The sequence below is a fragment of the Lissotriton helveticus genome, chromosome 4_1 (assembly GCF_964261635.1).
Source record: "Lissotriton helveticus chromosome 4_1, aLisHel1.1, whole genome shotgun sequence".
NCBI classification, from domain to species: Eukaryota; Metazoa; Chordata; class Amphibia; order Caudata; family Salamandridae; genus Lissotriton; species Lissotriton helveticus.
In genome coordinates this window covers 44,378,013-44,522,191 of record NC_136063.1, presented here as the reverse complement: position 1 = coordinate 44,522,191, position 144,179 = coordinate 44,378,013, and positions in this window count along the sequence as shown.

The following is a 144,179-nucleotide window of genomic DNA, read 5'->3' as shown; positions in this document are numbered from 1 at the left end:
ACGTCGTGCCTGCTTCTCTCTCCATTTGATTGATTGTTATCCAAGCATTTACTGTTTTAGAATTGGTTCTCTTTGGTTCATTCTCTATTTACAAACAGACACAGAGTCGCAATACTCTCTTTAGTCTTTGCAGATAACGAAAAATCGTGTAAAAAAAAAGAAAAGGAATCGAGCAAAATCAGTAGGCCACTAATGGGATCTCTTTTTGACCTCGCTAAAATAGAAACATTAGGAACAACCCCTCATGACAAATACAAAACTAGTGAGATGAACTGAACTCCACACAATGATGGCTGCAAAACAGCTCGGCTCCGCCACCCACCCCGCCCAAAATAACGATAAAGAGCGGCTGCCATGATTGGTTGCGGAATGGCCACGACAGAGCTACGAAATGGTGGTGCTCTCATGCTAACCCCAGCTTCAGTCTGAAACATCCAGAAACACTGTAGACTACCAATTCGATCAGTTCCGGTAGCGCCCCAATGTAACCCGGTAGAGAAGAACTAGCCCTCCCCTCTTTGACTGATGGTTCTTGTTGCCTGTCCCTTCTGTTGTCATTTAACAGAACTATTTAGCCTGCTGAAAGGGGTTGTGTTCCGACCGCTGGTTGGTGGAGACATTTTGACTATATTCTGGACCTGCGTTGTCGCGTAATATGACGCGCCGCGTTAGCGCATCCGGAAGTCATCCGGGGCGCGACGCGCAGCGCGTAACGTAAGCATAACAAGTCATGTGACTTGTTAATAAAACTTTTCATTGGTTCATTTTACTTTTCTTATTCTAATGATGAAAGGCTTGGTCATATGACCTAAAAATTACGCTTTTTATTACTTCCGAACATTATTTTTTCTTAAATATATGTTATAATGTTCCAGGCTAATGTACTTTCCCGGAAAATTTACAACTGTCCTACAAGTAAAATCTATTCTTTTTTCGAGAAAAAGAGCGTTTCTTCGTCCCATGACGGAGCCGTTGAGCAAAAGAGGGTCGACCTGCTGTCTTAGTCACCGATACGCCTGAATATGAGATTCTTATTGATCACTTTATGTTGCAGGAGTAGAAAACACAACAGCCCTTGACCATTTATCTTTACTGCGTTCCTGCGTATTATACCTTTTACCCTTCATGTAATTGGTCTGCTTTATTTCACTTGCCTTTTAATGATTCTAAAACAGTGACTATTATTAAAAACGTTACCAATGTATATACTACTACCATGTTTTCTTTTAAAAACCTTTATTGTGGAATTTCATTATACAAATACGAGCCTATAACCACGTGGACCGGCCACGGAGCAAACTGTAATCGTATATGATGAGTAGACATTTACACTGTAGAGGAACGTAACGGGCGGGCCATTAGGTTGCAAGAACTAAGGTGTCTAACAGTTGCGGAATCGGTGGACGTACATTTTATAATTAAAATACGACAGGGCCAGTTACAATAAAATTATCTAGATATACATTTGCGGGCAAGTACCATGGGTGACGTTAATTCGAACTTTCAATAGTACAGTAATCAATAACACATCAGAACTTAATATCAATAGGGATGTCGAAATATTCAATCAATTCTCGGCCCCGCCCGCCATATCCTTCAAAACTGCATACGTATCTCGTGATTTCAAGGTTCTGCAACCAGTACACAACAAGGAGTTACGAGTCCCATTTATTCCGGCGCCATTTTGGGCGAGGACGGGCAGGTCCAGGATATAGTCAAAATGTCTCTACCAACCATCGACTATGATGATGTTCATATGCTGTATTTATTAGAGTAACACTCATCTGTCCACATGAAATTAATTTGCCACAATCTAAACATGTCATTTTAATCTTTCCAAAGTTCTAAATATTTGGGACCATTTCCCTTGCCTCTGATGCTGTCAGTGCCACTTCTTTGATGAATGTACTGGCAGGTCGGGGGTTCTCCTCCAAATCTCTCTTTTATGCAGCACTATAATTAATTGGTGCCACCTCTCCATATGACGATACATGGTATAGTTACCATAACTATATTTTTTTTCGGTTTCTCTGGAGAGTACATCGTGGCAGATGAAGCGTGTAACGTACCGGGCATTTACATTTTTTTGCATGTACAGGAAAGGAAAAAAAAAATCGAGCGTCCGAGTTCTAAAGTGTCCCAGGGCCATTTTAGTAGACCAGGCCCAAATCCAAAGAACAAGCCGCCATTTTGAGAGTCCTGTTGCAGCCGCCTGTCGCTGTAGCATCAAGAGCAGCCGAAACTCAGCTGAATGGCAACTGAAACGGTAAAGGGGCACCCCACTACAGCAGACGAGCCTCCACCTAGGAAGGCCCGTTCACGCCGCCTCCCCCCCCCCCTTCGGGCACCCCACGCCGTTATTCGGAGCAGTATTGTAGGATGGCCACACCAGTGCGGCAACTTGCTAGACATCACCTCGGTGGTAACCGAATCTCAGCGCCTTTTGGTGTCTTCTCTTCAGAAAATATTGTTGCGCTGCCTTTGGCCCCATTCGCACATCGGTCCGCTACTGACGCCATCTCACAGGCTAATGGGGCGCCCCACGCCGAGTTTCAGCATTGTAGGATGACCACACCAGTACAGCAACTTGCTAGACATCACCTCGGTGCCATCCGGATCTTCGCATCTCAACGCCTAGTGGTATCTTCCATACAGAAAATATTGTTGCGCTGCCTTTGGCCCCATTCGCACATCGGTCCGCTACTGACACCATCTCAGAGGCCAACAGGGCGCCCCACGCCGACTTTTACCATTGTAGGATGGCCACACCAGTGCCACAACTTGCTAGACACCACCTCGGTGCCATCCGGATCTTGGCATCTCAGCGCCTTGTGGTGTCTTCTATTCAGAAAATATTGTTGCGCTGCCTTTGGCCCCATTCGCACATCGGTCCGCTACTGACGCCATCTCACAGGCCAACGGGGCGCCCCACGCCGACTTTCAACATTGTAGGATGGCCACACCAGTGCGGCAACTTGCTAGACACCACCTCGGTGCCATCCGGATCTTGGCATCTCAGCGCCTTGTGGTGTCTTCTAGTCAGAAAATATTGTTGCGCTGCCTTTGGCCCCATTCGCACATCGGTCCGCTACTGACACCATCTCACAGGCCAACAGGGCACCCCACGCCGACTTTTACCATTGTAGGATGGCCACACCAGTGCCACAACTTGCTAGACACCACCTCGGTGCCATCCGGATCTTGGCATCTCAGCGCCTTGTGGTGTCTTCTATTCAGAAAACATTGTTGCGCTGCCTTTGGCCCCATTCGCACATCGGTCCGCTACTGACGCCATCTCACAGGCCAACGGGGCGCCCCACGCCGACTTTCAACATTGTAGGATGGCCACACCAGTGCACCTTACTAGACACCACCTCGGTGCCATCCGGATCTTGGCGCGTTGTGCTGCCTTCGGCCTATTCGCACATCGGTCCGCTACTGACGCGAACTCACAGGCCAACAGGGCGCCCCACGCCGACTTTCAGCATTGTAGGATGGCCACACCAGTGCTGCAACTTGCTGGACACCACCTCGGTGCCATCCGGATCTTGGCGCGTTGTGTTGCCTTCGGCCTATTCGCACATCGGTCCGCTACTGACGCCGCCTCACGTGCCAACGTATTTTCTTCGCATTTTATACCCTATGCCGCATAACAGGTCATGTGACTTGTTTATAAAACTTTTCATTGGTTCATTTTACTTTTGGTTTCCTAATGATGGAAGGCTTGATCATATGACCTAAAAACAACACTTTTCTTTGGATGAAAACTTTTTTTTTCCCCAAACGATGAAAGCCCCACCTTGTTTCTGGATGTTTCAGACTGAAGCTGGCGTCACCATGAAAGCACCACCATCTCGTGGCTCCGTCGTAGTCATTCCGCGAGCAATCATGGCAGCCGCTCCCCACCAGAAGCCTGCAGGAGTCGGGGGCCCCCAAAACTTTTGATGAATCCTCAAGGCGGTGGGGACGCTTTCGAGAATGGGGTCCAAGACCTAGCAGACAAGCGTCCGATTTCCAAGGTGTCCCAGGGCCATTTCAGTGGACCAGGCCCAAAAAGGAAACAGCCTGCCGCCATTTTGAGAATCCTGTGACAGCCGCCTATCGCTGCACCGCAAGAGTGGGCGCAACTCAGCTGAATTGCGGCTTTTGACACAGTGGACCAAAAGCGGACGGAATGGCAACTGAAACGGTAAAGGGGCGCCCCACTACAACAGACGAGACTCCACCTGGAGAGGCCCGTTCACGCCGCCTCCCCCGGGGCGCCCCACGCCGTTATTCGGAGCAGCATTGTAGGATACCAAAACCAGTGCGGCAACTTACTGGACATCACCTTGGTGCCATCGTTCTGCTGCCTTGGAACTATTCGCACAACAGTTTGCTACTGATGACCCACCCCCCGCGACGCCCCACGCCGGATTCCGAAATCAGTGAAATCTGGACGTTGTGCTGCGTTGGGACTATTCGCACAGCCGACCGCTACTTCGTTGTTTTTCCCTAAAAATGTTTATATGTTATTACTGTTTTTGTTTTCTTGTATATATTTATAAGTTATTAAAGTTTTATAATCTTACTACTTTGTTGGAGTGCTATATATTTTTAATGTGACACATAATTGTAAAAACTTTGATGTACAAAGAGTCATCCCTGGAATCTTCCGCTTCTGGCTCGGTCCCCTCCCCAATCACAATACAGGATGGTTTTCAGATAATAGGAACGCGTCTGCTGTGACGGATCTCATCGAGTGTGGGCCTTGATTTACTATAACTCCTTTGAAGAGGGGTGATTCTTTACAGCTGGGGCCATAAACTACATCTGCAGGGCTAGCTGATACCCTAGGACCGGCCTGGACAATCGGACACAGAGGAAAAGGAGTGTCAGAGGGTGCGGTAGTGAATAGGGCGAAAGGGAGGTGTCGGGCGGGCACAGGGTGTGATTCTCAGGGAAGAGCAGCGCAGATGGGGGGTGGTTTATTACCCATGCATACGACAGAGAGCGGGGGTGACCACTGCCTGGGGGAGATGCTTGCGAGGGTGGGGAGCCATGCTAAGGATCGACAGCGTGCAGAGAGTGGGTCTGGTCAAGGCATCTAAAATGACTGCCGTGCACGACAAAAGTGTGGCATTTGAAAAAAGGCAAGATGGCGCAGACAATGTTTTTCAACACTTCCTAATTTCCTTCGAATCGAACGTTAACAGACGTTGGGGCATATTACCAAAGTTAAGCGATATTTATCCCTAACGATGCTTAGCAACGAATTTTTTACCGCTAAGCATCTTCAGAAATTATCGCAGATAAACCTTGCTATTATCAAGGTTTATCGCAAATACGATAAAAAACGACCGCAATGCATTAATATCGCTGAAAACTCAGCGACATTCATGCATTACCGAGCTAATGCTCTTAGCCATGTTATCCACCTCCCATTGGATAACATGGCTAAGAACTGCTCAGGGCAGGTGGTAGCTTTTGGAGATATTCGCGCTTATCGCAAATATTTCCAAAAGTTGGTAATAGGAGATAGCGATGTTAGCGACTGTTTCCAGTCGCTAACATCTTGGCATGCCCACTTTGCATGTCATTAGTGATAAATATCACTCACATGCAAAGTGGGGCCCAAGATGGTCGCTATCTCCTACTAGCCATCGCTAACTGCTGTTAGCAACAGCTAGGTAATACAGAGATAATTTTATCTCCGCGAAGCGGAGCGCTGTTACAGATATATATCTTGTTTTTGAACGTTAATTTCTCAAAATCCACTGAAGCACATATATTGAGACCTAGCAAAGGCACATCGAGCTACCAGTCCCTACAATTTTGCCAAGTTTCGTGCAAATCCATTAAGCCGTTCGATTATTATTATTATTATTTTTTTTGCCCCGCGGGGCCCTTTTAAAACCTCCACATCAAACCTAAGAGGTCAAGGAGGATCTACTATGCCCCCTTATGGTCATTTGCCCCTTCGCTTTGGCCTCCTCTTGTCTCTCGATCCTACCGAGAGACAAGATGGCGGCCGCTACGGACTGTTTGCAATGTTTACAGACGCCGGATAACCAATCAGCTTCGCAAACCTCCGTTACGCGAAGCGGAGCGCTGTTACAGATATATATCTTTTTTTGAACGTTAATTTCTCAAAATCCACTGGAGCACATATATTGAAACCTAGCAAAGGCACATCGGGCTACCAGTCCCTAATATTTTACCAAGTTTCGTGCAAATCCATTCAGCCGTTCGATTATTATTATTATTATTATTTTTTGCCCCTCAGGGCCCTTTTAAAACCTCCACATCAAACCTACCGGGTCAGCGAGGATCTACTATGCCCCCTTATGGTCATTTGCCCCTTCGCTTTGGCCTCCTCTTGTCTCTCGATCCTACCGAGAGACAAGATGGCGGCCGCTACGGACTGTTTGGAATGTTCACAGACGCCGGAGAACCAATCAGCTTCGCTTCACAAAGCTCCGTACCGCGGAAAGTCCGCGAACCGGAGCGCTGCCCGGTCCGCTGTTACAGATATATATCTTTTTTTGAACGTTAATTTCTCAAAATCCACTGAAGCACATATATTGAGACCTAGCAAAGGCACATCGGGCTACCAGTCCCTACAATTTTGCCAAGTTTCGTGCAAATCCATTCAGCCGTTCGGGCCAAAAGTGAGGCCAACCGCCCTATGGAAAACTCAATGTTAAAAACACGTTTTGGGACCCCCCTTTTTTCTCGGCCCCCCCTTGACGAACCCCCCCCAAATTTTCAAGGGCTGCTCGGAAACAAAATGTGCCATTTTCCTGAAAATTTCAGCCAATTCCGTCCACAAACGCCAAAGTTATTAGACATAGAATTTTCAAAAATCCCATAGAGAAAAAATCCTAACTATATATACCTACTGGAGACCGCCAGTAGGTAATATATATATATATATATATATATATATATATATATATATATATATATATTCACTTAAAAAAACATAGGTTTCAGGCATTATATAGTTAGGAATTAGCATTTAAAACACCTTTGAAATTCACTGAAAAAACCATAGGTTTCAGGCCTTAAATAGTTAGGAATTAGCATTTAAAAAACCTTTGAAATTCACTCAAAAAACTATAATTTTTAGGGGTGTTATGGTTAGCTGGACATTTCACTCATACAAAACCATTGAAATTGCTCCTATATAGTTAGTTGTACTAACTATATTTCGCACACCCGCAATCCTCTGCTGATGATGTCACATATAACATCATTCATGACATGGTCAGTGACATCACTGATGACATCTCAAATGACATCAATGATGACATCACTGATGACATCATCCAGTGAATGTGGTTTGCTTTGTTATTTAAATATGCATTTTATATATAGCAATTTGAAGTATGAGTAGATATATAAAAATAAATATTTGGATGGAGGACTTTAACAATGTATAGTGTCTCACTAAATATAGTGGATAGTGACTAAACTGTGTGAATATCTGTATCACTTTGTCAGTTGTTGTTTAAACTGGTTCTCCAGTTGGTTACTAGCTATGTGAAAGTCTATATTAGTTATTGATTAGTTAACTGAGTATTTGCATGGGAGAGTGAATGTGTGTGTGGTTCGGTGGTGGGTGGGTGACTACCCAAAGATGTGTGAATCGTTGATTCAGTAGATATATTAAGTTAAAACTACATGTTCTAACAGCTGTTTGGGTGAGTGAATATCTTTATGAGTGTGGTGATGAGCAAATATATTTCTCAATGGTACATGTCCAACAAACTAGAAAAATAAAAGGCAGTGTATGTGTCAATGATTGTGTGAGTGACTGTATGGATAACTGTATACTTGTAATAATGATGTTATAATATACTAAATATGACTTACTATCTAAATGAATAGATGAAGTGGTGTTTGTATAAGTGTGTAGCTAAGTAAGTATGTAAGTATGATCCATTGTTTGCATAAGTGAGTAGGATAATTTCATATGTGAATAGGTTGTGTGCTGGTGTGTAATGTCGATATAGGTGTATAAGTATTTTTGAAAGTGTTCTATTGTTCATTGACAGCATGTATGAGTGAATATACAGGTAAGTGATTAGATGTGTGTATCCATCCAGGAATCAATGAGTGGGTTTTTAAATACTTGTATTGCTGTGTCAATGGACTCAAATATGATACTCTGTATTTTACAAAGAGTGATGAAAGATTTTACTAGTGTATGAAAAGGTGTATGTGATTGTCACGTGGATGATGTCATCAGTGATCAGTGATGTCATCACTGATGTCATTTGAGATGTCATCAGTGATGTCACTGACCATGTCATGAATGATGTAATATGTGACATCATCAGCAGTGGATTGCGGGTGCGCGAAATATAGTTAGTACAACACACTATATAGGAGCAATTTCAACGGTTTTGTATGAGTGAAATGTCCAGCTAACTATAACACCCCTAAAACTTATAGTTTTTTGAGTGAATTTTAAAGGTTTTTTTAAATGCTAATTCCTAACTATATAAGGCCTGAAACATATGGTTTTTTCAGTGAATTTCAAAGGTTTTTTAAATGCTAATTCCTAACTATATAGGCCTGAAACCTATGTTTTTTTCAGTGAATTTGCAAGGTTTTTTAAATGCTAATTCCTAACTATATAAGGCCTGAAACCTATGGTTTTTTTCAGTGAATTTGCAAGGTTTTTAAATGCTAATTCCTAACTGTATATTGACTGAAACCTATGGTTTTTTCAGTGAATTTCAAAGTTTTTTTAAATGCTAATTCCTAACTATAACGAGTGTGAAACCTTTGGGGCCTTATTTATGAGCCTCTTGCACCTCCGGAATGTCACTTTTTGTGACGTTCCGGTGGCGCAGAAGACTGAGTGATATTTATCAGGCAGGACTAAGCCACTTTTTGTGGCGTAATCCTGCCTGATAAATATCAGTCCCTTTAACGCACTTTCCTGCGTTAAAGGGTGTTGCTGGGGGCGTTCCCAGCAGCATCCATGGACTTGAGTAACTTATAGCATCCTCAAAGTCAGTCTTTCAAAAAATTCCAAAGTATAGGACATGATAATCCAAATCCAAATGTTTCTCAAGAAAAGTCATAAACCGTGTCCGTGGATCATATCTGCCCAAACGCCGATATTCCGAACGATTGAAAATGACTTTTCTTGAGAAACATTTGGATTTGGATTATCATGTCCTATACTTTGGAATTTTTGAAAGACTGACTTTGAGGATGCTTGAAATTATTCAAGTCTGCCCGAATTGTGTGGGTAAAATTGATACCTAGTCACTTTGAATAAGAATGTACTTACGACTCGGCTAACATTTGGAAGAAATATCTAGTTATATGACAACATAATACCGACTTAACTTGAAGGAAATAAGAACGCTCTTAATAAGTTCTGTTGTACAGAACGAAACGCGTCGGCTGGCTGTGGTACATAAACTTAAGGAAAATAAAAGCATTTGAATATACACCAAGATTCAGCGCTTCAATAAGGACTCTAAGTGATATGATTTGATTGGACTTGTTGTGCAAGTGGTGCTGTGCCAAACTTTGGAATATTCTCCACTACTCTCTACTACTCACTCTCTACTACTCCTCTACTCTCTAATACTCACTCTCTACTACTCATTCTCTACTTCTCTACTACTCTCTACTACTCTCTCTCTCTACTACTCACTCCCTACTACTCACTATCTACTACTCTCTACTACTCACTCTCTACTATTCTCTACTCTCTACTACTCACTCTCTACTACTTTGTCTCTACTACTCACTCTTTCCTACTCACTCTCTACTACTCTCTACTACTCACTCTACTTCTCACTCTCTACTACTCTCTACTACTCACCCTCTACTACTCTCTCTCTACTACTCTCTACTACTCACTCTCTACTCACTCTACTACTCACTCTCTACTACTCACTCTCTACTACTCTCTCTCTACTACTCTCTCTCTACCACTCTCTACTACTCACTCTACTACTCACTCTCTACTACTCTCTATCATTCTCTCTCTCTGCTATTCACTCTCTACTACTCACTCTCTACTACTCTCTACTACTCACTCTCTACTACTCTCTACTACTCTCTCTTTACTACTCTCTACTACTCACTCTCTACTGCTCTCTACTACTCACTCTACTACTTACTCTCTACTGCTCTCTACTACTCACTCTCTACTACTCTCTACTACTCACTCTACTACTCACTCTACTACTCTCTACTACTCTCCACTACTCACTCTCTGCTACTCTCTCTACTGCTCTCTACTACTCTCTACTACTCACTCTCTACTCTCTATTACTCACTATCTACTCTCTACCTCTCTCTACTTCTCTCTCTACTAGTCTCTACCTCTACCTCTCTACCTCTACACCTCTACCTCTACACCTCTACCTCCACACCTCTACCTCTCTACCTCTCTCTACACGCATACATATACACATATATATGCATATATATGATTATGCATTTATATATATGTATGTGTATATATATATTTACATACATATATAAACATATATAATCTGCATATCTATATAAATACAAATATAAATGCATGCATACATATACATATATGCATACATCCCAGCAAATCTCCTCTCTCTTCAAAAGAAGTGCACCAGCACAGGTCGTGTCATGTAAAAATTTGTTTATTCCATGGAACCCCACTGCATGAGGGACTCACACTTTCCCAACGTTTCTGCTCTCACAGGAGCCTTGATCACGGGACTAATCTCTGCATTTTGAATCACCCCACGTGCTCAATTTAAACACGCAGGCACATTTTCAAGCAGATTGCACACTGGGAATAATAAAAATCTGGCATGGAGAAAATAGCGCTCTTTTAAAAGTCCATGCGCCAAATAGCTGAATAATGGACACAGCGCTGCATAACTTTCCTTCCACTGACAGTTTTTCCCGTGTGTACATAGTTAAGGTGTGTCCCAACACTTTGTAATGTTTAAAAGTTCCAGGTACTCCTTCAAACACGACACAGCCAGCAGTGAAAACCTTCATCAACTTCCCTTACTTTCCACACACGAAAGATTTCACCTTTCAGGGGCAAGCAGGTCCGGCTCCCACATTAATACTCCAACTCCAATTTGCCTCGGAAGAGCCCGACCTTCACAGGGCAGCCAGTGCATCAGGACGAGGCAGCCTGAATATGTCCCAGCAAATCTCCTCTCTCTTCAAAAGAAGTGCACCAGCACAGGTCGTGTCATGTAAAAATTCGTTTATTCCATGGAACCCCACTGCATGAGGGACTCACACTTTGCCAACGTTTCTGCTCTCACAGGAGCCTTGATCACGGGACTAATCTCTGCATTTTGAATCACCCCACGTGCTCAATTTAAACACGCAGGCACATTTTCAAGCAGATTGCACACTGGGTCCCGTGATCAAGGCTCCTGTGAGAGCAGAAACGTTGGGAAAGTGTGAGTCCCTCATGCAGTGGGGTTCCATGGAATAAACGAATTTTTACATGACACGACCTGTGCTGGTGCACTTCTTTTGAAGAGAGAGGAGATTTGCTGGGACATATTCAGGCTGCCTCGTCCTGATGCACTGGCTGCCCTGTGAAGGTCGGGCTCTTCCGAGGCAAATTGGAGTTGGAGTATTAATGTGGGAGCCGGACCTGCTTGCCCCTGAAAGGTGAAATCTTTCGTGTGTGGAAAGTAAGGGAAGTTGATGAAGGTTTTCACTGCTGGCTGTGTCGTGTTTGAAGGAGTACCTGGAACTTTTAAACATTACAAAGTGTTGGGACACACCTTAACTATGTACACACGGGAAAAACTGTCAGTGGAAGGAAAGTTATGCAGCGCTGTGTCCATTATTCAGCTATTTGGCGCATGGACTTTTAAAAGAGCGCTATTTTCTCCATGCCAGATTTTTATTATTCCCAGTGTGCAATCTGCTTGAAAATGTGCCTGCGTGTTTAAATTGAGCACGTGGGGAGATTCAAAATGCAGAGATTAGTCCCGTGATCAAGGCTCCTGTGAGAGCAGAAACGTTGGGAAAGTGTGAGTCCCTCATGCAGTGGGGTTCCATGGAATAAACAAATTTTTACATGACACGACCTGTGCTGGTGCACTTCTTTTGAAGAGAGAGGAGATTTGCTGGGACATATTCAGGCTGCCTCGTCCTGATGCACTGGCTGCCCTGTGAAGGTCGGGCTCTTCCGAGGCAAATTGGAGTTGGAATATATGCATACATATGCATGTTATTTACATGAAAGATTGAAAAACACTAATAAAAGCAAAGCTAAAAAGCCACCTCATTACAAACAGAATTGCTTTAACTTTAACGAGGGCGAGATCTATTGCATTTTCAATGCTTGTTTACTTTGGTTCCATCAAGAAGGCATTCAGATGTATCACACATTTGCCATAAATTCTGAATGTTAGCACTCTAGTTGCTCATTAGATCACTGTAGTAAAGCTACTGCTCACCAGGGAAGTCTGCTGCTGTTATTCAAAGTGCATGTTTCAGTCTGCATGTCAGAATTTTTTAATGAAATAAAAGAGGATTCGAAAAGTCACTCAAAATGTGCCCTATTTTTTCTTTCTGAAGCACTAATCATACTTTCTATGGCAAAACGAACCCTCTCATTTTGTTCCTTTTTAAATTAAATGTTTTCAGACTTACCACTTCATTCCAATCAAGATGACTTCTGGTGTGCCATACTTTTGTCATAAGTAAGACTGTTAGCGCTCTAGTTGTTCTTTAGAACACTCTGGGACATTGTAAATGTAAATGTATTTGAGCTTGTAAAGCGCACTGCTACCCGTCCGTAGGTTTCCTGGCGCTGTATAACTCTGGGGTACCCGTCCTGGCTTTCCCTGTGGGATGGTCCCTGCTGGGAGTCCCCAAGGTGGAGCCAGGCATCCCCGGAATTGATGGGGCCGTTGTGGAGATTAGGCAAGCTAATGCCCAGAGTTGCCGAGTGGAACCCCTGATTAGAGTAAGCACCGAAGCGAGAATTATCAAGTCCGCTGACCCAAGTCCACGACCTTGCCGAGTCGGGAATTGAACCCTGGTCCCGGGCCGACTTTTGCTCCTGGGTCTGCCGACTCTAACCAGTGAGCCACACTACTCCATGACATTCTGTCATTGGGCTATACTTGGGCTACATTTGGGCTCTTTTGTCTCTGGTGGCCATCTTGGGAGACTGCATGTCAGAATTTTTTTAGGAAATAGAAGAGGATTTGAGAAGTCACTCAAAATGTGCCCTAATTTTTCTTTCTGCAGCACTAATCATACTTTGTATGGCAAAATATACCGCCTCATTTTGTTACTTTTGAAATTAAATGTTTTAAGAGTTACCACTTTATTCCAATCAAGATGGCTTCAGGTGTGCCATACCTCTGTAACAAGTAGGACTGTTAGCGCTCTAGTTTTTCTTTAGAACACTCTGGGAAGCTGCAGTAGAACACAAAGGAATCAACTGACAGTCTCTGTCCTTGTTGGATGTACATGTTTTACTGAGAATGTCAGACTTCATTCTCACATGACTGAGAAAGATAATGTGAATTTACAGAAAATATGCTTTCAGTTTAGCTTATAGATCCCCTTCCAAACCACTGTAGGAAAAGCATGAGATAATCGTTTTCTTTCAAACATGATTCATGGTATCCCAGCAGAAGGCGTTTTCACATGGTAAAATCACCTTAGAACACACCACAATTCCTAAAATGAGTATGGTACCATCAACAAATGATTTATAATGTAACTAAAGTCCTAAAACCTTCTATTAACTGCAATGCTTTTTAATGAGGTGCTATCATGTACATTGGTCCCAAGATGGCTGCCAACACTTCTTGGATGAAGTGCTGACAGCCAATCAGATCTCACGATGAGATGTGTGGTTAGGCTCTGCCCAGATACATATATTTTTTTCAAATTCGATTTTCTCAAAAACTACTAGAGGGATTTACACCATTTAAACAAAAGGGTGATCTGCGAGTCACACTCTACAATTTTGCCAAGTTTGGTGTAATTCCGTTCAGCGATTCGGGCTGTAGCTGTGTCTAATCGTCTTATGGAAATTAACATGGGGAAAATACGTTTTGGGGACCCCCTTTTATCTCGGCCCCCGCTTGACGAATCCCCCCGAGACTTTCAGGGAAGGAGCGAAGCGTAACAGGCCATCTTCTTTGAGAAATGTGCGTAGATTCATTAACCGGCGCCAAAGTTATTCCCAATAGAATGTTGCGGATTTCCTACGGAAACTAGGTCCTAACTATATATATATTCACTGAAAAAACCATAGGTTTTACATACGTTATAGTTAGGAAATAGCATTTACAAAACCTTTGAAATTCACTGAAAAAACCATAGGTTTGACACATGTTATAGTTAGCTGGACATTTCACTCATATAAAATCATTGAAATTCCCCCGTTATAGTTACTTCAGCTAACTATAACTGGCGCGCCCGCAATGCACTGCTGATGACGACACATATTACATATAACATTTTTTCAGTGAATTTCAAAGGTTTTTTAAATGCTACTTCCTATCTATAACGTGTATAAAACCTATGTTTTTTTCAGTGAATTTCAAAGGTTTTTTAAATGCTAATTCTTAACTATATCGTGACTGCAACCTATAGTTTTTTCAATGAATTTCGGCAAATGTTTTCATCAGAAAAAAAAGTTTTCTTGACTGGCGGAGTTGCTTAGGGACTTCCTGAAAAGCTCTAGGGGATCAGGGAGTGTCTACCTTGCTTCCTTTTTATGTTTTAAAACATTTATGTTATTAAAGCAAAATGCCATTTTAAACCGGAGTGCGCGACCCGGTGCGTGCACCCCGCTATATTTTTTTAAAAAAAATTGGGTTTTTGGACCCATCGAGATTCTTCTTACACCCCCTGAGAAGCTGTAATAGGTCAAGGAGTGTGTACCTTGCCTTCTTTTAAGTAAATGGAGCAGAACGCCTTTTTATACTGCCGTGTGCGACCGGGTGCGCGCACCCCGCTATATTTTTAAGAATTGAAAAAAGTTTTATGATTTATTGAGATTCTTCTTGGACCCCCCTGAGAAGGTATACGAGGTCAGGGAGTGTCTACCTTGCCTCTTTTTCACATTTTGAAACTTCTGTTAATTAGAGCGATTCGCCATTTCCAAACGACGTACGTCACCGGTTAATCTCACCGCGTAGACGTCCTGATGTGTGCATGTCAAGTCATGTGACTCGAAAACAACACTTTCTATTGGTTCATAGTAGTTTCTGTTCTGGAATTTTCAACAACCCCACCCACTTCCCTCTCTATCTTTTTTACTCTACAACTTTCCGGAGACTTTTGTGAAATGGCTGCTGCACAGAATTCATCTTCTGAATCTGAGGAAAATTATCGGCTGCCTCTAACAAAAAGGAAGGAATCTTTCATCTGGAAATGTTTTACTTATCCTGAGGATCAAAAAAAAGTGAATGCCCCGAAAGTCACTTGTACATTATGTAACGCTGTTCTTTCAAGTGGAAATCCCTCAAAAAAGTATTCCTTTTCGATACATACGATGATGAGGCATGTCAGACAAGTGCACACTGTGGAATTTGCACACGCATCTACAAGAGCTCTGGCAACACAACTACCACCAGCTCTGGCCAGCAGATCATCTGGAGGACGACCTGCATCTCCATCCACTGCAGAGTTGGACTTAAGACCATTCTTGTCAAGAGTACATATTAAATGCAACTTGTGTTCTGAAATTATTGTGTACGGGGAGCAGAGCCTCACTCTGATTGAGAAAAGAGTTAATGAACATCAATGCTCCGAGAGAAGATGAATTTTTTCAAAGTTTCAATTTATTTTGTTCCTGTTTAACAGTTTTGCAGTTGAAGATTTCGGTTCCTGTTGAAAAAAATCAAAAACAAAATAAAAACAACAAAAGGAAAAAAAAAGTTCTTTTCAGAACTATCTCATTGTACCAAAAAGAGCTCTATTAACAAGCTGAAGTATCGCCACTTTCTCAGCACAATTATTCAAAAAAGCGGCGATACTTGGGGCATATTATCAAAGAGACGTGATACGTTATCGTCGCTTTTATCGGCAGGACACTGCGATAAAGCCATGAAAATGGCCTTCATAATATGTTCTATGAATTCCAATAGAAACCTATGTTAGATGTGTTTACATCTAACATTAGGTTCGATTGCAATTCATAGAGCATATTATCAAGGGCGATAATGTATTGCTATAAGACCACTTTGCATGTCTGCCGCACATATCGTTAATGACATGCAAAGTGGGCGTACGTCCAACCATATGCAAAATGTGGTTGGAGGTGAAAAGACCCTATCACGAAGACAGGCGTTGACAGAAAAAGAGCTGGATTAAACTTATTTATCGTAGGTCTTCCAAGGCCTGCTCTGATCAAGCGTTCGGCATCGTTAACATGGGGGTGTGGATCATAAAACTGAATCCACCCCCCCTTATTAACAAGGCACACATTAGCGCGTGAAAGCAACGCTTGTTTTCGCGCGGTAATGTTAACTGCCGCCGGCTGTTACAGGATTTACTATCGCCTATGTGTTTGCATTGATAATAACGCGCTAACACCGCCGAAAAATCCGGCGATAGCCGTCGATAGTCAAATATGCGATGTGCGTTCTTTAACACACATCTTGCTAATATGCCCCTGTGTCATCTTTCTTATCAATGAATGTGCAGTTTTCAAATAAGTAAGTGAAATTAATGAGAAAAAGTACAGTAAGGGACTTACAAAATGAGTAAGGTAAAAGAAGTGTATTGATTGAAGAAAGTGAAGTACAAGAGTGACTAAAGCAAGGGGGCTAATGTATGTTACATGGCGCATCTCTACAAATCATGAAGGATGCACCATTGTCCTATGACAAAAAAAAGCACCCGTGCACCACCATTGATGTATCTTATTTACAATGTGGCACACCATGGGAAAAAACAGAACACATGTGTGACGCATCTGTGCCGTAAAGGTGTTGCATTGTTGGAGTTGCATCGCATGAGCAATGTAGCTTCACAATGCTCCTGGCGGGCCCATTCAACTAATGCTGCTTCAAGCCTTACGCCTGCTTCAAGCATGTGCAGAGTTTTTACATAGCATTCGCCTAAAAGTGATTGATTAAAATCTTGTAGATTTCACTCACCCACTCTTAGCAAATGTTTCTATGCAGGAACGTCCCCCCCTGTACCAGAAGGCCTCCTTAATGCACAGGTCTTTACAACATAACACATCTCACAGATATATCAAGTTGTATATATTCCACACCATGATGCATCTTTTGCACCGCTGCTGCATCTCAAAAGTGAAGAAATAGCGGCACAAAAGAGACATAAAGGACTTTTAAATTTGCCCCAAGATGTCTAAAGATAGAGTAGTGAATTAAGGGAAATTAAGAATTAGGAGAAAAGCAGTATGGAAAAGTGAAGAAGTCAGAAAAGTGGACTGAGGATGCACATATGGAAGAAAACTTAGGTAGAAAGAGAGATATATCGAGTAGGATTAGGGGAGTGAAAGTAAAACACATAGAAAGATGTTGAAGGAAGGAGATTTGAGGATAATAAAAAAGAGGCAAGTGAAAGCGAAGAGTGGGAAATAACTGATTTAAACATTGAATAATGGAATGAAGGGACTTAGGAAACCATAGAGACGGAATACAACAGAGACACAGATTTATACTACCCAACACATCAATAAAAAATAGCAAAGATACGCCAGGAAAAACGCGACATACAAATTAATCTTTGCACCAGTCATGATGGACCGCATTTCCAAATCAGCTTTATCATGTCGGAGGAATAAACAGATGCATATGAGATCTAGGGCTGAAAGTTCACACAATGTTTAAATTGTGTTCCATGCACGACGCAACTCCAGCACTTTTCAAACTTGTTCTATCTGTAACATGGTACATCAACCTTTACAGTTACATCAATAGCTCCAATGTTTTCACACATCAGCGTTGGTGAACTGACTAAGTAAGTTGGGGATTTCATAAAATCACTTTTTAAGGGGCTTCTTGTGACAGAACAGCCAGTCCTGCGTGGAAGTGCTCACATAAAACATGACACTGGTTTGACCAGGATAGAAAAAGAAGTAAGACAATGATGGAAAAGTATTTTTATTTTTTATACTTACCTAAGAAATAGAAACAAAGTAATAGTAAACTTCTTTTAAAAACATAGTATCTGTGGAAGAAAAGTAAAAATAAGGTTATAATATACATTTCATAAAACAAAACAAACTAAGAGTGAATGAAACACAAAGTGAAAGAAAGGAAGAGTGAGGGAGAGAGAGAGACAGAGACAGAATGTGTAGTATATAAATCAATAACTAAGATAATTAATTGAAAGAGATAATGTCACTGAAGGAATGACTGTGTAAAGGAAAGTATAGTGAGAGAGAAAATGAGAGTATGATGAGTGATAGTACATGAAACAAACAGTCTCTAAAAGAAACAGACTAAGAGTACGGGAATGTGTTAAGGAGATAGATAAAATAAAGGAAGAAACAGAGTGAAAAAGGGTGAGTAAGACAAGAAATGTAAGAGACAGATAAACAGAAATGAAGTAGGGTAAGGGAACTGAAGTATAGATTTAAGTTTGGGAAATGAGCATAAGTGATGGAACCAGAGTAAAAGAAGAAATATTAAGCTACGGTAAGACAAAGGAATTAAGATTCAGGAAACAAAGGTGATAGAGGGTCGATAAAGGTGAGTCACCATGAGAGAACGGGAGTAACAAACTGAAGAGATAGACAGAGTGAAGGAAATAGTGACAGAAAAGATGTGAGAGAAGCAGGAAAGAAAATTAAACAACCAAAAATGTGGATGAGTTAAAGGGAGTGAGCGTGAGAGAACAGCACTGACAAAGGAAGGGGATGAAAGAAGTAAGGATAAGAGAGAGGGAGAAAGGGAACTATAGGGAGAAATATAAATAAGAAACTAATGACATTTTTTTTTGTTATTAGTCGTACTTACCTTATAAATGTAATATCTGTGGAAGACAATAAACAAATCTGTTATAATAAATATTTCTAAATTCAATCTAACAAAATAACTTGGACAACATATTACATGGTTTACATGTTATGTTATGTTATGTTAAAAGAGATTTGGTACCGCGCACATACACCAATTGGTTTCTTGGCGCTCAAGACCGGTGGGTAGAAGAGCAAAGAGGTTGGACAGCTAGCCATGAGCAAGACGGAACAGGTGGGTTTTCAGGAGGTTACGAAAAGAAAAGTAGTCAGTAGACTAGCGAATGGAAAGAGGAAGGGAATTCCAAGTGGATGGAGCAAGAAAGGAAAAACAAGCACCCCCGTGTTTCTTGCGTTTAAACCTGGGAGTGATCAAAAGATTGTGGGCAGAAGATCTGAGGTGTCGGGGGGGGACATAGGCGTGCAAACACAAGGAAATGAAAACAGGAGCGCAAACAAACAGAGATTTAAAAATGGTGCAGCCCATTTTAAAAACACACCGTTGCGCAACTGGAAGCCAGTGTAAGGTCTTCAGCAGTGGAGTGACATGATGGTGTTTAGGCTGCTGGAAGATTAGTCTGGCTGCCTGGTTTTGTACCAGTTGAAGTCGGGAAAGGTGACAGGCAGGGACCCCCACGTATAGACAGTTGGCATAGTCTAGACGTGAGGTAATTAGGGCCAGAATAACAAGGGTAAGGGCCTCTTGGGATAGAAACCTGCGAATCTTCCCGATTCGGCGAAGATGATAGAAGCAGGCCGAAGTAACGGTATTGATGTGCGGCCGCATCGAGAGATCGCTGGAGATGGTAACACCTAAGCTCTTCACAGTATTAACTGGACAGGGAGGGGGGCCAAGGGCGGTGGGCCAAAAGTTGGAGGACCAGGGAGTTTGAGGGCCGCCAGTCAAAACCAGCTCTGTTTTGCTGGGATTGAGTTTTAACTGGCTGAAATTCATCCACTCATAGATAAAAAGCATAGTATTTTGGAAATTAGAACAGGAAGGGGGAAAGGAGTCGATAGGAAAAATACGCTGCAGATCATCTGTATAGTTGAAGGCAGTAACAGAAAATTGGCGAAGAGAGGCAAGGAGGGGCTGCATGTAAAGATTAAACAAAAGCGGGGACAAAGCGGAACCCTGGGGAACACCACAGGAAAGTGAGATTGAAGGAGCAGAGAAGGAGGATAGACGAACAGATTGAGAGCGGGATTGGAGAAAGGATACCACCCACGACAGGGCCAGACCAGAGATGCCAGCATTTCTGACACGGTCGACCAGGATTCCATGGTCGACCGTGTCAAATGCGGCCGAAAGATCTAAAAGTACAAGGGCCTGGGCTAAGTTCTTATCAGCCCCCTGTCTCAACGTATGCATAACTGCCACCACCACTGCCTCAGTGGAGTGAGCAGGTCTAAAACCTGCCTGTCGGTCATCAAGGAAATGCGTTTCCTCGATAAAAGCACTAAGGCAGCGGGTGACGTAAGTCTCCAAGACCTTCCCCAAATAAGGGAGAAGGGAAATGGGTCGGTAATTGCCCAACGTGGCAGGATCAGACCCAGACTTTTTTAAGATGGGTACCACCACGGCGCTTTTGAAAGCATTGGGGACAGAGCCTGAAGAGAGTGAGCGATTTAAAAGGTCGAGAGGAGGGCCGGGGCAGGCCATAAAGGCATCTCTTTGAATAGATGGAGGGCAGCAATCGTTAGGAGAGCCAGAGCCCACAGCCTGAAGTAATGAGAGAAAAGTATCCAGAGAAATGGGAGGAAATTCAAGCAGGGAGTGAGGGTTCGAGGGAGGAAGAACAGAATCGTGGGACAAAGTGGTGGGGGGAATGTTGTTTTTAATCGTGGAAATTTTATCAGAAAAAAAAGAGTTAAGGGAATCACACAGGACTTGTGAAGGTAAAGGCTGGGGTGTAACTCGATCAGGGAGGTTTATTTTTGCTGTCCTCAGAATATATTGATTTTCACTATAAGCAGTGTTTTCAATAGTACTCATCATATGACAGCGGGCAAAAAAAACCACAATCAAAATGATTGTGTTTAAAAAACCCGTAAAACATCTCTATACATAATGTAATTACTTGAAAAAAACATGTCTTAAATGTTTTTCTGTAATTCGCAATTTCTTGAGTAAGGACACTACATCTTCAACATTTACAAACTAATGAAACCATACCACTTACTTTTAAATATCTCTCAATAAACTTCCGTTGAAGTATATTCTAACAACATTTATCTCAATTACTCATTATGTTGTCTCATGCTTTTCCGCGTGGCCAAATAGCATGACTAAACTCCTTATTTTCCCAAATTAATTAATTGTACTCTTATCCATTCTTTTCTCGACCTTTGGAGTGACAATTTCAACGTGTTCTGTACCATCAAACATTAAATAAACCTATAGTGATACTATCACTATGCCAAATACAAGTTTCATTTCTAAATATGCACACCCTCAGTCACACAATATTTCTAAACAACAGAGTTTCTTTTCTTTACAGTATTAATCTTCCTACACCAAGTAATTTCACTGAAATTTGGGTTGCAAAAATAACAGATAAGAATTTGGTAAGTCAAAAGGCAAACGTTTCTTAAAAGTCAATTGACTATCATTGCAGTGCGTCCAGCCTGTTGGAGACTTCAAATAAGCTGTGTAATGTCCTGATGATGTTGAAAAACCTTCATGAAAGATAATTGCTACAGTTACAAATGTTCTTCTAGAAATAGATATTTGAGAAGCCACAAATTTATTAATTAAAGTTGACAATTTACTTCCATCAGCTCTGCATCGTTGAAACATTAAAATTACATACTGTCCATATCTGTGGATAAATAATGTTGATAACATTTCTGAGTTGCATTGCGAGCAGACCATGTTTTGATGCGCATCTTTAACTAGTTTATTAAAGGACACTGCTTTACAGCCTGGTAATGTTAAATATATAAATCTTTCTATGTGTATGTCAGTACTACTTGAAAATGAACAATTATCGCAATTATTTTGCCATTTATAAGAAAGGCCAAAAAGACTATCAATATCTACACCTTCATCTTCCAAAACTGTAAGCATATACATAATAAATTCCTGACAATCTTGCTGAATATTCTGAAAAAATTGATTTAGTCCAGCACATATGTCTAAAACATTCCGTAGTTCTGAAACACTTGCTACTTCACTATTATCACTACTACATTTTACAAAGACAGAATTTATTGAACAACAAAAGGTTTGCTCCCGATTTTTTGCAATCTGTTGCTGTAAAGTTTTAAGAAAAAAAACAACATTAACCACTACATTTGCATAGCAGTTGACACCAGAACTGTTTTCAAATTTAAATCCAACAATCTCTTCAATAATAACCTTTTTCTTTCTGCTACCAATAACAGCTTCATCTTTTTTCTTCGTTTCTCTACTACTTCACTACATTTTTCCTCATATCTCCTTTTTTGACCTACCATACACTTTTGAATTAAAGGATATTTAGGTAAACTTGGAGCATATTCTCTTCTTAACCTATTATACTCCTTCACACAATTTAAATCTGCACTAATCTTTGTCTCATCAAAATCAATTAGATAAAGTCCAGATAAAGTTCTAACTCAAGATAAAGCAACATAGGCCATACCCTCTTTGAAGACACTGCTTCCAATATTTACCAGAGCACTATCTACACTTAAACCTTGAGATTTGTGAATAGTCACTGCATATGCCAAACAAATAGGAAATTGCTTCCGACGGACATATAAGTCTTTCACAAGCAAAAAACGAGTTGAACAACGACTGAATTGTTGAACTTCCTCAATTCCATCAAATTTAATTCTTAAAAATTCAATCTCATCTCTATTTCGGTAATTCACAAAACCAACAACATTACCCATAGCTCCATTCACCAAACCTCTTTCTACATGTAAATTTCTCTGTAAAATAATCCGACAATTTAAACATACATACAGATTCTTTTCTAAGCCAGCAGTTTTAGATATAGATTTCTTTAGAGAATCCAATTTTAACTTCAACCTTTCTGACAAAATAATAGTACTTCCTTCATGCTCTATTCTATACTTAGCTTCCAGTTTCTTAATTTGTTGATTTTCTAACTTCAACATTTTTTCATTGAACAACGAACATTCTTGTAGAGTTGGCATCAACATATGACTGACTTATCTTCTGCCTCTTTAGCATATATTTTCTCAGCTACATTATCTTCATTGGGAAGCAAATTGGAAAGTAATCGGGTTTGTAAAAGTTCTTTTGCATCTTCACTTAGTTTAACAATTCTTATATCTTGAAGAATATTTCCATATTTAGTATCCTTTGCCTGTCGCATATTTTGAATGAGTTCAGTATATTTGAAATGTGACCATATATTAACATTTCCAATACTGCCCAGGCACTTTCTGGTGTCTTCATGTGTAACAGTTTCAAATACAGGTTGTCCTTTTACAGGAGTTAGCTGCAGTAGATTCCCAAAAACTATGATATGTTTGCCTCCAAATAACACATCATACTCTGTTTTAAGAATCTGTTGCATTCTTAAATTCACAAAGGCAAGCATTACATTTGATACCATGCTTACCTCATCAATAATGAGAAGTTTCATTTTTTTAAGGACTCTAGAAACTTCACAACAAGCTTCTCCAGATAGCTTGTGATATTGTAATTTATTTTCATGTTCAACTGGCAGCATCAATAAACGATGTAAAGTAATACCTTTAATATTATATGCTGCCAATCCAGTTGGAGCAGTAACAACACAAGAGAGTGTTGACTGAGTTCTTTGCTGTAGATATGTGGTAATTCCTTTAATTAGAAAACTTTTACCAGTTCCAGCTTCTCCACTTACATATAGTCGTACAGGTTCAAATGACATACATGAGCATTCTTTTTTCTCATGACGAAAACCATGCTCAATCTGCTCTGTCACTTTATCATATATCTGTTTTTGCTCAAGATTAAGTTGCTTCTCCAATTCTTCTAAGTTTATTACATCCACTTGAGCTTGCTCCATTGCTCTTTCCACCTCATCCATGGCATTGGCTGCTTCATTTTGGATAATTGGGTGTCCCAGTGGATCTTGACTCAACGAAGCAGAAGTTTGACTATCTTGAGAACTGTCTCTAGCAATCTCCGCTGCAATTGTTGCTTCTTTCTCTATTTCGTCGTCCAACATTTGGAGATAATTACTAAAAACAGGACATTCTATACTATTTTTAGATGCGTTGAATGAATCGTCATAACTATCAAACTCACCAAGTAGCTCCTCTTCTGTACGCCATGGTTTAAGGAGTTGCAAAAGAGCTAAATAGTAAAATTCTCTTTTGTCAGGAGTTTCGGAACTCAGTTTTCGGTGATTAATCAAGTGTCCTTTTCTTTGTTTGACCAGACATCCTTCATGTCCAATCACAGCGTATACACCTTTATCAATATTCTCTGTAATATTCCTTTTAAAAGTGTCGTTTTCAAGTATTTCATACAGACAAATGTTTTCAAGCAGAGTACTTCTATTTGGATAGTATGTATCCAACATATTTGTCTTCAGAATGTCTGTACTGTTTGGTTCTTTCTGTGCTAAATATTCAATTTCTTGAACAGGTTTCAAAACACGATTTCGTGTTCCTGCAAGACCTAAACTCACCCACAGGATAGTTCTAGATTTCGCATAAAGACTTGCTGATGATAATCGATCACAACATTCATATGCTCCAATTTCTCGATGAGATAACATCTTCAAACTGTACGTATACAATTTCTTGCTTAGGCTCTTTTCATGAGAAATGTCTTCCCACATCTCCTTCAGTTCCGTCTTTTCAGATTTGGTGATGTAAGACATTACATATCGAGCCACAGCAATAGAGTTGTCTGCAACATATTGAATATCCATGTTAGCATTCCACATGGACAAAATGACTGGGTTATAGTCATTTATATATTTGGACTCTTCACCTCTTCTTAAATTGTAGGTATTTTTGGGTGATCTTCTTGTGATGTTATGTCGCAGAGATGACATAAAATTGTTGACTCTTCCTTTTGAAAGTACCGGTCGTGGAAATGCAAAACGACATTTGGTATAAAATGTATCCTTTGATTTGAATTTTCGCCGACAATATTTTCCACAACGATGGCTTTGAAATCGTAAAACTTTTCCTCTTAAGTCCTTATCAGTTGTACTTTTAGGTATCTCACAAGTTGCATATTCTTCAATGAAAGACAGTACAGTGTCATCTGAGTCTGTTCCAAATTTGGGAGCATCCTTGATCCATAATAGCATATGAATATGAGGAGCACCTCTCGCTTGATACTCTTTTCTCCTCAAAGAAATCCAGAACTTTGCCAAGAGGTGGATTTTTCTTGTTTGTAATAAAAGACATCATAGCTTCAAATCTATGATTAAAATATCTGCAAAAATTAACCGGATCCAACGAACACAGTTCTCCAGGTGTCTTGTACTCTATATTTTCTATATTTGCATTCGCCTCCCGAAGACATTCAAGTAAATCTTCCCAAGCATACTCAGCACAGCTTAGAGTTAAAAACTATGTAGGTGCTCCTAAGTTTCTTAGCAGGCATTTCAAATCTCCATGACGACGGTACCAATACTCATTAGTACCACGCTGACATGCCATTAACTTAATTAGGTGAGAATCCAAAACACTGTCTTTCTGTTGCACTTTATCCATAAATTCCTTTGCTGAAACATTTTGCAGATGTACTCCACTTTTTAAGATATGGTTTACTGCATAAGAAAGTCCAGATAAGTCACTCTCAAACAGAAGATGAAACAAATATGGAATACATTGACGAAATCTCGGATCTTCTGCATATAATCTTGTTGTCCAGTACTCAGATGCAGGAATCTGGATAGGTCAATCATCATATCGTGCACCTTGACCTGTTGGAAATAACTGTGGGAAACAACGACCTTCCAAACTTTCTTCCCATACACCAATAGGACTTCCTTTTGCTTTTTTCATCTGAAATAATTTAATAGCATTCCCCATTGCTTCTTTGGAATGCAGTGGATGAACACTGTAATGTTCATAAATTTCTTCACTTCTGGATAGGTCCACTTTCTCAATTTGTCCAATAGACAAATCATTATCCTCTTCTTCACTTACTTCCTCTTCTTCTACGTATACATTTTTATAGTATTTATTGTTTTTGACTAAGTACAATGTTGCCTTTTTGACTTTTCTAACATCCACTAAATCTTGACAGATTTTCTTACTCTTTGTAGGTACACCATTAACTAGAATAACCAGAGGTTCCTCTTCTACATTTTCAACACCAATTGTCTCAATATTTTTCTTTAAATCAAGTGGCAAATATACAACTCTACCCTTTAATCCTCTTTGTAAATCTGAAGGAATTAATTTCCCAGTCTTAGGCTCCATACGAACAATAGCCTGAAAAGGATGTACACATTGAATCAGAATAGGCTCATAAGTATTTAAATCCTTCAGTTCAGATGGAATATTTATCAACTCAAGATTATTATGTACAGCTCTTGCAGGCATTCTATTTTCATTAAATTTATTATAACAATATGTACAAATACGTTGATCAAAACCCAAATCAAAACAGTTTTCTACCAACATATAAGTTGCAAAATCTTTCCACTGACTATCATTTTCCTCTTCACTTTTTAAATATAAATCAACTAACCTAGTTTGATTTTTGTAATGAATGCGTCGACAACACACACAAGGATAATTTGGTTTTTCACCTGCAATAACCTTAAACTTTGTTATTTCCTGTTCAAAATCTTCAGTATTAAAATTTCCGAAATTTTCTACCACATTTCCTTCTATAACTGTATCAGTTTCTGCATTGTCTTCCTCTGGTCCAAAGTAACTAACCTCAATTTCTGCACAAATCTTCTTAACATCTAATTCACTTCCATGCAAAAGAGCACTATTTAACTGTTTAAGTTTAAGTGCTGGACTTTTTGTATAACACAACTTTCTCACCAATTTCCTCATTTTGGTATGATGCACTGCTAACATCCTGAAGTGATGAAAAACACTCTGGCATATTTTTTTAGAAAGACAAGCCAAAGAATGGCCTTGCAGACCTGTTTTTTTCTCTCACTCTGCAACGGTCTAATTCTTGCAACATTAAAAAAAAATGTTTAGACTTTCCTCAGTATATTTACGCAAGAAATTGCGAAAGAAATCAATTGAATCCTGTCATACACTGCAAATACTACTACAATTCCAACTGTAAACAGGAACGTTAGGACGTGCCTCTAAAACTTCTTCAGCTATCACCTCTTCTGCATTTCTAAGCACAATTTTCTCTTTTTCAATAGGACAACCATCCTTCACCTCATATGCTCGACCACTGGTGTCAACTGCATGCAACAAATCGTTACTTTGAAAGTAACTCTCTTCATTAAAAAATGGCTCAGATTTTGAAGTATGCATCCATTTCCCAGAAAAAACTTTACAAAAATTACTTCTATTTATGTGTCTCTTCCATTTACTCTTAGCTTTCAAAACTCTGATTGCCTTATTCAGTGTATTAATTCTATTAATTACTAAAATACATTTAATTTTTTTATCTCAAACGCGCGCTCAACAACATCCTCAATATATATTTTTTTCTTATAAAGAGCTGATTTCCTTTTAGAAACATTTTCCTTTTTTAATAAATTCAAAACTACTCTATTATAAAACATGCGCTTCCTGATTTCCGCAAACTGATTAGTACGTCTTTTACTGTACATATTTTCATCACCGCAGAGTTGAGAAACATTTTTCTTTTTTCTCTGTTTTCTCCTTGTAGATACTGACAACTGTTTTTCCTTTTCAACATTATCCAAAGTATTTTTCCTTTGAGACAACTTTTTTATGAAATCCTTGCTTCTCTTACCAGGAGCACTCTTGTTTTTATCCGTCCTTTGTTGATTACGTAATTCTTCTAATTCTTTTCTCTTCGAATGGTATGTCCGTTTATACAGCTTTCTTTTTTCATTTCTGGTCGGCATACTAATTTATGTTTCTGATAAAAATGACAATCTGTTAAGAAAAAAGTAAAAAACTGTTATAGACCTCTACTAGCATATAACATAGAAATTATAACCACTGGTTTACTTTATAACTAGAATAAAGACAAAGCAACAGTCTCTGCACAGAGTAGAAAATCATGTACTGAATGCTGTTTCTAACTTTATGACAATCCATAGCTGTGTCAACATTATAGACGTATTTTCTGATAATAATTTTTTTAGGCTTAAGAAGAGTACAATGATTTTAGGCACTGTAGGTGATCATAGTGCAATTAATATTTTTGACTATAATCTCTAACACACTTCATCAAAACATTTATTCTCATTCTCATAAAGCAGATCAACGATGAATAGTACAAGAAAACTGACTTGAAGAATGTTTTTATATCAAAAATAATTTTATTCATTTAAAAATTCTTATTGTAGTAATACTTCTAACATAATTTCATCAGGTACTTCTCCTTCATAATCAAAATTCTGATCTTCCAAAATCTCTTCTTCCCCTTCTAAATCTTCCACCATTTCTAAATATGCACTGTCCAAGGTGTTGTCCATAAAATCCCCATTTTCAATGTCAATATCTTCTTCAAAAACTCCATCTATTAATTCCTCTATTAAGTCATTGGCAATTTCAAAATGCAAATCAATGCTCTCTGAATAACTTTCCATTTTACAAATTTGATTTTCTTCTTCGTCCTTTCAAAAAAATATAAAGACTAAATTATATCTTTTTCATGAATAGATAACTAAAAACTACCTTTACTAATTTTTAAAATACATACATTATCATACTTTGTAACACATTAACTACATAGATTAAGGTAGCACCTTCTTCTTCTTTGAAAACAAAACTGACACTGTGATCCTAGACATTAACACTATCCCTTTTAATTTTCGAAATTATTACTGCAATAAAAAGACATCTTACTGTGAAATTTGTTTTTAGGTTTTCAGGACTGTGGAACCATTGAAGGACTTTATAATTTATTTGTAGGGATCGATTTTCAGAGTTTACCACTATAAACTGCTATTCAAACTGTATACAGTCTGAAGGTGGGACTCACAATGTACAAATTAAAAAATTCACTAAACAGATTACTACTTGCCACAGAGACAGTTGCGTTTACCTTTCAACAGCATACTCAGCATCTGAATTTTACAGCATGTACAAAATTTCATGCTAACCATCAGCAACCATATCATAATAGACCTCTGCAAATGCATATAAAAGGGTGCAGACAGATGGTACAGCCACAGATATGCAGAGAAGATGCCCAACACACCAACAGCCATATCATAATACACCTCTGTAAATGCAGAAGAATGAGTGCACACAGATGATACAGCATGAGTTAGAGAGATAATGAAGAATTAGCAAGAATTCATGCATCCAGACAGTAAACTGTTACATTCAAAGGATAGATGAAGCAGAACTGCAAAGAAAAGAACACATGGACCAGGCCCATAAAAAGATAGAGCCAACAGACAGTAAAATAGTATGTCAAAATACATATGTAGTGCAAGCAGATACAGATATGGTACAAATAGAAGATAACATGCTACAGCAGAACAGAAATAGTGCAAACATTCTGAAAAATGTTGCTAATTATTTTAATCTGCACAAAAATAAATTCCCTTTAAAAAATACCAACTCACCTTTAAAAATGGTTTTGAACGTTGAAAACTCTATTCAGTACAATGCAGATTCTTGCTTTTCAGCAGCAAACACTATAAAAAAGAGAAATACTCAATTTTTATTTACATATTACACACATATTTATTACACAACATACACCCTTTGTGGCAAATAACAAGCCTAACAGATATATCCCCTAAGATTCTCTACCATTAGATATCCTAAAACCTAACTAAGTTCAAGAAATGATTTTTAAACACATCAAATAACCACATTTTTCACCCAGATTTATTTACAATCAAACTTCATTTACAGTGTGATCTTCCACACATTTCCAGGATACTACATGCAATCTTTATGATAGGTACTGCTAGATAATCTTACATAACATATCTGTTACCCATCTCACTTGCCAAAAGAAATCACCATGAAACACCAAGATCACACTGTGATTTAAGTTTCTTTTTACATGATTTTGGGTGAATAATTTGCTTACTACATTTATATTTAGATTCTGCTAATTATAGTGATTTGTTTTCTTTCCTACATTTTGACAATCACTAGTTGCACAAAACTAATGACAGAGATGGAGGGAGAGTGAGAGTAGGAAAGAGACACAGGAAAGGAGGGACACAGACCGCAGGAGACAGAGAGAGGGTAGGAGGGAGAGGAAGATGCAGACAGAGAGCAGCAGTGAAAGACACAAATGGAGAGAGAGAAAAAGGACAGGAGACAGAGAGAGGTCAAGAGAGAGAGGGAAAGCACAAGAAAGAGAAAGATAAAGATGGAAAGGGAGTCACAGAATAGGGGGAACAGACAGGACAGGAGAGAGACAAACGGCAAGAGGCACAGGGAGAGACAGGGCAGCAGGCAAACAGGACAAGAGGGAGAGAGAGAGCAGAAGGGACGCAGAGATGGGGAAGCAGAGCAGAAGGGAGAGAGAGATGGAGAGAAGGACGGAGAATAGGAGGGAGAGAGAGATACAGCAGCATGGAGACAGTGCAGGAGAAAGACTGATAGCAGGAGGCAGAGAGAGATACAAAGGGAACACGGGAAGGAGAGAGAGATGACAAGGGAGAGTGAGGGCAAGAGGGTGAGACAGACCAGAAAGGAGAAGAAGGACAGAACGGAAAAAAAGAGTAGAAAAAAGGACAACAGGAAGAGGGAGAGCAGGAGAAATAGAAAGAGTAGGACAAAGAGTGAGAGAGAACAAGAACAGGATAGAGAGAAAAAACATGAGGGAGAGGAAGGGTAGAAAGCAGAGGGTAGGCAACATGGAGAGGAACTGCACAATACACAGAGATACAGAGGGCGAGCCGGAGAGAGAGAGATATATGAAGGGAGCAGCACAAAGACAAACATGTTGACAAAGGGAAGGAGGAACACAGATGTATGTATGCTGACTCTATTAACTCAGTGCATGAAGGCATCTTCTGCAGGAACTTCTGTATAACCTCATAGTCACAATTCTTTGTTTCCCTTTAGCCCTGCCCCTTTCCTCTCTGCCCCCTCACCCACCAGTGCAGCCCTCGGCCACAAACCACACTGTAAATTTTGCCCCCATATCATTGCATGTTAATATGATAGAACAAGTAACATCATACCTACAGCAAATGAGGACTATTTCCTTTGACACAGATTCATAGCTGCACAAGATAAATAAACAGAAATTTTGGCCTATCAATAATTTTCAGAAAACTTCCACTTACAGTCCTCGTGACACCAGAACAATTTTGCTGTACCTGAGTTTCAGAAAAAGAAGGGAAATAAACACAGAAAATGATTCTCTCTAAAGGATTTCCCTTCCTTTACTACGCTCACCTAGCATGACCTCATGCCGTCACTTCTCCACTAGTCACAAGTAGGCAGTGTCAGCAGCATCAATAGCGCACATAATCTACCTGCAGATTCTGAACGTGTCTGTATCGGACTCTGTTTTTTCCCCTGGCACTTTTTCTTGAACTGCTGCAACAGCAGGCTGTCACTACAGGCCAGCAAAAAAAAACAGTCTGCCTATGCCAGGGCTCAAAAGTAGAGCCCGATAGACACCAATTTCGAGCCTGCCTTTAAAAAACTGCCGGTGCTCAGACCCGAAGAGACCCGGCCAACTTAAAGCCCTGAAACTATGTTAATGTCTCCTCTCTCTTTGCACCCTTAATTTTGACTTATAAACAACGTTTGCTTTCCATGAGACACGCTTCTTTTTCGATGTTCCACATTCAACGCCTAGAGACTTTACCATTTTTAGTACCAAAATACACAGCTGCAACGTGGCTAATCCACGGATTAATTACTCTACCTTTTGCGCTTTTACAGTTTTCAAATTCCATAAATTATTTTCACATTAGTAGATACGAGCGGCTCAGTACCTCCTACTTGCATGAACCCCATTTGCTCCCTTTGACTTATAAATGACTTAGAGACGGCAAATAATTATATTCGTATAGAGATGAGTGTACAGAAACACAGGATCAGTCGTTGATGTCTAGGCACTTCCAATTGCATGAGTTATGTAACCAGAACCGCTGTAATGTAGCATGTCTTTTTAAAGGTACACCGCTGCTTGCTATAATGACGACTTTTACCTTATTGGTCAACGGGGGTATTTATTTTCAAGCAATGAAAATTCCTATGAGTTATTAAACGACACAGCTTACGTTGTAATAGTCACCCTGCATATCCTTTCCTGTAAAAATTTACTTTATCCACCCCCGCATGGGAACCTTGATGTTTCCATCTGGCCGCGAATTCCGGCCTTGAATTCAAAGTTCAATCACATGAGATGAACAAGAGCCTTATTGTCACAAAAACAAGTTACCGTAGCATCTGTTCGCAAACATTTCTCCTTCACTTAGCTAACACTGGCAGAGAAGTGCATGCCTTAATAAATAGTGACCTTCCTATACTGAGCAATGGTTTAGTGACTTCTTTGCCAAAAATATTTGAAGTCATTTCTGCTACTCTTCACTCCATATTCCCCGCTCTATTTTCTGGACTTCCTCTTTTACTACCACTGGCTTCTGGTTTTGTGTTCCTATTTTGTTTATTACAAAATGGATGTCCATCCTGTCTTCGCAAACGAGCCGGAGCACTTAGCACTGTTTCGCCACAGGATGCTTGAGTACTATGGGATCCTGCCACTCGCGACTTTAAGTGCATCATATGGATTATCATTTCGATTTTCCTATTTCACCTGTGTGCAGCCTGTATTTCATTGCCTGAGCTGTGATTTCATGTGGGCCCTGGACTTATGTCTCTGCAACTTGGTATCTCCTGAAGTGAATTACAATCATCTCTTGAATCCTTTAATTAAACATGAATTGCTATGTTCTGGCGGAGGGATTATGGCCTTTGCAGCGATACATGGAGTACTGGGTCATTGGAATATATTCGCAGCGGCGCAAGATTTCTTGGCACACAGCTACATTGAAAACTTACCGAATTACCCTCTGATGGTACTAGAGGCGCCGGTTATTGAAGAACATGTATGTTCTTTCCCTCTATTGAATTGGATGGCTGAGTTGTTTTCGGATGATAACAGTGACTCCCTTTTAGAAGCGGTTGCTGCTTATTTCACCTACTCACTTTTAAGCTGACTCTTATGGAAGCCATTGACGTCTTATTTTTTTTTCTCTCCCTATCTTTCTGACCTTTTTATGGACTTCTTTTTTGATATAAACAGACCTATTGGCTTTACTAACAGTGGACATTACAATTTCGTACTGGTGAGATTTTAGTTTTTTATGTGGACTAATTTTTTTTTCCTCACCTACTCGATTTCGAACTAAACATTTCATTGAACTCTGATTTCAACAATTGAGTTGCTTATCTTATCTTATCTTATTTGATACGTACTCGCAGCAAGGCAGGGTAATATATGGATAAATGTGCCCTGATTAATGTGTTAAGTTAGCATTAGTTTTTTATGTGTTTAAACGCCATTTTTCCTTACTGCTGCTTTTTTGCGCCTGACACACATCTGCTGCTTTACTTTTCTGCCTAGTTAAATGTTTTCGATTCATACGAGAATAATATCTTGTTACACTGATATCAGCCTCGCTTCTCGAGCTGTATCTGTACAGTGACTTCTGAAACCTTCAAAGATATCTCAATACAGTAGTTGTTTTCAACACTGATTTTCGAACATCCCTACAGATAACATACATGCAGCTGCAGCCAAGTTCTCGCTTTTGGCGCGTTTTTTATTTCCTTTCACAAAAGCATAACACAAACGTGATGGTGCTTCGCATGCAGAGAGTTGATTGCTAATGATGTGATCTCTAACCACTAACATTTTCATATATAGTTGCTCTACTTAAAGTCAAAACACACCTTCTTAGATATAATATAATATAATATACTTGCTCAGGAGGGTGTGGAATAAGTTTTGTTAAACCCTATTCATTTGGCATCATACTATGCTTGAACCGTTTGTGTTCTATGGACTTGTAACTATGCCGATTACTTTGTTTCTTATAATATGTTTACTCGTATTAGATAAGATACTTCGCTTGAAAGCACTGTATTACTGAATAAACATTTCAAATATGCACGTTCCCTCTTTTAATCCATATTCTGGACTGAAATTATTGTATACTGAAAGAGTATTCATATGTTCCACGTAACCTCAGCTGTACTAAGTTCATGTTGTGCTTTGTCGACCTGAGTTACTTATAGTACAACCCGCGGCCCTGTGACGGCCCGTCAAGCCTTTCTTGGCGGCTCGCGGACCATGCAGACAATCGTACCTCTTCTAAAAATATAATTTATTAGTGATACCAAACACCGCCGCAGTTGCGCTTCACTCAGACTGACAATCACTTCTCCCCCGCCACCACAGAACAGAGTGGAAATGCAGAGGCACTAACAAGTGAAAAACGACAAACCCTCTACTCTGTGGAGCCGAGCGAGTGGTAATTGTTAAAATGGAAATTCACTGGCGCTTCAACAAAGCATCTCAATTATATAATGTGATCCTCGGGGGAGCAGAGCGGAGCGAACTCCCCCCGCGGATTTTCGCCCCCGTGGACAGACCCGGTGCGATGACGTGTTTAGAGCAGGGCAGCGCGCGCGTAGATTGCTGCGTAGGTGTTAGTTAGATGAGAGGCACCATTTTAGGTTCCGATTTTCTAGGAGGCAGGAGCTTTTTAGGCGAGGCCCGCCCACCCACCCTCTGAGTAGAAGTTGATAAATTACTTTCTGTATGTTGTTAACAAGCTTTGTATGACACGACAGAGATGTTAATCCTGCAATATGCCACAGTAGGTCAGGCAATTGATGTATCCTTTAGCTGGAAGTGGCGGAATAGGGGGAGGTCAAGATCTAGCGCGGACTTGACCGTTCTTCATGAGAGAGGGCTGTGGGAGGTACAGTATGGGGGAAAAGGAAAGGAAAGATGGAAAGTGAAAGATTTTGAAACATGATGGAAAATTCAAGAAAAGGAAGTTATATTGGTTTTGGAACAATACAGTTATAAACAAACAAATGCAGAAATAAAGGTTATGGTTTTGGTACAATATGCAAATGTAACGGTTCTGAAGATAAATGTAAAATTACAACTGTTTTGAAGGTTTGCGGATATTTATGAAACTGCCTGATCTAACAAATAAAAGTGGCCTTTTATGCTTCCAGTGATGTCTGTCTCATTGCATTGGGTCTGGATTATTTCGGGCGAATGGTCTTTTGAACACCTGCCAAGTACTTTGATGCGACTATCTGTGTGTGCCTGCAGAGCAAACCGTCTCAGCCCGGACTGAAGGCAGACAGAGACAGACACACACACACTAAGTTAACACAGAGGAACGGAGACGGAAAGCAGGAGGGAGATAAAGATGGAGACAGACAGCAGGAGGGAGAGAGATCTATGTATACTCGGTCTGCTACCTCAATGTATGAAGGCATCTACTCCACGGACCTGTGTACAACCTCATGGTCACAAGTTTTCATTTTACTTTACTCGGCCCCCTCCCGCTCTCACCCCCCTCCCACCAGTGCAGCCCTCGGCCACAAACCACAGTGTAAATGTATCCTCCGACAGAAAGTTTATGAGTACCTTAAGCATTGGCAGTTTATGATCACCAATAATTGACTGAATGCTCATCTGGTAGATGATTTTTGGGTACTAAGGTGAGTTTTGCGACAATGTAATTCACTGAGGTTCCATACCTCTATGCACAGTTCTGTCTAAGCACGGATTCCTTGCGACAGTCTGTTAGACCTCTTACTTGCTTAAAAGAATTACCATGTATCTTTTCACAACGACGAGGCCTAAGGAACATGCTGCCTAAGATTCTCAAGCAGTGCATACCATCTTGCCTAACTAACTTCAACAATTGTAACACATCAACTAAGCAAACTATTCACCCAGATTCATTTAAAATGAAACGTCACTCACAGTTTCATCATACACACATGACCATCATGTTACATGCAATCTACCATGTCTCTGTCTATCTACACTATATGTATCTCTACTCATACCATCTCACTACCTTTAGTAGCAACAAATGCACCATATATATGTACGCAAGATAAAACATTCCTTTCTCATTTCAACACCACACCCTTCCTCTTTTTCGCAAGTAGCAGACCTAACAGACATGCTACCTAACATTATGTACCAGTACATTTCACGAAGAGTAACTTAATTCAAAAAATGACTTTGTAACACATCAAGTGACATAATTTTTCATCCACATTCATTGAAAAATAAACTTGATTCACTATATAATTTTAGAGAAATGACGACAGTATCACATGTAATCTACCATTTCTCTCTCTACCTGCACTATCTGTGTCTCTGCTAATACCATTTCTCGATCTCCAAACCAACTTTACAGATTACATAAAAACGCTTCCAAATCACTCAAATAATTACTGTCTGTTTTAAACACATTTTATATACCATATATTCAGTATACCAAAAATAGTTGCAAAACTATAATTGACAGTTGAAAGTAAGAAACTGAAGAAAGAGAATAAGGAAAATGAACTGACAGCAGGCGCGCAACCCCCATTACATTCACAGGACCTTAACCCCCCCCACCCCATGTCGGGTGTGGCAGCCCAAGATAAGATAGATCCCAGGTATACACAGAGCCGCACCGGAACGTTTTACATGTCTATAAAGAACCATTTGAATGTTAATTAGGCCTTGCAGTTGTTTCACCCCTTCTAAAAGCCCCTGCAGCTTCACTCTACCTACTGATTAAACGTTCAGGCCCCCCTAACAAAAATTGTTGTTACCCCCCCCGAAATTTCGCTCCAGTTCCGCCTCTGACTGACAGTGAATAAAAAGAACCAACAGTAAGGGATTACATAAGAAGATGACTGAAGAGCACTAAGCTTAATCACATTTATTAATTAGAAATTTTAAACTAGTAACTGTGAACAAATAATGTATATAAAAAGTGAGGAAACGAAATGGAAGAGTAGTAGAAAAAATTGAAAACAGTGCCAAAGTCAAAAATGAGGTTAGTCAGAGACTGTGAGGAAAATAAACAATTATAGTGACTAAACCACAATTTACGGTGAATCACAATAAAAACAATTAGAGATTCACCTTTACCAATGCTTTATAAGATGTAGAACTGTGACAGTCACAAAACAGATATTCGTTTGAAGGAACTCTCAATAATGCTTCTATCACTGCAACCAAAGATTAATGGCACAGATTTCCTCTCAATACAAACTCATATATGTCTGTTCAACCAATCGTATTTGTTCCCGCACAATTTTAAAATCAAATTAACATTTCAGTTGGTTGTCCCATTCAATATTTTCAAAGTCACATAAAGGTCACCCTTCACCCTCTGCCTTCTCTGGCTGTTACCATGGTAACACCTCATTCTGCACCTGGCTGAAGGCACAGGTCAAAAGTTCATATCTCAATGTTCCAAATCAAACCAACAAGGCTAATTTCCCTCCAAACACACCTGCTTATCCACTGCTTTCTTACATTTCATTTTTTTTCACAACCAATAGCATTTTTCGTTTTAAAAAAACATTAACATGCAACCTAGTCTTCAATCTTCAGCTATAAGAATCAACCAATCATTTTTAGTTTTTCAAGTACACCAAACCTCATCCACTATTTTATCCTAAGTTTCAGCTTCTAACTACCATTCCACTTCCAGAACCCATCGGAGTACTACTGCATCTGCCTTGAAAATGAAGGTTTGGCTTTTAGGACACAGCTACATTCACTGGAGTGAAAAATATGCAGCAAATAGACGAATTTCCAACCTTGATTTACCAAATGTGAACATAACATGGATTGGCCAGAGAGGATTCAGATGTCACCAACTGATACCATTGGTGAAAACTTTTATGCATCTTCCAGAACCTGACCTTATAATTGTACACTGTGGTGGAAATGATCTAGGCACATTGACTGGGGTAGGTCTGGAAATGCTTCTAAAAGACACCTTTCGGCAATTGATGACACTTTTTCCTCAAACTGTCTTGGTGTATTCCAATATATGCCAAAGACAGAAATGGAAATGGTCCAATCAACATTGTCCAAAGATTGAGAAAGCAAGGAAACATGTAAATAAATATGTTTCTGCTTTCCTCAGAGAATATAGCATGGGTTCTATATATCACAACAACTTGCGTTACAACATGCAAGGCATCTATAGGAGAGATGGTGTTCATTTCACGGATGAGGGGAATAGAATCAACCTCTGTAACATGAGACTCTGCATCGGTACTTACTTATAAGTACAAAAAAAACTCAATTAACACAACGGCTCTTTTTAGAGCCACCTTACATCTAAACACTCAAGCTTCTAATTTATCTTCATCTTTTTTTATTTTTTTGTTCGCCGTGCGCGACCGGGTGCGCGCACCTCGCAACTTTTTTTTGCAAAAAAAAGCTACTTTTAGACTTTTCGGGTCCTTAATAAACCCCCTGAGGAAACCTACGACTTCAAACAGTCTCCACCCTGCTCCCTTTCCATGCTCTCCACTATAGTTTTTCACACTCTTGTAAATAGAAGTGCGCGACCGGTGCGCGCACCCCTCAACTTTTTCGCTTTCAGGGTCCCTACTGCACCCCCTGAGAAAACCTACGGGGCCAGACAATCTCTACCTTGTCCCCTTTCATTGTTCTAACCCTTTGTTCTGTACAATATATTCACTCGCACTAACAAAATGGCGGTCAACACTTCCTGATTTCCTCCGAATCGAATGTTGACAGACGTCAAACAGCAAATCACAATTCCGCTCGCGCACAGCCGCACTAGTGCGCGCACCCGTGCGCCCTTATAGATATATAATTGATTTCAACTTTAATTTTCTCAGAAACTATTAAACGGATTTACACCATTCAAAGAAAAGCGTAATCTGCTAGCCGGACTCTACCTTTTTACCAAATTTCTAATAAATCCATTCAGCCATTCGAGCTGTAGCCATGTCTAAACGTCCTATGGAAAATAACATGGGGAAAACACGTTTTGGGACCCCCCTTTTATCTCAGCCCCCACTTGACGAATCCCCCCCAAACTTTCAGGGAAAGAGCGGAACGGATCGAGCCATCTTCTTTGAGAAATTCGCAAAGATTCGTCCACCGGCGCCAAAGTTAATCCAAATAGAATGTTGCGGATTTCCTATGGAAACTAGGTCCTAACTATAACTACCTACTGGCGATATATATATATATATATATATATATATATATATATATATATATATATATATGTAGAGGTGCATTATGCAACAGCTTGATGTCCATCTCGAAAACGACTACAACTAACCCTATTGTGTTTGGTGTCACACATCTTAGAATCACACCCCCACACCAGTAACCGGTGTGGGAGGTATGATTCCACCCCTCAGAAGCATCCTTTGTGGGGCTCCTGGTGGTCCTGGTAATAGCCTTCTAGTCCCGGATAGCACAAAATAGTTGCTGCCGACCAGAGACACATTTATGCCCTCCTGCTGCGGAGACAAGCTCGAGCAGCGGAAGGCAGGACAATAGGTTTCCTGTCACAGGAGGTGTGACCAGCTCCCAGACAAGATTTAGTGTATTAGGGCTGGGTGGGAGCGTTTGCCAACGCCTGAAAGTCTGCATGAGGGAACATTTGGTGTCCCTGTGCATTGCCCAATTCAAACCAGTCCTAACTTTGTCTCTCTCTCAGTCTGCTGCATTGTCTGTACCCGTGCACCATACAGGATCTGTGCAGGACCTGTGGAGCATAAAGTACAACTGAAGTCAAATCAAATCAAATCAAAAATCCTTTATTCGGTTTTCATATATTTGAAAAACCATAAAAGTACATATGCAATACAATGATTTTATCATAAAATTGCTAAAAAATGTATATATACAAAATAAAAAGTACAATCTTTAAAAAGTACAATTAAACAGTCATGAGTTTCGATAGTCAGCATCTAAAAGACATGAAATAAAAAAGGCATGTGACCAAAATCAGAAAATGATATTTCGTAATGTAATCTAAATTAGTCCTATGTTTCATTGTAAACTTCAAGAAACTGACTACCTGTTTCGCAATATGTTCTTCTTCTAAAAATTGGAGGCGAAGAAATGCTGGTCTGCATCTTCGTAAATTCATGAATTTTAAAATAGGAATTATCCAACGGTTTCTATACTCTGTGAAAAACTTGCAAAAGAGGGCAGTGTGCATTGTAGTTTGGGCGGAAAATTAATCGCAAGGGCAAAGGGATAGACACTTTGCCCAATCATTGGCTCGCGGGAAGGTGACGAGCCGATGGAAAGTATTCATCCTGAACCTTGTCAATAAAGACCTTTCATAAATGGTTAAATTAAAGGTTAAATAGGGCTGAATGGACAAAGATGTTTGGACCATTAACGAGTGTTGCACAGTTTTTTTGGAAACCTCATTGCTCAATCGCAGCTGCTCTAAGTGTGTGATGCACATTGTTTTAAATGCTTTCCTCGATAGCTCTGCGATTGCTGCCGGTGTGTAAAAATACTCTGACATTCCCAGATCAAATAGGAAATTCTTAATATAAGCAATCCAGCCTATCTTCTGAGCGTTTTCTAGAAAGAGACAATCCTGTATAAGATTTTGGCAAAAGGTTGTTCTGGTGGATGTCCATATGCGATGCCACAATAGAAGTGGTTGAATTCTAATTATGTCTGTCAAAAAAGACAGACCCAGTTCTATGTGGAATGAGTAAGTTGCAGAGCCCTGCGGTAGTGCAAGGAGAAATCTAAATTTTTTACGCTTTGAATAGAGTCCACCTTCCCGTAGCCCCACACTCCAGCCCCATAAATTGCAGTATTTCTGCATTTTGCCTGATAAATGTATATTAGTTCCGTTGGGGGTCGTTTCCTTAATCTACGTGAAAAACTAACTAGTGCTGCTGTAGCGCTAGTAAATAACAATTTTCTGACCTCAACTGCTTGTTTCCACGATTGCTTGCTGTCTATTACAATCCCTAAATAGGTATATGTCTTTGTACTTTCAAGTTTGATGTTATCTATAAAGATTGCCTTAGGTCTCCGTGTATTAGGGCCTGACGTCATAAAATAGGTCTTTTTGATGTTTATTTTGAAATCTAATTTGGCCATAAATAAGTGATATCTTATGAGGGCACGCTGTAATTCGAGAGGGGTACGAGCCAAGATCACTGCGTCGTCCGCGTAGAGCAGGGCAGGTATTGGGCGATTTTTAATTTGAGGTAGGTCCTGGCACCCTTTCACCATGTCTTGTTCAAGACCATTGGTATAGAGTGTGAAAAGAAAGGGTGCCAGGACACAACCCTGCCTTACACCCCGCTGTACGCTGAACGGCGCGGTTAATTGTCCTCCAAGACCGTACCTCACTCGTGCATTTGCGCCGGAATATAATTCACGTAGGAAATTTACTAAAGGCAAATCAACCCCCAATTCCACTAAAATGGACCATAGCTTACTATGACTAACGCAGTCAAAAGCCGCTGATAAGTCAACATATGCCATGTGCAAATCCCCACCCTTAGCATATACATATTTACCTATGAAAAGTGTCAAATTAAGGACCGGTTCTGTGGTCCCAAGTCCCTCACGAAACCCAAATTGAAGGTCCGATAGGATCTTATTCTCGTCGGCCCACAACTGGAGGCGATCGAGAATTATACGTCCGGCCACCTTACCCAGAGAGTCCAGCAGCGAAATCGGACCATAGCATGAGGGAGAGTGCCTATCACCCTTTTTAAAAATTGGTACCAAAATACTGTAAGACCATGAGTCTAATAACCCTACCGTTCATGAGGTCTTCAGAACGTGAGTTAAAATAGGGGTCCACAGTGCCGGGTTATACTTATAGAAATTGACTGGGACCCCGTCTGGGCCAAGGGCCTTTCCGTTTTTGTTAGCGAGAAGGGCTAACTCTACTTCCACAAGAGTGATATCGAGATCAATGGGAAAAGAAGGTGTACTAATTATCCCGTTAATTCCCATTGTCTTGCCTACCGCTTGATTCTCTTCTGAAGGCAAACCAAATATCTATGTAAAGTGATCAATCCACAGTTTCTCATCAATAGTCACATCAATTTTTGGACCATTGCTATTGTCCGCTAAAAATGGGCTTTCGTGGCACAGCTTTTATGGAGTTGGGCCCATAATTCGCTTTTCAAATCCCTTTTTCTTAGTTTTATTGCCGTGTTATATTCTCTTCTCCGGTTGGCTATTTCCTTTTTATCCCTATTAGTTCTACGGAGGGCCATTTTGAGTTTTGCTTGCGCTTTAGTACATGTTTTATCATACCAACCTTTGGATTTAGAGGTGGTGTTTCTTAAATTGACACAGAGTGCTTCTTTTATTGATTTCGTTATGTCTAAGAAGTTAGTAAGGACCTCCTCATGTCCAGTAATTGGATCAAGGCATTTTTTCGATTTTCCTTAGCAAGTTTTTTACTACTTTCTTTGTAATCGCTGCTGGATCTACTTTTGCCCACTTTAAGGAGAAACCATTTAGTCTGTCAAGAGACAGAGTTGCTTGCCCTAGAGTCCTTAAAGAGTCACCTCCGTCTACTTGCTGAGGAAACTGCAGTGTGACACTGTAGGGATAGTGATCACTTCTTGCAATATCGTGCGTTGAGAAACTAATTATTTTGGAAGAGAAGTTACTTGAAATTAATATATAATCTATTATACTAAATTGCCCTCTTCCGTTAAAAGTACTAGTGAGGGGCATGGGGGGTGGGGTAATCAGCTCATCTGCCAAACCCAGCTCCAGTCCAAATAGCGTTTCCTTCAAATAATTCTCAATAGGTGTATGTGGGAAGTGCGTGAATTGAACATTATTTTCATCCACAAGACCGCAGGTTAGACCGTTACTGTACCGGCAAAGGGACTGATTAAAGTCAAAATCCCACAAACTAGCAGGTCTTGCGTGAGAGTATTTTGCAAAGTGGTTTACTTTACCGCCTTTAGAACCCGTGCTTTTTGTGCTTTTTGTTTTGAAAATACAATTTTGAAAGTATTTATTTTTTCTAACAAGCAGGTTGTGCGGGGCAATGTTTGCATAATGATTTCTCTCACCGCTTTACAACCCATATCTTTCATTTGGAGAAACAACTTTGAAAGCAATTCTCCATTCACTGTAGACAAGCAATTCCATCTTTGTCCAATCCTTGGTTCTGAGAGTGACAGCAGCCCATCGCTGCCACACTAGATATGTTGATGTTACTTCATTTTAACTCGACTAAAGAGAGAAAGTCTTTTTTGGTCATTTCTAATTAAAAAACTGAGTATCACATATGAATATTGGGTCACTCAGCTGGGGCAGTTTGAAGTCGCCATCTATTTTCATTGTTCACCCCCTCCAGAGGGACTTTCTCTTGTACATGGTGCAATAAAGGGAACTTCTACAGATGCTAAATAAATATCTGTAGTCATCAATATACTTGTTTTCCCTCCCCATTCTCTTAGAGCGGGGCCTCTTTTGACCTGAGCGAGTGCCAGGCGAGGTGAGGCTATCTCCATAAAATTTATGGGTGAGTCTTTTTACTTAATCTGAATATGAATGCACTCATACATCCTTGCATTGATGTATTGATGTTTCATGTCTATCTCTTTTCCATAATTGTTTTTGGTTTCAGGAGAGATTCTTCTTCATCACGATGTGAGACTACCACATAGTAAATTACTACTGGTAGGTCTTGATTCTTTAATTTTACTCACTTAATCACTCACTTAATGTTGCAGTAGTGTAATAATTACAGGTCCTGACGAAAGCCTTGTTAGGCTGAAACATGTTAACCATATAGTTTTTACAACTGATAGTAGTATTTGTTTGACATACTATCTTCACTCTGCTTTTAATCTTGCCAATATGATGACCCCCTCAATAAAGTCTTATTCTTGGCATCATAATAGGCAATCTTAATCATCACTTTTTTCACCATTCCACACCTTTTTTGAGCACTGCAACTTTTCTATCCCTTCAAACCACCAACATATCCTGTTGGCTTTCTCTCACTGGTGGATCTGACACTAGTATTCCTCTATGTATGTCCAGAGAGGTACCTAGCAGATACCAGTTTTCAACACAACCCAGATGATGAGATTCCGCCAATGGGTGGGCTGATGGGTATTCTATTCTTCTCTCCTCACACTAACTACTTTACCACACTACTTATGAGTGTACAGTTTATTGTAGTTCTCTTCTTAGACCCTTAGCATCCCCTGTGTATTTGTTGATATTTAGATTGGGGGATAGGATGCAAGCTGGTCTTTAAAGACTTTCTCCTCTTAGACCCTTTTCTACGTTTTGTTTTTTTGACTGATTAAAGTCGCCCCCCCATATGATCACCATATCCTTTCTTGAATTATTCCTTAATTCTTGCAAACATGAATATATTTCTCTTACTACACTAATTGTTTCGTCCTGTTTCAGATTGTCATAGAAGTTGGCTAGCGTAATAAGCTTACTTTTATTCGCCTTCAACATTAGAATTTGATAATTTACCTGTGTTTTAACTGTGACAATTTCCTCCAATTTAACCAAGTTGGAGACAAAGATCGACAGTCCACCCCTTGCTCTCCCAGAAGTTGAAGGGAGTGCCATAGAAAGGTAGGTTTTGTAGCCCTCAATGTGAATTGAGGACGTTGCCCATGTCTCCTGCAGGCAGAGGATGTTAAATTTTTGGATACAGTTAATCCAAATTTCGTTATTAATTTTGGAGCTCAAGCCCGCAATGTTCCAAAAAAGTATGCTCATTGAGGATTGGTCTATATTATCTATTTTTAAATGGCCTCTAGAAGAGAACCCAACGTCTATATCTGAAGGACTTAAAGTGAACATTTCAGTGTTTACAGTTTCAAGTACCTCTGTAGCACATCCCTGTACTTCTGGACTAATAGGGCTTGTCTTATCCAGTCAATCTAAACCTTCCAGACCCAAAGGTGGGTGAAATTTGTTTGTGGTGGGGATCTCATAATGTGAATCCTGGCTCTTTATGGTATCGAAATCATGAGCATGTTGCATAGGGATCGGGGGGGATAAAAAAAAGCCTAATGGAAGTATGTTAATCTCTCCCCTAGCTAGATAGGTACTTCCTGCTGCCCACAAGATTTCTTTGACTAACATTGGGGATCTAAAGGTGAGAACTATGCAATCTCCTTGGAGTGTTTTTCTGTGAGTTCCCACCCACTGAACCCTTCTAGTTATTTTAAACTCCCTAAATAAAGAATCCTTTAAACCGGTTTTTCGACCTAGCCAGTATAATGATTTGTTTCTCAGTGTCTCCCACCCTTCTAATTCTAATGGGGGCTTCCTTGGAACATTTGCTAACACTATAATATAAGGAGTGGCAAGAGGCGGCACATCGAGATGCTGGCCTGGTCCCAGTTTTATCCTAGGTTGGCATTCAGGATTGGAAGAAAGATGTTCGTATGGCGGTTAAAGTTGGGAGGGAACATCTGTTACCAAAGGATCCGAAATCTTATTTATTGGCTTAGTGCCATCACCCGGAATTGTGGTTAGGGTGGATTTTGATATCCGGGTGTTGGACCTTGCAACTACTTTTTTCTAAGTATTTATGTTTGTCTGCCCTACTGTTGGATTTCCCCCTACTATTACCACTTCTTGTTTGCGGGAAGAGGATAGGACATCGTCTCTGAGTTGTCTTTTATTTGTGGATAGAGTCTGTTTGATTTGGGTCAGTTTATGCTCCATTTGGTCTAGTCTGAGCTGCAAAAACATGTCTAACCTTTCTACCACTGTGGTAAGGGCCTTAATATCATTGATAGACGCCTCCGAATTGCTATCAGTACCAAATTGGGCTTTTATGGAAGGTTTTCTTACACCCCCCTTGTTTTGTGTATTTCTTTTTTTAATTTACCACATCACCCCCGTCAACTACTTGACTTTTTTGTACTATGTTGGTTGTACTGATCTCTTGACCCGTATTTACAACAGAACTCGGTTTTTTTTACTTCTTTTGGGGTGGTTGTAGGGAAGTGTCTGAATCACTTAAACTGATTCTATCTGGAATGAGCTGAACGCAGCCGTTTTAGGTAGTTTTTTTAGGTGTAATTTGTCTGGGGCTTTCAGTGGGTTTAGAGTAGTTGGACTCCAAGTTGGATCTTAAGGAGCTGGCTTCAAGTAATTCCTCTGCTGAGCTTATCTGTTTATCTAGGTCTCCCATTGCACCCGCCAGGTAACTCAGCAGAGTTTGCTGGGAGTCTGTATTAGCCTTCCGTCCTGTTTTGGGTTTGGGACTAAGCAATTTCCTTTTCCCCATCTTTACTGCTATCAATACAGTCCTCTACCCTAAATTGTGTAAATAGAATAGATGGATCAGTAAATGAAGTCCTTCAGTCTCTTATGACTACACGTTGGTTATAATTGCACACTCAGTTCCAGGTATAAGTTCAGTCTTAGTGTGATATAGGGATATAAGTCTTGGCAAGTGCAGGGCACAATATCACAAATGATGGAAAAGTCTTACTTGGCTAAATCACAAATGGTTTTTCCAGGCGGAACCAAGGGGATGGGCCCAGCCCAACCTCTTCCGGCTTCGACGGGCGCGAGACGTGTCCGGCCTCGGAAAGGTTCAGCACCACAAGAGGTGGGTTTGTATGTCCATTGAGGCTCGAGCTGCCCTCTCCTCGAGTTTGAGGCCAGTATCCCTTGTGGGGGATGCAATACTTGAACCCCTGTGTACCAAGTTTATTTGCAAGTGCATATGCTTTTGGGTATTCCATTAAAAAATGCATTGGGTTCCAAGTAGCCCCAGCCTCTGGCACCATTTCCTATCAAGATCTTCAACCTCCTCACACCAAGTGCTCTGTGGCCTGTTGTTTGGTGAAATTGCTCGAGGTCCTCTCGCGACTCCTGTGCCTCCGGCCTGTGGGTCCACTTGAGGGTCAAATTTGCTTTGTCTTGGGCTCCTATGGTTGCTCCAGGCTTATCCTGACTACCCTGTGTTTGGTGAGACACCTGGACCTTGCTGGCCAGAACCTTACTCTTTATTGTCTTCCTCCAGGGGTTGCTTTTGCCAAGGCTTGATGGTGATCCTGCAGAACACCGACCCATCAGCACTCAACATCCTTCGTGGGACACATCACATTCAGCTCCTGGTCATCCTCAACATCACCTGGTCCCCGCAGCTGCAGAGTCAAGAGCACCGTCATCTCACCTGAAGCACCTGCCATTGGGGGACAGTCTACCGAGCCCCTGGTCACTTCTAAGTGACCCAGTCTCTGTCCCCTCTGCTTTCAGGTAATCCTCAACAAGAATCTACTTTTGCATTCCAACTGACACTTTTCTCCAATCCAGCAGAGGCCCTTTCTCAAAGTCCTCCATTGGGTTGGACGGCGGTTTCTGACACCACTTCATCCATATGCACTGGCTTCCCTGGGATTGGTAACTTGGGTACTTCAGTATGCACAGGTGGGGTGGCTCTCCAACTTTCTGTCTTCCACAGAGTTTCTTCGAAGTTCACTGGGAAGGGTCCCTAAACTGTAAAATTCTAACCGCGACTTACAAATAGACTTGTATGGACCATGCAGTCGTGTTCCCACACTGCACACACACTCCGTGGGGTCCCTATCTACTCACCTTGGGTGGTTCCTTGGGGTCCCAGCAATTCTACGTTCTCTCTACGTCCTGACTCGAGTTGTGATTCTTATATCACTTTCTTAATATATGGTTTGGTCCCCCCTGGGGCCCACTGTTTATAAGTACTATTTACAGTCACTTTTGTGCTCAAGTATTGTGTGCTTTATGATTATCTTTGTGTAGGAGATACTGTGTCGTAATATATAGTGTTATATTAATAAATGCATTTTTTTATAACTACTGTGTGGTTCTCCTTTCATTTGACCAATGCTATAAGGTTGCATCCTGGAAAAACAAGCTGCATTACATTCTTTCAAGACTAAGCCTGAAGGCTGCTCTCCACAGCTACCACTTGGATAGCTTTCTAAGATTACCTTTGACCTCTTACAACACCACATGGGTGGTTTGGACTGGTGCAAGGTGCCCACTTTAACTAGGGGATATTATATACCAGGCCAACTTCTCACACTAACTAAAACAATAAAGAATATGTTTGATTTGATTTGAATGCAAACAGTTTTGCAAAAACCTGTCTCTCCTGGTGTGTGCATGGGTGTGCTAAGGGTGTGGGCTGTATCTTTCAACTTACATGTGTGCATGAGTGTGTGAGTGGGGGGGTGTCACTGTTAAGTGTTGTTGGTGGTTGTAACATAACAATAATTAGTAATGGGAGAGGCACTCCTATCAATCTAAACAATAAACACTTTTTTTGTGGATAATAAACATCAGTGGATTACGCGTGCTGAGAAGGGAGACACACTGTCCAATGTGTGTCGATATATTAACATGAAAAAATGACCAAGCGGAAACCGCTTGCCCTTTACGCACTGTTGCGATTGCAACCTAACTAGGTTGGAATTTTTCAACACATTAGTTTGCTTGTAAAAAATTCATAAATCATTTTATTTGTGAGTATTAAGTTTTACTGGCATTTCAAATTCAAAAGAACATGAGATTCGCTTAAATATCAGTGAATATCGCAATTCATAAGTTTCTAAAGACTCTTATACACAAATCGATTTTCTTAAAGCATCATGAACAATCAAAGATTTCTTGCCCAAACATATAGCCCTGCCCAATGCATTTCGGGCCTGTTAGGCCCTTCTTCAGGGGCGATACCTGCAATCAAAAGAATACAAAAAACTTGGTCACATAAATGACATCTGGGTCTCCAGATACAAAGTACTTAGAATGTCACTGTTTTAGTAATAAAGCATGAATTTGTTCAATGTCACTATGTCCTAAGCGATTGTAATATGATCACAATGTACAAGGGAGTAGTTTGTCACAACAATTAAAGCAATTAGAATTTTTGACGAAAAGACAATTGAATCAACGCCTCCATGCGTCAACACTTGTGCAATATCATCGTACCAAGAGGATACCTAGGGGTTTAAGAATGCCCATAAAACCTATGCTTTTTCGTTTTCACATGAAGAAAGATTTTATGGACCGCTGGTATGCTGTGCTTAATAAGTGCTCGTTGGACCTAATTTTATTGTTATTAGAGGAACTAGCAGTAGTCATCAATGAAATCACAGAGGAAATTAATCTTATCGAATCAGATCTAAAGACCAGGATGGATTCACAAGATTGGTCTAAGTTTCTGGAAGAAATGAATGCCAGAATGGATAAACACTCAAAAGAAATTCAGGAGGGAAAACTAAGGAAGTATAAACGTGATACACTGGACTATAAGTTGAATGAAGTGTATACATGGGCGGATGTGTACGCCCAGAGGAGAACCTTTATAAAGAGAACACCCAATACATCTTCACAAGAAAGTGTGGTTTCAGAGGGAGAAACTCAAGCTACCAGACAACCTCCAACAGTTGCCACATCACCTGATGTAATGGAAACAACAAGTAATGAGGGAGCTGCATCTTCCTCCAAAACGTCTTTTTCCGCCCAGGACGCGGATACCACTCAACCTCCGGGGAAAACAAAAGGAAGACAAGGAGAGGCAAAGGAGGTTACAAAACCCAATCTGAGGAGCACACGACCAACTTAGTACTGAACATCTCAATGTATGACTTGACACCCCAACAAATCAAAGTTCTCAATAAAGGGTTGAACTTCGTGCCAACTTACCAGACCAATCCCCTTGAAATCGAAATTGACTTCTTCAAATTCATGAGAGTCTTACGTTTAAGATATTTTTTTTCCAATTTTCCTGATCAAACCTCAGAGCTAGATCCACCTGAATATATGGAGTTCAGACCAAAATCAGTTTTTCAAGCTCCCACCTCTCACAAAATTTTAGACGCTTTTGAAAATCTAGTGCTAAATGATCTTAGAAAGATAAACACTTCCAAGAAACGTCAATGGAACCTTTCCAAATACGAGAGAGATATATTACAAGAATTAGCAAAAAATCAGAGCATTCAAATCCAACAAGCTGACAAAGGGGGAGCAATTGTTGTAATGAATAAATCTTTCTATGAGTCAAAAGTGATTGAGCATGTCTCTGACAACAACACATACGTTAAATTGGATAATGATCCTACTAAGGAACTCAAGGAGGTATTAAACAAGATATTAGACACTGCTGAAAATATGAAATGGATCAACAGCAAAACAAGACAATTTCTCACAGTTTCAGTTCCCAAGCAGCCAGGACTATACATGCTGCCAAAAGTCCACAAAAATCTTTCTAACCCACCATTTCGTCCCATAGTCACGGGATGCGGCACCATCTTCGAGCCTCTGGGCCAATTCATTGATCAGTTTTTGCAACCTTTCGTACAGTCATGGTACTCCTACACCAAGGATACCACCCATTTCCTACAAAAACTAATGAGAGTAACTGTCAAACCAGGCATGCTGCTGTGTACCATGGACGTCAGCGCCCTTTACACCTCTATACCGCACTCTGCTGGGATAGAGGCTGTGGAATGGGCTTTGTTAAAACAAGAAAACTTACCAGTCAACAAGATTTTTTTACTGGAACTTTTGCATTTTTGTTTACATCATAGTTATTTCAAATGGGACAATGTCTATTATTTGCAAAACAAAGGGACCTCCATGGGTTTTTCTGGGGCCCCAGCCTATGCAAATACATACATGTCAAGATTTGAAGACCAACACATACTGATAGACAATGAATGGATAAACAACACAGTTCTATATTGTCGCTATATAGATGATATTTTCTTAATTTGGCAGAATTCGAAAAGCTTGTTGGAACAGAAGATATTAGAACTTAACCTCAAGGATGAGAACATCAAATTTACGCACAGCATTGAAGAGGAATGTATTCCTTTCCTGGATGTAAAAGTTAAAATTGGAGATAACATCATTGACACAGAGGTGTATCACAAAGCAACCGATAAAAACACAGCTCTGTTGTACAACAGTTTTCATTCAAAAAACTTGATAAACAATCTGCCTTATTCTCTAATGCTAAGGGCTAAAAGAATCTGTTCCCAAGAGGAAACCTTACAAACCAATTTAGATATAATACACAAAAGATTCTTATTAAAAAAATATCCTGTTGATGTACTTCAAACAGCAAAAGAGAAAACTGACAAGCTATCCAGAGAAACCTTGTTTGAGAAAAAAATGAAGCAGCCTTTACAAAGACAGGTATTTGTTTCAAAATACTCAACCAGCTCACAAGAAATCAAAAAAAGTATCAATTGCCATTGGGATTTGTTAAGCAAGGAAACTGATTTCAAAGACCTATTTCTCAACAAACCAATCTTTGCCTATAAGAGGTCACGTAACATCAAGGAGCTGTTGAAACCTTATCCAGTGAAAACCACAGAAAGCTACAAAGGTATGAGAAAATGCCAAAACTGTGTACACTGCAATAATGTAATCGTAACCAACACAGTCAAGCACCCACATACGGGGGAAACCATTCCCATCAGAATCAATGCAGACTGCAATACCATGAACGTTATCTACGCCATCAAATGTCCCTGCGGGCTGTTATACGTGGGGAAAACTGAGAGAAAAACTAAGACTCGCATATCCGAGCATAAGAGTACAATACGAAATAAGAACACAAAAAGCAGTTTGGCAGTACATTGGGAAAAAAGCAGGCACACCATAGCCCAACTAAAATTCCAGATCCTTGAAGTGGTGGCCCCATCACCCGGAAAAACTCTCACGAAAACTCTGTTACAAAGAGAGATTTTTTGGATAAGAAAACTTCAGACACAAGATCCCAAAGGGATCAACGATCGAGTTGATCTAACGTGTTTTCTATGATATTGCACATTTTTATACGCAGGAGGACTGTTCCTTTGGTTTATTATATTTCATCAGTTTGCATGATTGTTTTTATGATTGTTTTTATGATTACACCATGTTTCTATACTGTACGGTATTTTTCATTATTTTTTTGTACTTGTATTTGACGCATCTCACAAGTGTTTCATTCATCACCACAATACAACACTACAACATGGCGCCCATGAATTTCCCGGGTTCTTATTAGTCCGTTTTTCATGTTTACACCTAGACGCGTCATAAACACGGGCCGTCGTCGTGAGGTCCGAATTTGTTTCCGGATCATCATCCGATCCAGTGACCGGTCGAGTAGAGGAGAGACTTTCGTGCCTAAAAGCTTTTCAAATTACTACCAGGTACGAGCATAGTTTGGGGAGCAGATAGAGGGGCTTGAATATCAGAACGCTGTGGAACTGATTCCCGCCGTTCTTGCTTTTGTCTTTTAGTGATACGCAGGTTGAGTCAGAGAAAGTTGTGCTTAGGTCCGCAGCATGCTAGAGGAATGAAACACAAGCCGTGTTATTGGAACATAAACGCTTTAACGTAAGTGAAATAGCGAGACACAGATGTTGGTTATTTCACAGTATCATTGGGTGTAGATACTATTCCTGACGGAGTGTTTATTGTCACGCTCTTTCCAGGCTTCATACAGTTATTTCTCTGAGACGTGAACGAGCACATGGGTATGCACGAACCTTGTAGACCTCGCCAGTCTTCATAATTGTACCACGCTGTGTTTTTTCAGCAGTAAGTGCTATCTCAGGCTTTGCGTGTTTGTTACTTCCTATTTCGGTTTCCACAAACTCTCTAACGAGAGCGCTTGTTTTTTAGGTACAACGGACTACACTCTTCACTTTTCAGCATTTTTACGAAATCAAATCTTCCTTCATACACGCCTGTTCATGAACACAAGTGAGTGCGTAATCTTAAGTTGATGTTTGTGATCATATTACAATCGCTTAGGACATAGTGACATTGAACAAATTCATGCTTTATTACTAAAACAGTGACATTCTAAGTACTTTGTATCTGGAGACCCAGATGTCATTTATGTGACCAAGTTTTTTGTATTCTTTTGATTGCAGGTATCGCCCCTGAAGAAGGGCCTAACAGGCCCGAAATGCATTGGGCAGGGCTATATGTTTGGGCAAGAAATCTTTGATTGTTCATGATGCTTTAAGAAAATCGATTTGTGTATAAGAGTCTTTAGAAACTTATGAATTGCGATATTCACTGATATTTAAGCGAATCTCATGTTCTTTTGAATTTGAAATGCCAGTAAAACTTAATACTCACAAATAAAATGATTTATGAATTTTTTACAAGCAAACTAATGTGTTGAAAAATTCCAACCTAGTTAGGTTGCAATCGCAACAGTGCGTAAAGGGCAAGCGGTTTCCGCTTGGTGGTTGTAACATGCCAAGTTCCTGACGTGTGGCGTATAACCTGACACTCCCTTGTGGTGCCAGGTATCTCTACTCCACCCTTTCTCTAGAGATATCTTTTTGGGCTAACTTTGGGATTCTTTTTGTTGGATTGTGAGTGTTTTCCTAAGTCTCGTGAACTCTGCCACCTTATTTATCCTGGAACAAAGTGGGTTGGAAAGTTGTACAATGGCCCCCATGTACACCTGATCATGATTTCTTGTGGTATGTGTCGGCGAGGCCTACTATTTTCTCCAAGTGATGCATGTGGGGTTTTATTATTGGTTAGTTGCTAGGACTGAAGCTGGGGTGAGTGCATTTAGCATTCTACTCTTGCTTGGAGCTCTGATGGATACTGCAGATTCCCGTCTCCCATGCACCCCTCTCCCTTAGACCACATGCTGCTCCCTTTTAGATCATTTTGATCTGCTATTTCTAGCATGTGGCTAGGGACTTTTAACGAGGGGCATGCTTCTGTTACAATTTTGGGGGTGTGGCATAGTGGCCAGACTTTGAAGATTTTGGAAACTTGAAGAAAAAATGTAAAGAAAACCTTACTGGGATCTTTAAAACACGGAGAGTCTGGGGCTAAAGCCAAGAACTGTTGTCAAAGCCTGCCTAGTGATGACTGGATAATCTGGTGAAGCTCTTACTGACTCAATGCCATGTCAGTGCTTTGCAACGCATTGGTTATTGGGCGTGTGCTGAGGAGGTTATTGGGTCTTCCCTATCCCAGACTTATGGGAATCCGCGATCCCGCTACTGGAGGACAGCTTTGTTTTAGAACTGAAAGGGGGCATCCATTGGCTGGATGCTTTTATGTTTTCTTGAAGGCTCGGTTGGAACTCCTCGCCCCATACAGTTACCCCTCCCTGCTGAGGCTGTTGCCCCAGTCTCTGTTGAGCTGACTTCCTTGTATATGGTTACCGCTGCTACATGTTTGTCCAAATACCTGATCCCTGCTGTAGGGGTGTGGCGGGTGACTGATCTCCCTGCAGCTGAATTCAATGTGCAATCAAGTTTCTCTGTGCTTTGCTTTGTGAATAAACATTTGTAGGGTTTTGTGGTGGCTGGTCCTGGCCCATTTATTCCTGTTTGTGGTATGTTTTTAACCAGATTCTATATGCTTGGTGGATCATCCTGTGTCAATAGTAATATTCCATAGGGTCTGGTTGTTGCCAACCGCCCTAGCCTCGGCCACTATAGCTAATTTGAAACCCTCTGGGGATTTGCGATGGAGCTTCCTTTAAGACTGATACCATTTGCAAGGCTCCTACATTTATTTTGGACCAATTTAGCAGTGCCTCTTTGGGTTTGCTCCTGAATGGGGATCATCCTTGAGGGTCGCTGAGTAGGGGATGCATATGACTGTCTGCCTATCCCATACACAGCCTTCCTCCCCATGCAGTCGGTGGAGAAATTTTTATTGTGGAATGTTTCTGTCTCCTCACCGTAAAGAATTCTTTATGATAGCTACTCATTTGGGTGTTGTATTCAACAGCAGAAAATGGTCCTTAGGTATGGTGAGTGCAACACATAGCACCGGGCAGTTGTGTATTTGATACCTCATGGTGCACGGAGGTGCCCTGATGGTGGAATAGGCTGAGCTCTATGTTTTAAAAGGTGCATGTGATCTAGCAGTTATGGCAAATGACTCCACATGCTTTGCCCCTGTTTCTTGTTTTGTCCCAGGGTACTTAGCAGGTGTGTGTATATAGTGTAAACACAACTCTCATGTTCCTCACATACCTTATTGGTTATAAATGCTTTTGTATTTTTAGCTGTCTCAACTAGGAGACAGTGAGCATGATGTGCCCACTGCCAAGCAAGTTTGCAGATATCCAAGAATTTTCCCATGGATCCCAAAATCGCTTCAGTGCAGGTGGTCTGGTTGGTAGGCGGTGTCTTTGCTTGTATACTTGTGATGTGGGGATGCTTCCATGACACGGGTCCTAAGGAGGAAGCTCCCGGTGAGAAGCAGGCCATGGTCCTGTTGTCGGAAAAGTTGAAGTTTGTTCAGCAATTTTCATCCTAATAGATTAGTCAGAGATGGGAGAGAATATAACAGCTGTCCTCCCACATGATTCTCTCCTCTCTCTAGTTTGAGGGGTTTGGTAAAGATGATCCTTGACCTGGTACCCTAGAGCCCTTCTATAACTGTAGATTCTTTTGATAAAGGGACCGTCTCTTCCCTTAGACATAACCTTACCAATCCTGTGTCCATTACAAAGTATGGTATATTGTTCATGAGTGCCATAACTACTGGTTCTTCCTTTGGTCAGCCCATCGCTGACAGTATGAGACGTATGTGGTTGTGTGCCTTTTCTGCCACGAGCATCATTTCCCATCATTCTTCCTTTTCTTGGCTGGTCAAGCCCTGTAGTCTCACCCTCGTTACCCGTTCCCGGGGGACGACAACTCGCCCTCACTAGCTGTATCACATTCTACAAACACCACTTCTCTCCTTGTCACCCACGTATGTTCACCTGAACCAGTGGCAGTGTGTGTTCTCCTTGCTGCTGGGGTTCTATGTGTTGGATGGACTGAAACTCTGATAAGTTTCCTGAAGTATGTTGAGAGCCAGTTTCGGCTCCATACATACAGCAGGAAATATATCCGGGTTCGGTTCTCGACATAAATCAGATAACTTAGCAGGGTTTCTGTACATTGTTTGGTCTATACCATAATGACTTCATAGATGGCAACTTCAACTTACAGAATACCTGTGGCTTGTTATCAGATGTGAGGCCACCATTTTGAATAGGGGTACCATCAACATATCCACTTCTTGTACAATTTCAGGATCATGGAGTATCCTTGTGAATAATTACTTCTTGATCTGCAAAAATATGTTTTGCATCAATTTTCTAACTTCTAACCAATAAACTTTTATTTAGCCTTGAAGAAGTCACCTCATGATGAAACACATGTTGGCTATCTTTTCCTGTTTTCAATACATGTTCACAGACTACTATCATCTGGCTTCTGTCTTCAATTTGAATCAACATCAACCGAACATCAAATTTTATGCAGGTTTAAATTGTTTCTGATGAACTATTTACTGAGTGCTTTGGTACTGTGGTATATTATATTCATGCAGAGGAGCTTTTTGTACCATTACATCTTAGGCATCCATGGTTGTAGGGTGCTAATGTACCACAAAAGCACCAACAATACTAAGTTTGCTGTTTTTTATAAGTTAATTGTACTCACTGTAAAAGGTGCAGTCAACAGAACCACTACTACCTACTGCTATTGCTTATAAGGTTCTGATGTAGTTTCGTACCCTTGTGACGGCTGTTTATGGATGGACCTCTGTCCTGCGGATTCAGCAGAACTTCCAATCATGTGTCTGCTCACCTTCCTTGATGCACAAATGTGAATCTGTCTGGGGAGACTTCGCTTCATTGTAGCTATTTTGTTGCCATGCACGGACCACAGGGACTCCAGGGTCCATATTGCTCAGCCGCAGGAGCCGCCCACGTTACTGGGGCTTGCAGTGCTTCAAAAGCGTGAACCGACACCCGCAACGTTGGATGCACGCGGGGGGGGGTGAATCCCTGGCCAAGGGCGGGCCCGTCTGAGCACGTCAGAGGTCAAAGGAGGCTGGGCTGATCCTGGTTATTGACATTTATTGACATTTACAGGACTAGTGGATGCCCATGGACGCTTGTTAAATTGTTAAATTGCGATATTGAGGTACTGGGATTAATATACAAATCACAACTAAAATGTGCATTATATTGTATTGAGGGAATGACGGGGAGCTCATCATGAGCAAGCGTGAATCGCTAACTGGGCAAGGAGTTGTAGGGACGTTGGATGCTTTCCTACTAAGGGCCAAATCAGCTCTAATATATGAAATTGCCCTCACTGAGCGTAGATTATCATTTGAGCCAAGCTGCCCCCAGATCACAAACTTACAAATGCCCCTGCTGAAGCCATTAACTCCAAATCTAATCCCCCTATATCCTTTGATTTGCACATATCACACATATCGGCTTGTGAATTGGAATCTGATGATGTTAATGGTACATCTGACAGACAAACAAGGACGAATGTAGTGACTAGTGGCCAGAAAGTTCAAATCAGCCAAAGGGTCAACTCTGCACCACCACCAAAGAAAAGAATGGGATGTAAATGGGATGTAAACAAAAGACTGCTGAGAGGGAATTTAGTCCAGGACATAATCTGGCCCAAAGGGATTCAGCTCCAGAAGCCTTAGTCGTAGACCAGGACATTGATAATGTGGAGTTCTGGAAAAAACTGGAAATGACTATTTTAGCCCTTTGGAATCCACTGGTGCTTAAATTATCCCATTTGAAGAAGAGCCTAAGTAATTTTGAAAGTATTGTCAGCAGCTCCTCCCTATCTCAGCCCGAGACTTGTCACTGCAGAATTAAGGCTGCCCTACCTAGTGGGAATGTGGGCTCAATAGCTAGTGACGGGACTGCGATTGCGACCCAGCAACTTCCACACGATCCTTCACATATAACTAATAATTCAGATGGGCCGGGGCGTCACACCTAATAGAAGAGCCCCCCCACTGGCAAGCAATTAGAGTCCATACAAGGTATGCTCAGAGGGCGTGACCTTAGGTCAAACACTCAGAAAGATGTTACATCTACTAGGGTTAATCATAAGCGTAGTGAGGAAGTTCAGTCCTTTAGTGACTCCCTATACCTGAATCGACCCAGGAGCAACCTTTCAAGCACAAGTAACCATCATCTTCCTCCGGAAGTAACTCCGTACTCAGTTGTGCTGGCCAAGGTTCCCCCCTTGTCCCCTGGGGACATGGAACATTGGTCAACACTGAGGAATAAGTCATTACACTTATTAAGCAACAGGACCGAAATCACAAATATGTTATTCACAGAGTTCAAGATGGTGAGGCGGATTGGCTGGGTAGGAAGCTCTAATAACACCTTAGCTGGAGACTGTGTAGTCTTAACATTTAGGTCACCAGATGTGGTTCGAACTATATTAGACAAGGGGGGCAATTGCCAGTTAGAATCACGGGGATAAACAACCTACCCCTGCGCTTCTTTTACCAACCACATAGATTCCCGCAGTATATCCCAGACAAAGATAGATATTTTGGGACAAGGCAATTAAGGTATACTGTTCCAGTCAGTAATCACTATGACATGTTTAGCACTTTAGAGGACAATGATTGACTTGCACCATTGAGCTGTTATATGAACCAAGACGATGGCTTAATGAGGGATTGTGTTTATGTAACATCATTAAATAGTAGCACCTTAGATCAAGGCGACCTAGTATTTAGGCCACCTCCCGCTATAAGTGAAAGGGTAACGTGCGACAGTGAGACTAGTACTAGAAGTTCACCTCACCTAGGGGAGGGTGGAATTTGGGTAGTCGCGCTACACAAGGCTCCGCGAAACAGTAAAAAACCCTGCGAGCACGCAAAAGTTCAGCGAACATGCTGAATTTTTTGTTCCGCCAGTTCGCAATGCTTTTTTCTTGTTCGCAAACGCTGTTTGCGTGTTCGGGGGGGGGAAATATCTTGTGAATACGCATTTTGAAAGCGCGAACAAGCAAAAAATTCCACGAAGCAGTGTATCACTGAAATTATGGCAATTCCGCGTTCTCCGCGAAAAGCAAAATTACCCAAATTCCGCAAAATCCGCGAGCAGAACAGAATTTACTGCCCCGGCCTAGCATCCACTCACCGAGCTGTTTGAACCATTAACACAAGCAGTAGCTAGTACAGGAAAATTTAATCCCATTCTCCTTACTAAAGCTCCAACTAGACCCCTATCTAATTTTGAGTGTTCCCTTTGTAAAATAATTTCCTGGAACATAGCAGGATTGCTCAATCAGATAAATAACTAAATTTGGTGTGATTTTATTATAAACCGTGATATACTATGTTTCCAGGAAACATGGGCTAAAGAACCAATTCATATTAAGGGATTTAGAACATTTCACGCACCAGCAGAGAAGGGACTTGCGGGCAGAGTAAAGGGAGGGCTTTGCACATATATATCAAACAAGTTGGCAATACACAAAATGGAATCAAAGCTGGGAGACAGTTATTATCAACTGATCATACTCCATCAAAGTTTGACTCATTGTATCATTTTGGTTAATTTTTATAATAATATTTTACCAGATGAGTTTGAAAAGGTTGTAAAGAATATTGACAGTGACTTTAATTCTATCTGTAATGTTAGTGCAAAAGACACAATAATACTCCTTCTGGGGACTTCAACTGCTCCTTGTGCTCATATGAGGACAGTAGAATATGTGGTTTTAATGATGAAGAGGGCATATGCAATACTCACTTTTGTCACACACTGGCTGGGGAACTGTTTAATGACCTGATTTCTAGCACTGAGTTGGGTTTCGTGGATGATCTACTGGCAAGTCCCATCTCTATGCCCTATACATTTAATGGAAGAGGTTTATCCTCAACCATAGATTACATACTAGTATCCCGTAACTATGCATCTAGGTTGCACCGTTTCAATGTTGGCGACAAGCCAAAGAGCAGCTGGAGTAGAGAAGCTCCGGGTCCCAGGAGGGGGCCCGGGTGAAATTGGGGGCGCCGCCTGGCTGCACAGGGCTCCCATAAGAAGAGGGAAGCCCCGCAGGCCGGCACCAAGCGAGAGGAAGAGCCCCCACCAGAGAAGAGCAGCCTGGTGAGTGAGCAAGGGGTTGGGGGGCTCTGTGTGACCGAGGGTTGGTGCCTGATTGAGGCACAGTGTGGTTGTGCATTTAGAGAGGCCCCAGATGGCAGCGGGCCACTTCAACCTCATAGGGATGTTTGTTTAAAGCGCCAGTGCGATCCCTGAGGACATGTGCATTTTCAGAGCCTAGATGGCTCCCAGGGGTACCTTATTTATTTACAGAGCCTGAGTGGCTCCCACACTTTGCCCCTTATTTTTAGAGTCTCCATGAAGGGCTTGGGACATATGTAATTTAGAGCCCGTGCTGGCTCCACCCCTGTTCTTGTTCTTAGAGCCAGATGGCTCCAACGTTTGGCACAATTTCTCCTAAGCGCCAGTGAGAGCCCGTGCAGCAATTGTACTTCCCAGCTGCCCAGCAAGTAGTGGGCAGCTGCACCGTTTAGGCGCAATTCTGAAGATAGTCCCTGAGAGGGACAGAAGTAGCACAGAGGTGCCAGGCCTTCCCCAGCTGCGCAGTATTTAGTGCCAGCTGCATCGTTTAGGCCCCCCATGTTATTGTTCTCAGCTGCCCAGCAAGTAGTGGGCAGCTGCAAAGTTTAGGTTTGCACCGAGGCGCACCCTTGACCTTCGCTGCCTAGACAGCAGCCCTGACTTTGTGGACATAGGGCATTTGAGCCCCCTATTTGAGATGGCCAGTTGGCCAGGGGGATGGTTACATTTATAGGGCGCCAGGCCCTAATGTGATGTATGTCCTAATATGATTTTGGTGCCAGGAAATTTGTTGTGTATAGTATGTTTTACGAATCCTGTGTTAACTGTTGTTTATGATTATGAGGTTGTTTAGCATATTATGGTTTATGCAAGTGAGATTATGTTCTCTGTGATTTACTGCCCCTAATGTGAGTTATTCTTAGGAGGTAGGGTCTAATGTATTCAGTGTTTACTGATTGTACGTTTATGATCTAGTTTACTTTTACTAAGTTCACTTTGTGATGGTTCTGACAGTGGTCAATGTGGCCCTGTCAGGTGTACATAATCCCTTGTAAATATTGCCCAGTGCCAGTTGGCACAGTGTACAGTATGTGTTTACTATTCTAATGTGTTTGGAGAATACAAAGGCTATTTTTGATATGCCCTTGTGTGGAGTTCCATTGGGATGTTTTGCTGTTGTGTGTGTGCGCAAATGCTTAACACATTGCCTCCGGGATAAGCCTGACTGCTTGTGCCAAGCTACCAAGGGGGTGAGCAGGGGTTATCTTTGGCATGTAACTCCCAATCCCTGACTAGAGTGGTGGTCTCTGCCTTGCTTTGGCGCAAGCCTTAGTCAACCAGAGAACCCATTTCTAACATTCGTAATAAAATCAAGAATCAGGGGTGGTTCGATAGTAAATGTACTCGAGCATACATTAACCTTAAAAATTAGTTACATAGGCAAACCAGAATTCCCAATACTGTCATGCAGGCAAGAATGGATTATAGGCTGGCCCTCAAAGAAGGAAGAAGTGCAATGAGAAGGGAAGCCTGGGAATCCATTCATAGTGCGACACTACAGAGAGATAGTGCCGCTATTTGGAGAGCAGTGAAAATGCAGTTTTTACAACTTGCGTGTGGTGCTGCTATAGTAATTGCTTTCCCTTAGGAGTCCTGGGTCAGACACTTTTTGAAGGTGTATAATGGGCAGGAGTCCCTCAATATACCCGTTAGCAATATGTTCGAGGATAATATTCATAGAGTAGACTTGCAGTTCAGGCTAGAAGAGGTTGATAGAGCCCTCTGAGTGAGCCAGGAAGGCAAAGTTCCCAGCCCCAATGAGTACCAGTGGACCTGTTCAAGTCAAATATTGCTCTCTGGGGACCCATATTTACCCAAGTTATTAATGCCAGTTGTTCGGACTCTATGCCAAACACCTGGGTTAGATCTATCATTATTCCAATTTTTAAGAAAGGGGACCCTAACGATCTGGGGTGTTATAGGCCCATTTTGCTATTGGACTCCATGGTAAAAGTAGCTGGGTGAGTCATATTGAAGCACCTACAAACATGGGCAGAAGATAGTCAGATACTATCAGACATACAGTATGGCTTTTGAGAGGGGCTAGGTACGATAGAGCAGAGTATAAACCTGGCCTTACTAGTGGGGAAATACACAAGAGCTAAAAAGAGAAGTCTGTTTCTGGCATTCGTGGACCTCACAGCGGCCTTCGATTCTGTAAGACTTGGCTTATTGTGGGAGTTTCTTAAAATTGCAGGTGTTGACCCTTACATTATTCTTTTTTTACAGCATCTGTACAATGGCGCAACAGCGAGTATGCGTTATGGATTGGGTGGTAAACGCACAGCTCTTTTTCCCATTAGAAGGAGGGTCAGGCAAGGTTGTGTCATGTCCCCCTTTCTTTTTAATCTTTACATCAATGGGCTGAGTCAAGCATTGCTCAGGAATAATCAAGATTTTCTCACAGGGGGGGGGACGTCCCATACCGGCTCTCCTCTATGCAGACGATACAGTTTTACTGTCCAAAAGACAAATTGGTCTCCAAAGGGCCCTGGACAGTTTTCCTGATTTTATGAAGGACCTAGGTCTCTCTATTAATATATCAAAGACTTATACAATGAGTTGTGGTCATGGAAGTCAGAGGTCAAGAGGTATGTTTGTGGACGGGCAGAAGTTAGCACTGACAAAGAGTTTTTCATACCTCAGCATATTATTTAACAAAGGCGACTAATGGGCTCAAGCAATATCTGATGAAAAAACTGCCGCTTATTAAGACAACTGCTGTCCTAGCTTCTTCATCTAGGAAGCTAGGCAGGAAACCGTCAGGTGAGCTCATCCAAATTTATAAAGCAAAAGGCATTACAACTGCAATGTATGGGGAGGGAGTCTGGGGTTTTGCTAACACCCACTCGATCCAAGTTGTAGGAAACTCTTTTTTTAAGATATATCTTATCAGTCCCACCCAGTATCTCTTCTTATGCATGTCACGACGAGCTGGGCCTTACTTTCATTTCTGTACTTATAAAACTGGAACCCATTCTCCTTTGGCACAGGATATGGTTAAAAGAGCAAACCAATTTAAACAGAGAGATCCTATTGGATTGTCTTTAATCGGAGGGGGTTTTAAAGATTCCATGATTTAGGTGTGTGTACAATTTCATGAATGACTTAGGGCACGCAGAATATTTCTCTGACCCTAGATCCATGCAGGCAATTACTAGAAAGGATCTACAAAAAGGAGCTTTTCCAGTTACTGGTCACAATAAGAATGTCAGAAGCGATTTTAAAGCCTAATGTTAAACAACACCAGCTAATTTTAACACGTTTCAACATGGAACCAAATTTAACATTTTACCAGGTGGTTTTGACAGGCGGTTACTAACCAGATTCAGGATGGGTACTCTCCACAGACTTGTGACCTTCCCAAAAATGAATGACTGGTCACGGGAACTGCAGGTATGTCCGTTTCATAATCATTCCCACCAGTCCACTATTCATTTAGTTTTATTTTGTAAATTTTATACAGAGTTAAGGAAAGTATGGATTCTTCCTCTTTTAAGATATCAATGGTTGAGGAAATGTCGCCCTGCACTGATTAAACTTCAGGTTTTGGAGAATGAACATGTAGCTTGCTGTTCATGAAGAAAGTACTTCATCAAAGGAAAAGTATTATAAATGATGATTTCTAATTGCCCGGGCATGTCGAGTTTTTTAGAAGGTTTTATCATTAGCACATGATTTTTATATGTATTTAAAACTTTTGCTGTCAGAATTGTGTGTAATTTTAAGAATTGTTTGTAAATTTATGAATTTTCAAGCTTTTATGATTCTTACAAAATGCAGTTGAATAAAGCTTTCCTTGACTTGAATATGTCTGGGACGGGTCTCATTCCTTTAGCTGAAGTCAGGTTCAAGGTACCAATCATCTACCATGCTGGTTCATTACAAAAATGTTGCTTGAACATGAAATGCCTTGAAAAAAACAACAGAGAAGAGGTGCTTGGCAAAGCAGGAACCGTTTGTTTAATTAAACAATGTATCTGAAAAAACAGTTACAAGCATAGGGTCTGAGGACTGTCTCAACTTGGAATCGATCTGAAATGGTATTTAAACAATTAATTGTAAGCCATAAACAGTTCTGGAGATGCTTTTTTCATAAGGAATGGTAACCGCTGTCCTTGAAAGCATAAATTAAAGTATTCTATAAGGAATCCAGGCAGCCCTCGACCTTTAGTGGACACAATGTAACTCAAGCACATATACAACAGTTATACATTCACTCAGGACATGCACTAACTACACATATACTACACAGTACTCCTCAATCCTCAATCAAGCACCCTGCCCAGGCACACATACAGGCCTGCTTAACTACTGGCAAAGGCTGTAGCATTCCAGCCCTATGAGGGTAGCAATGTGAGTGCCCCGCTCTGTCCAACAAGATCTCAATTCGTGAGACAGGCCTATGTTATGGTGCACATATATAATCTGTGTTTTTACCACTGGTGCTGGAAATATCTTTATTTACAGTGGGGGTGCTGGCCAAAAACAGATATTTGGCAGTGCTTGCATTAAAGAAAAAAACTCTGCAGCAACATAGCTGCTCACATTTCCTTTTCTCTTGATCATAGATGGAAACAAGATGGAATCAAGGAATACATTACAGAAGAATAGAAGGAAAGAAATATGGAAAGAAAGATGAGTGAATATTAGCAAATTAAGTCCTTGAGTAGAGTAACCTCCTTAAGTATCCAAGGAGTCTAGCTTTTTCAACCCACCCAAATGAACATTTTTCTGTAAAATTTTCCATTTGTTTTAACTAATTCAAAGTTTTCTTTAGATGTAAGGAGCCCACAAAATCTCAGCAAAAGGTCAGGCAGATAAGGTAGCCTTGTTTTAATTGCTCCTTGAAGTCCATACAGAAGCGTTGGCACTCTAATCTGGTAACATTTAAACATTCTTTGACAGTTGAGAGCACAATTTGTCAATTTGTGTGCAGAATTATCCCAGTGTGAGCAGCACCCATACTCAATGTCATTCGGGATTTGGCTAGAAATGGGAAGTGTTTTATTTGCTGTCTACTATGTTGCACTGATATATTGCCTTGTTCCCTCATCCCACCCACTGTGATTTGTAGTAGCAGTGATATCCTCCACACATTGTCAAGTATTTATAACAGGTGACTTCATTGGCACTGCTCCATGTCAATATACATTTCCCTAATGTCTGTACATCTGCTGCTCTGACTCTGGGGAATTGTATTTTCACTCCTACGGCCTTCTTTCAGGAAAATTAAGTAATACTTTGGGGCATAGTTACTAAATTGTAGCGCAGTGCCACGCAGCAACCAAAGATGATGCACAGGTTACCTAGCATACGCAAAAACATTGACACCGGGTGCATGATATGTAGCACAGGTTTTGTACTGAATGTAGACCCTTCCAAGAGAAATCATATATCTGGGCAAACTTAAAATAATTCTGCACATTGGGTGTGTGCTGTACAGTGCAGCACACATACTTTCATTCATTAAGCTTTATTGCAGCTATTTTAGCCGTGACAAATGCAGTTTGTGCAAGGAATCGCAGTAGGAGTGCAAGGGAATAAATCATGTAATTAAAAACTATGTAAAAACATAATTTAGAATAAAAAGTTAAAAAGCAATTTAAAAGTCAGCGAACAATAATTTTAAAAAGGAAAGATTTATACGCAGGGCAAAAGAACATTACATTGGTCAGTGTTTCCTCCTCCACCATGCCGCCTGGGCATAGAGACTTTGTATATCCAGCCCACTTATCAGTTACTGCATGAGCGGGAGAGTTCCGTATCTAAATTGCAAATACAGCTTCCTTGCTAAAGGTGGCTGGATCTGATCTAAAACAATTCAAATTGGTAAACTGACTTAAACTCCAGGAACACTTGTGTTAAGCTAGTCATAGCTACTCCCTGTATTACTCTTGTGAGTTTGTAGGCTCTCACAGTCTTAGCTAATTGGCTTTTGGAAATAGCTGAACATGCTTGCTCAGGCGTGGTCCATAGGACCTCCCTGCCCATGGCACAGAAGGAATCCTTGATAAACAACAGCCAAGGTATGCAACCTGCAGCCCCCAATAATGACAGTACCACTTTCAGTCAGTTCATCCCTGTAATGCCTCAATTCCGGTGTACTCCACATCCCCTGCCAATATAGCTGCGGCCTAGCCAAGGTAAGTTCTTCTATTGGGAGAATACCCAAATCCATTCGTAGTGGAACCAGTGGGGTACTTGCTGGTAAAGCTAAGATATTTCCAATAAGCTTATTTTCCGTTAGTTGGAGGCATTAGGCGTACAGTGACCCCAAAGTTCTGCCCTATATGTGACAGCTGCCCTAGCTTGGACTTTATAGATCTCAAGTAATGGGCTTATAATGTTTGACGTACAGGACCTGTGGACTTTCATTAAACCTCCTACATCTTGTGTTAATTTAAAATTTGCCTTAGCAATTTGGGTGCCCCTTCCCATCTTGGCGTTTAATGACTGACCCAAATCAAGGCTTTCGAAGAAATCGCACAACATGTAAATAATTCATTAACGACCAAGGGATCTAATAAAATGAACTCAAATCCCCGCTGGTTCGATGTGAACTGCACCAAAGCGCTTAAAGAACTGAAGGATAGCCTCCACTGCAAACCAAGGGATAAGATCAGGGTGATAAAGAGCAGAGTGGAGTATAAAAAGGCCTTGAAAATCCGAAAGCAAAACCTACAAAACCAGGCCTGGGAGGACTTAAGGGACGCCGCCGAAAGAAAAGACATTGTTAGCTTCTGGAAAGTGATTAATTCCCCTTGCTTTCAGGACCAAGGGGCTCCAAAAATCACAAACGTCATCTTACCGGAGCAATGGCAGACCCACTTCCAGAGCCTATATAACCACTCAAATCACCTAGCCCTGGAGGATACATCGAGGAAACACCAGCCGGCAAAGCTAGACTTCTCTTTGAAAGAAGTCAAAAGGGGAATAATCGGACTAAGCAAAAATAAGGCCCCGGGCCCGGACGGAATTCCACCAGACCTGTACCTGAGTCAACCTGACTTGTGGGCACCGTTACTCACCAGGGTTTTAAACGAGGCGGTGGTGGCAGGCCTACCCCAGTCCTGGTCAACGGCGACCATAGTCCCAATTTATAAGAAAGGGAACCGCGATGACCCCCAATGCTACCGACCCATATCGCTTATAGACGTGACCGCAAAAGTTTTAGGGCGAGTCATCCTACAGCGATTGCAAGATTGGGCAGAGGAACATCAAATCCTCTCAGAAATGCAATACGGCTTCAGGAAAGGTAGATCTACTACTGACCAATGTTTAAATCTTTACCTTCTGATAGCCAAATATACCATCGCCGGAAAGGGGTCCATTCACATGGGGTTTATGGACCTTTCAGCGGCTTTTGACCGTGTAAATAGGAGAAAGCTCTGGAGCATGTTAGCAGAACTAGGAGTGGACCAACCGCTAGTGGACACCTTGCAAAATCTCCACCGGAACACCATAGCAAGTGTAAGGTACAGCCAAGAGGGTAAGAAGACCGACCCCTTCACTTGCACAAGTGGAGTAAGGCAAGGATGTATCCTTGCGCCCTTTTTGTTCTCCATTTACATTAATTCGCTGGAAAAAGACCTGCTTAATCTCAAGGTGGACTCACCTCAAATCGGCCATCGTGCGGTACCTGTGTTATTATACGCCGATGACGCGGTTTTACTTGCTAGAACCCCCGTAGGCCTGCAAAAACTGATTGATGGGTTTGTCAGATTCATGGACAAACTAGACCTGGCAACTAATCTGGAAAAATCCTACATCATGTCCGTCGGAAAACCTACAAAAGGATCTTTTTCCTTTCACATTGGGTCACACAAAATCGACAAAGTCCAAACCTTTTCGTATTTGGGGGTACTATTTGATCATCACCTCACTTTTAAACCCTTGGTCGAAAAACATTCTACGAAACTTGCAGCTTCAGTAGGAGCTATCATGGGATACGGGCAAAGACTGGGAAAATGGTCCCCGGAACAAATTTTGAACCTTTACAGGGCAATTTGTTGCGCGAAAGTCTCCTATGGCGCAGAAGTGTGGGGTTTCTTGGATAGCAAAGCCCAGCAGATACAGACCGAAGAAAATAAATTCATGAGGAGAATTTTGAAGGTCCCTCAGAGTGTATCGGCCCACATAATCCATGAAGAACTAGGAGAACCCTTCATAGGAGATAAAATCAAAATTAAACCCCTCCTGGCATGGGTCAAAATATGGACTAACCCAGAGGCCGCCCTCACAAGACAAATTATCGAGGACTGCCTCAAAAAAGATAAAGGTGACATCATTCCTTGGCTGAACTATGTAAAGAAATCCCTAGCCGAAATCAATTGCACAAACTTTTTCACATCCCCAGACTCCATAACACCTGAGAGCAAATCATTGGTAAAGAATCTCTTCTTGGAACAGCTCAAGCTATCAAGAGCAGAAAAAGAAAATTGTAAACCCACGAATTCCACCTATAACGAACTCACAGCAAAGCATGGAATGGAACCTTATTTAAGAGTCATGTTTAACGCGCAGGACCGCTTTGTCATGACACGGTTCAGACTAAACATGCTACATCATATTCTCGCGGTCCCGGCAGGGTTTACTCACACACTGGCGGAGAAGGGTACCTGCGGCTGCGACCATAGGTCTCCGCAGGATACCCTTCATTTCGTTTTATTGTGCCCATTTTATATTATGCCTAGACGTAAGTTCCTGGTGGGGATTCTGAAAGACATAAAACCCAAACATGCAAGAACGGCTCTGAGATTCCTACAGGAAGCGGAGGACGCATATACCCTCTTTTGCACCATAAATTTTATTCGTGTAGCGATAAGACTAAGAAATACTAGAGAAAACTGACCATTGACATTTGCCTGTTCCCATGATGAGCTAAATTGCACGAACATTTTAATCAAAGGACTCCCGTATTTAGTGATGTATTTAGGTGTTACACTAAAAGCTTTTTATGTGTGTATTTTGTATCTGTGCTTTTATGGTGTCTTTTTAAGAACCGAATAAAGATTATAAATTGAATTGACTGACCCAAATAATCAAATGTTTTAACTTGCTCTAATGTTCTATGGTCCATCAGAGGATATGAGCAGTTAGTGGTAGTGGCATTAAAGGCCATGTATTTTGTTTTATTAATATTAACAACCAATTTTCGCTTCTTGCAGAACTGGGCAAATTCATTCAGCACCCTATGCATCCCCATTGAAGACTTAGAGAGGAGCAGGGTGTCATCTGCAAACATTAGAGTGGGAAATTTGGATGACAAAATTCTAGGAGCGTCTAGATCTTTTGCGAGAAGCAGGTCATCTATCAGACCATTTTAGGATAAAGAAAAGAGGGTTGGGGCCAATACACAGCCTTGTCTGACCCCCTTTCCAACTGGGAAAGGCATTTTTAATGAATCGTTCTTCCCGTATCTTACCCTAGCGTAGGTGTTTTCATGAAGGCGTTTAAGTTGTAAGCAAAGATATGGCGGAACCCCCATGTCCAGTAGGATATTCCACAACTGGTCACGGTCCACCATATCAAATGCCGACTTCAGGTCTAGAAATGTAAGATACAAACTCCCCCCTTCCAAAACTACATGCTTCCAGTAAATTAACTGGAGCCTGAATAGTTGGTCTGTAGTCGAATTTTTCGATCTGAATCCTGCTTGTAATGGAGTTAATATGTCTCGGTCTTCAATCCATTCCTGTAATCTGCCCAGTAACATCCTACCGTAGATTTTCTGTGTATCATCAATGAGACTGATTGGTCTGTAATTCGCAGGCTCAATCGGCGACCCTTTTTTAAGAATGGGGACAATCTCTGCCCCCGCCCATGTCAGGGGTAATGGAAGGCCATGAACACATTCAGTTAAAGTTTCATTAGCATTTTGTGCTGTGTTTGTTGTGACAAAAACTGGTAAACAAGGTCTATATAATATTTACTATACAAAGCCACCAGGATTTGCTTTGGCAAGTTCCCAAATTAATGTTGTCAACTATTTTGTGCTAAAGGGGCATTTCAGGTCCAGTACATGGGCATTCCGATGCGACCTCGAGGCAGGCGTAACCACAAAAAATATTTCATTTCTCCTTATTTTTTTTTAACTTATAGAATGACTTTTGTACTAAAAGGGGCCCCCACCTGAACCAAACCTGTGAATTAGAGAAGGAGTTATAGAGCAATGGTGCGTGCATTAGTGCATGGCAGCGCAAAAGTGCAAGGGCAGAGGAAATTAGGGGCATATTAGCAATAACCTCGTTAAAATGATCGCCATTTTAGTGGCAGGAACCTGCAGCTAACACGGTGATAATGGGCTGGCTAAAATGTGTTATAGAATTCAATCAATCAATCAAAAAATCAATCAATCAATCATTTGTAAAGCGCACTACATACCTGCGAGGGTCTCAAGGCGCTGGGGGGCGCTACTGATCGAACAGCCAGGTCTTGAGTATCCTCCTGAAGGGCAGCTGGTCTTGGGTCTGTCGTAGGCTCAATGGGAGGGTGTTCCATGTCTTGGCGGTGAGGTGGGAGAAGGGTCTCCCACTGTTGGTTGTTCTTCGGATGCAGGGGACAGTGGCAAGTGAGAGGTCGGCAGAGCGTAGCTGGCGGTTGGGGATGTAGAAGGAGAGCCGTCTGTTCAGGTAGGCTGGGACGGTCTTGTGGAGCGCCTTCTGTGCGTGGGTGAGGAGCTTGAAGGATAGGCCAGGGAGCCAGTGCAGGTTTCTCAGATGGGGGGGATGTGGCCATGGCATGGTACATCAAGGATCACTCGTGCCAAGGCGTTTTGGATGCGTTGTAGTCGTTTGATTAGTTTGGTCGGGGCTCCCGCGTAGAAGGCGTTTCCGTAGTCGAGTCTGCTGCTGAATAGGGCCTGGGTGACAGTCATTCTTGTATCTGTCGGGATCCATCTGTAGATCTTAAGGAGCATGCGGAGGGTGTTGAAGCAGGAGGAGGTGACGGCGTTGACTTGCTTGGTCATTGAGAGCATTGAGTCAAGGATGATTCCCAGGTTGCATGCGTGGTCGGTGGGTGTCGGGGCTGCTCCCAGTGCCGTAAGCCACCAGGAGTCGTCCCAGGCTGAAGGGTTGGAGCCTGGGATGAGGACCTCTGTCTTGTCCGAGTTCAGCTTCAGATGGCTGGTCTTCATCCAGTCGGCAACGGCCGTCATTCCTTCATGGAGGTTGGCTTTGGCGGTGATGGGGTCCTTGGTGAAGGAGAGGATCTGCTGAGTGGCGTTGGCGTAGGAGATTATGTTGAGGTTGTGCTGTCGGGCTAGGTGTGCAAGCAGGGCCACATATATGTTGAACAGTGTCAGGCTGAGGGAGGATCCCTGGGGTACACAGCAGATGATCTCAGAGGCTTTGGAACGGAATGGGGGGAGGCGGACGCTCTGGGTTTTGCCGGAGAGGAAGGAGGTGGTCCAATCCAGAGCCTTGTCTTGGATACCTGCGGCGTGGAGGCGTGCGCATAGTGTGCGGTGGCAGACGGTGTCGAAGGCGGCAGAGAGGTCTAGGAGGATGAGTGCCTCTGTCTCGCCGTTGTCCAGCAGGGTCCTGATGTCGACGGTGGCGGCGATGAGGGTTGTCTCGGTGCTGTGGTTGCTGCGGACCCCTGACTGGGAAGGGACCAGGATTCTGTTTTCTTCGAGGTATCGGGTCAACGGTTTTCTCAATGACCTTGGCCGGGGAGGGGAGCAGAGAGACGGGCCGGAAGTTCTTGAGGTCTCTTGGGTCTGCCTTAAGTTATTTGAGTAGGGCGTTGATCTAGGCTTGTTTCCAGCTCTCTGGGAAGGTCACGGTCTCGAGGGAGAGATTGATGAAGGTGGGGTGTGATGGAGCTGCTTGCTCTGCTGAAGACGTGGTGCGGGAATGGGTCGGACGGAGAGCCGGAATGGATTGTGCGCATGGTCTTGATGGTGTCATCGATGCTCATGCTGGCCCAGGCTAGCAGGGGGTCGTGGTCGATGGTGTAAGGATGGTTTGTTGTCTAATGGGGCTGTCTGGGTGTTGAAGCAGTCGTGGATGTCTGCTATCTTGTGGTGGAAGAAGGTGGCGAGGGAGTCGCACAGGACTTGCGACAGCGGGATGTCGTTGGTGTTGGAGCTGGGGTTGGAGAGTTTGTTCATGATGTTGAAGAGCTCCTTCTGTGCATTGTTGTTGAGGCGGTCTTTGAAGGAGGTCCTCTTGGCTGCCCCGATGAGGTGGTGGTGGTTGCGGATGCCGTCCTTGTGTGCTGCGTGGCTGTCCGTAGTTTGTTCACAGTGCCATTTCTTCTCTAGTTTCCGGAAGGCTTGCTTGGAGGCTAGGAGTTCTGGGGTGAGCCAGCTGGCCCTCTTGCTGGTGTCTCTGTGGGGGGGTTTCTTCAGCGGGCGAGTGTGTTGGTGCAGTCCTCGATCTAGCATCTGAGGCTGTGGGCAGCGTCTTCGGTGTTGGAGGGTTTGTGGGTGGGCTGAGAGCGAGGTATGCATGTAGTTGGTCTTCGGTGATTTTGCTCAAGCAGCGGCGGGGATCTCTTGGGTGTGGTGGTGTTTGGTGGGTATCTGGAAGGCGAAGTGGATGCAGCGGTGGTCGGTCCAGAGGAGTTCGGTGGTGTGGCTGACGGAGACATGCAGGCTTGAGGAGAAGACAGGGTCGAGCGTGTGGCCGGCGGAGTGGGTGGGCGTTGTGACGAGTTGCTTCAGCCCGAGGTTGGCGAGTTTATCGATCAGTGTTGTGGAGTTGGTGTGGTTGTTGTTCTCAACATGAAAGTTCAGGTCTCCGAGGAGGATGTAGTCAGTGGATGTCAGGGTACGTCTGCTAATCAAGTCGGCGATGGAGTCGCTGAACTCAGGGCAGGGTCCGGGGGGTCGGTAGACGAGGGTGCCTCTGAGAATGGAGTTAGGGTCTGTGTGGATCTGGAAATGCATGTGTTCGGCGGTGCTGAGTGCGTCGTTGGTGCTAGTCGAGATCTTGATGCTGTTCTTGTGGACGATGGCGATTCCTCCTCCGACTCCATTGGTGCAGTCTCTGCAGGTGATCTTGTAGCCGATATGGCGATGTCGGGTGCAGAGGAGTCGTTAAACCAGGTCTCTGTCAGGAAGGAGACGTCCTGGGATGTTGTGTCGAGTAGGTCCCAGAGCATGACGGCATGCTTGCGTGCAGAGCGGGTGTTCAGTAGTATGCATAGGAGGTAGTTGGGGTCTTTCTTGGTGGGTGGTTCATCGGCTGTGACGCTGGTGTAGCTCTAGTTCCGGCAAGTGAATGGGCCGTGTGTGTGTTTCAGGGTGGCCTTAAAGCAGGTGTGGCTCCATCCGGAGTTGAGACCTTGCGAAGTACTGGCGTCATTGTGGCGGCGGTCGTCGTGGTGGGTGCGGTGGCCAGGGGTTCGTCCAGGTGCAGACGGGTGCAGACTGGCTTGCCTTAGGCGCGCCTTTGGTGCAGCAGCGGCATGGCCGCACAGCGGCTGGCATATATGGGGAGGTGGGAGTGAGGAACAGCTGGGAGGTGGGAGGTGGGGGCAGCGAATGGGAAGTGGGCAGTCAGGGGGGGCAGGGCCGCAGGGGACGCAGCGGCTAGGGCAGTGAGGGACAACGAAGGTAACAGAAGGAAAAAGGGGCACAATATCGAGGGAAAAACGGGTGGCACAGAAGGCAAAAGGGCACAAAAAATGAGTGGAACAGAAGGCAAAAGGGGCCCAGAAACGAGGGAAAAACGAGTGGCACAGATGGCAGAAGGGCACAAAAAACGAGTGGAACAGAGGGCAGAAGGGCACAAAAAACGATTGGAACAGAAGGCAAAAGGGGCACAAAAATGAAGGAAAAACTAGTGGCACAGGCGGCAGAAGGGCACAAAAAAATGAGTGGAACAGACGGCAGAAGGACACAAAAAACAAGTGGAACAGAAGGCAAAAGGAGCACAAAAACGAGTGGCACAGAAGGCAGACGAGCACAAAAAAATTAGTGGAACAGAAGGAAAAAGGGGCACAAAAACGAGGGAAAAACAAGTGGCACAGAAGGCAAAAAGGGCACAGAAATACCGGAAAAACGAGTGGCACAGAGGCAAAATACAGAATCCAGAAATACAGGGGGAGCTAAGAAGAGAAGGCAGAATGGGCAGAGAGGCATGGGGGCAGCAAGGGGAACAGAAGGGAAAACCGGGCAGAGACGCGGGGCAGCGAGGGGTACAAAAGGAAAGAACGGGCAGAGAGAGCACGGGGACAGCGAGGGGAACAGAGGGAATAAAAAGGGGCACGGACCACCTACAGGCAGCGGGGGAAAATAGACAACAGCAGTCACAGACACAACAATGAAATACAGGCAATACAATAAAAGCAATAAAGCGGAGGATGAACACACCTACCTACGGCCTACCACTGGCCACCAGGGATGAGGCGCAGGTGGTAGCCTGCGGGTGGTGGAGGGCCTCGAACTTCCTCAGCAGCAGCGGCAGCTGGGGCAGTGACACACAGGTGGTGCTGTGTGGAGGGGGGTCGACCTACCTGGTAGGGTCAAGGGTCGCTCCCCCTCTAGAATTCAATAGAAGCCCAGGTTAGATGTCCTGCTCATCTAACCTGGACTTCTATTGAAATTCTATGACGCATATTAGCAAGCCCATTATTGCCGCTTTAGCGGCAGTTTCCTTCCGCTAAAACTGCGATAATTTTAACGAGGTTCTTGCTAATATGCCCCTATGTCTCTTATTTTAGCAGATCAGTGATTTTTTCTCTTTCCCTTTAAAACAATACAGCTCTAAAACTTTGGTTGCTGTGCTACGTTGTGTCAAAGTAAATCTGAGCCCCCAATATGTGAAATTTTCTTCCTACCGCCATGAGGTGTTAATTTGTAAGTGAAGCCAAGTCTGACAATCTTTGCAGATCTTATGATGCATCAAAAGCCTTGGGGGCTCGTGCTGTAACACCAAGAGTCCACCAATGTTACACTCTCCTGGTGCAAAGCAGCTTGAAGTGCGATCTACTCTGAAAAAAAGGGCACATTTTAAATACAATTTCAAGAGTTTCCCCCACTTTACCCTACTTTATGGCTCTGGAAACTTTTGATAAATCTGCCCCTTGTTTTGTCAGCTCTGCAGTGCTTCTGAACAAGACAGTGAAATCCCGCCATCGGTAAAAGTTGCCTGTCTCTGCATGATTGACGTGTGATTCTGGGCGGGGCCTCTAGGGCAGCGTTTAGCTTGTGGAATCTGCCGGAGCTGGTGTTGTCACATTGTCATCAGCTCATGCGTTGCAGCCTCCAGCAGTTCCCATGAACTGAGGTCTCGTTGTGCTGTCACTGTGCTCTGAGGCGGTCACCGACCTGTCACAGCCTCTCTTTGATGTGTTTAGCTTTGTCACGCACAGAATGCTAAGAATGGCCACCGCTGGGCAGAGATCGTTTCTCTTTCAGTTTGTGTTAAAGTTCACACCCCGGTCTCACGCACATGGCACATGAACAATGTGTAGCTGTTTAGTGTCCTCCCCGTGACTATATCCATGTTTTGTTGATGAAGTCTCTCACAACCTAAAGGTGTACCCTGTTTTTCTCTATTACAAAGATGCACAGAGCGCCTGGCACCAGGCAGTTTGCCTCACTCTGCTAGGACTGTGACCAGGAAGGTTGGCCTTGAAGAGGTCACCTAAGGTTACCTGGATGTGGGTCACACACTTATTGGCAAGTATTGGCAATGGGTGTGACAACATTTCTATAGAATCATTGGTGCTAATGCTATATAAAGTGCTGACGTGCTTACCTATATGTACAGCAGGCTACAGCGTGTATGTTTTTTTTCTTCTTATAAAGGCATTGCTTTGTTTTCAGGCTATGTTGGAAATGTTTCCATAAACATCACGGTGCAGATATCATGTTATCGGAAGCAGCGGCTGGTGGGTTGAAGGATGAGGGTGTGTGAGAAATAGATGTGCAAGTTATATATGTAACTTATAGGAACATAACAATTCAGGGAAGAGTAGCTTTATATGGTTATGGGATCTAGAGGTGACTTGTAATATCCTTATAATGTGCAGCAGAGTATATTTTACTCCTTATAATACTAACCCCTCACACAAACCACTTAAATCCTTAGTGTCATTTATGTTTATGGAAGACACAAAGACAGAGAATAAGAATTGAAAAATTAAAAACATCAAAAGAGAATTAGCAGTTTATGCCAAAATACAACAGGAATGATTCCATGTAAGGCAGATTAACAGGATTACTGTGTTGAAACATGGGTAGATTCTATCTTACCTGAAATGACCTATAGCAGAAGTAATCATAACAGTGTCTCCATAGCTATCTACTTTTTGCTGAACATTTCTTATTTTAGGAAAACATATAGGATGAAGGAAAACCAGTTCCTGCTTTCCTGGTTGGAACCTCAGCTGCACTTTTAGTCCATGACCTGCCTTTCTCCCTTGCTGCTAGCACTAGCAGAAGGTATTGTCACATCAGAACTCAGCTGTAATAAGCTATTACAATAGAGTGTCTATGCAATGTCTTTACTACAGGTGACTATTGGTGACACCAGTCACATGTAATAAGGAAATTAGAGATGGCCTTTTATGAGGTATTGCAGGCTTTCGTTTAGTACAATTATCATAAGAACTAAGGGGCTTATTTATAAGGCACTTCCGCCACTTTTGCGTGATTTTTAACATGGGAATAATGACGCAAATGAGGCGCAAGGAGCTTGTAAATCTGCCCCTAAACATATGGGCAATGGCACAGCAACAACCTGGTCATAAGGGCAATGGGATGCATATGATGGTTACATTAAAAAGAGGGGATAATCAGAGAAGTTACAGTAATAAGAACATGCAAGAAACACAACCATACATGGTGTCAAATGGGTAAAGGAATGAAAAAAAGCAATAGTTACAACTGATAACATGGGAACTAGCCAGGGACTCTTTTAAAGGCAAGGATACAGCTGAGGAAATACACCCAATAAACTAGGAAGCAAGTGGAAGAGCACTCAAGGCAGTCACATTCCTGGCCCCTCTCAAGCTCCTACAAGCTGAGAAAGCAGGCAAACACCAGTCGGAGGATCCCTGGTTAGGTCATGGATCAGACCCTAAAAAGGATGGCACTCTGCACATTTGAAGGTGAGAAAACTTGGTAGCATGCTGCTCTAACAGCACAAGAGTAGATCTCCCTCCTTCATGTTACACTATTGTCCTCACCCTTCGAAGCGTGCCAGGTACTTTTTGTACATTTCCAGAGACCCTTGTTCTTTCTAATTGGCATACGTAACCCCCTGACCTAGAATTTTTCCCAGACTTCCTCTGTTTTCATTACTAGAAATGAATGACATTAGAGAGCAAATTAAATTGACAATGTGTTTAAAGGAGCCTTCTGTTGTTTCAGCTAGGATGGCAGCTGAACGATTGTCAGCTCTCACTTTATTCAGCCTTAGACCAGCTGTATTGTGTATTCTGAACATTGTGGAAAAAACGTTGTATATTTATTCACAAGTTATATTTCCCTTTGATCTCCAATGTCTCTTCCTTTCCCTCTCTCCCCTATGTTACATGTTATCTTTGCACCTCTAGCAAGAGGCCTTACATTCAAAACAGCAGAAGCTTGTAGGTGTCATTTAATATCCTCCAAGAAAGAATCAAATAAAGTTAAAAAAAACAACTAGAATGAAGCAAAGGAACAAAAGAGGAAACAAGGACAGAAAGATAGAAAAAGTAGAAAAAAAGTAGAAAAGAAAGAAAAAAGATGAATTAAAGGAGCAATGAAGGTGATAGAAAGAAGGCTAAGCATAAGAAATGAAGACAGACATATCGCAAGGAGAGAAATAAAATGATGAAAAGAAAAAAGAAGCAAGGAAACAAACATATATTTCTCAAGGAAGGATTTTAAAAGTATCAGTTGAAAGGAAGCATTTTTCACCTTCTAAAATGCAGGCACAGATTCCTCCGAATTTCAAAGGGCACTTCAAGGGCATTAAGTACACAAACTTAGGGATTGCATACCTCAATATGTTTCCCATAACAACTGCAAGATTGGAACACACTATAGACAAATGATAAGTTCACTTTAAGATAAGAAACACTTACCTTATGGAAATAGGTAAAATTGGTTCAGCTACCCACTTACTCAGCCAGTGTCAGTCTGTCAAAACAACATGTTGGAAAGTTTATTACTCTATACCTAAAAGACAGAGAGAAAATATATACAATTAGACTACCTTAGAAAACTGCTGTTAATTCCAACATGCTAAAAACCTTCAGAACCTAGAGGATTTTTATAGAAAGTGGAAAGAGAATTTCAGATCATGTTAAAGACATGTTTGCAGATGACAGCAACTGCTGGGTTTCTATGTTCAGGTTCTATCCGTTTGCTAATACTTCAACCCTATAGAGTTTGGAGACGTTCCCTTGCTTGGTGTTAGAACTTTCAGCCCTAGGATTGTATACACTCCAATTTAGTGCCTTCTAAATACCCTTTTTTAGGTTTCGCCTGGCCGTAGCACTGCGCAGCAGAGCTCGCACAGGGTGAAATCTTTTGATCCTACAGTGTGGGGCTTTGTCCCACCTTCTCCTCCATTGGCTAGCTCCATAACTGTAGGCTAGCCATTGGGTCAACGGTTTTCTCAATGACCTTGGCCGGGAAGGGGAGCAGAGAGATGGGCCGGAAGTTCTTGAGGTCTCTTGGGTCTGCCTTAAGTTATTTGAGTAGGGCGTTGATCTAGGCTATTTTCCAGCTCTCTGGGAAGGTCACGGTCTCGAGGGAGAGATTGATGAAGGTGGGGTGTGATGGAGCTGCTTGCTCTGCTGAAGACGTGGTGCGGGAATGGGTCTGACGGAGAGCCGAAATGGATTTTGCGAATGGTCTTGATGGTGTCATCGATGCTCATGCTGGCCCAGGCTAGCAGGGGGTCGTGGTCGATGGTGTAAGGATGGTTTGTTGTCTATTGGGGCTGTCTGGGTGTTGAAGCAGTCGTGGATGTCTGCTATCTTATGGTGGAAGAAGGTGGCGAGGGAGTCGCACAGGACTTGCGACAGCGGGATGTGGTTGGTGTTGGAGCTGGGGTTGGAGAGTTTGTTCATGAAGTTGAAGAGCTCCTTCCTATTCTGTGCATTGTTGTTGAGGCGGTCTTTGAAGGAGGTCCTCTTGGCTGCCCCGATGAGGTGGTGGTGGTTGCGGATGCCGTCCTTGTGTGCTGCGTGGCTGTCCGTAGTTTGTTCACAGTGCCATTTCTTCTCTAGTTTCCGGCAGGCTTGCTTGGAGGCTAGGAGTTCTGGGGTGAACCAGCTGGCCCTCTTGCTGGTGTCTCTGTGGGGGTGTTTCTTCAGCGGGCGAGTGTGTTGGTACAGTCCTCGATCTAGCGTCTGAGGCTGTGGGCAGCGTCTTCGGTGTTGGAGGGTTTTTGGGTGGGCTGAGAGCGAGGTATGCATGTACTTGGTCTTCGGTGATTTTGCTCAAGCAGCGGCGGGGATCACTTGGGTGTGGTGGTGTGTGGTGGGTTTCTGGAAGGCGAAGTGGATGCAGCAGTGGTCGGTCCAGAGGAGTTCGGTGGTGTGGCTGACGGAGACATGCGGGCTTGAGGAGAAGACAGGGTCGAGCGTGTGGCCGGCGGAGTGGGTGGGCGTTGTGACGAGTTGCTTCAGCCCGAGGTTGGCGAGCTTATCGATCAGTGTTGTGGAGTTGGTGTGGTTGTTGTTCTCAACATGAAAGTTCAGGTCTCCGAGGAGGATGTAGTCAGTGGATGTCAGGGTATGTGTGCTTATCAAGTCGGCGATGGAGTCGCTGAACTCAGGGCAGGGTCCGGGGGGTCGGTAGACGAGGGTGCCTCTGAGAATGGAGTTAGGGTCTGTGTGGATCTGGAAATGCATGTGTTCGGCGGTGCTGAGTGCGTCGTCGGTGCTACTCGAGATCTTGATGCTGTTCTTGTGGACGATGGCGATTCCTCCTCCGACTCCATTGGTGCAGTCTCTGCAGGTGATCTTGTAGCCGATATGGCGATGTCGGGTGCAGAGGAGTCGTTAAACCAGGTCTCTGTCAGGAAGGAGACGTCCTGGGATGTTGTGTCGAGTAGGTCCCAGAGCATGACGGCATGCTTGCGTGCAGAGCGGGTGTTCAGTAGTATGCATAGGAGGTAGTTGGGGTCTTTCTTGGCGGGTGGTTCATCGGCTGTGACGCTGGTGTAGCTCTAGTACCGGCAAGTGAATGGGCCGTGTGTGTGTTTCAGGGTGGCCTTAAAGCAGGTGTGGCTCCATCCGGAGTTGAGACCGTGCGAAGTACTGGCGTCATAGTGGCGGCGGTCATCGTGGTGGGTGCGGTGGCCAGGGGTTCGTCCAGGTGCAGACGGGTGCAGACAGGCTTGCCTTAGGCGCGCTTTTGGTGCGCCAGCGGCATGGCCGCACAGCGGCTGGCATATATGGGGAGGTGGGAGTGAGGAACAGCTGGGAGGTGGGAGGTGGGGGCAGCGAGTGGGAAGTGGGCAGTCAGGGGGGGCAGGGCCGCAGGGGACGCAGCGGCGAGGGCAGTGAGGGACAACGAAGTAACAGAAGGAAAAAGGGGCACAATATTGAGGGAAAAACGGGTGGCACAGAAGGCAAAAGGGCACAAAAAATGAGTGGAACAGAAGGCAAAAGGGAACCAGAAACGAGGGAAAAACGAGTGGCATAGAGGGCAGAAGGGCACAAAAAAACTAGTGGAACAGAGGGCAGAAGGGCACAAAAAACGATTGGAACAGAAGGTAAAAGGGGCACAAAAATGATGGAAAAACGAGTGGCACAGGCGGCAGACGGGCACAAAAAAACGAGTGGAACAGACGGCAGAAGGGCACAAAAAACAAGTGGAACAGAAGGCAAAAGGAGCACAAAAACGAGTGGCACAGAAGGCAGACGAGCACAAAAAATTAGTGGAACAGAAGGAAAAAGGGGCACAAAAACGAGGGAAAAACAAGTGGCACAGAATGCAAAAAGGGCACAGAAATACCGGAAAAACGAGTGGCACAGAGGAAAAATACAGAATCCAGAAATACAGGGGGAGCTAAGAACAGAAGGTAGAATGGGCAGAGAGGCATGGGGGCAGCAAGGGGAACAGAAGGGAAAACCGGGCAGAGACGCAGGGCAGCGAGGGGTACAAAAGGAAAGACCGGGCAGAGAGAGCACGGGGACAGCGAGGGGAACAGAGGGAATAAAAAGGGGCACGGACCACCTACAGGCAGCGGGGGAATATAGACAACAGCAGTCACAGACACAACAATGAAAATACAGGCAATACAATAAAAGCAATAAAGCAGAGGATGAACACACCTACCTACGGCCTACCACTGGCCACCAGGGTGTGGTAAATAAATAATTAATTACCTGTACTATTTTTCAGGATACTCATACAAATAGATAGCTCAATAAATAAGAGTCAAGATACGAGGTAGCTAGAGTTGACAGGCTTTAATTAAGCATAAAGGACTGGAACAGGACAGCCTGTACGGGAATAGGGTAGCAGGGCCCGGCAGCTGCCGGGGGCAGGATCTGGGAATGGTGCGCACACTTTTAATAACAGAACATCAGTATATATAGTTAAACAAAATACATTGTATTCAATACAGTAGGCGTAGCAGTAGGCGGAGTTGTAGCAGTCGCGAAAGATAAGGCATAAAGTGGGTGTAACAAGAGGTGTGTACAGGGCGTATACATAGACATGTGATGTAAACGTAACAGAATATGTCATAAACGGGGCGGAGACATGGAGGGGGCTACCTGAGCAGCTGGGACCTCTAACCTAGTGGTGCGCGCAAACTGGCAATGACGTGTTACTAGGGAGAACTGGGGCTTATGACTTCTGCGCTAGAAGAGGAGACTAAAGTCTGGAGTGTCAGAGCGACATGTACCTAAAGCCTATCTAGTATCTGGTGTTTAGAGAACATGTTGATAGAATCCAAAAGTTATCAGGGCAAAGGCTAACAGACTCTAAGACTGGTGTATGCATAATTCTACATGTAGTGTGTGTGTGAGGAATATTCTATGAATATTAATACAGTATTTCTCTTACATGGAGACATAAAGGCTAGACCATGACGGAAACTATTGATGCGATTCAGTAGCTTAGGAATGCAGAGAAGGAGAGCTGGACTGATAACTAGAATCATAACATACTCTTGGCAGACTGGGAGGCAGAGCCAGGCCGAGCCGGGCACTGCGAGGCATGAAGTAAGTGAAGGGTCAGGGATACAGGTGGGGGCTGTATCGCTCCTCGGAGAGGGTTCAGGAGACAGGAGCTGAATCTGAGTCCGGGCCCTTTTGAGGCCTTGAAACGGGGATAATTCAATGAATTAACGTGCACACTGTAAAACGTGGCAACGTAACTTTACATAGGCCTGATATTCGTTGTATTCACGAAGACTGGAAACTGGCATACTAGAGATGGACACAACTGTAATTGCGTCTTTAATTGATCATAAGGGAATACATGCATATCGATCATGCACATATAACATAACATGGGGAACACGTAGGCACATATAACATGGCAACATTTACTTTTCCACATTCCCTCCTTGTGCCCTACGTTTCCATCAGGAAACATCTATATTCATGATACCATCTATCATTTCATACAGCATCATTTGCTCGTCTCGAATTGTCTTGGAACGGGATTTAGGACTAGGAATACAAGAGGTAGCACAAATGCCGCAAATCGCAGGGCCACATTGTATACAGAGGCAGCAACTGAATATGATCATTACTGCAATACCTAGGAATGATAATACTTTCCATCCCCAGGCAGATATGATACTCCAGAGCCAACCGGACCATGTCCAGGTGCCTGGATTCTGGTGTAACTGATGGGCAATTTTATGAAGTCTGGTTATAGCTGAATAAACAGACGGCGCGTTATTATGAATGAAAATGCAGCAACTAGATCCGATGACTCTACATGCTCCTCCTCTATCGGCCAGTATGACGTCAAGAACGAGACGATTTTGGAGCACGACAAATCTCATAGCAGATTGCTCTTCGGTTAAGTTACCTAGAGCAGAAGTAGTCTCATTCACTACTGCTTCAAGGGTTCTGGTTAATCTACGTATTAACTTACTATTCTGGATAGGTCCTATAAAGAAGAAGAAACCTTTATTGAAGTCTGTATATTGTTCTAGAGCAGTTTCAGTTTGATCGACAATTGGGGACTCAATCTCCCTTCTATGTCTGACGTGTACTAGATGTGTGTTTCTGTGATAATCAGATGGGGCTAGAAAAACTGGTGGCAGTAGGAAGGCAATGTAACATGTTCCATCCCAATCGAGGGGCAGACGAACATATGCGGTCTGACCACAAACAAAATAAGAATGACGTGAAGCTTTAAAAATAGATTTCCCACTGTCACTATACTCGACAGTAGTAGTACAATCACTATGTCCTACATGTGCGGAACCATTATTTCTGACACATAATTCGCCTTTGACTGGTAGTACTGAAATAGCAGGTAAGTCTGGAGTAGTATCAGACTGAACATTCAGGACCATAAAATTCGAAGAATAATTACCTAAATTGTAAACTTCATTTTCTAGATCTAACCCTGTTCTATGGGAGAGACCTTGCTTGTCTGGAAAACATGTTCTATTCAGAAGGGACATATCATTGGAAGATGACGTTAACATGGACCATGCTCCACACGAACCATTATGTGAAAACGGATAAGGAAAGAGTGGCAGAACTCCCTTCGGTGTCTGGAAAGGGGGGAGTCGACCACACACCCAACAATTAGTAGCATTGCTGGTCTGGTGTGAATAATGTAACATTCTGATGAATGTGTTATTTCTCATAGCAAGACGATAGGATAGCTCGTGAGGAGGCAGATCACTAAATGTGTGCTCTACTGTAGCATTAGAAAACTTATTTACATGAGAAATTGGAAAACATAAATGCAATGCATAACTTGTGCAGGTAACCATCAAACTTAGAAACAATAGAAAACTTAAAAAAACGATACATCTGATAGAGTTTTGACTAACTCTCTCACTATGGGGTTCTATCTCATACATGTCAGATACCTGTCTAACCGTTTCACCCGAGGGGGACTTAGACAATTAAACTGGCTGACTTATTTTACTAGACCGGAGTTTTAACTTATACTCCTGCTGCGGAGTTTTCTCTAACAGAGGAACTTTCAGTTCTGGATTGAGATTAATGTCTGATTTAGAGTCTGGTTTCAGGCAGTCTTTAGAAATGGAACAGTCTTTGGAATTGTCATTTAAGAAAGTCTTCTTCCGGATTCCATGAAATCTCTTGATATGCGACAGGTGGACCCAACCCTTGCGGCCTTCCAACTTCACGGCCGTACGGGTGGTCAGAAGGACTAGTTTCGGTTCCTTCCAACGAGGCTCCAGCGGACTTGAACGATCAAAGTTCCTGACCAGTACTAGGTCACCTGGAATGACCTCGTGCGGTTTCACTTCAGTATTGTCTGGAAATGCAGCGGCAACCTGTGAACGACAAGAGTGTAGGGCAGACATCAAGGAAGCTAGGTAATCTGTCAGCATATTACTGGAAACATCTGTAATACTGCGGGGTCTAGGTGTACCCTACATATTTGGGGGGCGGCCGAATACGACCTCATAAGGGGACAGACCTGATCTGGAGTGTGCGACCATGCGCATAAAGAATAAAGCAACTGGCAGGGCTACTAGCCAGTCTACACCTTTCTCTTTACATATCTTAGCAATACGGATTTTCAGGGTCTTATTATGTCTCTCTACGAGACCGGCTGCTTCAGGATGGCGCACACAATGGAAGTTCCACTGGTACCCTAACAAAAGGGAAACATGCTTCATGAGTTCAGATCAGAATGGCTGGCCGTTATCAGAATACACGACCCTAGGGAGTCCATAACGGGGGAAAAATTCACGGACCAACTGCTTGGCAGTGGTCGCTGCTGTGTAATCTGGAACTGGATATGCTTCTGTCCACCTGGACAAAGCGCATACAACTACAAGGACATATTTGAAACCTCGACATCGCTCCATCTGAATATAATCCATCTGGAGGACTTCAAAAGGGTGGTCAGGAGGTTGGAATCCACCTTGTTCCACCGGGACACTTTTACCTGGATTGAATTGGCAACATATCATACAAGTACGGACTTTCTGCTTGGCTGCAGCTCGTAAATGCTTGTTAAACCAAAGGTTCTGGATACTGTCTAACATAGCTTTTTCTCCTAGATGTGCTGGACTATGTGCGGTGTTGATAAGGACTTGAACCATAGAGTCGGGGAGAAACCATGTGGCTTTTCCCTTCGTCACCCATCCCTGATCTGTCTGGACCCCTCCTTGTTCGGACCATTTCTTGATTTCTTCGGGAGTAGCATGTAACTGTATGTCTATGACATCTTGTGAAGGGTCCTTAACTGTCATACAAGTAGTCTGTTCTGGAGTGGATGTCTGTGTCTTGTTAACTGGAATGTCTGGTGTCTGAGCTGTAAGCTTAGCTGTTCGATCTGCTAGATCGTTACCTTGGGAAATAATGTCAGTGACTTTCGTATGTGCCTTGCACTTCATGATAGCGATAGCTGTCGGTAAATGTATTGCATCTAACAGAGCTTGAATAAGAAGACCATGCTGAATCTTGGTTCCATGAGAAGTCATAAAACCTCTTTCTTGCCAGAGCACTCCAAAGTCGTGTACGACTCCGAATGCATAACGTGAATCTGTGTAAATATTAACTTTCAGGTTCTTGGCACGTATGCAGGCTTGGGTCAGAGCAACTAGCTCTGCTGCTTGAGCGGACAGAGTGTCAATACGATGTGTTTCTATAACTTCGGTTTCAGTAGTCACTGCATACGCGGCTACTAGTTCTCCTGTACTTGTTCTCATACATGAACCATCCACATAAAGTGTCAGGTCGGGACCTGGTAATGGAATATCTGTCAGGTCTTGTCTTGGCTTTGTCATGGTGTTAACAACTTCCACACAATCATGTGTGGCAGGATTTGAAGTAACTGACGGTAACAGTGTAGCAGGATTTAGAACGTTGCAGCGTCTGATTTCTATGTGTGGCTGGAACAGTGTCAATTCATAACCTGTTAAACGCGCAATTGTCAAGTGCTGAGTCTGTGTTCGGTTTAAAAGAACTTCCACGGAGTGTGGAACTTGTACTGTCAGGGAATGTCCTAATACTATGGAATCGCTTTGTCTGATAGCTAGCGATGTGGCTGCAACTGACTTGAAAAAAAGAACAAGTGATGGACTGAATGTGGATCAATGTCACACACTCCCCCAGTCAAAAGATCTGGGCCCAAATCCATCGTTTTTTTGCACTCCACACCACCCTGGGTCAGATAATGGCTTTATGCAAATCAGCTCTGACCCTGTTGCCCCATGGGAACAGTCCAGTCCGAACTTCAACAGCCATATCTTTCCCAGACCGGAATCAAGCATCCGAGGACCGGACCGGTTTCGAGGTAACACCTCTCTTCAGCCCGGCTAGCTTGACTCCAAGTGGTGTGGAGTGCCTGGGACCCACGTCTGGGCATCCCCAGCGCACTTAGGGCGGCAATTGCAAAAAAGAACAAGTGATGGACTGAATGTGGATCAATGTCACACACTCCCCCAGTCAAAAGATCTGGGCCCAAATCCATCGTTTTTTTGCACTCCACACCACCCTGGGTCAGATAATGGCTTTATGCAAATCAGCTCTGACCCTGTTGCCCCATGGGAACAGTCCAGTCCGAACTACAACAGCCATATCTTTCCCAGACCGGAATCAAGCATATGAGGACCGGACCGGTTTCGAGGTAACACCTCTCTTCAGCCCGGCTAGCTTGACTCCAAGTGGTGTGGAGTGCCTGGGACCCACGTCTGGGCATCCCCAGCGCACTTAGGGCGGCAATTGCAAAAAAGAACAAGTGATGGACTGAATGTGGATCAATGTCACACACTCCCCCAGTCAAAAGATCTGGGCCCAAATCCATCGTTTTTTTGCACTCCACACCACCCTGGGTCAGATAATGGCTTCATGCAAATCAGCTCTGACCCTGTTGCCCCATGGGAACAGTCCAGTCCGAACTACAACAGCCATATCTTTCCCAGACCGGAATCAAGCATCCGAGGACCGGACCGGTTTCGAGGTAACACCTCTCTTCAGCCCGGCTAGCTTGACTCGAAGTGGTGTGGAGTGCCTGGGACCCACGTCTGGGCATCCCCAGCGCACTTAGGGCGGCAATTGCAAAAAATAACAAGTGATGGACTGAATGTGGATCAATGTCACACACTCCCCCAGTCAAAAGATCTGGGCCCAAATCCATCGTTTTTTTGCACTCCACACCACCCTGGGTCAGATAATGGCTTTATGCAAATCAGCTCTGACCCTGTTGCCCCATGGGAACAGTCCAGTCCGAACTACAACAGCCATATCTTTCCCAGACCGGAATCAAGCATCCGAGGACCGGACCGGTTTCGAGGTAACACCTCTCTTCAGCCCGGCTAGCTTGACTCCAAGTGGTGTGGAGTGCCTGGGACCCACGTCTGGGCATCCCCAGCGCACTTAGGGCGGCAATTGCAAAAAAGAACAAGTGATGGACTGAATGTGGATCAATGTCACACACTCCCCCAGTCAAAAGATCTGGGCCCAAATCCATCGTATTTTTGCACTCCACACCACCCTGGGTCAGATAATGGCTTTATGCAAATCAGCTCTGACCCTGTTGCCCCATGGGAACAGTCCAGTCCGAACTACAACAGCCATATCTTTCCCAGACCGGAATCAAGCATCCGAGGACCGGACCGGTTTCGAGGTAACACCTCTCTTCAGCCCGGCTAGCTTGACTCCAAGTGGTGTGGAGTGCCTGGGACCCACGTCTGGGCATCCCCAGCGCACTTAGGGCGGCAATTGCAAAAAAGAACAAGTGATGGACTGAATGTGGATCAATGTCACACACTCCCCCAGTCAAAAGATCTGGGCCCAAATCCATCGTTTTTTTGCACTCCACACCACCCTGGGTCAGATAATGGCTTTATGCAAATCAGCTCTGACCCTGTTGCCCCATGGGAACAGTCCAGTCCGAACTACAACAGCCATATCTTTCCCAGACCGGAATCAAGCATCCGAGGACCGGACCGGTTTCGAGGTAACACCTCTCTTCAGCCCGGCTAGCTTGACTCCAAGTGGTGTGGAGTGCCTGGGACCCACGTCTGGGCATCCCCAGCGCACTTAGGGCGGCAATTGCAAAAAAGAACAAGTGATGGACTGAATGTGGATCAATGTCACACACTCCCCCAGTCAAAAGATCTGGGCCCAAATCCATCGTTTTTTTGCACTCCACACCACCCTGGGTCAGATAATGGCTTTATGCAAATCAGCTCTGACCCTGTTGCCCCATGGGAACAGTCCAGTCCGAACTACAACAGCCATATCTTTCCCAGACCGGAATCAAGCATCCGAGGACCGGACCGGTTTCGAGGTAACACCTCTCTTCAGCCCGGCTAGCTTGACTCCAAGTGGTGTGGAGTGCCTGGGACCCACGTCTGGGCATCCCCAGCGCACTTAGGGCGGCAATTGCAAAAAAGAACAAGTGATGGACTGAATGTGGATCAATGTCACACACTCCCCCAGTCAAAAGATCTGGGCCCAAATCCATCGTTTTTTTGCACTCCACACCACCCTGGGTCAGATAATGGCTTTATGCAAATCAGCTCTGACCCTGTTGCCCCATGGGAACAGTCCAGTCCGAACTACAACAGCCATATCTTTCCCAGACCGGAATCAAGCATCCGAGGACCGGACCGGTTTCGAGGTAACACCTCTCTTCAGCCCGGCTAGCTTGACTCCAAGTGGTGTGGAGTGCCTGGGACCCACGTCTGGGCATCCCCAGCGCACTTAGGGCGGCAATTGCAAAAAAGAACAAGTGATGGACTGAATGTGGATCAATGTCACACACTCCCCCAGTCAAAAGATCTGGGCCCAAATCCATCGTTTTTTTGCACTCCACACCACCCTGGGTCAGATAATGGCTTTATTCAAATCAGCTCTGACCCTGTTGCCCCATGGGAACAGTCCAGTCCGAACTACAACAGCCATATCTTTCCCAGACCGGAATCAAGCATCCGAGGACCGGACCGGTTTCGAGGTAACACCTCTCTTCAGCCCGGCTAGCTTGACTCCAAGTGGTGTGGAGTGCCTGGGACCCACGTCTGGGCATCCCCAGCGCACTTAGGGCGGCAATTGCAAAAAAGAACAAGTGATGGACTGAATGTGGATCAATGTCACACACTCCCCCAGTCAAAAGATCTGAGCCCAAATCCATCGTTTTTTTGCACTCCACACCACCCTGGGTCAGATAATGGCTTTATGCAAATCAGCTCTGACCCTGTTGCCCCATGGGAACAGTCCAGTCCGAACTACAACAGCCATATCTTTCCCAGACCGGAATCAAGCATCCGAGGACCGGACCGGTTTCGAGGTAACACCTCTCTTCAGCCCGGCTAGCTTGACTCCAAGTGGTGTGGAGTGCCTGGGACCCACGTCTGGGCATCCCCAGCGCACTTAGGGCGGCAATTGCAAAAAAGAACAAGTGATGGACTGAATGTGGATCAATGTCACACACTCCCCAAGTCAAAAGATCTGGGCCCAAATCCATCGTTTTTTTGCACTCCACACCACCCTGGGTCAGATAATGACTTTATGCAAATCAGCTCTGACCCTGTTGCCCCATGGGAACAGTCCAGTCCGAACTACAACAGCCATATCTTTCCCAGACCGGAATCAAGCATCCGAGGACCGGACCGGTTTCGAGGTAACACCTCTCTTCAGCCCGGCTAGCTTGACTCCAAGTGGTGTGGAGTGCCTGGGACCCACGTCTGGGCATCCCCAGCGCACTTAGGGCGGCAATTGCAAAAAAGAACAAGTGATGGACTGAATGTGGATCAATGTCACACACTCCCCCAGTCAAAAGATCTGGGCCCAAATCCATCGTTTTTTTGCACTGCACACCACCCTGGGTCAGATAATGGCTTTATGCAAATCAGCTCTGACCCTGTTGCCCCATGGGAACAGTCCAGTCCGAACTACAACAGCCATATCTTTCCCAGACCGGAATCAAGCATCCGAGGACCGGACCGGTTTCGAGGTAACACCTCTCTTCAGCCCGGCTAGCTTGACTCCAAGTGGTGTGGAGTGCCTGGGACCCACGTCTGGGCATCCCCAGCGCACTTAGGGCGGCAATTGCAAAAAAGAACAAGTGATGGACTGAATGTGGATCAATGTCACACACTCCCCCAGTCAAAAGATCTGGGCCCAAATCCATCGTTTTTTTGCACTCCACACCACCCTGGGTCAGATAATGGCTTTATGCAAATCAGCTCTGACCCTGTTGCCCCATGGGAACAGTCCAGTCCGAACTACAACAGCCATATCTTTCCCAGACCGGAATCAAGCATCCGAGGACCGGACCGGTTTCGAGGTAACACCTCTCTTCAGCCCGGCTAGCTTGACTCCAAGTGGTGTGGAGTGCCTGGGACCCACGTCTGGGCATCCCCAGCGCACTTAGGGCGGCAATTGCAAAAAAGAACAAGTGATGGACTGAATGTGGATCAATGTCACACACTCCCCCAGTCAAAAGATCTGGGCCAAATCCATCGTTTTTTTGCACTCCACACCACCCTGGGTCAGATAATGGCTTTATTCAAATCAGCTCTGACCCTGTTGCCCCATGGGAACAGTCCAGTCCGAACTACAACAGCCATATCTTTCCCAGACCGGAATCAAGCATCCGAGGACCGGACCGGTTTCGAGGTAACACCTCTCTTCAGCCCGGCTAGCTTGACTCCAAGTGGTGTGGAGTGCCTGGGACCCACGTCTGGGCATCCCCAGCGCACTTAGGGCGGCAATTGCAAAAAAGAACAAGTGATGGACTGAATGTGGATCAATGTCACACACTCCCCCAGTCAAAAGATCTGGGCCCAAATCCATCGTTTTTTTGCACTCCACACCACCCTGGGTCAGATAATGGCTTTATGCAAATCAGCTCTGACCCTGTTGCCCCATGGGAACAGTCCAGTCCGAACTACAACAGCCATATCTTTCCCAGACCGGAATCAAGCATCCGAGGACCGGACCGGTTTCGAGGTAACACCTCTCTTCAACCCGGCTAGCTTGACTCCAAGTGGTGTGGAGTGCCTGGGACCCACGTCTGGGCATCCCCAGCGCACTTAGGGCGGCAATTGCAAAAAAGAACAAGTGATGGACTGAATGTGGATCAATGTCACACACTCCCCAAGTCAAAAGATCTGGGCCCAAATCCATCGTTTTTTTGCACTCCACACCACCCTGGGTCAGATAATGGCTTTATGCAAATCAGCTCTGACCCTGTTGCCCCATGGGAACAGTCCAGTCCGAACTACAACAGCCATATCTTTCCCAGACCGGAATCAAGCATCCGAGGACCGGACCGGTTTCGAGGTAACACCTCTCTTCAGCCCGGCTAGCTTGACTCCAAGTGGTGTGGAGTGCCTGGGACCCACGTCTGGGCATCCCCAGCGCACTTAGGGCGGCAATTGCAAAAAAGAACAAGTGATGGACTGAATGTGGATCAATGTCACACACTCCCCCAGTCAAAAGATCTGGGCCCAAATCCATCGTTTTTTTGCACTCCACACCACCCTGGGTCAGATAATGGCTTTATGCAAATCAGCTCTGACCCTGTTGCCCCATGGGAACAGTCCAGTCCGAACTACAACAGCCATATCTTTCCCAGACCGGAATCAAGCATCCGAGGACCGGACCGGTTTCGAGGTAACACCTCTCTTCAGCCCGGCTAGCTTGACTCCAAGTGGTGTGGAGTGCCTGGGACCCACGTCTGGGCATCCCCAGCGCACTTAGGGCGGCAATTGCAAAAAAGAACAAGTGATGGACTGAATGTGGATCAATGTCACACACTCCCCCAGTCAAAAGATCTGGGCCCAAATCCATAGTTTTTTTGCACTGCACACCACCCTGGGTCAGATAATGGCTTTATGCAAATCAGCTCTGACCCTGTTGCCCCATGGGAACAGTCCAGTCCGAACTACAACAGCCATATCTTTCCCAGACCGGAATCAAGCATCCGAGGACCGGACCGGTTTCGAGGTAACACCTCTCTTCAGCCCGGCTAGCTTGACTCCAAGTGGTGTGGAGTGCCTGGGACCCACGTCTGGGCATCCCCAGCGCACTTAGGGCGGCAATTGCAAAAAAGAACAAGTGATGGACTGAATGTGGATCAATGTCACACACTCCCCCAGTCAAAAGATCTGGGCCCAAATCCATCGTTTTTTTGCACTCCACACCACCCTGGGTCAGATAATGGCTTTATGCAAATCAGCTCTGACCCTGTTGCCCCATGGGAACAGTCCAGTCCGAACTACAACAGCTATATCTTCACCAGACCGGAATCAAGCATCCGAGGACCGGACCGGTTTCGAGGTAACACCTCTCTTCAGCCCGGCTAGCTTGACTCCAAGTGGTGTGGAGTGCCTGGGACCCACGTCTGGGCATCCCCAGCGCACTTAGGGCGGCAATTGCAAAAAAGAACAAGTGATGGACTGAATGTGGATCAATGTCACACACTCCCCCAGTCAAAAGATCTGGGCCCAAATCCATCGTTTTTTTGCACTCCACACCACCCTGGGTCAGATAATGGCTTTATGCAAATCAGCTCTGACCCTGTTGCCCCATGGGAACAGTCCAGTCCGAACTACAACAGCCTGGACTGTTCCCATGGGGCAACAGGGTCAGAGCTGATTTGCATAAAGCCATTATCTGACCCAGGGTGGTGTGGAGTGCAAAAAAACGATGGATTTGGGCCCGGATCTTTTGACTGGGGGAGTGTGTGACATTGATCCACATTCAGTCCATCACTTGTTCTTTTTTGCAATTGCCGCCCTAAGTGCGCTGGGGAATAGGGTAGCAGGGCCCGGCAGCTGCCGTGGGCAGGATCTGGGAATGGTGCGCACACTTTTAATAACAGAACATCAGTATATATAGTTAAACAAAATACATTGTATTCAATACAGTAGGCGTAGCAGTAGGCGGAGTTTGTAGCAGTCGCGAAAGATAAGGCATAAAGTGGGTGTAACAAGAGGTGTGTACAGGGCGTATACATAGACATGTGATGTAAACGTAACAGAATATGTCATAAACGGGGCGGAGACATGGAGGGGGCTACCTGAGCAGCTGGGACCTCTAACCTAGTGGTGCGCGCAAACTGGCAATGACGTGTTACTAGGGAGAACTGGGGCTTATGACTTCTGCGCTAGAAGAGGAGACTAAAGTCTGGAGTGTCAGAGCGACATGTACCTAAAGCCTATCTAGTATCTGGTGTTTAGAGAACATGTTGATAGAATCCAAAAGTTATCAGGGCAAAGGCTAACAGACTCTAAGGCTGGTGTATGCATAATTCTACATGTAGTGTGTGTGTGAGGAATATTCTATGAATATTAATACAGTATTTCTCTTACATGGAGACATAAAGGCTAGACCATGACGGAAACTATCGATGCGATTCAGTAGCTTAGGAATGCAGAGAAGGAGAGCTGGACTGATAACTAGAATCATAACATACTCTTGGCAGACTGGGAGGCAGAGCCAGGCCGAGCCGGGCACTGCGAGGCATGAAGTAAGTGAAGGGTCAGGGATACAGGTGGGGGCTGTATCGCTCCTCGGAGAGGGTTCAGGAGACAGGAGCTGAATCTGAGTCCGGGCCCTTTTGAGGCCTAGAAACGGGGATAATTCAATGAATTAACGTGCACACTGTAAAACGTGGAAACGTAACTTTACATAGGCCTGATATTCGTTGTATTCACGAAGACTGGAAACTGGCATACTAGAGATGGACACAACTGTAATTGCGTCTTTAATTGATCATAAGGGAATACATGCATATCGATCATGCACATATAACATAACATGGGGAACACGTAGGCACATATAACATGGCAAAATTTACTTTTCCACATTGGATGAGGCGCAGGTGGTAGCCTGCGGGTGGTGGAGGGCCTCGAACTTCCTCAGCAGCAGCGGCAGCTGGGGCAGTGACACACAGGTGGTGCTGTGTGGAGGGGGGGCGACCTACCTGGTAGGGTCAAGGGTCGCTCCCCCTCTAGAATTCAATAGAAGCCCAGGTTAGATGTCCTGCTCATCTAACCTGGACTTCTATTGAAATTCTATGACGCATATTAGCAAGCCCATTATTGCCGCTTTAGCGGCAGTTTCCTTCCGCTAAAACTGCGATAATTTTAACGAGGTTCTTGCTAATATGCCCCTATGTCTCTTATTTTAGCAGATCAGTGATTTTTTCTCTTTCCCTTTAAAACAATACAGCTCGAAAACTTTGGTTGCTGTGCTACGTTGTGTCAAAGTAAATCTGAGCCCCCAATATGTGAAACTTTCTTCCTACCGCCATGAGGTGTTAATTTGTAAGTGAAGCCAAGTCTGACAATCTTTGCAGATCTTATGTTGCATCAAAAGCCTTGGGGGCTCGTGCTGTAACACCAAGAGTCCACCAATGTTACACTCTCCTGGTGCAAAGCAGCTTGAAGTGCGATCTACTCTGAAAAAAAGGGCACATTTTAAATACAATTTCAAGAGTTTCCCCCACTTTACCCTACTTTATGGCTCTGGAAACTTTTGATAAATCTGCCCCTTGTTTTGTCAGCTCTGCAGTGCTTCTGAACAAGACAGTGAAATCCCGCCATCGGTAAAAGTTGCCTGTCTCTGCATGATTGACGTGTGATTCTGGGCGGGGCCTCTAGGGCAGCGTTTAGCTTGTGGAATCTGCCGGAGCTGGTGTTGTCACATTGTCATCAGCTCATGCGTTGCAGCCTCCAGCAGTTCCCATGAACTGAGGTCTCGTTGTGCTGTCACTGTGCTCTGAGGCGGTCACCGACCTGTCACAGCCTCTCTTTGATGTGTTTAGCTTTGTCACGCACAGAATGCTAAGAATGGCCACCGCTGGGCAGAGATCGTTTCTCTTTCAGTTTGTGTTAAAGTTCACACCCCGGTCTCACGCACATGGCACATGAACAATGTGTAGCTGTTTAGTGTCCTCCCCGTGACTATATCCATGTTTTGTTGATGAAGTCTCTCACAACCTAAAGGTGTACCCTGTTTTTCTCTATTACAAAGATGCACAGAGCGCCTGGCACCAGGCAGTTTGCCTCACTCTGCTAGGACTGTGACCAGGAAGGTTGGCCTTGAAGAGGTCACCTAAGGTTACCTGGATGTGGGTCACACACTTATTGGCAAGTATTGGCAATGGGTGTGACAACATTTCTATAGAATCATTGGTGCTAATGCTATATGAAGTGCTGACGTGCTTACCTATATGTACAGCAGGCTACAGCGTGTATGTTTTTTTTCTTCTTATAAAGGCATTGCTTTGTTTTCAGGCTATGTTGGAAATGTTTCCATAAACATCACGGTGCAGATATCATGTTATCGGAAGCAGCGGCTGGTGGGTTGAAGGATGAGGGTGTGTGAGAAATAGATGTGCAAGTTATATATGTAACTTATAGGAACATAACAATTCAGGGAAGAGTAGCTTTATATGGTTATGGGATCTAGAGGTGACTTGTAATATCCTTATAATGTGCAGCAGAGTATATTTTACTCCTTATAATACTAACCCCTCACACAAACCACTTAAATCCTTAGTGTCATTTATGTTTATGGAAGACACAAAGACAGAGAATAAGAATTGAAAAATTAAAAACATCAAAAGAGAATTAGCAGTTTATGCCAAAATACAACAGGAATGATTCCATGTAAGGCAGATTAACAGGATTACTGTGTTGAAACATGGGTAGATTCTATCTTACCTGAAATGACCTATAGCAGAAGTAATCATAACAGTGTCTCCATAGCTATCTACTTTTTGCTGAACATTTCTTATTTTAGGAAAACATATAGGATGAAGGAAAACCAGTTCCTGCTTTCCTGGTTGGAACCTCAGCTGCACTTTTAGTCCATGACCTGCCTTTCTCCCTTGCTGCTAGCACTAGCAGAAGGTATTGTCACATCAGAACTCAGCTGTAATAAGCTATTACAATAGAGTGGCTATGCAATGTCTTTACTACAGGTGACTATTGGTGACACCAGTCACATGTAATAAGGAAATTAGAGATGGCCTTTTATGAGGTATTGCAGGCTTTCGTTTAGTACAATTATCATAAGAACTAAGGGGCTTATTTATAAGGCACTTCCGCCACTTTTGCATGATTTTTAACATGGGAATAATGACGCAAATGAGGCGCAAGGAGCTTGTAAATCTGCCCCTAAACATATGGGCAATGGCACAGCAACAACCTGGTCATAAGGGCAATGGGATGCATATGATGGTTACATTAAAAAGAGGGGATAATCAGAGAAGTTACAGTAATAAGAACATGCAAGAAACACAACCATACATGGTGTCAAATGGGTAAAGGAATGAAAAGAAGCAATAGTTACAACTGATAACATGGGAACTAGCCAGGGACTCTTTTAAAGGCAAGGATACAGCTGAGGAAATACACCCAATAAACTAGGAAGCAAGTGGAAGAGCACTCAAGGCAGTCACATTCCTGGCCCCTCTCAAGCTCCTACAAGCTGAGAAAGCAGGCAAACACCAGTCGGAGGATCCCTGGTTAGGTCATGGATCAGACCCTAAAAAGGATGGCACTCTGCACATTTGAAGGTGAGAAAACTTGGTAGCATGCTGCTCTAACAGCACAAGAGTAGATCTCCCTCCTTCATGTTACACTATTGTCCTCACCCTTCGAAGCGTGCCAGGTACTTTTTGTACATTTCCAGAGACCCTTGTTCTTTCTAATTAGCATACGTAACCCCCTGACCTAGAATTTTTCCCAGACTTCCTCTGTTTTCATTACTAGAAATGAATGACATTAGAGAGCAAATTAAATTGACAATGTGTTTAAAGGAGCCTTCTGTTGTTTCAGCTAGGATGGCAGCTGAACGATTGTCAGCTCTCACTTTATTCAGCCTTAGACCAGCTGTATTGTGTATTCTGAACATTGTGGAAAAAACGTTGTATATTTATTCACAAGTTATATTTCCCTTTGATCTCCAATGTCTCTTCCTTTCCCTCTCTCCCCTATGTTACATGTTATCTTTGCACCTCTAGCAAGAGGCCTTACATTCAAAACAGCAGAAGCTTGTAGGTGTCATTTAATATCCTCCAAGAAAGAATCAAATAAAGTTAAAAAAAACAACTAGAATGAAGCAAAGGAACAAAAGAGGAAACAAGGACAGAAAGATAGAAAAAGTAGAAAAAAAGTAGAAAAGAAAGAAAAAAGATGAATTAAAGGAGCAATGAAGGTGATAGAAAGAAGGCTAAGCATAAGAAATGAAGACAGACATATCGCAAGGAGAGAAATAAAATGATGAAAAGAAAAAAGAAGCAAGGAAACAAACATATATTTCTCAAGGAAGGATTTTAAAAGTATCAGTTGAAAGGAAGCATTTTTCACCTTCTAAAATGCAGGCACAGATTCCTCCGAATTTCAAAGGGCACTTCAAGGGCATTAAGTACACAAACTTAGGGATTGCATACCTCAATATGTTTCCCATAACAACTGCAAGATTGGAACACACTATAGACAAATGATAAGTTCACTTTAAGATAAGAAACACTTACCTTATGGAAATAGGTAAAATTGGTTCAGCTACCCACTTACTCAGCCAGTGTCAGTCTGTCAAAACAACATGTTGGAAAGTTTATTACTCTATACCTAAAAGACAGAGAGAAAATATATACAATTAGACTACCTTAGAAAACTGCTGTTAATTCCAACATGCTAAAAACCTTCAGAACCTAGAGGATTTTTATAGAAAGTGGAAAGAGAATTTCAGATCATGTTAAAGACATGTTTGCAGATGACAGCAACTGCTGGGTTTCTATGTTCAGGTTCTATCCGTTTGCTAATACTTCAACCCTATAGAGTTTGGAGACGTTCCCTTGCTTGGTGTTAGAACTTTCAGCCCTAGGATTGTATACACTCCAATTTAGTGCCTTCTAAATACCCTTTTTTAGGTTTCGCCTGGCCGTAGCACTGCGCAGCAGAGCTCGCACAGGGTGAAATCTTTTGATCCTACAGTGTGGGGCTTTGTCCCACCTTCTCCTCCATTGGCTAGCTCCATAACTGTAGGCTAGCCATTGGGTCAACGGTTTTCTCAATGACCTTGGCCGGGAAGGGGAGCAGAGAGATGGGCCGGAAGTTCTTGAGGTCTCTTGGGTCTGCCTTAAGTTATTTGAGTAGGGCGTTGATCTAGGCTATTTTCCAGCTCTCTGGGAAGGTCACGGTCTCGAGGGAGAGATTGATGAAGGTGGGGTGTGATGGAGCTGCTTGCTCTCCTGAAGACGTGGTGCGGGAATGGGTCTGACGGAGAGCCGAAATGGATTTTGCGCATGGTCTTGATGGTGTCATCGATGCTCATGCTGGCCCAGGCTAGCAGGGGGTCGTGGTCGATGGTGTAAGGATGGTTTGTTGTCTATTGGGGCTGTCTGGGTGTTGAAGCAGTCGTGGATGTCTGCTATCTTATGGTGGAAGAAGGTGGCGAGGGAGTCGCACAGGACTTGCGACAGCGGGATGTGGTTGGTGTTGGAGCTGGGGTTGGAGAGTTTGTTCATGAAGTTGAAGAGCTCCTTCCTATTCTGTGCATTGTTGTTGAGGCGGTCTTTGAAGGAGGTCCTCTTGGCTGCCCCGATGAGGTGGTGGTGGTTGCGGATGCCGTCCTTGTGTGCTGCGTGGCTGTCCGTAGTTTGTTCACAGTGCCATTTCTTCTCTAGTTTCCGGCAGGCTTGCTTGGAGGCTAGGAGTTCTGGGGTGAACCAGCTGGCCCTCTTGCTGGTGTCTCTGTGGGGGTGTTTCTTCAGTGGGCGAGTGTGTTGGTACAGTCCTCGATCTAGCGTCTGAGGCTGTGGGCAGCGTCTTCGGTGTTGGAGGGTTTTTGGGTGGGCTGAGAGCGAGGTATGCATGTACTTGGTCTTCGGTGATTTTGCTCAAGCAGCGGCGGGGATCACTTGGGTGTGGTGGTGTGTGGTGGGTTTCTGGAAGGCGAAGTGGATGCAGCAGTGGTCGGTCCAGAGGAGTTCGGTGGTGTGGCTGACGGAGACATGCGGGCTTGAGGAGAAGACAGGGTCGAGCGTGTGGCCGGCGGAGTGGGTGGGCGTTGTGACGAGTTGCTTCAGCCCGAGGTTGGCGAGCTTATCGATCAGTGTTGTGGAGTTGGTGTGGTTGTTGTTCTCAACATGAAAGTTCAGGTCTCCGAGGAGGATGTAGTCAGTGGATGTCAGGGTATGTGTGCTTATCAAGTCGGCGATGGAGTCGCTGAACTCAGGGCAGGGTCCGGGGGGTCGGTAGACGAGGGTGCCTCTGAGAATGGAGTTAGGGTCTGTGTGGATCTGGAAATGCATGTGTTCGGCGGTGCTGAGTGCGTCGTCGGTGCTACTCGAGATCTTGATGCTGTTCTTGTGGACGATGGCGATTCCTCCTCCGACTCCATTGGTGCAGTCTCTGCAGGTGATCTTGTAGCCGATATGGCGATGTCGGGTGCAGAGGAGTCGTTAAACCAGGTCTCTGTCAGGAAGGAGACGTCCTGGGATGTTGTGTCGAGTAGGTCCCAGAGCATGACGGCATGCTTGCGTGCAGAGCGGGTGTTCAGTAGTATGCATAGGAGGTAGTTGGGGTCTTTCTTGGCGGGTGGTTCATCGGCTGTGACGCTGGTGTAGCTCTAGTACCGGCAAGTGAATGGGCCGTGTGTGTGTTTCAGGGTGGCCTTAAAGCAGGTGTGGCTCCATCCGGAGTTGAGACCGTGCGAAGTACTGGCGTCATAGTGGCGGCGGTCATCGTGGTGGGTGCGGTGGCCAGGGGTTCGTCCAGGTGCAGACGGGTGCAGACAGGCTTGCCTTAGGCGCGCTTTTGGTGCGCCAGCGGCATGGCCGCACAGCGGCTGGCATATATGGGGAGGTGGGAGTGAGTAACAGCTGGGAGGTGGGAGGTGGGGGCAGCGAGTGGGAAGTGGGCAGTCAGGGGGGGCAGGGCCGCAGGGGACGCAGCGGCGAGGGCAGTGAGGGACAACGAAGTAACAGAAGGAAAAAGGGGCACAATATCGAGGGAAAAACGGGTGGCACAGAAGGCAAAAGGGCACAAAAAATGAGTGGAACAGAAGGCAAAAGGGACCCAGAAACGAGGGAAAAACGAGTGGCATAGAGGGCAGAAGGGCACAAAAAACGAGTGGAACAGAGGGCAGAAGGGCACAAAAAACGATTGGAACAGAAGGTAAAAGGGGCACAAAAATGATGGAAAAACGAGTGGCACAGGCGGCAGACGGGCACAAAAAAACGAGTGGAACAGACGGCAGAAGGGCACAAAAAACAAGTGGAACAGAAGGCAAAAGGAGCACAAAAACGAGTGGCACAGAAGGCAGACGAGCACAAAAAATTAGTGGAACAGAAGGAAAAAGGGGCACAAAAACGAGGGAAAAACAAGTGGCACAGAAGGCAAAAAGGGCACAGAAATACCGGAAAAACGAGTGGCACAGAGGCAAAATACAGAATCCAGAAATACAGGGGGAGCTAAGAACAGAAGGTAGAATGGGCAGAGAGGCATGGGGCAGCAAGGGGAACAGAAGGGAAAACCGGGCAGAGACGCGGGGCAGCGAGGGGTACAAAAGGAAAGACCGGGCAGAGAGAGCACGGGGACAGCGAGGGGAACAGAGGGAATAAAAAGGGGCACGGACCACCTACAGGCAGCGGGGGAATATAGACAACAGCAGTCACAGACACAACAATGAAAATACAGGCAATACAATAAAAGCAATAAAGCAGAGGATGAACACACCTACCTACGGCCTACCACTGGCCACCAGGGTGTGGTAAATAAATAATTAATTACCGGTACTATTTTTCAGGATACTCATACAAATAGATAGCTCAATAAATAAGAGTCAAGATACGAGGTAGCTAGAGTTGACAGGCTTTAATTAAGCATAAAGGACTGGAACAGGACAGCCTGTACGGGAATAGGGTAGCAGGGCCCGGCAGCTGCCGGGGGCAGGATCTGGGAATGGTGCGCACACTTTTAATAACAGAACATCAGTATATATAGTTAAACAAAATACATTGTATTCAATACAGTAGGCGTAGCAGTAGGCGGAGTTTGTAGCAGTCGCGAAAGATAAGGCATAAAGTGGGTGTAACAAGAGGTGTGTACAGGGCGTATACATAGACATGTGATGTAAACGTAACAGAATATGTCATAAACGGGGCGGAGACATGGAGGGGGCTACCTGAGCAGCTGGGACCTCTAACCTAGTGGTGCGCGCAAACTGGCAATGACGTGTTACTAGGGAGAACTGGGGCTTATGACTTCTGCGCTAGAAGAGGAGACTAAAGTCTGGAGTGTCAGAGCGACATGTACCTAAAGCCTATCTAGTATCTGGTGTTTAGAGAACATGTTGATAGAATCCAAAAGTTATCAGGGCAAAGGCTAACAGACTCTAAGACTGGTGTATGCATAATTCTACATGTAGTGTGTGTGTGAGGAATATTCTATGAATATTAATACAGTATTTCTCTTACATGGAGACATAAAGGCTAGACCATGACGGAAACTATTGATGCGATTCAGTAGCTTAGGAATGCAGAGAAGGAGAGCTGGACTGATAACTAGAATCATAACATACTCTTGGCAGACTGGGAGGCAGAGCCAGGCCGAGCCGGGCACTGCGAGGCATGAAGTAAGTGAAGGGTCAGGGATACAGGTGGGGGCTGTATCGCTCCTCGGAGAGGGTTCAGGAGACAGGAGCTGAATCTGAGTCCGGGCCCTTTTGAGGCCTAGAAACGGGGATAATTCAATGAATTAACGTGCACACTGTAAAACGTGGCAACGTAACTTTACATAGGCCTGATATTCGTTGTATTCACGAAGACTGGAAACTGGCATACTAGAGATGGACACAACTGTAATTGCGTCTTTAATTGATCATAAGGGAATACATGCATATCGATCATGCACATATAACATAACATGGGGAACACGTAGGCACATATAACATGGCAACATTTACTTTTCCACATTCCCTCCTTGTGCCCTACGTTTCCATCAGGAAACATCTATATTCATGATACCATCTATCATTTCATACAGCATCATTTGCTCGTCTCGAATTGTCTTGGAACGGGATTTAGGACTAGGAATACAAGAGGTAGCACAAATGCCGCAAATCGCAGGGCCACATTGTATACAGAGGCAGCAACTGAATATGATCATTACTGCAATACCTAGGAATGATAATACTTTCCATCCCCAGGCAGATATGATACTCCAGAGCCAACCGGACCATGTCCAGGTGCCTGGATTCTGGTGTAACTGATGGGCAATTTTATGAAGTCTGGTTATAGCTGAATAAACAGACGGCGCGTTATTATGAATGAAAATGCAGCAACTAGATCCGATGACTCTACATGCTCCTCCTCTATCGGCCAGTATGACGTCAAGAACGAGACGATTTTGGAGCACGACAAATCTCATAGCAGATTGCTCTTCGGTTAAGTTACCTAGAGCAGAAGTAGTCTCATTCACTACTGCTTCAAGGGTTCTGGTTAATCTACGTATTAACTTACTATTCTGGATAGGTCCTATAAAGAAGAAGAAACCTTTATTGAAGTCTGTATATTGTTCTAGAGCAGTTTCAGTTTGATCGACAATTGGGGACTCAATCTCCCTTCTATGTCTGACGTGTACTAGATGTGTGTTTCTGTGATAATCAGATGGGGCTAGAAAAACTGGTGGCAGTAGGAAGGCAATGTAACATGTTCCATCCCAATCGAGGGGCAGACGAACATATGCGGTCTGACCACAAACAAAATAAGAATGACGTGAAGCTTTAAAAATAGATTTCCCACTGTCACTATACTCGACAGTAGTAGTACAATCACTATGTCCTACATGTGCGGAACCATTATTTCTGACACATAATTCGCCTTTGACTGGTAGTACTGAAATAGCAGGTAAGTCTGGAGTAGTATCAGACTGAACATTCAGGACCATAAAATTCGAAGAATAATTACCTAAATTGTAAACTTCATTTTCTAGATCTAACCCTGTTCTATGGGAGAGACCTTGCTTGTCTGGAAAACATGTTCTATTCAGAAGGGACATATCATTGGAAGATGACGTTAACATGGACCATGCTCCACACGAACCATTATGTGAAAACGGATAAGGAAAGAGTGGCAGAACTCCCTTCGGTGTCTGGAAAGGGGGGAGTCGACCACACACCCAACAATTAGTAGCATTGCTGGTCTGGTGTGAATAATGTAACATTCTGATGAATGTGTTATTTCTCATAGCAAGACGATAGGATAGCTCGTGAGGAGGCAGATCACTAAATGTGTGCTCTACTGTAGCATTAGAAAACTTATTTACATGAGAAATTGGAAAACATAAATGCAATGCATAACTTGTGCAGGTAACCATCAAACTTAGAAACAATAGAAAACTTAAAAAAACGATACATCTGATAGAGTTTTGACTAACTCTCTCACTATGGGGTTCTATCTCATACATGTCAGATACCTGTCTAACCGTTTCACCCGAGGGGGACTTAGACAATTAAACTGGCTGACTTATTTTACTAGACCGGAGTTTTAACTTATACTCCTGCTGCGGAGTTTTCTCTAACAGAGGAACTTTCAGTTCTGGATTGAGATTAATGTCTGATTTAGAGTCTGGTTTCAGGCAGTCTTTAGAAATGGAACAGTCTTTGGAATTGTCATTTAAGAAAGTCTTCTTCCGGATTCCATGAAATCTCTTGATATGCGACAGGTGGACCCAACCCTTGCGGCCTTCCAACTTCACGGCCGTACGGGTGGTCAGAAGGACTAGTTTCGGTTCCTTCCAACGAGGCTCCAGCGGACTTGAACGATCAAAGTTCCTGACCAGTACTAGGTCACCTGGAATGACCTCGTGCGGTTTCACTTCAGTATTGTCTGGAAATGCAGCGGCAACCTGTGAACGACAAGAGTGTAGGGCAGACATCAAGGAAGCTAGGTAATCTGTCAGCATATTACTGGAAACATCTGTAATACTGCGGGGTCTAGGTGTACCCCACATATTTGGGGGGCGGCCGAATACGACCTCATAAGGGGACAGACCTGATCTGGAGTGTGCGACCATGCGCATAAAGAATAAAGCAACTGGCAGGGCTACTAGCCAGTCTACACCTTTCTCTTTACATATCTTAGCAATACGGATTTTCAGGGTCTGATTATGTCTCTCTACGAGACCGGCTGCTTCAGGATGGCGCACACAATGGAAGTTCCACTGGTACCCTAACAAAAGGGAAACATGCTTCATGAGTTCAGATCAGAATGGCTGGCCGTTATCAGAATACACGACCCTAGGGAGTCCATAACGGGGGAAAAATTCACGGACCAACTGCTTGGCAGTGGTCGCTGCTGTGTAATCTGGAACTGGATATGCTTCTGTCCACCTGGACAAAGCGCATACAACTACAAGGACATATTTGAAACCTCGACATCGCTCCATCTGAATATAATCCATCTGGAGGACTTCAAAAGGGTGGTCAGGAGGTTGGAATCCACCTTGTTCCACCGGGACACTTTTACCTGGATTGAATTGGCAACATATCATACAAGTACGGACTTTCTGCTTGGCTGCAGCTCGTAAATGCTTGTTAAACCAAAGGTTCTGGATACTGTCTAACATAGCTTTTTCTCCTAGATGTGCTGGACTATGTGCGGTGTTGATAAGGACTTGAACCATAGAGTCGGGGAGAAACCATGTGGCTTTTCCCTTCGTCACCCATCCCTGATCTGTCTGGACCCCTCCTTGTTCGGACCATTTCTTGATTTCTTCGGGAGTAGCATGCAACTGTATGTCTATGACATCTTGTGTAGGGTCCTTAACTGTCATACAAGTAGTCTGTTCTGGAGTGGATGTCTGTGTCTTGTTAACTGGAATGTCTGGTGTCTGAGCTGTAAGCTTAGCTGTTCGATCTGCTAGATCGTTACCTTGGGAAATAATGTCAGTGACTTTCGTATGTGCCTTGCACTTCATGATAGCGATAGCTGTCGGTAAATGTATTGCATCTAACAGAGCTTGAATAAGAAGACCATGCTGAATCTTGGTTCCATGAGAAGTCATAAAACCTCTTTCTTGCCAGAGCACTCCAAAGTCGTGTACGACTCCGAATGCATAACGTGAATCTGTGTAAATATTAACTTTCAGGTTCTTGGCACGTATGCAGGCTTGGGTCAGAGCAACTAGCTCTGCTGCTTGAGCGGACAGAGTGTCAATACGATGTGTTTCTATAACTTCGGTTTCAGTAGTCACTGCATACGCGGCTACTAGTTCTCCTGTACTTGTTCTCATACATGAACCATCCACATAAAGTGTCAGGTCGGGACCTGGTAATGGAATATCTGTCAGGTCTTGTCTTGGCTTTGTCATGGTGTTAACAACTTCCACACAATCATGTGTGGCAGGATTTGAAGTAACTGACGGTAACAGTGTAGCAGGATTTAGAACGTTGCAGCGTCTGATTTCTATGTGTGGCTGGAACAGTGTCAATTCATAACCTGTTAAACGCGCAATTGTCAAGTGCTGAGTCTGTGTTCGGTTTAAAAGAACTTCCACGGAGTGTGGAACTTGTACTGTCAGGGAATGTCCTAATACTATGGAATCGCTTTGTCTGATAGCTAGCGATGTGGCTGCAACTGACTTGAAAAAAAGAACAAGTGATGGACTGAATGTGGATCAATGTCACACACTCCCCCAGTCAAAAGATCTGGGCCCAAATCCATCGTTTTTTTGCACTCCACACCACCCTGGGTCAGATAATGGCTTTATGCAAATCAGCTCTGACCCTGTTGCCCCATGGGAACAGTCCAGTCCGAACTTCAACAGCCATATCTTTCCCAGACCGGAATCAAGCATCCGAGGACCGGACCGGTTTCGAGGTAACACCTCTCTTCAGCCCGGCTAGCTTGACTCCAAGTGGTGTGGAGTGCCTGGGACCCACGTCTGGGTGGAGAAGCGTGGCTCAGTGGTTAGAGGAGGCAGACCCGGAAGCTGAGATCGGCCGTGGACCAGGGTTCGATTCCCCGCCTCGGCGGGACTTGGGCTCAAAAATTCCACGGACTCGACAATTCTCGCTCCGGTGCCTACTCGACTCACGGGGTCACACTCTGCAACTCTGGGCAATAGCTTGCTTAATCTCCACTACGGCCCCTCGCGGCGGGATGCCTGGCTTTCACCTTGTGGATACCCTGCTGGGGTATCTCACAGGGGAATACCAGGACGGGTTCCCTAAGCAAGCGCCTTGATGCCTTCGGGTGATACGTGCGCTATATAAGTCGCAATACAATACATCCCCAGCGCACTTAGGGCGGCAATTGCAAAAAAGAACAAGTGATGGACTGAATGTGGATCAATGTCACACACTCCCCCAGTCAAAAGATCTGGGCCCAAATCCATCGTTTTTTTGCACTCCACACCACCCTGGGTCAGATAATGGCTTTATGCAAATCAGCTCTGACCCTGTTGCCCCATGGGAACAGTCCAGTCCGAACTACAACAGCCATATCTTTCCCAGACCGGAATCAAGCATATGAGGACCGGACCGGTTTCGAGGTAACACCTCTCTTCAGCCCGGCTAGCTTGACTCCAAGTGGTGTGGAGTGCCTGGGACCCACGTCTGGGCATCCCCAGCGCACTTAGGGCGGCAATTGCAAAAAAGAACAAGTGATGGACTGAATGTGGATCAATGTCACACACTCCCCCAGTCAAAAGATCTGGGCCCAAATCCATCGTTTTTTTGCACTCCACACCACCCTGGGTCAGATAATGGCTTCATGCAAATCAGCTCTGACCCTGTTGCCCCATGGGAACAGTCCAGTCCGAACTACAACAGCCATATCTTTCCCAGACCGGAATCAAGCATCCGAGGACCGGACCGGTTTCGAGGTAACACCTCTCTTCAGCCCGGCTAGCTTGACTCCAAGTGGTGTGGAGTGCCTGGGACCCACGTCTGGGCATCCCCAGCGCACTTAGGGCGGCAATTGCAAAAAAGAACAAGTGATGGACTGAATGTGGATCAATGTCACACACTCCCCCAGTCAAAAGATCTGGGCCCAAATCCATCGTTTTTTTGCACTCCACACCACCCTGGGTCAGATAATGGCTTTATGCAAATCAGCTCTGACCCTGTTGCCCCATGGGAACAGTCCAGTCCGAACTACAACAGCCATATCTTTCCCAGACCGGAATCAAGCATCCGAGGACCGGACCGGTTTCGAGGTAACACCTCTCTTCAGCCCGGCTAGCTTGACTCCAAGTGGTGTGGAGTGCCTGGGACCCACGTCTGGGCATCCCCAGCGCACTTAGGGCGGCAATTGCAAAAAAGAACAAGTGATGGACTGAATGTGGATCAATGTCACACACTCCCCCAGTCAAAAGATCTGGGCCCAAATCCATCGTTTTTTTGCACTCCACACCACCCTGGGTCAGATAATGGCTTTATGCAAATCAGCTCTGACCCTGTTGCCCCATGGGAACAGTCCAGTCCGAACTACAACAGCCATATCTTTCCCAGACCGGAATCAAGCATCCGAGGACCGGACCGGTTTCGAGGTAACACCTCTCTTCAGCCCGGCTAGCTTGACTCCAAGTGGTGTGGAGTGCCTGGGACCCACGTCTGGGCATCCCCAGCGCACTTAGGGCGGCAATTGCAAAAAAGAACAAGTGATGGACTGAATGTGGATCAATGTCACACACTCCCCCAGTCAAAAGATCTGGGCCCAAATCCATCGTTATTTTGCACTGCAGTGCAAAAAAACGATGGATTTGGGCCCAGATCTTTTGACTGGGGGAGTGTGTGACATTGATCCACATTCAGTCCATCACTTGTTCCTTTTTGCAACTGACTTGAGGCACGCAGGCAGAGCCTGGGCTACTGGATCTAGTGTGCTCGAAAAATAAGCACAAGGCTTGTATTGTCCGGCTTGATCTTGTGTGAGAACAGATAATGCAGTACCATCACGTTCTGTGACAAAAAGTGTAAAAGGCTTACTGTAGTTCGGTGTTGCTAGAACAGGTGCTTGACATAAGGCTTTCTTTAATTCATTAAAAGCAAGTGTATGTTCGGATGTCCAAGGGAGGACAGTCGATACGGCTGCCTCCTGTGTCGTTAACTGTATCAGTGGCTTGGCTAGAAATGCATACTGAGGAATCCATTGTCTGCAATAGGAAGTGAGGCCGATAAAAGCTTGTACCTCCTTCTGGGTCTTGGGCTGAGGAAGATTCGCTATTAACTGGATACGGTCAGGTGTCAACTGCCTACCCCTCTTGGACAGTAAGTGTCCTAAGTAGACCACTTGCTGGACACAGAATTGAAGCTTTGAAGGGGACACCTTGTGCCCCATCTCGGCCAGGAAATACAGAACTGTAAGTGACGCACGCTCGCAATCACGTTCAGAACGGGCTGGGATCAGTAGATCATCGACATACTGGAGCAGGGCAGTGTCAGTTGGCATGTGAATATTGTCTAGTTGTCTCTTAAGTGCTTGACTGTAAATACTAGGGCTTTCTGTGAAACCTTGAGGAGCTCGTGTGAATTTATAGCTCCTTCCATTTAAACAGAATCCGAAAAGGAACTGGCTGTCTGGATGAATGGGGACACTGAAAAATGCATTCTTGAGGTCGATGACAGTAAAGAACGTGGCTTCAGAATCAATGGCTGTCAATAGGGAAGAAATATCTGGAACAACTGGGTACTGGGGAATGATACATTTATTAAGCTCTCGAAGGTCAATCACTAATCGATATACTGGAGGTGCATTTGGATCAGTACGTTTCATGACTGGAATGATAGGAGAATTACATACATTGGAGTCAGTTCCTACAACTACTCCTTGAGCAATGAGCTCGTCAATAATTTTGGATAAGGCTGCTACAGCCTCAGGTGGCAATCTGTACTGTCTGATTCGTGGCAGGACTATACCTTGCTTGAGAGTCACACGATGGGGTGTGATTTGCATGAAACCTACATCAGTTGGACCTTGCGCCCATAAATGCTGCGGAATATTAGACAATCTTGGATCAAAATCTCGTAATACATAGTGACCTTTAAAATCCCTTAAAAACATACGTATTCCCTCTGGGGAACAGCAAATAACTGCACCTAATTCTTTCAATGTTTTAATACCTAACAAATTTTCTGGACATGATTTCGTAAGTAACAAATCAGTAGTTCGGGACAATGGACCAACTTCTAGAGTAACTGGCTTTGAAATCTCGTTAACAATAGGCTTTCCTGAAAATCCAAGGGAAACATTTCTAGAGCCTGAGAGCGGAGCCCCTGGAACCTCGTCATGACTGATAGTAGTCCTACTTGCCCCTGTATCAATCAGAAACTTTCTGTCTTTCCCTAATACTTGACTGTGTACATAGGGACCCTCTTGATCTACAGGTATCTCGATGAGAGGCAAGCCTACCTCCCTCTCTAGGCTGTTTCATGAATACGGTTGATACTCTGGATACTCGGACTGTGCATACTGGTACATCTGCTGTGTAACATGCTGTGTTGCAGCAATAGGCTGCGGTGCTGGAGCTGTCTGTTGTGCATTCTGGGGTGACTGAGAAGTCTGTGAAACTTGTTCTGGTCTAGGCGGACGTGGTCTTTCTTTAGTCTTACCAGTAGCTATGTTGTGTTTCAGAACTGCACACTCGTTTATAAAATGACCTGGCTGTTTGCAGTAATTGCATGTCCCTTTAACGGGAGCTGCAGGATGACTGGCTTGATTTGGACCCCTCTTCTGACTGTCTTGCGGAACAGATTGTGCAACTAGTACTTTCATTTTCGTGTCTTTCATACGTCTCCTTTCGTGTTCTTGCTCTTCCCTGATTCTATTCTGGTGATACTGGAGCATCTGTAACATTTGTGACGGGGTACTAGCTTGCCAGGTACTTTCGACTTTCAAAACTCGATTTTTAACTTGTGGACTTGAATTCTCGACCAGTTTAGTAACAAAAAGATGAGGGTATGACTCGCTACCTGTCTTCAAACCACTGTTGATAATGAAACATTTCTCGAATCTAGAATAAAAATCACTAGTATCTTCATCCTGTTTCTGTTTGCATGCTGAAATTGCATCCCAATCTTCCTTTTTCGTGGCTAGTAATCTTGGCAAAACTTGAATTAATAACTCGGGCAATTCTTTACATTTCTCCCCAAGACCGGTACCTGGTACTCGTATTTTATCTTCAGCTTCTAGAGCTGTCCAATCAATCTTTTTCTCTCCCACCTCCCATTCTTTTTCCTTGAGTTTCTCATATACCCCTGCGGGCAACAGAACCTTTAACATTTTAATGATATCTGGATACGTGTATTCTCCCATACGGAGCATGTCTTTTAATTCTCGATGGAACCCTGCTGGATCTTTGTCGTGACAGGGAATTCATTTCTTCATCTCTAAGAGTTCCATCTTTGTGATAGGGGTGTAAACAAATACTCGTTGCATTTCACCATCCGGTGTCCTAACTGGATGTACTTCTCGTAACGGATGCTGTCTATCTATATAAAATGGTTTACTTTCTGGAGGTGAGACGTGAACAAAATGCGGGTTCAAAAACGTTCGATATTTGTGGCGCTGTTCTAGAATGACACTAATTAAATCGGTACCTAAACCTCTCCATTTATACTGGAGTAACTCGTTCAGAACATCATGTAACGGACCTGGATCAGAATGTTGACCCTCATACAGTGTAATGAGGTGCTGGATCATATACATACCCACCAATCGCTGCTCGGCTGGGGGCAGTTTCAGAAACATTTGTGCCACTATTTCGTCTGGAAAAGTGGTAGAATCAGTAATCCATCGGACTGCTGATCGGGCTAATTCTTGTTCATGCATGGTACTAAGTGCACTATAACCGATTCGTGATTTCAGGATGTGATCGGTAGCTTGAAATACTTGTTCTAGAGAACCTTGTTCTGGTGCTGGAAGATGAAAAACTTTCTTGTGTTCTAGGCGTGAATGTCAGTCTGGAAATCTAGATTTACCTACATACGCTATTCTGGCGGTATTCTCGTCGTCTACCTCTTCAGTAGAAGAGTCATTTTCCTTCTCGCTTACTTGTGCTGCTTTGCGTTTCTCGTGTAACCTTATTATTTCTTTACGGATTTTCTTGTACATACTCTCTATACTACTGAGTGTCTTGTGTCTACCCTCGGCTATATTATCACTCCACCTTGTCAGAACTTTCATTTCGGTCGGATCTTTAGTCGGATAATCTTGTTCCCTTATTAAACAATTGATTAGAAACTTTAATAGCATGAGCTGGGTCTCAGCTTTCCTTAGAGACATGATTTCACCAATACTTTCTGAATCTTCTCCTGTACGGATGAAACGATATATTCTGTCTAGATCTTCTTTCATATTCGGTAGGGTGTCCAAATACTCGGTCACCCGTCTTACACGCAATGAATATATAACCATATTATCATCGCCTGGGACTGGATCATAACGGCATTCGGTAAGAGCTCGCCTGATTTCTGCGACGGACTGATATTTGGGCGTACGCTGTAACGCACGTTCATGTAACTCGACTAACGTTATACGTTTGTGTGGCGGCGGGGTACCAGGAGGACCTCCTCCCGCGGCCCCTAAACTGGAATCATCGACTGATACTCTTCTTGCTGGCAGAGTGACTGATGTAGCGGGTACTTGTACTACGGGCTGGACCGGGGGTACCGTAACAGGTACTGTAACAGGTGCCCCGGTGTCTGGAGGAACAGGAATTACATTATTTACAGGAGCTGGCGGAGCAGGATTTGCATATTCTGGGACTGTGTCGTCCAAATAGGACGAGAGGAAAATATCAGCTGCGGTCGGTTTGTGACGTAGCTTGGTCGGAATTAATGGTGGCGGGAAACTACTGGATGCCTCCGGGGCTGCTTTTGGCAAGCCCTCGGCAAGAAGAGGGTACATACCCTTAATAAGGGCATTCCTCTGTCTGTCTGACTGTTAACTCGTTCACCTATTTCGATTAATTCCCTTTCTTGGGCTCTTTCTGAGGATTCTCTACTTAATTCTGACTTTCTGATTTCTTTTTCGGTTCTTTTATGAGATTCTTTGCGCCATAACTCGATGGCATCTTTCTGTGACTGTCTGGCTTTCTTTTTCCATAATGCTTCTTCTACTCGCATGATGCACTCGGCATCCCATGTGCCTGATACAGGCCATCTATATTTCTCTTCTAATTCCTTGGTGTACTCTACCCATAAGTCTAGATATAATATGGCACTTATGCCATGCTTATGATACATAAAATGACCTGGACTGTCCCTAGGCGGGACAGGAACTGCTTCCTCGAGCAGACCTTTTCTAGTTCTTAACTGACGTAACTTTGAGAATAGGGGCATGATTTAGACTAGAATACTGAACACAATACAATACACGATAAACACAATAATAACTTGAGAAAACAAATCATTCATACCACGACATTGAAAACACATTGAAATACATTAAAATAACAGTTCGGACAGAAACATTACCTGGAATACTTGAGAACAGAACACATGAATTTCTCGAGAACGGAACTTACTAGAATTACTAGATGCACTGCTGAAACAGTACGAAACATACCGGTCCCATTAAGAGACACGCCAGGACTCGCATCCACCTAGGTGGACACTTTGTGTTGGATTTGCGTACCCAAACCCACGGACCAGAGACAAATTAATTGACCCTGTCTAGATACTACCCCAGCAACGGTACTCACCGGGCAGCAAGAACGGAAGGCCTCGGACTGGACTGGACTGCTACGACGACGGACGGACGAACTTCGGACTTCAGTTACAGGTGGGCCTCCGGATACCTCGGACCTTGGACTCTCGGCTTGGGCTCTGGTCGGGACTCGCCGCGTTCCTCCACCGCCTCGTCTGGATGCTGGACCGCAACCTCCGTCTCCTCCGTGGACCTGAGGGATACTTGAAGCAGAAATATCTGCCGGTGCGCAGGATGGTTCCGTCACGGCTGCAGAGGGTCAGGGGGCTTGCGTGGCTTCGCAGGCGCGTGGGGAAAGGGCAAGTCCCTATTCGGGCGCCATTATGTGGTTAATAAATAATTAATTACCGGTACTATTTTTCAGGATACTCATACAAATAGATAGCTCAATAAATAAGAGTCAAGATACGAGGTAGCTAGAGTTGACAGGCTTTAATTAAGCATAAAGGACTGGAACAGGACAGCCTGTATGGGAATAGGGTAGCAGGGCCCGGCAGCTGCCGTGGGCAGGATCTGGGAATGGTGCGCACACTTTTAATAACAGAACATCAGTATATATAGTTAAACAAAATACATTGTATTCAATACAGTAGGCGTAGCAGTAGGCGGAGTTTGTAGCAGTCGCGAAAGATAAGGCATAAAGTGGGTGTAACAAGAGGTGTGTACAGGGCGTATACATAGACATGTGATGTAAACGTAACAGAATATGTCATAAACGGGGCGGAGACATGGAGGGGGCTACCTGAGCAGCTGGGACCTCTAACCTAGTGGTGCGCGCAAACTGGCAATGACGTGTTACTAGGGAGAACTGGGGCTTATGACTTCTGCGCTAGAAGAGGAGACTAAAGTCTGGAGTGTCAGAGCGACATGTACCTAAAGCCTATCTAGTATCTGGTGTTTAGAGAACATGTTGATAGAATCCAAAAGTTATCAGGGCAAAGGCTAACAGACTCTAAGACTGGTGTATGCATAATTCTACATGTAGTGTGTGTGTGAGGAATATTCTATGAATATTAATACAGTATTTCTCTTACATGGAGACATAAAGGCTAGACCATGACGGAAACTATCGATGCGATTCAGTAGCTTAGGAATGCAGAGAAGGAGAGCTGGACTGATAACTAGAATCATAACATACTCTTGGCAGACTGGGAGGCAGAGCCAGGCCGAGCCGGGCACTGCGAGGCATGAAGTAAGTGAAGGGTCAGGGATACAGGTGGGGGCTGTATCGCTCCTCGGAGAGGGTTCAGGAGACAGGAGCTGAATCTGAGTCCGGGCCCTTTTGAGGCCTAGAAACGGGGATAATTCAATGAATTAACGTGCACACTGTAAAACGTGGCAACGTAACTTTACATAGGCCTGATATTCGTTGTATTCACGAAGACTGGAAACTGGCATACTAGAGATGGACACAACTGTAATTGCGTCTTTAATTGATCATAAGGGAATACATGCATATCGATCATGCACATATAACATAACATGGGGAACACGTAGGCACATATAACATGGCAAAATTTACTTTTCCACATTGGATGAGGCGCAGGTGGTAGCCTGCGGGTGGTGGAGGGCCTCGAACTTCCTCAGCAGCAGCGGCAGCTGGGGCAGTGACACACAGGTGGTGCTGTGTGGAGGGGGGGCGACCTACCTGGTAGGGTCAAGGGTCGCTCCCCCTCTAGAATTCAATAGAAGCCCAGGTTAGATGTCCTGCTCATCTAACCTGGACTTCTATTGAAATTCTATGACGCATATTAGCAAGCCCATTATTGCCGCTTTAGCGGCAGTTTCCTTCCGCTAAAACTGCGATAATTTTAACGAGGTTCTTGCTAATATGCCCCTATGTCTCTTATCTTAGCAGATCAGTGATTTTTTCTCTTTCCCTTTAAAACAATACAGCTCGAAAACTTTGGTTGCTGTGCTACGTTGTGTCAAAGTAAATCTGAGCCCCCAATATGTGAAACTTTCTTCCTACCGCCATGAGGTGTTAATTTGTAAGTGAAGCCAAGTCTGACAATCTTTGCAGATCTTATGTTGCATCAAAAGCCTTGGGGGCTCGTGCTGTAACACCAAGAGTCCACCAATGTTACACTCTCCTGGTGCAAAGCAGCTTGAAGTGCGATCTACTCTGAAAAAAAGGGCACATTTTAAATACAATTTCAAGAGTTTCCCCCACTTTACCCTACTTTATGGCTCTGGAAACTTTTGATAAATCTGCCCCTTGTTTTGTCAGCTCTGCAGTGCTTCTGAACAAGACAGTGAAATCCCGCCATCGGTAAAAGTTGCCTGTCTCTGCATGATTGACGTGTGATTCTGGGCGGGGCCTCTAGGGCAGCGTTTAGCTTGTGGAATCTGCCGGAGCTGGTGTTGTCACATTGTCATCAGCTCATGCGTTGCAGCCTCCAGCAGTTCCCATGAACTGAGGTCTCGTTGTGCTGTCACTGTGCTCTGAGGCGGTCACCGACCTGTCACAGCCTCTCTTTGATGTGTTTAGCTTTGTCACGCGCAGAATGCTAAGAATGGCCACCGCTGGGCAGAGATGGTTTCTCTTTCAGTTTGTGTTAAAGTTCACACCCCGGTCTCACGCACATGGCACATGAACAATGTGTAGCTGTTTAGTGTCCTCCCCGTGACTATATCCATGTTTTGTTGATGAAGTCTCTCACAACCTAAAGGTGTACCCTGTTTTTCTCTATTACAAAGATGCACAGAGCGCCTGGCACCAGGCAGTTTGCCTCACTCTGCTAGGACTGTGACCAGGAAGGTTGGCCTTGAAGAGGTCACCTAAGGTTACCTGGATGTGGGTCACACACTTATTGGCAAGTATTGGCAATGGGTGTGACAACATTTCTATAGAATCATTGGTGCTAATGCTATATGAAGTGCTGACGTGCTTACCTATATGTACAGCAGGCTACAACGTGTATGTTTTTTTTCTTCTTATAAAGGCATTGCTTTGTTTTCAGGCTATGTTGGAAATGTTTCCATAAACATCACGGTGCAGATATCATGTTATCGGAAGCAGCGGCTGGTGGGTTGAAGGATGAGGGTGTGTGAGAAATAGATGTGCAAGTTATATATGTAACTTATAGGAACATAACAATTCAGGGAAGAGTAGCTTTATATGGTTATGGGATCTTGAGGTGACTTGTAATATCCTTATAATGTGCAGCAGAGTATATTTTACTCCTTATAATACTAACCCCTCACACAAACCACTTAAATCCTTAGTGTCATTTATGTTTATGGAAGACACAAAGACAGAGAATAAGAATTGAAAAATTAAAAACATCAAAAGAGAATTAGCAGTTTATGCCAAAATACAACAGGAATGATTCCATGTAAGGCAGATTAACAGGATTACTGTGTTGAAACATGGGTAGATTCTATCTTACCTGAAATGACCTATAGCAGAAGTAATCATAGCAGTGTCTCCATAGCTATCTACTTTTTGCTGAACATTTCTTATTTTAGGAAAACATATAGGATGAAGGAAAACCAGTTCCTGCTTTCCTGGTTGGAACCTCAGCTGCACTTTTAGTCCATGACCTGCCTTTCTCCCTTGCTGCTAGCACTAGCAGAAGGTATTGTCACATCAGAACTCAGCTGTAAAAAGCTATTACAATAGAGTGGCTATGCAATGTCTTTACTACAGGTGACTATTGGTGACACCAGTCACATGTAATAAGGAAATTAGAGATGGCCTTTTATGAGGTATTGCAGGCTTTCGTTTAGTACAATTATCATAAGAACTAAGGGGCTTATTTATAAGGCACTTCCGCCACTTTTGCATGATTTTTAACATGGGAATAATGACGCAAATGAGGCGCAAGGAGCTTGTAAATCTGCCCCTAAACATATGGGCAATGGCACAGCAACAACCTGGTCATAAGGGCAATGGGATGCATATGATGGTTACATTAAAAAGAGGGGATAATCAGAGAAGTTACAGTAATAAGAACATGCAAGAAACACAACCATACATGGTGTCAAATGGGTAAAGGAATGAAAAAAAGCAATAGTTACAACTGATAACATGGGAACTAGCCAGGGACTCTTTTAAAGGCAAGGATACAGCTGAGGAAATACACCCAATAAACTAGGAAGCAAGTGGAAGAGCACTCAAGGCAGTCACATTCCTGGCCCCTCTCAAGCTCCTACAAGCTGAGAAAGCAGGCAAACACCAGTCGGAGGATCCCTGGTTAGGTCATGGATCAGACCCTAAAAAGGATGGCACTCTGCACATTTGAAGGTGAGAAAACTTGGTAGCATGCTGCTCTAACAGCACAAGAGTAGATCTCCCTCCTTCATGTTACACTATTGTCCTCACCCTTCGAAGCGTGCCAGGTACTTTTTGTACATTTCCAGAGACCCTTGTTCTTTCTAATTGGCATACGTAACCCCCTGACCTAGAATTTTTCCCAGACTTCCTCTGTTTTCATTACTAGAAATGAATGACATTAGAGAGCAAATTAAATTGACAATGTGTTAAAAGGAGCCTTCTGTTGTTTCAGCTAGGATGGCAGCTGAACGATTGTCAGCTCTCACTTTATTCAGCCTTAGACCAGCTGTATTGTGTATTCTGAACCTTGTGGAAAAAACGTTTTATATTTATTCACAAGTTATATTTCTCTTTGATCTCCAATGTCTCTTCCTTTCCCTCTCTCCCCTATGTTACATGTTATCTTTGCACCTCTAGCAAGAGGCCTTACATTCAAAACAGCAGAAGCTTGTAGGTGTCATTTAATATCCTCCAAGAAAGAATCAAATAAAGTTAAAAAAAACAACTAGAATGAAGCAAAGGAACAAAAGAGGAAACAAGGACAGAAAGGTAGAAAAAGTAGAAAAAAGTAGAAAAGAAAGAAAAAAGATGAATTAAATGAGCAATGAAGGTGATAGAAAGAAGGCTAAGCATAAGAAATGAAGACAGACATATCGCAAGGAGAGAAATCAATTTCTTTCAAAAGTGCTTTATTCGAGTAATTACTCATAAAAGCAAGACATACAGACATATTAAGAAACAATTAAATGTACAAGTACTCAAGGAATACAAAGCACTTACAAGTCCATTAGACCGTTGTATAAAACAAACCATAATGTTAATAACCAATTAAGAAGGTGTAAAAGTTCATTATTAAAATCTTGATTTTAAATGACCAAAGTTAAAAACCTTAATATACATTTCATGGAGACACTGTTACAATACATAAGCAGGGAATAGTCAGTTCACTAGCAATCTCTGCTTGTCATCGGCAGAGAATAGTTACATTACTAGCAGTCTCTGCCTGATGATCCAAGCCCACCCAAGATATTTTGCAGTGGCAATTATGATCCATGTAAGAGAAGTTGTACATAAAATACGCAACGCAACTCTACTACATATGGTACCAAGGTTTCTGCACATAGGTGCCAACCAAACTCGTCTAGGAACACTATACACTTTGCAGGAAAACAGAAAGTGTCCGAGAGATTCACTACCTAAGCCAAAAGCAGGGCAGATAGTGGACCCTCCAGAGCCCCATTTAGCTGTTCGTGATCTTAAGGGGAGTGAACCAGCTCTCATTTGGAACAAAAGGAGAGAAATAAAATGATGAAAAGAAAAAAGAAGCAAGGAAACAAACATATATTTCTCAAGGAAGGATTTTAAAAGTATCAGATGAAAGGAAGCATTTTTCACCTTCTAAAATACAGACACAGATTCCTCTGAATTTCAAAGGGCACTTCAAGGGCATTAAGTACACAAACTTAGGGATTGCATACCTCAATATGTTTCCCATAACAACTGCAAGATTGGAACACACTATAGACAAATGATAAGTTCACTTTAAGATAATAAACACTTACCTTATGGAAATAGGTGAAATTGGTTCAGCTACCCACTTACTCAGCCAGTGTCAGTCTGTCAAAACATCATGTTGGAAAATTTATTACTCTATACCTAAAAGACAGAGAGAAAATATATACAATTAGACTACCTTAGAAAACTGCTGTTAATTCCAACATGCTAAAAACCTTCAGAATCTAGAGGATTTTTATAGAAAGTGGAAAGAGAATTTCAGATCATGTTAAAGACATGTTTGCAGATGACAGCAACTGCTGGGTTTCTATGTTCAGGTTTTATCCGTTTGCTAATACTTCAACCCTATAGAGTTTTGGAGACGTTCCCTTGCTTGGTGTTAGAACTTTCAGCCCTAGGATTGTATACACTCCAATTTAGTGCCTTCTTCATACCCTTTTTTAGGTTTCGCCTGGCCGTAGCACTGCACAGCAGAGCTCGCGCAGGGAGAAATCTTATGATCCTACAGTGTGGGGCTTTGTCCCACCTTCTCTTCCATTGGCTAGCTCCATAAATGGAGGCTAGCCATTGGAAGAGATGGTTGTCAATTACTCTTTCCCCACCACGACGCGATTCGGGGGCTTTTCTGTCTCTTTTTTTAAGTCCCGCCCCCCACACCCTTCCTCTCGCCGAGGTCCGCGGCTTGATGCGATCCGTGGGCGTTTCTGTCTCTGTTTTTTAAGTCCCGCCCCCCACACCCTCCCTCTCGCCGAGGTCCGTGCTGAGGACCGCTTCTTTTAATTTGCTTAGTCCCGTTTTATTTATTTATTTCGAGGGGGCCCATCCCTCATCTGTTGCCGTGTGAAAATCACCGCCGGTCGGCCTGGGACAACCCCCTGACGTCCTTCCCCGGGCCGCGCTGTGATTGGCTGCCGGTCCGGGACACCCCTGTGACGTAATTCGCCGGGCCGCGCTGTGATTAGCTGCCGGCCCGGGACACCCCAGTGACGTCATTTCCCGGGCCGCGCTGTGATTGGCTACCGGCCCGGGACATGACTTGTATACATATGCTATCTCCTTTAGAGTATACCCAACTATTTGTTAGACAAAGTGGAATCAGCCAGAATTACGTTAATGTAATTCATTGTGTGTGAAAAAAACAAGTTCAAAAAGTTTGTGTGCTTTCAAGTTGGTCATCTGGAAACGATCTGTATCAAAGAAAGAAAAGATTCTTTTTCTATAGGTCACACATGTTAATAAAAATAATTAAATATCTGCTTGATGAATCACGCTTTAAGCAGCCCCTTGCCGTGTTCTTGCTATTTTTTTCTTTCGAAAGCGAATGTAGGATGTGTGGTCTTATTGTTAAAACATAAACCGTGAACATTATTCAAAATCGCTGACTGCTGAGTAAGTTCTAAGTGAAATGCATCTCTCAATCAATCAATCAATCATAACACTTGTATAGCGCGCTACTCACCCGGGAAGGTCTCAAGGCGCTTGGGGGAAGGGGTCCGCTACTGTTCGAACAGCCAGGTCTTGAGTTGTCTTCTGAAGGCGAGATGGTCCTGGGTCAGTCGAAGGTGGATGGGGAGGGAGTTCCATGTTTTGGCCGCCAGGTAGGAGAAGGATCTTCCTCCGGCGGTGGCTCTTCGGATGTGTGGAACGGCGGCCAGGGCGTGGCTGATCGATCGTAGCTGGCGGGTGGGTGTGTAGAAGGTCAGGCGGTCGTTGAGGTACCTGGGGCCCAGGTCGTGGAGAGACTTGTGTGCGTGGGTGAGGAGCCTGAACGTGATCCTCTTGTTGACGGGGAGCCAGTGCCTGTCCCTCAGGTGGCCGGAGATGTGGCAGCGTCGGGGGATGTCCAGGATGAGTCGGGCGGAGGCGTTCTGGATGCTTTGGAGTCTTCTCTGTAGCTTGGCTGTGGTTCCGGCGTAGAGGGTGTTTCCGTAGTCCAGTCGGCTGGTGACGAGTGCCTGGGTGACCGTCTTCCTGGTTTCGGTCGGGATCCATCGGAAGATCTTGCGGAGCATGCGTAGTGTGTGGAAGCAAGATGATGAGACTTGTCTGGTCATCGAGAGGGAGGAGTCCAGGATGAATCCCAGGTTGCGTGCGTGGTCTGTTGGTTTGGGAGCGGTGCCCAGGGCGGGGGGCCACCAGGAGTCGTCCCAGGCGGAGGGTGATGGTCCCAGGATGAGGACTTCCGTCTTGTCTGAGTTCAGTTTCAGGCGGCTGGTCTTCATCCATCGGCGACGTCTTTCATCCCTTCGTGTAGGCTGGTTCTGGCGGTGTCGGGGTCCCTGGTGAGGGAGAGGATCAGCTGGGTGTCGTCGGCATAGGAGATGATGTTGAGGTTGTGTTGGCGTGCGATGGCTGCAAGAGGTCTCATGTAGACGTTGAAGAGGGTGGGGCTGAGTGATGATCCTTGTGGTACGCCGCAGATGACTTCAGTGGCCTCGGATCGAAACGGGGGGGAGGCGAACTCTCTGTGTTCTTCCGGCGAGGAACGAGACAATCCACTCCAGTGCCTTCTCCTGGATGCCGATGTTGCTGAGGCGTTGAACTAGGGTGCGGTGGCAGACAGTGTCGAACGCTGCAGAGAGGTCCAGGAGGATGAGTGCCGCTGTTTCCCCGTTGTCGAGCAGGGCTCGGATGTCATCAGTGGCTGCGATGAGGGCGGTTTCGGTGCTGTGGTTGGCTCTGAAACCGGACTGCGAGGGGTCGAGGGATCCGTTCGTCTCGAGGAAGGAGGCCAGCTGTCTGTTGACGATCTTCTCGATGACTTTAGCAGGAAAAGGGAGGAGCGAGATGGGGCAGAAGTTCTTGAGGTCGGTGGGGTCCGCTGTTGGTTTCTTCAGTAGGGCGCTGAGCTCGGCATGCTTCCAGCTCTCCGGGAAGGTGGCGGTTTTGAAGGAGGAGTTGATGATGTTCCGGAGTTGGGGTGCGATGGTGGAGTCGGCCTTGTTGAAGACGTGGTGGGGGCACGGGTCAGTGGGTGATCCAGAGTGGATGGTGTTCATCGTGCAGGCTGTGTCTTCGGTGGTCACTGTGGTCCAGGTGCGGAGGGTGGTGGTGGGGGGCGTTGCTTTGACGGTTGGGTGCGTGGGTGGAGCACCGAAACTGTAGTGGATGAGCTGATGGTGCTTGCGGGTGGCTTGTTTGAGGGCGGTCATGTTGTCTGTGGTCTGGTCGAGGAGCCAGGCTTTCTCGAGGGTGCGGCAGTTCTTCTTGGAGTCCTTGAGTTCGTCGGTGAACCAGGAGGCCTTCTTGTTTCTCGGTCTGCTGGGAGGGTTCTTCAGTGGTGCGAGGTCGTCGGCGCAGGCGGTCAGCCACTGTGTGAAGTTGCGGGCTGCTTCGTTGGGGTCCGTTGTGCTGGCTGGTGGGCTCTGGCTGAGGGAGGTGGTGAGCTGGTCGGCGGTGATCTTGCTCCAGCTCCTGTGAGGTACCTGTTGCGGGTGGTGATGGGTCGTGGTTCTTTTGAAGCTGAAGTGGACGCAGCTGTGGTCGGTCCAGTGGAGTCCGGTGGCGTGGCTGAAGGTGATGTACTTGCTGGAAGAGAAGACGGGATCAAGCGTGTGGCCGGCGTAGTGGGTGGGGGTGTTCACCAGTTGCTTGAGTCCGAGGTTGGTGAGGTTTTCCAGCAGGGCGGCGGTGTTGCAGTCTTTGCTGTTCTCCAGGTGGAAGTTGAGGTCTCCTAGGATGATGTAGTTGGCGGAGGGGAGGGCGTGCGGGCTGATGAAGTCGGCGATGTCTGAATTGTGTGCGTGGTCCCGGGGGTCTGTAGAGGAGGGTGCCTCTGAGGGTGGTCTTGGGGTCGGTGTGTATCTGGAAGTGGAGTGTTCCGCGGTGGCGAAGGTGTCGTCGGAGTCGGTTGTGATGCGGATGTTGTTCTTGTGGACGATGGCGATGCCTCCTCCGGTCTGGTTGATGCGGTCCCTCCTGATGATCTTGTACCCGTCCGGGATGGCGATGGCGGTGTCGGGGGCTGAGGAGACGTTCATCCAGGTTTCCGTGAGGAAGGCGATGTCGGGTGATGTTGCGTCGAGGAGGTCCCAGAGTTCCACGGCGTGTCTGTGGACGGAGCGGGTGTTGAGCAGGATGCACTTCAGGTGGTTGCTGCTGGTGTTTGGCTTGGCGGGTGCGGTGCAGGTTCGGAGGCAGGTGAACTTGCAGCTTTTTCAGGTGAAGGGTCCGTGGGTGCGTTTCGGGGTGGCTCGGTAGCAAGCGGGGTTCCGTCCGGCGTTGAGTGCGTTGAGGCTGGGGGCATCGTAGGTCCGTCGGGTCGTCTTGCATCGGCGGGGGCCAGGGGTCCTGGCGCTGGGCGCAGGACAGGCACGGACGGGCGCAGACGGGCTTGCCTTTGGCGTGCCTTCGGCGCACAATTGGAGCGCCCGCTGCACGTCAGCGACATAAGAAGGAGCCGGGAGGGAGGAGCAGCTGGGTGGCGGGAGCGGGGCGGCGAATGGGCAGGAGGGGGGTGGGGCCGCTGGGGGGCAGCGGCGGGAAGGAGGGCAGAGGGCGGCTCAGCGGCGGCTGGGTCGCCCTGTGGGACAAATGCAAGTGAAAAACGAGTAAAAACAATACTAAGGCAGCAGAAATGATACAGCAGAGGGCACCAGATGGCAGATGACAAGAGAAGAGAAGAAAGAGGAGGTTAAACGTAGAGTGAAAAAAACGAGAAAAAACGAGAAAAAAACGAGTAAAAAAATTAAGACTAAGGCAGCAAAAACGAAGGCAGCAGGAGCACCAAGGGCACCAGAGGGCTGATGGAGGCAGTAGCAGGGGTGTGTGGGGGCGACTCGCCTGGTTACAGGCTCAGAGATACTAGCTTTAGCAAGGGGCGAGCCTAGTACGCTAAGATGCTAGAATACAGACATAGGAAATGATTTTGCCTTTTTACCTGCTTTTCTGACTATTTGTGAAAACTATGCAAGAGAAAAAGAGAGGAGCAAGAAAACACATTACAAACACGTAATCACTGTAATCATCGCGCCTCAGAACTCCCAAGCCGTCTGCTCCCTTGCCTTCATTCCAGGTGGATGCTAACGCACATAAGCGGTCCTCCATAAATCATCTGTACGTGATAACAAATATATAATTTACAATGGTTAACCAGCTGGTTCCGGTGTTGCACGCGTTCTCAAAACAGCCTGAGGCCGGGGCACTTGGCCCTTCAGAAATTCAGTAAATGTTCGCCACGAGAGCTGCAGGACACTCAGCAGCGTTCACAGGTGATTGATAACTGCGAACACCTGCACCAGAGCAAGATACATCTTTAGAATTATGCAAAGTAATGAAGCATCAACAAATCCAGTGTTCACTGAAGCCTCCTTGACAACTTAATTACAAAGAAGAGGATGATATGTTAATCGCTTTCGTGGAGCAAGCCCGAGAGAAAAATAGGAAAGAATAGGGCTTTACTTTTTAAAGGCTTTAAATCCCACACACAGTGACTGGGGGTGGCCATTTTAAGAATGTAATACTTACCTTTTCCCATTCATTTACAGTCGTCTGAAAACTATACCCTTCCTTTTTTAATTACCCGTTATGGATAATTGTATTTAGCACTAAGTCTCTTTAAACTGTTGCACATTTACTAAACGTGTTTACCCTTAGTGCAGAGGGACCCTGCATGCAGGTATAAATATTTTCTTTAGTTGTGCCTTTCTTTTTTTTATGTTTGAAAGCTTTATTGGCAAATAAAATTGAAGCAGATGACAAAAGTAATGCATACAGAGAATGAAATACATGAGAGAGCTATAACGATATTCCTAAAGTCAGATAAAGACAAAAAAGCATTTTGTAAGTTTTCTAAGTGAAGGGAAAGGGAAAGAAAAAGAGAAGAAAGAAAAGAGAGAAAGAAGAGTAGGAGAAATCAAAGAAGAAGAAAGAAGGAAAAAAAGAAAAGAAAGAGAAGAAATAACCAGAACTATAGCTATAGCAGGACAGTATACTCCACATCATACAGTAAAGTATAAACAAAATAATGAGAAAGATAAGCATCCTAATGTAACAATATCAAACCTGAAAGCAAATAAAAATAATGAATAGACTACAACCTAATAAGGGGAGGAAAATTTAAGGAGTTTTAAAATTCTCCGATGTGGTTGGCAGTGGTCGGGTCTTGACCGCAGAGCGATCAAGATACACAGTGAGAGGGAGCCAATAGAGGTCTACATTGCGAGGGGGCTTGCTGGAGGAAGCAAACGAAACATCAAGTCTGTGAAAGTGACACAAAGCATTCCACCAGTGTTGCATAGAGACAGCTGTAAGAGATTTCCAGTTAGAGGCAATGTGTTGAAAGACTAGCGCCAGCATAAGATCAAAAAGGCCATTAGAATAAGGAGGCAAAGAAAGATTGTCAGACAGGCTACCTAAAAAAAGAAGAGAGGGAGAGTAAGGAAGAGAAAGCGAAAAAATACGAGAGATGCAAGACCAGACTTGGGACCACAGAGCAGAGACCGGAGGACAGAGGAAGAACATATGAAAAAGATCAGCCGAAGGGGAGGAGCAAGACCAACATGCCTGGGAGGTAGAAGGAGCGAAACGGGAAAGAGAAAGAGGAGAAAGATAAAGTCTATGATATAGAAAAAAGAGAGATTGTGTGAATGAAGCAGAGCTCGAGACTTTCAAGGACTTAAGCCACAATTTGTCCCAAAGGGAAACAGGCCAAACACAGCCCAAATCAGATTCCCAAGCAAGTTCAAGTTTAGATTTAGGACGGTCCGAAACAGGGACAGAGAGTAACTTATAAATGGCAGAGGCCTTGGGACAAGTAGAGAGCAACGTCAATAAAGAAGATGAGGGGTTAGAGGGAGACAACGAGGGTAACGAGTAGTAGCGGTCAAGAATGAACTCCAACAAAAGAGAGTATTTTTGAAGGAAGGAGCGAGGGCAAGAAAATTGAGATTGAAGGTGCGGGAAAGTACGAGGGGTGAGACCATCAAAGAGTTGATGGACCCAAATAATACCTTTTTGCCGCCAACTAGACCAACAAATAGATCTGTTCCTAATAAGGATAAGGGAATTATACCAGATTGGTTGTTGCAAGAAGGACTCACGCGAAACAGGAGTCGGCGAATACAGAGGGCGAAGAAGAGAACACGAATACTTGAAAAGAGGTAAGGAAATAAACGGAGATTTGGAGGAAAAACAAAGAAACTCCTCAAAGGAAAAAGGAGAGATAAGAGTTTGTTCAATGGAGAGCCATAGAGGAGCAAAGGGGGAAGGCTCCTTTACTAACCAACGAGAAGCTTGGCGCAAAGCAAAAGCTTTATGATATAAGCGAAGATCAGGAAAGTTAACCCCACCACTCACTTTAGGTTTGCGAAGAGAAAGAAGAGAAATCCTAGCTTTTTTATTTCTCCACAGAAACTTGGAGAGAGAGGAATCAAGGCGTTTAAAGTACAGGGCAGGAATATGAACGGGCAACATAGATAAAGTATAAATAAGAATTGGGGCAATCATCATTTTAATGGAGTCTAATCGACCCCACCATGAAAGAAAGAGGGGATTCCAAGAAGAGAAGGATTTGTCAATACGAGCAAGGATATTAGACATATTTAACTTGACAGAAGAAGAGATGGAATTGGCGAACCAGATCCCAAGATATTTAATTTTGGAACTATTAAGTGGAAGAATTTCCGTCTTATCCGAATTAATCTTATACCCCGAGACAAGGGAAAAGGCATCAAATTCAGCTAGTAAGGGGGGAATAGATGAAGCAGGGTGAGAAACAAATAAGAGGATATCATCAGCATACGCAGAGAGTTTCAATTGATGATTCCCGTAGGGAAAGCCAGAAATGGAAGAATTTAAACGAATGGGAGTTAAAAAAGATTCAAGGGCTAAAACAAAGAGAAGGGAAGAAAGAGGACAACCTTGACGAACTCCGCGATGCAAATCAAAGGAGGGGGAGAGTTGACCATTAACAAGGATTGAAGCTTTAGGAGCAGAATATAAGAGCGATATCAGGGAGATAAATTTAGGACCAAAGCCATGCCATTTAAGCGCCTCAAAAAGAAACGACCAATCAACACAATCAAATGCTTTTTCAGCATCTACTGAGATAGCAGCCAAAGCAAAAGACAGGGAAGAGGCTTTATTTAACACATTGAGGAATAGACGTGAGTTATCGGAGGTAAGCCGACCTTTAATAAATCCACATTGCTCCTTGCCAATGAGATGGAGCAGAAAAGAATCAAGACGTGTCGCAAGCAATTTGGCAAAAAGCTTATAATCTACATTAACAAGGGAGATGGGGCGATAATTCTTACAAAATTTCGGGTCCCGGCCTTCCTTTGGAATCAAACAAATTGTGGCATCTTGAAATGAGCCCGAAGCCGGACCAGAAGAAATAAAGGATTGAAAAAAGGATAGCAGTCTGGGGAGGAGGAGGTCGGAGAAATGTAAATAAAATTCTACAGGAAATCCATCAGGGCCAGGGGTTTTGCCTTTAGTTAACGAAGATAAGGCGGCGGAAAGTGTTGAAGATTGAGGTCTAGGTCAAGGGAAGAGAAATTGAGGTTAGGAAAAGAAGGTTTAGGCAATTTCTGAAAAAACGATTGAAGCATAGAGGGAGAGGGGGGAGATTCCGGGGTATATAATTGTTCATAGAAAAGTTTAAACTGAGCAAGAATCTGATCAGTATTATGGAGGAGAGTATTCTCAGGGGAAAAAATGGCTTCAATAGAAGTGCGTTCTTTGCGAGACTTGAGATAATTAGCCAAAAGTTTGCCAGACTTATTACGCCCACCATAGTAACGCGCACTACTGCTCAGAAGAACCGAAGAAGCATTGTCCATAGAGAGTTTATTAAAGGCAATTTTTGCGCAAAGAAGTTCAGGAGACATACAGGAAGCAGAAGAAGTGTAGAATTGATGTTCTAATTTCTTAATATATGCGAGGGAGTGTTTGCGCTTCTGAAGAAATTGTTTTTTCTTCCGGGAAACAAAGTCAATGACAAAACCTCTCGCAGCAGCCTTGAAAGTATCCCAAAGGGTATGAATAGGAATGTCAGGGGTAGAATTAGTAAGAAAGAACTCATCAGAGAAAGAACGGAAGGAAGAGGAAAAATTAGGGTCAGTAAGAAGAGCAGAATTGAAACGCCAACGAGAAGACTTGGGGTGAGGAGGGAGAAGATCAAAGTCAGAAATAACGGGAGCATGGTCCGATATGACAATGGGTTCAATAGAAGAGGAAAGAAGGGTCTGAGTAAGAGAGTGAGAGAGAAAGATGTAGTCAAGTCTAGAGGAGGATGCGTGAGGGTGGGAGAAAAAGGAATAATCAAGAGTATCAGGGTGAGTGAGTCTCCAAGAATCCGAAAGAGTAGCCTGAGAAAGAGTGTCAAGAAATTGTTTGTGGGGCTTATGAGGAACAAAACGCACAGAGGACTTACGATCAAGAAAAGGGTTGACCACTTGATTACAATCCCCCCCCTAAAAGAAAAAGATCATCCTTATATTGTATACATTTGCTAGTGATGGCGGGCCAAAATAGACAATCAGGTTGAGTAGGACCATACACATTAAAAATGGTGATTGGAACAGCGTCAAGCAACAATTTGACCAGAACCCACCGCCCCACATCATCCTTCTCCTCAAGCAAAACAGAACATTTCAACTTTTTATGAACTAATATAGCAACCCCATTTTTCTTGTCCATGGAAGGGGAAAACAATACAGTGCCCACCCAGCTCCGCCTCAACTTAAGAGATTCTACATCATTAAGGTGGGTCTCCTGTAAGAGGACTACGTCCGGATTATAAGAAGACAAGTGGTAAAGAACTCTTTGTCTCGTAATGGGGTTAACAAAACCTTTTACATTCCATGAAATAACTCTAAATTGTCAAAAAGAATAACATATTATATAGAAAAAACCTGACAACAAGAATAAAACATAAGTAACATAATACATAAAAATATGCAAGAAGCGTTGGAAGAAAAGGAGGGACAAGGGGAAGAAAAAAGATAGGCTCAGGAATAGAAGAATACAAGAGAGGAAAAGTAGAATGAATCAAAAGAAGGAAATAGAGCACACCTATCCGTGTGATTAAACCGAAGAAGAAAAGAAGCAAGAGAGAGAGAAAGGAAGGGAAGGAAGAAAGGAACGATAGAAGAGACAGTACAAGTCCAAACGGACGACTGAGAAACGCATACCTGAAGGGGGACAGACAAACAGATGTAGGGGAGATGGCGACACCGAACAAGACGTTCCGCACGAGGGGAGGAAACTCCACCATACCAGGGAAGGACATGACGGAAGTGGATACACAATCGGATGAGCGAAAATGGGAACATCAGGACCTGCAAACGAAATGAAACACAGAAGATAAAAGTCACAATACTAAGAAAAGGGATCATACCATAGTAAACAACAAACCAGGGAATATATCATGAGACGCAGAAGCTAAAACAATAGGGAAGGGAAGATGAACCAGTGAAAAACAAAAGATGTCAAAGAAGCATACAAAAAACTAGGTGTAGGACATGAGCACAGGGAGGTAGACAATCAACCCGTAGGGGGAGAAGAAGTATCCATGCCGCCACCGGAGTGCATAACGATGAAGTTCTTGAGTTCGTCAGGATCCTGAAAGGACCAAGTCTGAGTCTGGTATGTGACCTTGAAAAGGCAGGGATGAAACAAGCCATAGCGGGCACCCATGGAGCGAAGACAAGCACGGAGATTAAGAAACTCTTTCCGATGTGCAGCTGTTGCATTGGATACATCCTGTGATATGAAGACTTTGTTACCCAACCAAGAGATATTGCGTTTAGAACGAGCAGCAGAGAGAACTGACAGAAGGTCCGTGAATTTTAGGAACAAAATAGTGACTCCACGAGGCTTAGTTGAAGAAGAGTCTCTGGGACCTAATCTGTGAGCTCTCTGAATGGAGAGAGAAGTGGACGCTGGCATGTCCAAAAGTTTTGGAATAAAAGTAGTGAAGAAGGCAACGGGATCACCATCCTCTAAAGATTCCGAAAGTCCATGAATACGGAGGTTGTTTCTTCTATTCCTATTTTCCAAATCCTCCGTGTGTTGACGCAAGGCTAGAACTGATTTTTCCAAAGAGGAGATACGTTGAGCATGAGCTGAGACTTCTACGACTTGACGTTCAACAGAGGAGAGTCTGGTATCCATTGAAGACCACTTGTCTTTCAATAACTGCATATCACTGTTAGTATTTATAATGAATGGACGTAACGCACTAATTTCTTCCAGGATAAGTTCCATAGAAATAGAAGATGATGCCTTATCAGGAGACGGAGGATCATTTTTGGGACGTTTTGGAGAGACCACCATAGAAGATGAGGGTTTAGAAGTTAATGCTTGTGCCGACGTGGCACGATTCGAAGAAACACCAGCCATTGTGGGTGCAGCAGAAGACACACTGGAGGAGGATGCCGTGGAAGGCGTACGCTGCTGGACGGCCAAAGAAGGAAAAACAAATTTAGGTTTACGCAGCTTTCCCATAGAGCGGCACTCAGAGAAGGACATCAAAGGCAGCGGCAACCATGTGAAGGAGAGGAAGTGGAGAGGACTGCCAGATAGCCAAAAGAGGGAAAAGCAAAGCCACCAGAGAATGATAAAGTTCAGGCACCTGAAACAAAGATGAAAGACTTGGCACGTTGAAGACACTCCTTCAGAACCTCATCAGCAAATTGGAAGAGCAGCCGACTGCAACCGCAGAGAGGAAAAGCAACATTAGTAAAAATAATCTGAAAAAGCTGCGTGAAGGATCCTGGGAAAAAGACCAAAACGACATCCAGAAAGGGCAGAAGAAGAGAGCATCCAAACAAATGTGAGCCAGCCAGCAAGATAGTATGGCAATTCAAAGATGCAAACACAGTGAGAGCAACATGCCAAGCTTCAGGAAGCAGTTAGGCAAAGTGCGACAAAAATGTACAATATGGCGGCAGAAATTGCTGAGGAGGAATCATTATTCGCAGAAATAAACTTATAGGTTCACCAATAATGCCTTGTGGATATGGAGACGTAGGGGGTCATAGCGCTGTCAAAAAGCGCCCCATTACGATCTGCAACAGGAAGACGGGCCAGCCGAGAGACGTACAGGGCGCAGGCGCGGCTTTCCAGTCAGCCGCGAAAGCACTCGAAATGGCGGCTGAACGGAGCTCCGTCGGTCACAGGAGCGAAGGAAAGGAAAAGAGCAGCACACCAGCAGCCATGGTCCACAAATCAACACCAAGCGCTGCACAGGGTGTTCCGACGTTAGAATCCGCCATCTGCAGGTATTGAAGGTAAAAATATCCGCAGTAAAAACATTCAGTCCATTCCCCGGGCAGCAGAGCTCCGATCCTAGGCGGCCATCTTGCGTGGCGCCGTAACCACGCCCCTAGTTGTGCCTTTCTCTTTATTACTTTGGGTCATTTGTGCTCGCTGCAGCAGCAGCCATTGTGGGTACTAATAATATACGGCAGCATTCATAGTGAAATGAGGCCACTTCGTCTGTTGGGGGCTCCGCATTGTCCGTTGTCAGGGTGCATGTGAACTCCTTCTTGGTTGCTGGGACACCATGTCATTTGGTCATGTTGTATCATGGTGGAAGTCCTTATGTTCGGCAATTAGTAGACTTGAATCTCAATGGGCAAACACGGAAGGCTCGGGATGTTTTGTCGACGTTTTCTGTTCAGAGAGGGCCGGACGTGTTAACATGGTGGTCGGGTGACCGGTTGGATCTGCAGTATACCCAACATGACAATAGGGCATGCTGCTGCAGATGCAGATCCAGTGAGTGCTGCACCGCCTGCGCTCCTTGCAGTTCGACTTGTCTCTGGCTGCCACAGCGGCTCTCTCTCCCTCTCCCACTCTCTGTCCGTCCCTCCCTCCCTCCCTCCTTGTGCTCCAATAATCCCCGCACAGCCCTATTGCAGCTCCGAGTAGGACCGAGTTACTCATCTGGCGTGGGAGCCAGCTCTGCATTACCCGCTCCTTAACCCCTTCTCCTCCTGCCTGATCCCAGCGAATGAATCCATCTCACCTTCTCTGGATGCTCCGGGCACCCCCTCTTCCAGCAGGAAGCGCCTTGCAGCCATTGAGTCCCGTCGCGGCGCTATGTCAGACATTCCATTCATTGGCTGCCAGGAGGAGAAGGAATGTGGCAAGAAGGCGGATGCAGGCCCGGGGACCTCTGATAGCAGCTAGGGCCAGAGGAGGCAGACACGCCTCCCTGTGAGACCCCCCAGCAGAACAATGTGCACAAATCCCTGGCAGCGTGAGTGCCCAGAGAGTGCCCCGTGAATGCACCAGCAGTGCCGCCCACTCACCTGCGTGCGGCCAAGATCACAGCAGCGTCTGCGCAGGGCTGCGTGCAGCCGTGCCAATGCGGGCATTCTAAGGTGCTGAGGGCACCGGCGGGCACACAACTGCTCCAGTGTGTGCGGGGCACCAACCGCATACAGTGAGTGCACTGACATCACAACTCACTGCCGCAGGGCATTGTGGGAGGCACCCAAACCAGGCACTGCCGGCCACACAACTGCTCCAGTGTGTATGTGTGTCACCAGTCAGTGCACGGCTATCACAACTCACTGCCGCAGGGCATTGTGGGAGGCACAAGGACACTCCGCCCCAGGCACTGCCGGCCACACAACTGCTCCAGTGTGTGCGGGGCAGCGACCGCCACCAGTGCAATGCCATCACAACTCACTGCCGCGGGGCATTGTGGGAGGCACCCAAACCATGCACTGCCGGCCACACAACTGCTCCAGTGTGTGTGGGGCACCGACCGCAGCCAGTGAGCGCATTACCATCACAACTCACTGCCGCAGGGCATTGTGATAGGCCCAAGGACATCCATTCCAGGCACTGCCGACCACACAACTGCTCCAGTGAATGTGTCATCACAAGTCAGTGCACTGCCATCAGCAACCTCACTATAGCTCACTGCCGCAGGGCATTGTGGGAGCCACTGAGCCACACACTAGGGTCTTAAGCACCCATGGCTGCAGGGAAACTCAAAAGAAGGAGACAGTGCACCCAATGAGAGCTCTGGGGGCCACACAACTGCCCCAGTGTGTGTGTGTGTGACTGCTCCAATGTGTGTGTGTGTGTGTGTATGTGACTGCTCCAATGTGTGTGTGTGTGTGTATGTGACTGCTCCAGTGTGTGTGTGTGTATGTGACTGCTCCAGAGTGTGTGTGCTCCAGTGTGTGTGTGTGTGTTTGTGTGTGACTGCTCAAGTGTGTGTGTGTGTGTGTGTGACTGCTCCAGAGTGTGTGTGTGACTGCCCCAATGTGTGTGTGTGTGTGTATGTGACTGCTCTAGAGTGTGTGTGTGTGTGACTGCTCCAGTGTGTGTGTGTATGATTGCTCCAGTGTGTGTGTGTGTGTATGTGACTGCTCCAGAGTGTGTTTGTGTGACTGCTCCAGTGTGTGTGTGTGTGTGACTGCTCCAGTGTGTGTATGTGTGTGTGTATGGGACTGCTCCCGAGTGAGTGCGTGTGTGACTGCTCCAGTGTGTGTGTGTGTATGTGACTGATCCTGAGTGTGTGCGTGTGTGACTGCTCCAGTGTGTGTGTGCATGTGACTGCTCCAGTGTGTGTATGTATGTGACTCCTCCAGGGTGTGTGTGTATGTGACTGCTCCAGAGTGTGTCTGTATGTGACTGCTCCAGAGTGTGTGTGTGTGTGTGTGTATGTGACTGCTCCAGTGTGTGTGTGTATGTGACTGCTCCAGAATGTGTGTGTGTGACTGCTCCCGTACGTGTGTGTGTGTGACTGCTCCAGTGTGTGTGTGTATGTGACTGCTCCAGTGTGTGTGTGTAGGTGACTGCTGCAATATGTATGTGTGTGACTGCTCCAGAGTGTTTGTGTGTGTGTATGTGTGACTGCTCCAGTGTGTGTGTGTGTGACTGCTCCAGTGTGTGTGTGTGTGTATGTGACTGCTCCAGAGTGTGTGCGTGTGTGACTGCTCCAGTGTGTGTGTATGTGACTGATCCCGAGTGTGTGTGTGTGTGTGACTGCTCCAGTGTGTGTGTGACTGCTCCAGTGTCTGTGGGTGTGTATGTGACTGCTCCAGAGTGTGTGCGTGTGTGACTGCTCCAGTGTGTGTGTGCATGTGACTGCTCCAGAGTGTGTGTGTGTGTGTGTGACTGCTCTAGGGTGTGTGGGTATGTGACTGCTCCAGTGTGTGTGTGTGTGACTGCTCCAGTGTGTGTGTGTGTGTGTGTGTATGTGACTGCTCCAGAGTGTGTGTGTGTGTGTGTGTGAGACAGCTCGTGTGTGTGTGTGTGTGTGTGTATGTGACTGCTCCAGTGTGTGTGTGTGTGTGTGTGTGTGTGACTGCTCCAGAGTGTGTGTGTGTGACTGCTCCAGTGTGTGTCTGTGTGACTGCTCCAGTGTGTGTGTGTATGTGACTGCTCCAGTGTGTGTGTGTGTATGGGACTGCTCCAGTGTGTGTGTGTGTGTGACTGCTCCAGTGTGTGTGTGTGTATGTGACTGATCCAGTGTGTGTGTGGCAATGTGTGTGTGTATGTGGCACTGTCTGTGTGTGTGTGGGTGCGTGTGGCTCTGTGTGTGTGTGTGGGTGCAAATGCAATATGTCTCGCATTTGCGAGAGATTAAGATATTGGCATTTATTTATATGTTTTAAAAACAAAAATAATGTCATGAGCAATGCCAATAGCTCTAACTTTACCAAAGACGAGACAATTGCATTGTAAATGCTTGTTATTGAAAGTGCTGTTACTCTCCCATTAAAACCATTGCATGTACTCGCCCTTCAAAATTTTAGAAGTGCCGATACCGAGTGCCTGTCTATTTAAAGCGCTGATAAACTACTCGAAATATGGCAGTACTTCCTGCCGACTATGATAAATAGCAAAAACTCAACCACAAGTTTCAGGTTCAATTGAAAGCGCAGCGGTTTTACAAAAGTCTGAATTATATTATATACTATGAGCATTTAATGCCACAATATAAATGTTCTTTACACCGCAGCGTCGTGACGTAAGGTATTATCGTATGGAAGGTAAGAGCAGAGAGTGAAAGGGGGAGGGCAGTGGGTGTGGAATGGGAGTGGCTGTGGGAGGGAATAGGAACAGCAAATGACAGCATCACTTCCTCCCGGTACCTTAAATCCCCCTCCTCTCCAAGCTCTATGGCCGCCGCGTGACACGGGCTTGCAAGAGCTGCAGCAGCAGGAGAGAAAGAACCCAAAGGAAAGGGAGGGAAAACCAAAAAGCAAAATAAAGTATAACATTATAAGTGGAAAAAAAAGATAAGTAACACCGCGCCCCTCCCTTGTCCGCCGCTCTCCTTTGCTTCTCTCTGTCCTCCTGCTTCTCGCGAGAAACAATGCCTAACATCGTGCTGTTCAGTGGCAGCTCCGACCAGGACCTCTCACAAAAGGTGGACGACCAGCTCCTCCTGGAACTGGGCAAGGTGGTGACCAAGAAGTTCAGCAACCAGGAAACCAGGTGAGCAGCGCGAGCGGGCTTGTTGACATGAATGCCTCGCACCCTGGGTGACTGCTCTTGGGAGGGCGGGAATGGCTGGTCAGGGTGCTGCTTGCCATGCTGTCTCCACGTTCCTTGAAGTAAGCCGCCCGAGGGAGGCAGTGCACACTTCATGGGTGAGAATTTGAAGAACACAAAATAACAGATGGTCAAGAAGAGCGTTTCGGGCTGGGCACGCAAGGGCGCAACATGCGCATGATGGGTGACTATTTTTCCATGTAGGGGTCTTTGGAACAGCTAACTTCAAATCTTTTGTTTTGATCTAGCTCACGAAACGTTGGTGCTTATTGAAGTGCGAGGGTCACTGATCTATGCTGACTTGAACTTTTTTTGGGTTATGTCTTCTAAGACACCCATAAAATTCCAAAGATCGTGACATTTCTGGTGGCTTAGGCCGTTGTTTTAACAAACTAGGAAAAAACAGTTTGATAGAAATGCATCTTCTCCGTTATGGATTCCAGGACCAACACATGGGTGTGTGTGGGTGAAGCCCCGTGTTGCCATTCTCTTGCTAAGCGTGGTGGTTGTGTACTGCTTTAAGCTTGGCGCATGCAGGAAGTAAGGCACTTTGTGGTGTGTATGTAGTTTGAGGGCAGAGAGTTGTAATATACCTCGCGTGCAACATCTAACTGGCTCCAGAATGCTCTCTGCCCTGACCTTCGGTGTACCGTGAAGGGCCGGCGTGAACTGGACCTCTAAGTTCTCCTCTAGTCACGCTCCCGCCATTGCTTGTTTCGACCTTTTAAAATGTGGCATCGATGATGCACTTAGCACGATCGCCGTGAGCGGCAGCGCCTGGGGCCTTAGTTCTTATGATGTTTATTTGTCGAGGTGAATATAAAAATATTGTCTTTGGAGTTTTTTGCTTACGACGCGAGTTACCTCCATCAGTCAGGCGGTACATGAAAGACCCAGGCATATTTGCCATGCTGTTGACAGTGCTGCCCAAAAGCTTAGCAATGCTGGACACCCCTCCCCTTTCTGATTTCCCGGCTTGGAGTTAAAACCTTGTTGGCGGCCTACCCTCCCCCACTTAATGCTGGACATGCCATGCATTCTGGCCAGATCCCTTCACTGTTGCTCCTTTTTACTTCAAAAACAGACTTTTCCTTAGATTTTTGCCGACTGTGTTGGTATCCGTGCAATAAAATGCTATACCACAAACCATTATTAGCACAAAATGCAACTTTAAAAAGGATTGTAACATCATATGCCAAGTAATTCCTATGGAAATACACTAACCTAATTAATCAAACTAATGCATGAAAAATTCTGATCTCCGCTGTCCTTAAACTACCCCAAAGTATAAACATTATTTATTATATTATACTCTGGGTGTGTGTGTGGCTCTGGGTGTGTGTGTGGCTCTGGGTGTGTGTGTGTGGCTCTGGGTGTGTGTGTGTGTGTGGCTCTGGGTGTGTGTGTGTTAGTGGCTCTGTGTGTGTGTGTGTGTGTGTGTGTGACTCTGGGTGTGTGTGTGTGTGTGGGGCTCTGGGTGTGTGTGTGTGTGTGTGGCTCTGTGTGTGTGTGTGTGTGTGGCTCTGGGTGTGTGTGTGTGTGGCTCTGGGTGTGTGTGTGTGGCTCTGGGTGTGTGTGTGTGTCTCTGGGCTACGGAAACACCCTCTACGCAGGAACTACCGCTAAACTCCAGAAGAAACTCCAACGAATCCAAAACGCCTCAGCCAGGATCATATTAGACATCCCGCGTAACGAACACATCTCTGGTCACCTAAGAGACCTCCACTGGCTTCCCGTCAACAAGAGGATCACTTTCCGACTGCTAACCCACGCTCACAAATCACTCTACGACATCGGACCAGAATGCCTCAACTCACGACTGTCCTTCTACACCCCCTCCCGCCAACTGCGTTCTTCCAACCAAGCCCTCGCCACTGTACCTCGCATCAACAAGACAACCATGGGAGGCAGATCCTTCTCATACCTGGCTGCTAAAACATGGAACTCACTCCCCACTTACCTTCGCCTTACCCAGAACCACCTAGCATTCAGAAAGCAACTTAAAACGTGGATATTTGACAAATAATCCTCTTCCCCTCCCTAAGCGCCTTGAGACCCTCTGGGTATGTAGTGCGCTATATAAATTCTCTGACTTGACTTGACTTGACCTGGGTGTGTGTGTGGAGGACTGGGTGTGTGTGTGTGTGGGGCACTGGATGTGTGTGTGTGTAGCTCTCGGTGTGTGGGGCTCTAGGTGTGTGTGGCTCTAGGTGTGGCTGGCTCTGGGTGTGTGTGGCTGGCTCTGGGAGTGTGTGGCTGGCTCTGGGTGTGTGTGTGGTAGTAATTGCTGTCTGCTGAGCTCGTCCGTAGGGTACAATAGGTATCACATTTGCGATAGATTAAGCTATTGGCAATGTAAATGACAATGCCATTTATTTATCTGTTTTCAAAACCAACACATAAATACAAATTTTGTCATTTACAATGCCAATAGCTCTAACTTTTCCAAAGGCGAAACCATTGCATTGTAAATGCTTGTTCTCACCATGTTTTTGCTAGTAGGACTCTGAGCCCTTTACCACTGCTGATCAATTCTATGGTACTTGTGCTCTCTCATCTAAACATGATCTTATTGGTTTATCCCCAGTTGGCATATTTAATGTACTATGTATCTCTAGTAATGTGCCCAGGGCCTGTAAATTAAATGATAGTAGTGGGCTTGCAATTGATTTTTACACTAACAAACATAGACCAAAACCACATAAAGCAATAATGACTTTGCTCTGTAGGCAATTGTTAAAATATCACAGTGCAATAAGGTAAAGACGTAAATGCACACATCACAAAAAAAACATCACTGTGCATACAATGCTTATCCTGGATCAAAAATAAAACTGCTGGCCCCAGCCGTATCCCACTGCTGCAAGTTTGGCAAGCAAAACTCATCCCGGCAATCACTTATGGGAGTGAGTGCCTGAGGGGGAAGAAACACTGTTACCTTAGACAATATTGTCTCAAGAACGGCTGATATTAAGCCTTCCAAAGTACATCACACCACCCCGAATAAAGCTGGAATTTGGCCTGCAAAGCCAAGAAATAGCCCGCAAAGGAGCCTATGCCAAGATTGGTACAGGATTAAAAAAAATCTGAAGCAGGTACACTCAACGCCTCTTTACGGATCGAAATACATCTGAAGACAGAGTGCTCACCAAGGAGCTACTTGGCAGCAGCTATAGATCGTTTGGAACTTGAGGAACTCTGGGCGGCCTCAGGGTCCTACCATTGTTTTAAACAAACTGTAAACAAGACAGTGAAAAGAATATCTCTAGTAGAGGATAAGGCGTCACTCACAGAAGGAGCCCACGGATGGTTTGTTGTCCACAGCTATGATAAGTCCTCTCCACAACCATACCTAGGCGTGGGATTTAATCAAAGGATGAAAGATAAATACCTTCACTCACGTTTGGGTATTTTACCATCATTACCGCATCTTTCCCCTTGGAATCGACCCCTCGGTCAGAAAATATTCCGCTTATGTGAAGAAGCTAACGATATCTGTGTATCTGTAGGGATCTACAGGCCAAACAGCGACAGTTACTGATGCCCCTTTTTGTAGGTAAGGAGTTAAGAACCTAACAACAAGCTGTGAAGGCATGCCTTGGAGGTGCAGTTAGTGTGTCACTTTGTTCAATTTATGGAAGCGGCAGGGGCAAAAGCTCTGTCGCCAACTGACAGGAATGCTTTATAACTGCATCCAAATGCCTGTAAAAGGGTCACATTAAAGCAAAAACATATTTTCAGGCGGCCACTCACCCGGATGATCCACGCTCAAGCAGGACAGCCAATAGCAACGTACCACTGTCATTGTTTACAAATCAACCGACCACTGAGCAGACTCTCTCTTAGAACTGAGCTTTGTTTTTTTAATTCACGGTCCGTGCTAATAACTACAGACAATTGCTCTACGTATGTTAACATAATTTATAAAAGTTTTATAACATGTGTTTTTAAAAATCTGTTCTTGATTATGAATTTTGCTGCTACAACACTTTTTACATGGAAATTGTAAAGGTTTTAATTATCTTAACAATAAACTATTACCATATCCTGGAATAATACTCATTGTCCTGACAACGGCAGGAACAAATTACACATAACGTCAGGTCATGAAATGCAGCAATTAGGTTATTGGGGAAAAAAAACATGAAAATATTGTGTCACTTGGGGGGCTCTCCACACTTTGACAGTAGTAGCGGGGAAATTGAGGAATTAGTATTGTTACCTGGGGGTATTTTGAAGCATTCATCCTTTGCTGTTTTCACATTTGGAACCGACCCTGGTCCGCCGCGGCTGCTGTGCCGTTTGTGCGGAGGGCGGTTGATGCTACTTTCCACTCAAACCCTACTTCCGGCAGGACGCGGTCTAGTCGTCCGCCGGAAGGAAGGTATTTAGCCACCCATGCACCGGACGTGCAGCGGACGTGCGCCGCGGGAGCGCAGCGGGCGCGCCGAAGGCGTGCCTAAGGCAAGCCCGTCTGCGCCCGTCCGCACCTGGCCCGCGCCGAGCGCACTGGATGCTGCCAGTTTTCAGGAAAATGGACGTTTGTACTCTAGGAGCAAACTTCTCGCCTTAAATCACCTAAAGGAGGGATGTGAGGTATGTCCTCTCAATGCCCATGATAGATGTGGGGGCTTTGGTTTTGCCTTTTCTACCGCTAACACGAGCTATGCAGGCAGTCGACGTTCTGAGTTTTTAATGCATGGAGGGCTCGTCAACGCCCGTTCTCTGGGGAAGCATAGGTATGAAATAGCCCAAGTTATCGAAAATATGGGTCTGGACATGCTTTTTATAACAGAAACTTGGGCGGACATGGCTTCTGACCCCAATTTCATTACTGCCTCCCCAGTTGGATATAGCTTTGTTAAGATGGATAGGCCTTTGGGTAGGAGAGGCGGAGCAGTAGCAATTATATTTAAAAAAATGTATAATGTTACGGTCCATCCGGTTCAGCTTTCGGGCTATGAAGCATTACACTTCACCGCCAAACTTAGTGCCAACCTTTCATTTAAAGGCATTTTGGTGTATCGTCCGCCTGGAGCTAAAGCTGTATTCTTGAACAAACTTGATGAACTTCTCAAATCAGTGTTAGTTAATAAGGAATTCACCATCTTGGGTGATTTAAACTTTTATTTAGAAGATCCTGACAACAAAGATACTGTGGTGCTCTTGGACACTCTGGGTGCTGCAGGGTTGGCCCAACTGATCGGTGTTCCCACCCATGAAGCGGGGCACACGCTGGACGGGATCTTCTCTTCTTGTTCCAGACTTAAAGTTGGTGAAAGGTTTTTACTTCCCTGGCCTGATCATTCACTCATTAGTTTCACCCTTCCCATAAATATGGGTCAACAGGTCCATATACCCATGCCTCAAGCAGTCCCTTGTAGAGCCTGGAGTAAAGTGGACAAAACTGCCCTTCGAACCAAACTGGCTTGTTCTGTCCCCTTAAGTTCGGCTAATGTGGACAATGCAGTTAATAACTACAACAACTGGTTATCCGACGCCATTAGCATTAACCCTGGGCAAAGCACTACGCTACTCTTGCGTAGTTTGCGAAGTTTGTGCAACTTCACACTACGCAAGCTGCACGTAGCACAGTGCGAACACGCGTAGTGGAGCGTAGCGTAGTGCAGCGGTCATTTTTTGCTTGTTCGCGGTCCTCAACGTCATGTTCGCGACTGCGAGCAAGCAAAATGACATCCCGGCGGGATTCTCAATGCGGGGAGGACAGGTTTCTCATTGCGAGTGGTTGCACATGCTCGCGACCGCTCGCAATGAGAAACTACCAGTTGGCGTTGAGAAAGCTGCCGCCGCTCGAGTAAAAATCTACTCGAGCAGCAGAAAACTACAGCTCGCACTGTGCAAGATGCCATTTTCAATGATTGCACAGTGCCGGATGCTTGTCCGCACTGTGCAATCATTGAAAACGCATCTTGCAAAGTGCGAACATGCTACTACGCAGCTCGCGTAGTGCTACGTGAAGTTCGCGTAGTGCGAAGTGCACTTCGCGTAGCTTCGCGTAGCGCTACTTTGCGAACTACGCCCACCCTTAATTAGCATAGCGGTTCCTATTAAGCGTATCTCCGGCAACCGGGCGGCGCCATCTGCTCCCTGGTTCTCGGATCTCCTTCGTAAGGAGAAACAGAAGTGCCGCCGTGTGGAACGGCGTTGGCGTCTGAACTATCATGACTCCGATAAACAGAGTTATAAGACCTCACTCAGGTCGTACAAAGCATTAGTAATCGCAGAGAAAAGTAAATACTTTAAAGCCCAGATCGACTCAGCTAAATACTCTTCTAAAGAGTTATTTACAGTTATAAACAAATTAACAGTCCCCAAGGCTCTGAATAAACTGGGCAGTCAACAATTTGTGGATGACATGGCGTCCAATTTTAAAACCAAAGTATTGGATATTGTCCGTAACTTTAAAGACAGCTTAAGTGCTCAACCGGCTTCTAATACGCAGGCGATAGTTGCCGACACAAGCAGATTCCTAGAGTTTTCTCCTGTGTCAATTGACACAGTGAGTCACTACATTATGGCCTCTAAATCGGGCTCTCCTTTGGATCCCTGATCGTCAGGTTTTTTGATAGAGCTGGCAGACCTGGTGAGTCCCGTGTTGACAGACATCTTTAATAAGATGTTTTCCTCAGGAAGTTTTCCCACTATTTGGAAGGAGACTTCCGTTCTCCCGCTTCTCAAAAAACCCTCCTTAGATGCTTCCATGACTTCAAACTATCACCCCATTGCACACCTTCCTCTTCCAGCCAAAATTTTGGACAAGATTATGAACATCCAACTGACCCAGTTCATTGATGACAACGGGCTGTTGGACCACTCTCAGTTTGGCTTCCGCAAGGAACACAGTACCGAGACAGCTCTCATTAAGGTGACCGAAGAAATTAGAGCAGTCACGGATGGTGGTGGTACAGCGGCATTAATCTTACTTGACCTCTCCGCCGCATTTGACACCGTTGATCATACTCTCCTGACTCGCCGATTAAAAACTCTTGCTGTGGATGGCATGGCGCTGGCTTTGCTGGCCTCCTTTTTGCACGAGAGGAGATCAACGGTGTCACTTGACGAGTTTAATTCGGAACCCTATGTGCTGCCTTGTGGAGTTCCGCAGGGCAGTTCGTTGAGCCCCTTGCTGTTCAATGTCTATGTTACTGAGCTTGCATCTCTTGTCAGGGACTACGGCTTCTCATTAACATCATATGCAGATGACTCGCAGATTGTGGTCGCAGCTCATAAGAAACAGAGCTCCCCTGCAGTGCAGTTTTATAACTGCATGGCCACCATTAACATCTGGATGAGCAGTCACTGCCTTAAATTAAATTCTGAGAAGACGGAAGTGTTGATTTTTGGCAACTTGCAACCTTCCTGGAGTAAGCTCTGGTGGCCTGTGGAAATGGGCCTCCCGCCCGTCCCTACGGCAAAGACAAAAAACCGGGGCATTTCGATAGACAATAGGCTCAGGTTTATTCCTCAAACAAATGCCATCGTGTCTGCCTCTCACTTCCTGATAAAACAAATCAAGAAGGTACTTCCCTAAATTCCGGAGGAAACCAGGAAAGTGGTCATCACTTCCCTGATACAGTCCAAGTTGGTTTACTGCAACGGGCTGTATTTGAATGCCCAAACGCAGTGCCTGACAAAACTTCAGGCTGTCCAAAACTTGGCGGCTCGTTTACTGCTGAGCCTACCCCGGCATAAATCTATCTCAGAAGAGATTCGGAAGCTTCATTGGCTTCCAGTGATATAGCGTATCAAATTTAAAGCACTTTGTGTGGCCTTTAAAGCTTTCACACTGAAGGGTCCACTGTTCATGAGGGAGCTTTTTGGTTGGTACCAGCCAGGCAGATCTCTCCATTCCTCAGGGGCAAAATTCCTTGCAGTGCCAAAGATTCGAACTCTGCACTGGGGAGGACGGAGTTTCCAACACGGCACCTCTCTTATGGGTTTTAGAAAAAATCTGAAAACCTGGTTGTTTCAGTGAGGGGGCTGGCGGGGTGTCTGTTCATGGTTCTAGCGCCGAGACACCATTTTTGGTATTCTTGCGCTTTATAAATTTCATTATCATTATCATCATTATCATTATCAATCACCAAACATCATTGTAGTACATTAACACATCATGCACGGAAATCCCTGTATGTCTATTAAATACAGTGTGTTAATTCAGGCCAACTGTTGGGGCATAGGAGCCCCTGCACTTCTACCACAGTTAATCTGGTTATTTTAATAGTCACTAGAATATCGATTGCTTAAACAGGGGTCCTACATCAAGGACTGTCCCCTGAATTGCTTGTGATGCAGCTAAGTGCACTAAAACTGGAAGTTTCCCCAAATGGGAAGCCCTGCTCACTGTGCTGAACAATCAGGGGCACTCTAGATACAATCAGCGAACACTGGCACTCAGCATTCAAAACTAAAACAGCTGCAATGTGAGGCCCTCTTCTCCAGACTGCTTGGGTCAGACAGTAAAGGGAATGCCAGCCAGCAGCCACTTGCGGAGTGTTCTGGACTATATTGAAACCAAACAGGTTGAGGCAGCTGCAGTGCTGTGCAGCAGGCAGCACTTCATAGAGAGTTGCCATTGGGCACAGGGGCCTCACAATCAGGGCATAAGTCACCTGAATGTCTCGTCTAGTGCAGGGGGTGTAATCGGATAGCTTTGGGAACCCTGTGAGCCCTAGTAATGCAGAGCACAAGTCCGTAGAGAGACGCACCAGTCTGTGGGGTGCACATCGGGATCCTAACAATGAGGGAACACCAAAGAGGTGGCCTGATTATGCCCGGAGGGACTACTGAATGCACATCAAGAAAGAAGCTCTCCAGTAGGTCCCTGATTGTGCCCCATGGGCAGCAAACAGTACACAGTGGATCAGAGCAAAGGAATACATAAAAAGGTACACTGAAATCCATGATCAACATATTGGGTTTACACGGTTACAGGAGTCTTCCTGGGCCCCTGAGCCCCACACAGGTGGAGGTGAGGCAAGCCCACAAACCCCTGGAGAACACTTGGGCATGCAAGCAGGAGTGTAGGCAGTAGGCCAGCACAGAGGATCCTTGTAGTACAGACACAGTCCTTCTTGTAGCCCAGCAGGACACAGGTCAGCACAGAAAAGCAAGTCCAAATGTGGTTCTTCCTGGCAGCATGACAGT